Source organism: Myotis yumanensis, unplaced genomic scaffold (genome assembly GCF_028538775.1).
Source record: "Myotis yumanensis isolate MYYU_CA2020_CCGP unplaced genomic scaffold, mMyoYum1.0.hap1 SCAF_6, whole genome shotgun sequence".
Taxonomy (NCBI): Eukaryota; Metazoa; Chordata; class Mammalia; order Chiroptera; family Vespertilionidae; genus Myotis; species Myotis yumanensis.
In genome coordinates this window covers 79,235,913-79,361,500 of record NW_027223757.1, presented here as the reverse complement: position 1 = coordinate 79,361,500, position 125,588 = coordinate 79,235,913, and the positions used below count along the sequence as shown (strand labels likewise).

The 125,588-nt window shown below is 39.3% G+C and overlaps 3 protein-coding genes and 1 pseudogene across 4 annotated transcripts in view; all 4 read right to left on the bottom strand.

Annotated features, from left to right (window-relative positions):
- Window positions 1–42,797: 42,797 nt before the first annotated feature.
- LOC139012910 (solute carrier family 35 member E1 pseudogene) lies at window positions 42,798–46,161 on the bottom strand (annotated as a pseudogene).
- A 3,239-nt stretch (window positions 46,162–49,400) lies between these two features.
- RHAG (Rh associated glycoprotein) lies at window positions 49,401–75,424 on the bottom strand. Of its 2 annotated transcripts, XM_070418442.1 has the most exons (10): window positions 75,238–75,424; window positions 61,854–62,037; window positions 61,104–61,254; window positions 59,077–59,224; window positions 58,658–58,824; window positions 56,107–56,244; window positions 55,154–55,275; window positions 51,729–51,802; window positions 51,412–51,485; window positions 49,401–50,683 (listed from the first exon to the last, which is right to left on the bottom strand). In XM_070418442.1, exons 1-10 carry the CDS (start codon window positions 75,392–75,394, stop codon window positions 50,609–50,611), a joined length of 1,290 nt encoding a protein of 429 aa, XP_070274543.1. In that variant the 5' UTR covers window positions 75,395–75,424; the 3' UTR covers window positions 49,401–50,608. The 2 variants fall into 2 exon arrangements, with proteins under 2 accessions (XP_070274543.1, XP_070274545.1); XM_070418444.1 differs by lacking the exons at window positions 49,401–50,683; window positions 51,412–51,485; window positions 51,729–51,802 and adding an exon at window positions 54,268–54,832.
- A 9,154-nt stretch (window positions 75,425–84,578) lies between these two features.
- Window positions 84,579–97,795, bottom strand: LOC139013192 (cysteine-rich secretory protein 3-like). Its single transcript, XM_070419360.1, has 7 exons — window positions 97,742–97,795; window positions 92,248–92,367; window positions 89,166–89,256; window positions 87,886–88,031; window positions 86,943–87,037; window positions 86,069–86,157; window positions 84,579–84,706 (listed from the first exon to the last, which is right to left on the bottom strand). The coding sequence occupies exons 1-7, from the start codon at window positions 97,793–97,795 to the stop codon at window positions 84,579–84,581; spliced, it is 723 nt and encodes a 240-aa protein (XP_070275461.1).
- Window positions 97,796–124,895: 27,100 nt separating this feature from the next.
- CRISP2 (cysteine rich secretory protein 2) overlaps window positions 124,896–125,588 on the bottom strand; it is a 6,412-nt gene continuing 5,719 nt past the window's right edge. Inside the window, exon 7 of the mRNA XM_070419359.1 lies at window positions 124,896–125,023. Within this exon, the coding sequence (XP_070275460.1) occupies window positions 124,896–125,023 (128 nt within the window). The remainder of the gene's footprint in view (window positions 125,024–125,588) is intronic.

Genomic DNA, 125,588 nt, shown 5'->3' with positions numbered 1-125,588 from the left:
CATTTTTAGCCAAAAGAGAATAGTCTTTAACCCAACCGTGCATAATGCTATAGCAAACAATGCCATTATTTTTAAAGATTTAGGCAAAATGTATTTTTAAAGCATGTTTCTTACATTGAAATACTTGCCTACCTGAAAGTCCACAGAAATCTAATGATTATTTGAAATATTTTGTATTATCTATTTCAGATCATTGTCAGTTTGGGTTTCTGAAGGCCTATAGCTCTTTAAGCAAAAGGATTACTTTGTTGATCATCACTTTTAAAGAATTTAGTAGCAACCAAAATGGCCATACAATTTTAGTAAATTGCAGCCATGTTTGCGTCCTTTATTCCAACCTGTCATTCAATGAATGGACTTTCCAGGATACAAATCAATCATCAAATGTGAGTTAGCAGGATCATCACCAAAGCAGTTACTGATTTGGGTAAAATTATCAAAGATTAAAACAACACCAACAACAAAATAAAACAAAGCCTGATGATGAATTTGTTGACACAATTCACATAAAATCTGAGCATGAGTCCATGTTTTTCTGAATTGCATGAACTTTATATTAAAATTCTCATCATACAGAATATCCTTCCTCTTAGCTAAAACAAATGTTTAAAAATTACTTAAGGAATGATTCAAGACAACAAACTCAGAGTTAGCACTACTCAGCCCAAACTCAATAGATTTTTTTAAGGAGGAGGCATTGAATTATTTTTAAGGGTGACAAATCAAGATGAAAACCATTCTGTTTGCTTAAAATGTTGTATTGAACAAAAATTATGTGCTTATTTTATTGTCATTTTGTTCTAAATTGTAACTATAGTTGAAGTTTTCATTTTTAGTAAAATGCTTTTTGATTATTACTAAAATTATGTGTTTGTGTATGACAAAATAAGCACTTTGTGTTTGATGTGGTAATGACCTTCACTAGGCTGTGTAGAATGGCTTGTTCTGATAGTTATGCTGCTACCTAGAGCTCAGAATTTTCTAACATCTTTTTTACAATCTAGGTTTACCTTCTCATAGAAGAACTGGGACCACAACTTAGAATGCTATATTTCTCCAAGGTTCAGCAGTAGTGTGACTCTAATTGTTAGAGCAATTTTAACATTTTTTTTTTCAATTCTTTTAACTAGAAAGAACCTTTTCTAAAGCTGACTCTTTGTACCTTGCTTATAAAACTGATTGTTCTTTAAATAAAATGGCAGAGTTTAATCTGAACTTAAATAGAACCATTTTTCTTCCAGATTTGTTCACATTAAGCCTTTCTCACATTCGCTCTTTTTCCAATTCTGTGAAAGCAGAAAGTTTATATGAAACAAAAGCCAATTCTGTGGAAGCAGAAAGTGTATATGAAACAAAAGCCTATGGTGGCAAAATAGTAGCACAAATCAAATATTGTGACCACTCCCTCCCCCACAGGCCCCCAGTGCCTTCATCCCCATTTTGATGTGAAAAGCCATAGACCTTTAATGGTTCAGGCCTTCTTCCCCAGTCAGCCCACACCTTTCCAAAATGCAGGGGTAGCTGTAGTTAACTTCCCTCTCAAACAAATGTTTGAATATGTTGGTTTTACGTAGCTCAAACTAAAACATTCATTACAGACATTCACTTTAGAAAAGGCTAATTTCTGAAAAACATACAACTTGAAAAAATGGTCACCTCAGATGATGCACAGCAAATAAATAAATAAATAAATAAAAAAGTAGTAATTATGTCAGCACTGAAAGTTTGAAAAGGAAAATGTGCCAAATACAAAGTGTTGGGATTTTTTTTTAATTGAGTTACACTTCCTTCCTCCCTTATAAAAGTGAAAAGGAACAGCAAAGCATACAACGGCCAGATTGCAAACAGCTCTCTCCAACCATCCAACTTAGAACACATTCTCCCATTCTCTGTTGTCTGCTTTCCAAATCTGAAAAAGGTGCTCAAGGTGTTCGTTTAGATGTTTCTTCAGCAAAGAGAACATGAGCCCCTCATTTCCAAGCAATGTCCTAACAGCTAGGGATTAAATAAGGATGACTTCTGGGTCTCCTTACCCCCTTGGGAAGTCACAGTGCGATGGGGCTGCTGAAGCACCCCCAGGGGATTGGGAACGTGGATGGGGCTTGCTCCCTAGTGACCTGCAGACCCTAGGAGTCAAAGCTAGTGGAATAGACATGACAAGAAGTATCCCCAAGTTTCAGATTAAAAACAAACAATTCTCATCTTCGGACGCAATTTAATTGGAAGTATTTCTTTGTACTCTTTGTCGAATTCCTTCACCCCAAAGATATATGGTCGATTGGCCACTGGCACAGCTCATTAGCGAAAGACAAAATGGAGAGAAAGATAATATGTTGTTAATGGACGGGGAGGGCCCCATCTCCCCCGGTTGCTGCTGGGACTAGAATTCTTGCAATATCCTGAGAAAAGGAATTTTCTAAGACTTGCACTGGAGAACAAGTGATTTTTTATTTGCGTGAAATTAAATCCCTGAGTTTCCAAAGTCCCATTTCCCTTCGCCCAATCATAGAGGAAGTGTCGCTGTGGTTTCAGTAAAGCTAAAATCAGAGCCAGTGTCCGGAGTTTCTTTTCCATATAGGAGCAGGGGTCCATTCCAGCATCAGGCTAATTTAGCTTGTGTTTCCAGCTGTACAGTTCATTAGTCCATTGTATGTGGGGTCCACAGGACCACCTGCTATGGAGGGAGCACAGGCAAATGCAAGGAAGCAGGAGCAAAAGAAACCCATGAGCCAGGAGTATAGAGCAACCAAAGCAACAAGAAAGAGAATTCTCCCTAGCCAGTTTGGCTCAATGGATAAAGCATTGGCCTGTGGACTGAAGGGTTCCAGGTTCGATTCCAGCCAAGGGCACATGCCTGGATTGCGGGCTCAATCCCCAGTAGGGGGTGTGCAGGAGGCATCCAATCAATGATTCTCTCTCATCATTGATGTTTCTATCTCTCTCTCCTCCATTCCTCTCTGAAATTAATAAAGATATATATATATATACATATACATATGTATATATATATATTAAAAAAGATCATTATTTATAAAAAAGAAAGAAAGAGAATTCGTGAACAACAAGAAAGAGAATTCCTTTGTCTAGACTCTAGTCTAGACAGTGGTTCTCAACCTTCTGGCCCTTTAAATACAGTTCCTCATGTTGTGACCCAACCATAAAATTATTTTCGTTGCTACTTCATAACTGTAATGTTGCTACTGTTATGAATCGTAATGTAAATATCTGATATGCAGGATGGTCTTTGGCGACCCTTGTGAAAGGGTCATTAGACTGCCAAAGGGGTCACGACCCACAGGTTGAGAACCACTGGCCTAGGAGATTATATATTCCCAAATTTTCCATGGGCTTGCAGTGGCCATGCCTATTCTGGCCAACCATCTCTGTCTCCAGGTTTGATTGACAGGCAAGTACCTTCCCTATGTCACCCCAACTTTACTGGGCATGTGTCTATCTTTCCTTTGTCCAGTCCCTTCCCCCAGCATTTTGCAGGAAATAGGCTGGTGGTTCCCTGGGGAGTACAAAGCTGCAGCTTCTTGGTGAAGCTGCCCAAATGATATGCTAATAATGTATGGCTTCCCCCTTTGCTCCATTCCTATGCTTAATAACTAGTTAATCACAATGGAAATGTGAGCAGCATGCTAGAATGTGTTGTGGATGGCCCCATCAGAGCAAACATTTGCTTTTTTTAAACACACATTAACCCACGCAAGTGGTAGAGACCAGAGCAATTGTATAGGGTGGTTTTGGAAAAAGAAAGAGAAAAACAAAAACTCTACAACTTGATCTCTTCAATCTTGATTAGAAAGAAATTATTGGAATAGCAATCACAGCATTCACAAATAAAGGTCAACAAAACTCCAGACAGAACTTTATCAGCCACCCAGGAGCATTTCAATCGCCAGCTTTGTCAGCTGACAGTCTGAGGCTACCACTTGCATAATTAGGTTTTGTAATGAATTCCTGAGGCTCCCAGCAAGTTCCACAAAATGCTATCAAGGTTCCCAGCCAGACTGTGGGAATACACATCAGATGATCTCAGGGGTGAAAGATTCCATAACGTCTATCATTTAACCATCCCACTGCTTCACCTCTAGTCAATGACCAGTCCCGTTCCTCCTGCCTGAATGCAGACATTATGGAAGGGAAGAGAATAAAACAAACAGCTATGGTTTGTTTACTGTGTGTCTGGCACTATGTCTACATTCGCTCTTCTAATGCCATCAAGTAATTCTCTGCAACTGAAGTCACTTCTATAATTTTCTAAAATAAAAGTTGACTCTGCACAACCTCACAGGTACTAAGTGGCATATTTGTGATTTGACCCAGGTTTGTGACTTTTTCATTGTGTCATATGGCTTTTCTAAAATAAGAAAGAGCTAATTTTTATATGGGGTTCATATTTTCAGAACACTTTCACATATAACTTTTACCCTGACATCACAAAATTTTATGAGGTAGGCAAGGAAGTTATCCTTTTCCATTTTTTATCAAAGAGGAAATTATCCAACTAGTAAGTGACTTCCCCAAGGTCACACCCCCAGTTATTGGAAAACCTGACTCTCTTTTGACTCCTATCTAGAGCTCTTTTAACTACATCCTCTGTCCTGTCTTCAGTCTTCATTTCTGTACTCACTGGAAAAGTAAAATTGCAGATCACCACGTCTAGGGAAAAAAAATACATAGTGTATTTTTGGGAGCATTATATCGTGTCCCAAAAATGTATACACACACTTTGAATAATTATAAAGGCAGTATTTATTAAAATAGATTTCATTTTCAAAATTGAGCTTTGAGCTGTTAACATATATATATATATATATATATAATTTTAGTAATCCCAGGTGAGTGTACAGTTTAACAGAGATTTTCTAGAGGTAACCTCTCCAACAGTAGAAAGTTAGACACTGACTTATGTCAACAGGCCAAATTCTTGGGAGCATGTTCCAAACCACACCCACAGAGCTACCTTCCCATGTGTTTAAGTAAACCCTCACTTTTCTCTGAAAGCTTCGGTTTTTTAAAACTTTAAAGCATTTTCATACCTTCCCCTGAGCCTTGGCCAGCTCCTCTAAAACCTCTTTTGAATACTTATTTTTTTAAATATATTTTATTGATTTTTTACAGAGAGGAAGGGAGAGGGATAGAGAGTTAGAAACATCAATCAAGGTACATGCCCTTGACTGGAATTGAACCTGGAACCTTCAGTCCGCAGGCCGACGCTCTCTCCACTGAGCCAAACCGGTCAGAGCTAAAACCCCTTTTGAATTGGGTACTTTCCTCCTTTGCATGCAGGTTTCAGGCCGTGCTGAGATATGGCGATTCTTCACATCTCAGAGGTAAACAGGAATGAGCATGTGCAGATGGCATGTATGTCAGGCACTTGGCAAAGTTGCCCCTGAGAATCAACCACCTCATGAGTCACCACAAAACCAAGAGAGAATCAATCTAATCTGATAGTCAGCGGCAGCCAGGATAAATGTAAAATACTATAATAACTTACAATATTTGCAAATGAACTTGAAGAAAGCAGGTAAGTCCAAACTATTGCAGCACTGCAGCACTTTGGGGACTCTATCTTCTAGAAAATCTTCAAGTACAGAAAAGCATGGCATGTAAGCTTGCTGATGACAATTGCATATAAAGTAGAAAGATATGAATATGAAAACAAAACAGATGCCAAACAATTAAAATGGATAGAAAAGAATGATAAATCTATATTAAAAAGTGCACAGCCCTGGCTAAGTTGGTTGGAGCATTGTCCAGTGCACCAAATGGTTGTGAGTTCGATTCTTGATCAGGGCCCATATGCAGGTTATGGGTTCGATCCCCGGTTGGCTTGTGTACAGCAGGCAACCAATTGATATTTCTCTCTCACATTGATGTTTCTCTCTCTCTCCCTTGCCCTTCCTCTCTCTCTCTAAAATCAATAAAAACATATCCTTGAGTGAACATTTAAAAATTGCGCAAACATTAAAATAACATTTATGAAGAGCTTTGATAACATATCTGTATGAGGTAGCAGTATAGTGTATTATAACTTTATAATATTGGTGGGAAAAAAACAGTCATTAAGATATTCTGTAAAATATACACATCCACAGAAAAACATTGGTGGGAGTTCTCAGGTAAGATGCTTGACCGGAAATGAATCATAGAATATTTTGCTCAACACTAACAAAATATTGAAAACCAGCAAAAATGTCACTAATTGTAACAGCTTGAGAAAGTGGGCAGGACTCACGGGAATAACTTCAAAACTGTTGAAGAAAAGAAACTGAAAATGTTGAAGTGGAGTAGCTGTAGAAGCAGAACACATCTCCTAAACTTCATTCTCCTTCCCTCTTTCTCCTTTTAGTAAAACGATAGAGAAGAATTTTTTTCAGAAATCTCATTTATGCCAGGAAATCTAAAGAGAAGCAAAATGTGAGAATCTTTTGGTTTTTTTCCTCTTCTAGCTAGAGAATTTTTCAACTAGGTGATGGAGACACAACATAAATGGGGAAAGGAATGGAGACTTTCTCTCTCTGATGGAAACGAAAACTCCAGAATGATCCTGAGTCAGAGAAACAAACCAGAGCCCAAGGACATCTGCTATTAGTAGACCAGCCAGAAAAATGGAGTCAATTCTAGTACAAGGCATTTAACCAAATCTCAGGAACAGAGCTGCGGCCACCTCAGCAGCCAACTTCTGCACATGCCTCTGGTTTTCAGCTGGATTTTTCCAATGGGAGTCATCAGCAGATTAGGGAAGGTGGGAAGAATAGGGACATGGGGGTATGTATTCCCTCTTTTCCCTCCATCTGTGGTCACCATCCACAGTGATTGCTCCCTTCTGGGAATGATTCCTGTTGGACATTCTCTCTTTCAGGCTCTAGTGTGAACCAGGATCCAGTGATTCCCTCCTCTTGCATGTAATAAGATCTGTGTTCTTTACCCAATTCTGTCATGATCCTTTTTATGACCTTTGGCAAGATATGCAACTTCTCTGGGTTTTATTTCTTTTCTTTTTTTAAAAAATATATTTTATTGATTTTTTACAGAGAGGAAGGGAGAGAGATAGAGAGTCAGAAACATCGGTGAGAGAGAAACATCGATCAGCCGCCTCTTGCACATCTCCTACTGGGGATATGCCCACAACCCAGGTACATGCCCTTGACCGGAATTGAACCCGGGACCCTTCAGTCCGCAGGCCGACGCTCTATCCACTGAGCCAAACCGGTTTCGGCTGGGTTTTATTTCTTTATTAATTCATTCACTCAAAAAACCACTGACATACCTTGGGCCTGTTTCATGCAATTAAAATTTAGGCTCTAGAAATGGTGTGAAGACAAATAAAACATGGTCTGGCCCTTTAGAAATATACAATCTAATAGAAGAAAACAGATAACATAAATGGTATAATGTCTTAAGTATCTCCCTTGAGGTATTCAAAAGATACTTTAGAAATGTATGGCAAAAAGTGACAAACTCTCTAAAGGGGTTTTGGGAAATGTCACAAATAAGGTGGCATTTGGTGAGGACATTGCCAAGGCAGAAGGAAAAACAGTATTCCAGGTAAAGAATCAATAGGTCCAAAGCAGGGAATGTGAAACAGCCAGGTGTGTTCAGGGATGCCTGAGAAGGTCTAAGTTGGAGCATCAAGTGTGTGATAGGAGAGTGACATAGAGAGCACATCAGCTAAAGTACGCTGATGCCAAAGTGAGGCAGGTTCTGTGTCACGGTAAAGCAATAGGATTCTTCCATGGAAAATAAGGACCCATCAAATGACAGCATTTAATTTTAGAAAGATTATTCTGCCAACAGTGCCAACAGAGGTCAGAAGGCAGAAACAAGAGCCAGAAAGCCAGGGAAGACGCCATTCCTTAGTCCCGGTGAACAACAATGAGGTCTGGAACCACAGCAATGATAGGGATGGATTCAGAAGATCTCATGACCAAACGAGTAAGAGAAAGGAGTGAAGAGCAGGATACTATTAAAAGTTGGGTTTAGCCTGGCCAGCGTGGCTCCATGGTTGAGCATCGACCTATGAACCAGGAGGTCAGGGTTTAATTATGGGTCAGGGCACATGCCCAGGCTTTGGGCTCGATTCCCAGTGTGGGGCATGCAGAAGGCAACCAATCAGTGATCTCTCTCATCATTGATGTGTCTATCTCTCCTTCTCCCTTCCTCTCTGAAATCAATGTATACATATATATTAAAGTTGGGTTTATAAGAATAAGCAGAAGTTTAGGGAATGAAGCATATGTGAAAAGGAAGTAGAGAAAAGGATGATGTTGATGTCTTTAGACTAAGTATCTGGGTAAATTTGGAGAAAGGAAATACTGGAGAAGTAAGTCTCAAAATGAAGAAAAATAAATGAGACAGTCAAGCTGATATTTAGGTTGCATTTAGCAGGAAATATTTATTTCAAGATTTATGTATTCCCATTAATGCAAATTTTCTCCCAGAGCACTTCTGTCATTGTTCACATTTCAATGGACTCCAGCATTTTTTTTTTACTATTAAAATCTTCTCATTATCCATAACTGATAACCGCGGAGCACATTGGGCTGCAATGCTTAATACTCTGCAAAAGCATCCCAGAACTACATCATTCCCATGAGTGAAGACTCAGGAGTGAAAGAGCCCAGCATAAAAATATATAGAGAGAATGGTTATAAGGTAACTGTTATAAGATGAAAATATATGACAGCTCTTCGCATAAGAATAATTTCTGACCTGTGTATGTCCATGAAATCATTACATTTGAATATTTCTGTAGCATAAGTCTTCATCATTATGTTCATTGATGAGTAATAACTCTATTCCATTTCACAAAATGAGAATATTAAAGTGAGAAAGCTTAAATGGCCTCCCTCTGATGAGCACAGCAGGAAAGGGATTAATAATGTGGACCTCTTGACTCAACGCCTTAATAACCAAACTAAAGTATGCATATGTATTCAACCAGACGGACTTTTCATTAGACCGCAAATTGGAGTTTCAGGTTACTTTTGAAATAGTTTTATGATATTTTTGTGAACTTTATCTCATTTGACATTTGGTATTCTCTCATTTATGTTATATATGTGGAAATAATTATTCAGCACTCATATATATGGAAGAGCCATTAATAATTATTTTCCGATGTAAATAGAAAAAGAAAAATGCCCCCCAAGTTGATATTCAAAAAACAAAAAATAAAAACAATATAAACACAAGGAACTATCTAATTCTTAAACCTGAAAGAAATGTTCCATCCAGATCAATTGGGAAAGGACACCATTTATCCTCTGGTTCCTTACATTTCACATTCTTTCTTGTAGTTCATACCTTTTCTCTATATGCACTTTGCTTCTTGCTGGACTGTATCCTTTCAAACTTCTTTTAGTGAAGACTTCTTGGTGGAAAATTTTCTTAGTCTTTGAGTGTGTGAAACATTGTTAATTTACTCTCATTCTCAATGTTAAATGGATAAGTGAATGGCCAAGGTGTCAATGTGTCTATGCAAAGGGCACTTCGTTTGCAATTTGGTTCTTGGGCAGGAAGAGACTTTTGCACCACGTGAAGTTTTGAAATGGTTTTCACGACATGAGATTCCAGGAGGAGAATTGCAGTCATGAAGACGGAGACACACAGGGCTGGGGTGAGAGGGATGGAGGTTCTCAGGCACAGCCAGCATTTTGGATGCAAACTGGCCTTCTTCATTTTTTTAAAAAAAAAATTTATTTATTTTAGAGAGGAAGGGAGAGAGAAAGAGGTAGAAACACCAATGATGAGAGAGAACCATTGACTGTATGCCTCTTACACATCCCCCATTGGAGATGGTGCCCACAACCTGGGCATGTGCCCTGACCGGGAATCAACCATGACCTCCTGGTTCATAGGTCGGTGCTCAACCATTGAGTCAAGCTGGCCGGATGAAGCTGGTCTCTGGATCAATCTGTGCAGGAAGAATCGGTACTTAGTCTATACTTGGGACAAGTACACAAAGACCCTATGTGTAACAGTACACATTTAACAATCATGAAACAGATGTAACTGTTTTTAGCACTCTAAGTAAATTAAATTGGCACTGGAGCCCTTATTTGATCCAATGATAGTAATTTTTCCCATGCAAGGTAACTCATTGACCGTCAGTTTAAACTAGGTCTCTTTTGATCAATTCAGCATTTCCTCTTTCTTCTCTTCTTCCATTCTCCTCGGGAATGATGATAGTCTGACATCAACACGGGGAGAGAGGCATGCAAAGATAAGCCTCCCTTTACACTAGTTTCTGCTGAGATGGACAATCAGTGCTAGCCTTTGGGCCTCAGGGCTTGGCCCCACTTGGCCCACACTGAAACCATTGTGCCCTACTCTCCTCTCTACTAACCAGGTCCACAGAGATCACCCCAATTCTTTAACATCTCAATAAGCAGAGACTGTCTGGGCCAGGCCCAGTCTCTGCCACTTCCCAGGGGCTTGGAAAACTCCTCATCCATCTTCATGCATTCTTTCCCCTCTGTTTTCCTACTCTGATTCCTTCAGAAATCACAGAGCCTTTCTCTCTCCCAAGTCCAGTTCTTGCTTCTGGAAGCCCAGTTCTCTTTTCAGAACCAGCTGGAAACTCGTCACCATTCAGCCCTTGTGCATCAGTGTTATGCATCTCCCCGCCACCAAAACCATCCAACTAAAGCAAAGAGACGCGCTGGTCATTGGCAACCCAATGCCGCTAGAGGTGACAGGGCCTTCTGTGGGTGGCTCAGGGTGCAAGGAGGACTGGAAATTTGAGGTCCCTGGCATTAAGACCACTACAAAAGGCTCTATGCCCAAGCTTGGACAGAAGAGTGCCACTCTCTTCCAGCTACAAGACAATTTTAGACTGTGTAGGACTCTCAGAATTTTTGCCAGACGCTTGGCAGGAGGCAGCCCCTTCAAGGACAAGACTGCAGTAGAATCTCCTGCAAGACTGTGGGGTGGGGAGTAGAATAACTCAGAGCCTAACTGATCCAGAGAATTGCTTTATGGATATGAGAGATTTTAAAGACCAGATGTGTTATGGAATTAAGTGTATACCTGCTACAGTTGGAACATTAGGCCTAGGAGTGACCTTCCTTAATGGTATTTATTAATATATATTATTTAATGCATAAACTTTGTAAGGCCCACATGAATATGGACAAAGTTTTCATTTTTGTTATCAAATATATTTAATTTGTATTTTGCTATACACAACTTTCAAACTGACAAAGAATAATTCTCCACCATTCCATTCTTTTCAAACAATGACATAATTTGAAACATTGCTATAGTAAGAAATAATGGCTTTGGCTTATTTGGCCAGATGTCCTCAGATTTAGCAGTTCAGGACTCAATTTGCATTTCTGTTGGAGGAATTCACTGAACACCTATTATCATTATCATTATTATTGCCTAGCTGTCCCCCGTACCCCACCCACACTTATCTGGAAAATGCTAATCTACCTTGTGTTGTGTGCACACAGCCATTGCTGACTGGGTTAGGAGGTGGAAGCTGACCCAAGCTGGGCCCCCCAGTCCTCACTCCAGAAATTTTTAAATTTTGACAAGAAGAAGAAAAAGGACCCACTTTCTTCTAGAGAAGCTGACAAAGACAGCATCCCATAGCAGCAATTTCCAACCTTGCACATGAGGATTCCCAGAAGAGCTTTTTAAAAAATGAGCAGTCTGGACTTTACTCCAGGCCCACTGAATCTGATTTTCTGGCGGTAAGGCCCAGACACTAAGATTTTTCCCTAAATCTTTGTATTTTGAATAACTTCATTACTACTGAGAAGTTGAAAGAAGAGTGCAGTGATGCCTATATACTCCTTCATCTACATTGTACTAATTGTAAATACCTAGGGTTGAATGGGCTTTTTAAGAAACTCCCCAGGTGATATTAACATACAGAATTGAAAGCCCCAATATGTAATGGGGAACAGCCCAAATACCGACAGGACAGACAGTGCAAAATGAAGCAGATACACCCAGGACAAACATAAAAAGAGATCCTGGTGACACGCAGGATCCTGTATTGCATACCCTGAAATCATGATAATAAAATCACCTTTGGGGCTTAAAGTAGTGTGACTTATGAGCTTGTTCATGGAAATCAAAAGATTCAGGAATGATGTACAGAAGCAAGAAGATTCTACAGCCTAACACTTAAACAAAAAGAAAACGGGGGGGGGGGGGGGCTGGGGCTGGGGTTTTGACTAGAAAGATGGAGATTATGTTAAGAGAAATAGATTAAAACAAACACACACAAAGAAACAAATACGTGAGTTCCCAAGATAATGGGATTAAAGATAATGAGACAACATACTAAGCTACAAATCCCACGAAACACAGGCGATGTACCAAAAAGGGAAGGAGTGGGGCCATAGGCGTGCTCTGTCCCAGTGGCAAGAAGTGTTTTGTCACGAATGATGTGGTTGAGAATTAGCATGCTGATAATAAAAGGCAGATCGAGTTTTAGTTGGTCCTATTTATTTAGCTATATTTAGGCATATTCTCTGTAGACCCTGCACCTCATTATGGCCTGGGCCCAGGGCAAAATAATTCTACCCTTAGCCCCTGTGCCCTGATTCCCAAGTCCAGTTTTGGGAAGACCAGGCTTGCAGCTGTTCACTGTTCTCATTATCTTTGCAGAAGAGTCTTGGTTTCTGTTTACAAATTTTCATTCATTTTGCAAAAACACAATGATGCAGTAACTCTATATTATGCAAATATTGTCGAAAAGGGATTTGGGGCTGTGTGATCTTAGAATACAATCCCCATAGATATAAAATACAAGTTTTACAGTCTTTTAAGGCTAATCATTTGCCCAGGAATATACTTGAAATCATTCCTCTGAGCTACAAATAAGTCAGTTTTCCCAAACTATAAGAATGAACTTGGAAAGGGGAAATTCAGTAAACCAAAAATAATGTGAGATTAATCAAAGTCTCACTCTTTTATCTGTAAGTTTACTTCAGGGAGGAAAACATATTGTGTCAAAATTCAAAGGATGAAAGTTTTTAAAGAAAAGCCAGACTTTTGAAATTCACACACAACAAATGACAAAGAATCCTTCAGGAAAGGAAGGAATAGAGTTAAGTATCAATTGCAACAATATTTTAAGGAATAATATGAAAATATTGATATTTGGGCATTCTCTAACCCCGTACAAAGAATGACACAATACAGCTTATGAACCAAGAATAATTTCCCCAAACTTTACATTTCTTTAAAGAAAGACTGATCTGAGAAATATAATGTATAGGAACAATAATTCTTAATGCCATAGGTTAGTCACAGAAAAATGCAAGGCGTTTCTTGTGTGTGTGTGTGTGTGTGTGTGTGTGTGTATGTGTATGTGTACGTGTGAAGGCGTAAAAATATTCCTCTGTATTCAAGGAGACTGTAAGTCTGGTTCTGTCTTTGATAATAACTCGAAATTGTAGACAAAACATTACAAAGTTTGATAAGAGAGAAAAATTATTGTATAAACAGTCAATTAACCTGTGTGTTGACACATCATTTTTAGATGATCAGAAATAGAAAATTCCTTCAAGGATTCCAATCTCCTGGACTCCCATATTTGGCTAGGGTCAGAGGAGCAGAGAGTAATCAATGAAAACAAAAATATTTTCATACCAGGCGAGTGCACTCTATAAAGTGCATTCTATAAAGTGCCTCCAAGTTACCAAATTCTTTTTTTAACATTTACTCACTTAGTATGTTATTAAACCCCAAACTACAAAGCCTTGCAACTGTAGAATCGTAATTGGCTCCTCATTTCTGAAATTCTTCTCCGAAGAACGTCATCAGAAGGAAAAGAAAGGCATGGGATTACTCACTGTGGCCAGCCAACAAGTCACCAACCAATTTGCCCTGATCCCTGGCAGCTGAAGACGGGGGTCAGTGCCTTTCCTTTGTCATATCTTGCCACAAATCAGCAGGCTGGGTTCCTATATCTCCAAGCAGTCAATCCTGCACCAAATGGCAGATCCCCAGGCTGAGGCAGTCAGGCTGGGCACTGCCCTGGCACAGGCAGCCAGCCCTGTATGCAGGGACCACACAGCCTGACAGACCAGTCCTGCCTGGGAGAAGCTCTGCCCTGGGAGGGGCACAGGGCCCAAAAACGAATGAGTCACACACTGGGTGACACACTGGCTCTCACACACAGCAAAGGCTTCCCTTTTTGGCAAGGGATCCAGGCCGATGGTGGCGGCACTTGGCAGTGGCTGTTAACATCCCTAGGAATCTGCCTGGACCTGAAAATGGAACACGGAAAACACCGGAGCCTATGCTTGGAGCTCTGTCTTTGTCTGGTGTCCTGGTCATTAGGATCTGGGAGTATGGTTCTCTAATAGCTTCTGGCTGTCCCCAGTTCCAGGCACAAGGCAGTGCTGTGTTTCCTAATTTCCTTGTGATTAGATGGGGTCAGGTGGGTTGTGCTGCCATGGTAACCAGCAACTCAACATGGTAGCTACTCCATCAGCCTGGGTCCCTCAGTCACTGTGATAAACCGAAGGCCCTGCGGACCTGTGTTGGGCCTGAGCAAAAATGACTATTGTTCTTAGTTGCTGAAATTTGGGAGCTATTTTTTAACTCAACATAACCTACCCTCTATTGACACAAGGAGGAAGCTCTTGGAAGGCAACATGGACAGTGATATAGCTTTCTAATTTTGAACACTCAAATTTTTTTTTCTTTCTTTTTTTTTTAGCATTCATAGACTTTCTGGCTTTCCAAAGCCCATATTTCAAAAACCAACCACACTCAGCTTTATCTAGGGAGTGGCATTTTTCAAAGCCTTCACTAAGAAGTTCTTGCAACACATGGAGAGGCACCCTGTTGTTACTCGCAGTGCTCCCTCATCTTCATTTTGCGTAATGCCTTGCTCTGGATCTTCTAGGGAGTGAGCAGAGATTTGAGAATCACCTATTGGCCTAGGTCCAGTCGAGGGTGTCTATCAGGTGGGACATTTCAGTATTTTCATTAAATGTCATGTACCTAAGGGCCTGTATATTTGTGGGAATATTATTTTACATAAAATGTGATCCACTAAGAGGTCACAATCTTATTGGGAAGAGAAGAAACATAAATGTGAAAAATCTGCAAGGCCTTTCCCACTGAAAGCTGAAGCAGACAGTCTGAAGTAGGGAAAGGCTGCTGGAGGCTGGTGGCCCAGGCTTGGAAGGACACACCCAATTCCTATTGATGAGCAAAGTTTGGCAACAGGAAAGGCTGAGGCTCCTTCATACTTTATTTGCTCAATAAACTTGTATTGAGCATCTACTAGAGATGGGAAGTATAAAAGATGGAAGTGTTTTTGGAGCTCACCCAAGCCCAACCTCACACTGCATAAACCAGAGAAGCAGCGTGGCTTTTATTAACTGGGACTCTCAGCTTTATGAAAGGAGAGTGCTGGAGTCATCTAAATAAAGCAGAGCTCCCGAGCATAGCTCCAGTGTGGTCAGCAGTCACTCCCTGACTCACACATGATATATACATTGATAACATCTGTCTTCATCATGTTGTTTCAAGTCTCCAGGCCTCTGTGCATGCTGTGCCCTCTTCCTAGGACAGTGATGGCGAACCTTTTGAGCTCAGCGTGTCAGCATTTTGGAAAACCCTAACTTAACTCTGGTGCCGTGTCACATATAGAATTTTTTTAAATATTTGCAACCATAGTAAAACAAAGACATATTTTCGATATTTATTTTATATATTTAAATGTCATTTAACAAAGAAAAATCAACCAAAAGAATGAGTTCACGTGTCACCTCTGACACACATGTCATAGGTTCGCCATCACTGTCCTAGGACAACCTTCCCTCCTCGTGTGCTGGCAAACTCCTTGTCCTCAGTCATGATTCAACCCAACTGTCTCTTGGGAAAGTCTCCTCCAAAGCCTGAGGTTGAAACTGAGGACACCTCCTTTTGCACACATTCCCCTTGTGCTCATGTTGTAATGTTGGAAGCCGAATCTTCCCCTCTGAGGTCATTTTCGAAAATCTGCCCTGTCTTGTCCACCTTGCTCTAGCCTGATGTCAAATTGGTTCACATCCCTTTTCTTTTCCATTGGCCTCAACTACAGCCTGAATGGACTCCACCTAGCTCTACCCAGAGCTTCACCTGGCTGACTCATCCTTGTCTTCAAGTGTCTCCTCCACTGTCTCACCTTCCATAACCAACCATCCTGACCCAGTTACTCCATTGTACCATCATGGAACATGGCACACAAGACTGGCACTACCTCATTGTTTAAGTTTGAGTTCAAATGTCACCTCCTCAGATAAGCATTCCCAGATTTGGCAGCCACCATTTACCTACTCAAGGTCAGTCTGTCTTTGTTGCCAAATATCTATATTTGATGACTCATTATGATTTTGCACCAATTCTGGCCATTTTTCTTTTCTGAATTAGATGTAGACAGGCGACCATCTGTGTTTAATAAGTTGGGAGAAAACTGAGCTTCTAGGAAGGACATTTTCCTAATGAAATGAGATAGTGACACTAGAAAAAAGATGATCTTGCCTCTCTTCCCCTACCTCTTTCTCCCTTCTGGCTTTCAAACCTATGAGCATGTAGTGTCTGCAGCTATGGCAACCATCTTGCAACCACGAAGCAACAAGCCTGAGGAAAATGACAAAATGTAGAGGGTAGGGGAATAGGAGGATGCAAAAGCCTTGGTCCTTAATGACACCACTACATTGGTAAACCCACTCTGGGATCAAGAACCTCTGGGCTTTAAAAAAATAATGCTCTTAAGACTTCGGCCATGGTGAGGTCTTCTATTACTTGTGACCAAAGTACCTTAATTGATACTCCTAATACCACCTTGTCAATAGCAGCACCCCAATAGTTTTCTCTTACTTTTTATCTATGTAACTGGTCAAAATAATCATGCTTGGCAATGTTATTAATTTTATTCCCCAAGGATTATGGGGGCAGGAACCTAGTCAATTTCATTACTGCTGTATTTCTAGGACCTAGAACAGTGGCTGACACTTTGTAGGAGCTCAATGAACATGTGCTACACAAGGGCTTAGAAGAATGAATACCTCTGGTGACAACTCTCTGTTTCTTGTCCATCTCACAATAGACTGTGAGCTCTTATATGTCAGAGACCCAGCTTTTATTATTTTATTTCCCCCAAACCTAACATATGGGTGGGCATATAGTAGGTAAATGGATACACATGCTCTCTGGATCCCTTCTTTGTAACCACCTTTCTACTTAAAATACAACTTCTGAGCATCTAATATTGGACATCTAGGCCAAGGAATTCTGAACTGTTGTTTTCATGAGAGTTGAGCTTCTAAGATAATTTTATGATCGAGTCTTAAACTGGCAAAGATAGAAGTTGGCCTTGTAGACCAAACTTCCAGATGAAACACTTCCAGTAACATAGAGCTGATCACCTCCGGAGACAGTGCTTATAATGAGGTTGGAATTACATTAAATGTGAGTGGGCTCAAATAGGCTTTTGTGATAGACAGCTATTGTGTAGCTGCTACCTAGTCATCTTGTTTTTTAAAGCTAACCCTAAAGAAAATGCTTTCTCCATGTCTTCACACGAGTGGCTGAACTTGGCAAAGATAAAATGACCATATTTCACTGACTCTAAGATGCCACAGAGTATAAAATGCCCATTGTTTTATGGACCACTAAGAAAAAACAATGCTGACAATTAAACTGAAACAATGCCAGAAAACTATGGGACAGCAGTACAATGTATTCCAGTTTCAGAGGTTCCTCTTAGATTGGACCAACATGAAACATGGTCGTTTGTCTTTAAAATAATGAATACAGAATTCCAAAGCCCGCCATGCAGTTGGGCAATCCTCCTGTGATTCTGATTCACTGTCAGGCTCGTTTTTCCACAATCCTGGATGACTAATGACATACATTTGATTTCTTCAAAGTGCTGATAGAACTTCTCCCCACCCCTCACATTATCAAGGTCACCTGACATTTTGAAGAGAAAATAGAAACCATCTGATGTAAACTCTATCCACTCTCACCTTCAAACCCACATACCCACCTGCATGCATTCCTCCTGTTCTCTTAGAGGAACTGTCTGTCTTCCTGTCAAAACTTGTCCCTTCCCAGGAGCTGTCCCCTTCTCCTCACACTTCCCCAGGGCAGCATTCCTTAAGACTTCTTATTCCCTGCCTCATCAATCTTTCCCTGTACAAGGCATCATGCATTCAAATATGTTCAAATAGCTTCCTCTTCAAACAAAACAAAACGAATACCTTAGTTCCTACTGACTCTGCCCCAAGTCTTACTCCTTGCTAACCTTCTCCTGAGAAATGTCCACTTGGGCTGTCTCTACTTTCTAACCTTGTAGTTCTGTCTCAGTCTGGTTTTCCTCGTCATATCGTTGCAACCAGGTGTGTAGAGGTCACCAATGATCGCCATCTTTAAAAATCTGTAAGTTAACTCTGTTCTCTTCTTGCTGGTCTCTCGGCAGCACTCAACTTAGTTGGCCACTTCTCCCTTTTTTGAAACAGCTTTCTCTTTTTGATTATTTTTATTTTTTAAAGTTGTGGTAAGTCACTTTTACTGTCTTAACCGTTTTTAGCATTCAGCAGTGTTAAATATATTCACATGTTTTCGCATAAGAGCTTTACAATTTTTCTTCTTCATTCAACAATGACCCTCCATTAAACCTCCCCCTAACTCCTTCTAACAACCATTTCACTTTCTGTTTCCAGGAGTTCAATTTCTTTAGATAACTCATATAATTGGATTCATATGTCTTTTTGTGACTGACTTATTTCACTCAGCAAAATTTCCTTATGCTTTGCCCATGTTGTGGCATGTGGTGAAATGTTCTTCCTTTCCAAGGCTGAATAATATTCCATTGGTGTATATATCATGTATGCCCATTCATTTGTCAGTGGACAATTGGGTGTCTTTGTAAATGCATGTGTTTCTCACATTCAGATTTCCTCTATGGTATCTTCTTCACTAGACCTTGGAGTGTGGAGTTTCCCAAGCCCCCTCCTCATCTCTCCACTTCACACTCCTCTCCTCTGATTCCTCCTCTGTCTTTCCCTAGAGCAGCTCATCTACGTCCCAGGCTTAGATCTCCAGGCCACATTTCTCTTTTCAGCTCCACATTCACATGTCAGCAAGTCCTAGGATTTCTTCCCCAAATATATCTCAAATCAGCCCATTTATTTCTACTTCCATCCTATCTGGGTCGTCATCTTCTCTTGCCTGCACTAGCACAAACACTTTCTTATTGTTTCCCTGTATTTCCACTTGTCCCCTCTTCCAATCTGTTTTTCAGAAAGCTCAAACATATATTTAATCATACAATTCCCCAGAATAAAACCTATTGCCTTTGCACTTAGAATAAGGTCTGTGTGCCTCATATAGCCTATAAGGCCCAGCTGACTGGAGACCTGCCTGCCACTCCAGCCTCGCCTTGGGCCTCTCATCCTCTGTCCACTTAGATGCAGATGTAAGTGCCTCCTTTCAGCTCCAGAAACATACTAAGCTCTTTCCCACCTCTGGGCCTTGGTTTACCCTCTTTCTTCTATCTAGGAAATCTTGACATTTAATCCAATATTCAAAATGTAAGGGCATTTTGATAGGATACAGTGGAATCATTTCTGACAAAATAAAATAACATTTTTATTTCATACATAAGAGCAACACTTCACTTTTGACACATCAACTGCCCAAAACACACTAGAAAAATCTATTGATGAAGCAAAGCCAAGTATATTAGACCTACACCTTGACAGTCTTGGCAAGTTTCAGAGGATGGAAGTCTTTTTAAGGGACTGGTCCTTTCTGCTTATTTTTGTGATGTTTAGTATTCACTGATCTCTACAATTATATTTCACTCCAGAGGCACCTCCCACTACACAGATTCAATGTGGATGCTACTTTTCTGTCTTGGTTGCAGGCAAAAGCCTCTAGGTCCTCCTGCTCTGCTGCCTTCACGGGAGTTGGTGGGCTCATAGGTAGACATGCTCAGAGTGTGTGTGCCTTGGAGGGGATGAGTGTAACAGAAGAAAGAAAATGGAAAAGGAGGTACAGATCACACTGGGATGCGCTTTAAACATCAGGCATCAAAGTGCTATGTAGCAGCTCGTGAATACAATCGGTCCTAAGATGGGTCAAGAAGACCAGTGAGGTAGGAGTTTAATGTTTCATGATAAAGAATGAATACTACTGGGAGAAAAAGTCAAGGTGAGATAGGAAAGCTTAATCAGAGACAATGCATCAGGGTCAGAAAGAGTTTTGAGTAGAGCAGGGAATTAGCTTATTAAAGTGGCCTTTTATCTCACCTTCTCCCTGTCTACCCATGGCTTTGTATTGATGTCATTTAGAGCTAGAGTTACCATAGAATTTTTCATTCAGGGTAAACCAGATGTTCAGAGTAACCTGGGATGTAGGGTCTGTGTACTCCAGTCCATGCAGACTGATACAAGCCTTGTTAAGAGTTTTTTTTGGGGGGGGTTATAAATTGGTACAACTTCTGTAGGCGACCTTGGCCTCATGCATCAAAAGCATTAAGTATGTTCATACCATTAACTCAGCCACTTCTAGGTATTTATCTTAAGGGAATGAGATGTATTCAAATATTCACATAAAAGAATGTTTATTGAAGTGTTGTCTATAATAAGTAAAAAACTGAAATCCATATAAATGTCCAGCCATCAATCAAACAATAATGAAATTTGTTAAAAACAGTATAACCATGCAATGGAATATCATACAGCATGTAAATTCATGTTTTCAGGATTATTTAACTTTGTGTGTGTGGGGGGGGGGGAGGCAATAAAATGTCAAGTCATGAAATATCTAATATATACGCACAACATAGACAAAAGTTTAAAAAGCAAATGAAAATGTCTGTAGTAGTAATCTCTTCTCTGGTTCCTGGGCTTGTTGGAAAACTTTACACGCTGATATTTTCCAAGTTTTCACAATGAAAAAGTACAAAACAGAACAAAAACCTTCTTCATCAATCAGGATGCAGTTCAGAAAGGAGAGGCAGCTCTTTTGTATTCCACATTCGATGGGTTTTTAATCCAGGGAAGTAGAGGCTCACACGTTTGCTGGGAGGGCTGGGGAGCAACTGTAGGAAGGTGCCACCAAAAACTGCAGCCTGCAGCTCCACCCAGGGGGCTGCCAAGAGCTCACTAGGAACCACAGAGCCAACAGGAAGCCCTGCCAACTCTCAGGACTCCGCAGGGAGGAAAGGGGCAGGAGGAAAACCACGTGCTTAGGAAGACACAGCTGCACCTGAGGGAGACAAAGGACCACGGTGAAGCCAGTGTTTCTCTAGAGGCCGTCTCATCGTAGCAGCCCCACTGCTCAGGTGTGGGGGAGACCCCCCGGGTCCCTGGCCGGCCCTGCCACCTCTCTGTTTGCAGTTTGTCAACCCTTTACTCACAACTGCAGTGGTGGTAATGCCATGTAGTCAACACAATTTCAAAAGTGGTAATACTATGAGAGTCTCTACTGGCCTAGAACTTTCCATGTGGGGCACCAGAGTCTTGGGGTTCTCCTGGGGGGGCTACTACAGATCTCCAGAAATGCTGTGTGCAGCCAGTCCAGGTATCCACTGCATAGGAGACAAGAGGTAAAGGGTCTTTGTTCTGTTCTGTTCTCTTTTCTTTTCACTTCCGGGGATTATGAAGATTACAAAGGATTCTTGAAAGAAGGAGGGAAGAGTCAGAGTCAGAGAATGAAGTGGCTGCACAAAAAGGTGAAGGGATGTAATGTGACAAGGACTCAACCCACTATGGCTGCTTTGAAGACAGAGAAAGGGAGCCTCTAGAAACCGGAAAATGCAAGACACAAATTCTTTCCTGGCACTTCCAGAAAGGAACTCACCATTGCCAATTCCTGGACTTAGCTCAGTGAGACCCAGGTCGGATTCTGATTTCCAGTAGGTAAGATAAGACTTTTCTGATGTTTCATGTCACATGTTGTGGTGATCACAGCAGCAAAAGAAAAATGCAGAGCCCTTCTGGCTATGAGGCCGGAAGGGCCTGAAAGAGAGAGCAAAAGCAAGGTCAGGACAAGAGATGAGAGGCAAGTATCTTCTCAGGTGAATACTCAACTGGGGAGGGAAACAAGGGGCTCACAGATACACAGCGATGCTTGTGGCGAGCCAAGAACCAGGGGCTAATGCTCCACTTCCCAGGACATGTCGTGCAGAGAAATGGAGCATTTCTGGAACGAACTCAAGAGGAGCCAGCATGTTGTTTACGCAAAGGAAAGAATGAAATGAAATTGGTGATTGATAACGATCTCTCTTCTCTTGGCTGGGTATAACCTGGCCCACACATCTCTGGATGCCTTAGTTAGGGGAAACTTCAGGAGCTGTTGGAAGAATTGGGGTGGGGTGAGGGAGCACTGCATTCAGAGACCCTTTATGAGTGGTTTTTGGGAAACCAAGTGCATTCTGAGTGTGATACCATAAACAAGTCAGGACAAGTGACACCTCAGTGGACACCGGACAGGAGGTCCGGAGCTGATCAGTGAGGATACTGCCCTGGGGGCCAATGAAGGCTTCAGGGGCACATACAGACCCGAGGTCTCACCTTTTCCTGCTGCCAGGACGATGCCTCTGGTTCCCTTCCGCAGCCGCACACTAAGAACAAAGGCCCCCAGGTGGGGAGAAACAGCCTTAGAAGAACTTGGTTTTAATAGTTACTTAATATATATAACAATTTACACCAGGTGATATTATTGCCTTTGATGACTAATTTTGTCTTTTTTCCTGCCATCAGTGGGAACAAGGGCTTAAGATCAAGATAAAATCAATAGGCACAAAACATTGTGCACTACACACACATTAACATATGAACTGGATTAAAGTGAATATACATTATTTAATTTCATTCTCATTTCCTTCTCTCTCCCCACCGGCCAGGTAATAATCTTCATGAAATTAAGAAAATGGTCCCTTTTATAGCTGAATACTTTTCTGTGTCCCCTGTTGTTTGTCTCCTTCACTGGGACCTTTGTCACTATTAAGAATCATAATTATTAGTTTTGTCACATGCTCAAAATGACTGTGAGCCCTGATCTTTACCAACTGCTACCCACAGGAGGACTTACTTCTCCCCAGGGTGCCCGCACATGGCTGGCTGTGATGTTGTTGGTTAGTGGAAAGCTGCGTGATGCTGTCTCACTCTGTCATCCCACATCGCCTGTCCCATGTGTGAAGTCATTCAGATGACCCTAACCTTTCTGGGGTAGCACTGTTCTCTGCTTCTGTGACCCTGTAGTCATGTCATCACCATGAGATGGACATGTTCACCCATTTCAGAGAGAAAAGTCCTTTTCTGCTTAGGATGTCAGCTGAAAATGGATTTGCTTTTTCAGGCATAATCATGGCCCTGTGGACTCCCCACCAGCCACCCACTCGGGGCTGTCATGTCAGAGGTCAGCTCTGTGTGAATCATACTAGGCCTTTGGGGGAAAGACAGAAGTGGCAAAATGAGACATATTCCACCACAATCTCTTTAAGAATTCCAAAAATAATGACCTTGTCACACAAATGACCATGGAGGGACTTTGTTCTCTTTGGCCTGGAGGATATAGGAACATATTGCAGGACAAAACAGAATGGGGAGCAGCTCCCAGAGCCAAGGGCAGGCAATGGCAAGTCACATGGGTGGGGAAGGGGGAGGACCCAGCCACCTAGGTCAAAGGAGCCTTCATGGCACCCACCTCCAACAGGAATGACAAACAAGGGCAACTTGGTTTGGTGGCTGCTGTTGTGACATGATTATGCTCCCAGGGGAAAAGCAAACCTAAAGCTCTCGGGCCTTCTTTCTCACTCTTCTCTGAGTATATGATAAGAGGGAAAGGCTTTAAACTGTAGCACTACTTTATTTTAGGTCTCGTATAGATAAGGTCACAAGAATTGAGTGACTTGCAAGTTCACACAGCTACTGAGTTTTAGAGAGAAGTTTTCAAAGCCAAATCAGTCCGATTCCAAGGCCTCAGGTCTTCCACTTGATCACATGAAAGTTAGAAGCATGCCTTGGTTATGTCTTTTTTTCTGGGTCAATTTCATGGATAGGAGCTCTCTGTGATTTTATTTGCAGCTTCTTGTGTTAAGTACTACCCAACACAGAAAGGAAGCTGAGCTGTATTTGACTGCCATCTAGTGGTCATTTTATTTATGGAAGCCAAGTAGGGTTTTAGTTTATCGCATCTTTGCTGAAAGTCTAGGAAAATCATTTGTTTGCAAATAGATGTACACTAAGAAAGAACGAATATTCTCTGAAATCTTCACTTATGTATAACCATGTCACACAGAGAAATCTAAACAGACCATTATTTAAATAATTCCAAAAATAATGATTTTGTAAATTATTTAGTCTAACTTCCTTACCAATGGAAAAAAAAATTGATAGAGATATTATAAAGTATTACAAAGAATGAAAGAACTAAGACCAGAAAAATACCCCAATTCATATTTCTTCTTTCCTATACATTATCTGTGTAGGAATAGCATATGATCAAAGCACAGGCTTCAGAAGTCCTTTGTCTGGGTTTAGCTCTATCCCTTACTAGCTTAGTGGCCTTGGCCAATTGCTTACCTTTCTGAGCCTGTTTTCTCGTGGAGGAAGTGCTCAGAGTGCAGCAAGCGCTGTCTGATGCTGAAAATGAAATGATAAAATGAAGTGGCTTAAACCAGGGTAACAATCTTACTGATGACAACCTGAAACTTAAAGAATGAGTTCAAGATTTACAAAATGAAAATATATTATTAAGTTGAGAAAAGGGAGAATTTCAACTATCTCTTTTAAAATTGAAGGAAGTAAAAGTATTACAGCAAGAGACATGAATTCAGATCAGAATTAAGTCATTTAAGATGTGACTTGGAGGCCAAGAACTACAAATTTAATCAGATAGTAACTGAGTTAGTAGAGTTGATCCAACAGAAACAAGAACCTACAACTCACCCCGTTTTAGTTCATCACTGAACTAAAACAAGCTCTGATGACGAAAAAAAGACAGTTCATCAACTTTAAGATGACAAAATATAAGACACTAAAGAGTCAGGCATGCAGAAAGAAAAGTGAATTCAAAGTAAATTGGCTGTTAATGATTTGTATTTGACCAAGCAGAAGCTTGAGGATAAAACACAAGATTTAGTAGATCACCTAAACCTGTCACAAAAATATAATTTAAATATCCAAAAAGAGAACTTTGAGCTAAAGGAACATATTAAACAAAATGAAAAGGAACTTTCTAGAGTCAAAAATTTGGTGAAGGAAGTAACACAAATTCAGCTCAGCATAGGGCATCTTTCAATGCTTAATGTGCTCTTTTATTTAATTTTAAAAGCCCCATTTAACAAGTAGCTAAAAAGCATTCAACACCATCCTCTATAACCATTACTTTTATATTGTGCTCTCCTTGCTCTGGGATTGGGTGCAAATACAAAGCTTAATAAAGGAAGATATCCATTATCTTAAAAAGAGCAAAGCAAAAATTCTCTTTTTTTACATTAAATCTTTATTGTTGAAAGTATTGCATATGTCTCCTAAAAGCAAAACTTTCAAGAAAAAAAAGATTGTACTGCATTTGTAAAAAAAAAAAATCAGAATTGGAGATTGGAATTTATAGATTATAAAACAATTACCCAGGAAAACTCTTATGGATTTGTTTAATTCAACTGTTTAATAAAATAAAATCTTCTGATATGTTTAATCGTAGCACACTCTCTCAAAAAGGAGTACATAAACTAATCAGTTTTTGTTTGACACATTAACAAATGGGTTTCATCTGAAAAATTAGAATAACTTGTCAGGTCAATATATTAAGTTTTGTCAGCAGATTTAAACTTAGTCAATTTTCTTAACTCAAAATTATATAGAATTAAAGTATACATATTATTTTTAAGATCCCTACTTTATACAGTTTATATTTAAAAAGTAATGACAGATATTAATGCATGTAATCACAATTTTTATATATATCTAAATTTTTTATGTAGCACATATATTTGTTTCTGGGGTAATAAAATACATGGTTTAGCTAAGACCCAATTTTACCATTTTAGAACTTACAGATATGAAAACAGCAAACTGAATAATGGTGTTCTTGCATACCTGGACCCTTAGCAGGGGGTGGTGGTTTCTTTGGTTTCTAGTAAAATAATAATGGTGAAAACAGTTCAACACCTATATTAAATATGGTTAAAATAAACTGATGATTAAAAATCAAAATTATATTAACATATCTCCTCAGCCCCTACCTGCTAAAATTATAAAATAAAACCTAACAACTACACAAAAGGTCAAAATTTATTCTATTTGAACAAATTTATTCTATCTGAAAAAATACCTCCTTGATCAAAATTGAAATATCTCAAAAATTATCAGAGTTATATAAATCTACATATCTTAATGATGAACAAAAACGTGCTGTTTTACATCCCATAGTTTAAGATTCATTTGCATCATTTCACTGTGTTTGACAGTTGAGTTGGGTGGGGAGTGGGGAGGGGAAGCAGGAAAAAAAAAGATACTTTTTGTTTTTTAAAACGAGCAGCTAGTAAATATATGTAGCTTTCATTCTTGACATTTCAGAACTCTCAAAGAAAAGATTAAAGGCGAACATCTGTGTTTCCTCAATTTGTTCAAATTCTCTTAGATTTATATAAGCATTCCCTTATTTTTAAGACCTTATTTAATGTGTTAAAAGCTTGAGACATTTCTAAGTATGTGCATTTGGATTTTCCACATTAAAAATAATTGATAATCAATATTGAATAAACACCTAATAAAAGAAAAAAAGAACGTGTTCAATCAAAAACAGTGTAAAAATAAAGCACACTGGAGGCTGAATCAATAGTGAATCAAATCCAGCTAAGGAAGGGCCTCAGACAGTGTGAGCCTCCACAGGGTAACCTCTGGTAACTGACTTAACTAAATGAGAGACTGAGAGGATTAGAGAGTTCGGCATTGCCTAAATCAAATGTGGTAGACTGCCTTGCTGTGTGTCTGCTCTCTAACTCTCATTCCTTCTGTATATGTAAAAAAATCAATTAGTTCCATGCCTCACTTTATAAAGCGTAAGTAGTGAAATAGGTATATCAAATCCAATAAGGAGGCAAAAACCGCTTCTTACGCTCCCAAAATTGCACTGACAGAATAACGGTAAGATATTTTCAGCAAAATTAAATAAAATATAATTTATTCCAAGCAAGTCTAATTTGTCTAGCTAGTATGACCAGCTTTTTTTCCTTTTAATTGTAATAAAGTAATGAATCAAAGGTCACTTTCCAATGTAAACCCGGAAAAAAACCACAGAACTGAAATAGTGTTTTGTTTTACTATAATTCAAGTAAATTACCTGAAGATATGAATCTAAAATTATTCAGTAACAATGTAAAACCCTTTGTTTTTGTTTGTTTTTAAAATACATTTTTATTGATTTCAGAGAGGAAGGGAGAGGGACATAGAAACATCAATGATGAGAGAGAATCATCTGCCTCCCACACGCCCCCTACTGGCCTGCAGCCTGGGCATGTGCCCTGACCAAGAATGGGACCGTGACCTTCTGGTTCCTATGTTGATGCTCAACCACTGAGCATACCAGTCGGGCTAAAAACCCTGTTTTAAAATAAATATTGGCAAAGGGTTCTTTAAACTTTATCATCATTGAAAAATTAAAGCTTACTAGAAAAGTCCTTATTCGGTTCATTTACCTGAACAGCAAAATTATCTGGAAATACTCCTTCTTTACCATTAACTTCACCCTTCCACCAGCCAGCTTCTCCAGTTTCCTAAAATGCAACATGAAGAATGATGAAAATGTTATTTTTATATAAAAAATACAAAATAGGAAACAACTGGATTCCATTATTTTTACAAGAAAAAAAATTTTTTTAAAGATCTAAACAAATAATTATGTCCCCCTAATAAAAAATATTCCTTATAGCCCTGGCTGGGTAGCTCAGTTGATTAGAGCATCGTCCCGATATACCAAGGTTGTAGGTTGGATCTCTGGTCAGGGCACATACAAGAAGCAACCAATTATGCATAAATAAGTGGAACAACAAATCTCTCTCTCTTTATCTTCCTTTCTCTCTCTCTAAAATCAATAAGTAAACATTTTTGAAAAGAAAATATTCCTCTTGCAGTAGTTATAAAATTTGGTTTAATATCTTTAAATAACTTAAAATTTTTATTTACAAAGAAAAAAGTTATCCGAAGGAGATTTTTAAAAATGAATAAAAACAAAAGCTCTCCTTCTAACATGGCTTGCTTGACACAGAATTCCATAATCAAGGATGTAGTTGATGGACTCTCCCACACCAGAGGTGGAGGATAGGAAACTATTTCCTCCAGTGGTGGGCCTTTAGGTATTACAGGCTCTACTTCAGGAGGAGGGCGGTGGTAAGTCCCCCTGGCATTCTGTAGGCTTTTGATCCTCAATATGAAGTGGGTATAGTGCAGCTTGAACAAGAGCCCACATAGTTAATGATGACAAGGGCACTCGTTTTCCCTGGGCCTGATTTCTCTTTAAATTCCTGCCCACTTTTCCCAGAGATTAAGGTCTAGCATTCCAGCATCAGGAAAACAAGGGTTATAAATTATAACAGTCTGTAACAGGCTTTTTATTAGTTCCTCTGTAACAAAGGCACCATCTGCTTTTAATAACTGCTTAAGCACTGTGATATACTGCTGTTCTGTGGACAATTGTCCCATTGTGAAACCTTAGCTGAGAAACAATCCTCTTGAACTTGAAATCCCCAGCGGGCTCCAATGACTTACTGCGCAGTTACTCTTTGTTTTTGAGGTTTCCGCTGCATCTTGCTGCGTTCCTCAGACCAGCAGACCCTGAACAATAGATGAATGATTACTCTGACACACATTTCTGTGAAAGAGAGGGCTAAGGGATTGCCTGGCTAGAGAAACCAAACAGTCCCGTTCACCTGCCTCCTCAGGCTTTTGTTGTAGCAACAGCTTGAACTAAAATTACCTATTAGATACTATCAGCAAGGTAAGTATCTTTGAGAAGACACATGTGTTTGCAGTGTCCTTTAATCAAGGACTAAACATAAAGCTTCCAGTAAACACCCGGGGCTCAGTTTGGAAAAGTCAAGGCAGGGTCTGCTGTCTTTGGCAAGGTCCCCATAGAGGCCTCCGACCTTTCAGAAATTCCTCCTCATAGACTTTCCAACCAAGTCCCATGCTTCCCCACACTCAGGCCCATGCCAAGCCTTCTCTTCCCCAGGTGCTTCTACCTGGAAGCCCCCCCTCAGGCATTGCTTAGCAACAGTTCATTGCGATCTGATCCTTAGCTCCTCCCACATAGTGATTCCTGGACAGTTGGCCCTGTTGTCTGGTGGCGCTGGACGCTTTGGGCAGAGCAACCAGGTCAGTTCTATGACCCCCAGCGATGGCCATTCCCTGGGGCAAGTGGGCGGCTGTGTGGCTTCCTTCACAGACACAGCTCTAACTTCACAGAAGAGGGGCTGCTGGAGGATCAGAAAAAGAGGAAGAGACACCTGACGCTGAGAGGAAGGAGGTGGGAGCCACTCCGGCAATGTTAAGAGCAGAGAACAAGAGACCCGAAACTCTCTGTGGTGACCTAGACAGAAGCATGAAGCGTCAGAGCTTCAAATGCAGCAGCAAACTGCTCCTTGCTGACATCAACTACAACAGAAAGACTTGGAAGTCAAACTTCTGAGAGGAAGACAGAGCTAAGCAACAAGGTGCAGAAGCTGCAGTCAGCCCTTAGTCAGGAAATTCTGGAGCTGGTTGTACCATCAACCCCTACATCGCCTTCATAGGTGATGACATCAAACCTCACACTTCTGCTGCTTACAACACAAAGGTTTAGACATCAACCTTCTGAAAGGAAGACGCACAGTGCTACGGAATGAGTGGCAGAAGCTGCAAAGGGACTTTTACATTTTAAAAAATGCTTAATGAGAGAGATGGTGGAGTTAATTTACGTAAAGTTTATTGATATTACTTTTTCTGATTTTTTCTCTTCTGTTTCACTACTGGATGCTCTTGTCCTAAGTGTCACAGAACCTTCTTTAAAAATATCTCCAAATCCAATCCTTCGAATTTCCTTTAGCTGTGTCACCGATTTGGGTACAATTTCATTCCCATTCCCCTGAGAGGAGAAAGGCAAGGTGGGCCCAGTCCAAACAGTTTCTGAAAGAATAATTTGTTTTGAAGAAAGACATGAAAAGTTTGACTCCCCTTCCATAGTGTTTACATTCTATGCCAATAAAAAATGTCAAATAAAAATAACAAATGAGTAGCACTAACATATCCAAAAGAGTAAGATGCATTTTATGCTGATGTTTTTCTGGATGTTGTGTAAAACAATAACAATTTAGGTATTTTTAATTAGTAAATGCTAATTAAGAAATCCAAGCAATTATACAAGATCCTTACAACATGTCTGATTTACAGCTTAAGACAAAGATAATAAGAAGTGTGAGACTGAAGCATTAAAGAGATAAAGTTAATCATTTTAAAAAGTTGTCTGATTCAATCTGATCAAAGTTAGGCTGAATTTCCAAATACAAAAATTATTAATAGTAGCAAATTTTTATTTCAAAAAGTCAACAGTTCAAGACTTGTCCTTTTAACTCACAGATGAAGTAACTTGTCTAAATTTGAAGCAGAACATGAAATTTTACATTATAATGGTAAAAAATGTGAAGCTTAATGTTATTTGGGTAAGAAAGTTGTTTCTACATTCTTGCTCAGTAATGAAGGTCCTTATTCAGAGGCCTCAATGAGTCTATGAGCAGACCCGGGAAAAAGTGTGTGGGCATTTCTTCAGTTCATTTTTGGGGGTAAAAGATTCTCAATGCTCCTTATAATCTGAAAATTTAAATTCTTGAGTAAATCACATTAGTTCCAGAAACATTTCAGAGTCAGGGTGAGGAATGGGGGAAAATTCATAATATCAGTTCATTGAACTAAGTCAGTTGAAGTTTAACAGTAAGAATAACAATGGGTAAGAATAAAAATTTATACTTACCAAGGGCCAAAATGGTAGTAGCAAGCTGGTGAGTGAATGTGTGTGTGTGACAGGGCTGCTGTCCCTGCTCTTGCTGATGTCCTTCCAGCCCCCAACCGGACAAGGGGCAGTGATTGCAGTCAGGTCAGGTCCATTGTGTGGGGCCCGGGGCTGTGGCGCCTGGGGCTGCTGGAGTGGTCACTTCAGATAGATGACAACGCCTGCTTCTGGAAGGGGGCTCGCTACTCTGGAAAGAGGAAGACAGCACTGTGTCTTTGTCACAGAGGCAGCTCAATGATGAGAAGCTGGGTCAACTTTGAGATGTGGCCGCCCTGAATGGCCTGTGCTGTGTCCGAGTCCACGGAGGCCTGGGGCCCCTGCTGGCCCCGAAGCTGGGGGCTAAGTCTCCTCTGGTCCCCACACCCTCAGATGGCAGCCTTCATTAGTGCCTGGAGATGGGACAGGCGCAAGCCAAGGACGCCAGGAGCAGGGGTCCTTCGTTCCTAAACAGTGGATAAACTCACTCCTGTCCTCCTGTCCCTCATGATGGGGGAGTGACGGATCCCGAGGGCCAGGGGAGGTGGAGGTGGTCTGTGAGGGGCTTGGTCCAGTCAGCGCTGACCTCTTTCGTCCTGGGGACTCCCATCCTGCGCAGAGTGCTGTGTCCTGGGTCTTCCCAAGAGGGATTCGCTGTTGATGTCAGCAAGGAGCAGTTTGCTGCTGCATTTGAAGCTCTGATGCTTCATGCTTCTGTTCTAGGTCACCACAGAGAGTTTCGGGTCTCATTCTCTGCTCTTAACATTGCGGGAGGGTGACAGGACAGGAAGTCAGAGGGGCCCAGGAGTTTGGGCTCCATCCTGTGGGCAAAAAGAAGCCTTTGGGGCTACAGCAGAGCCATGAGGGCAGGCAAGGGTCTGTAGGGCCAGGAATCCAGCTGCCTTCCATCAACAGGAACACAGAGGTCCTGTCCTGTCAACCCTCACCCAAACCCCTCTCCCCACCCCCACCCCCAACACACACACACACACACACACACACACACAAGTCCTGCAGTCCTGGAACATGCCAGCTCTCTCCAGTCTCTGGGCCTTTGTTCTTCGTTCTAGCCCTGCCTTCCCTAACTAGGCCCTCTACCTCCTAGATGGTCTAACTCATCAGACACACTCCTGTCTCCCTGTCCTTGAGGTCACTGAGCAGGCCTGGGCTGGCCTGGCCTGGCCATGGGCACTGGGCTCCATTCCTTCTACAGCCCTAGCATGGGGCCCGCCTCTGCCTTCTTTCTGCCCAAGATGCCAGGCTCTGCATAGGTTTCTGGGCTGGAGAAAATGATGGTTATAACCAGAACAAAACAAACTAAATACATTTATTGGAGGAAAGAGCCCAGGGATGGAAATAGAATCCCACCCTGCCTGGACAGTCTTCCCCAGGGCATGGCACTGGGCGAGGACAGCTGGGTCTTTGCTCTTTATGCCACCCCTTCCATTTAAAAACATCCACAAGAATATACTGAAATAAGTTACAACCTTCAGCAGCCAAATGCACCTGTTGACTTGGAGCAAGGTGGCCCTAATATGTATATGTATGTAGGCATTATTGCAACTCCGATGCTCACATTATAAATTATTCAGAAACCCAAAAGCATGGCCTTGTTGTTGTCATAACTGTCTGACACTCCTCTGTCTCATGTGGCAGTTTAATAAGCTGCTCCGCAAATGTTCAAAAACATGGCAGTTACCATTTTTTCAGGGCTTAATCTATACCAGCCATGGGCAAACTACGGCCCGCAGGCTGGATCCGGCCCGTTTGAAATAATAAAACTAAAAAAAAAAAAAAAAAGACCGTACCCTTTTATGTAATGCTGTTTACTTTGAATTTATATTAGTTCACACAAACACTCCATCCATGCTTTTGTTCCGGCCCTCCGGTCCAGTTTAAGAACCCATTGTGGCCCTCGAGTCAAAAAGTTTGCCCACCCCTGATATACCATCTATTTGCTAAGCACTATAGATGACTTACATCTAATTTACATAACCACCCACAGGCTTAACATTAAGCATTATTACTCCTAACCCTATATAATAAAAATGTAATATGCTAATTGTCCCATTGATTGGTTGACCATTCAGTCGACTGCTCAACCAGTTGCTATGATGCACACTGACCACCAGGGGGCACATGCTCAGACTGGTAAGTTAGCTTGCTGCTGGGGTCCAGCCAATCGGGACTGGGAGAGAGGGCTGGACATGCCCTGGAGCCCTCCCACGGTCCCTCCCTGGCCAGCCAGTCCCCATCAGCCCTGATCAGGACTGGGCAAGATGACCCTGATTGGCCCTGATCTCCAGCCAGGCCGAGTGACCCCACCTGTGCATGAATTCATGCATTGGGCCTCTAGTAATAGATATAAGCCTAAGAAATAGTGGACATATATACAAGAGAATCAGGGAACACTTCTTAGCAGAAGTTATTCATAAACTGAGACCAAATGACAGGAGAATTAGCCAGAAAAGAATGAGAAGGAAGAACCATGAAAAGTATATTAAGCAGGTCTTAATCATTTTAAATATCTCTTAAAGTTTCTTTCCATCATTGTGCTCAGACTTAGCTGATAACCCACCATTTCTAATTGTGCCAAGTGATTTGTCTGATAATTTGCAACACTGACCATTCAAATAGTCACTAATTGGATTTTGCTAGTTTTGTAAATAAGTAAACTAGGCAAAGAGATGTTAACTTTCCCAAGGCCACAGAGGGTTAAGTAACAAAGCCAACATTTGAACTGAACTCTAGATGACCCCAAACCAATTTTTTTTATTTTCTATTAGAGTTGATATTCAATGTTATTTTATATTAGTTTAATATGAAGTATGATTTCATATGATTTTACTTGTATGCGCAATTTAAATAGAAAAATAAAATAATAATTTTAAAAAAACAGAAACAGACTCATAGGAGCAAAGAATAATAGACTGATGGTTGCTAGAGGAAAGCAGGTTTTGGAGGATGGATGAAAAAGGTGAAGGGATTGAGTCCAAATTCATAGTTACAAAATAGTCACAGGGATGTAAAGGACAGCATGGATAATATAGTCAATACTATTTAAATAAATATGTGTGGTACCAAGTGGGAACTTGAATTACTGGGGCAATCACCCTGTCAAGTATATTATTGTCTAATCCAGCGGTTCTCAACCTGTGGGTCGCGACCCCTTTGGCGGTCAAACGACCCTTTCACAGGGGTCGCCTAAGACCATCCTGCATATCAGATATTTACATTGCGATTCATAACAGTAGCAACATTACAGTTATGAAGTAGCAACAAAAATAATTTTATGGCTGGGTCACAAAATGAGGAACTGTATTTAAAGGGCCAGAGGTTGAGAACCACTGAACCACTATTCCATAAGCCTGAAACTAATATAAGATGATATTGAATATCAAATGTGGTTGAAAATAAAATTCAAAAATAAAAGGAAAGTACTTCCCTACACTAAGTAAAGCAGAGCTTGCACACGTCTTCAGCCTGGTCACCAGTCGCTCCCTGACTCCCAAGTTGTATGCTGGTAATGCCTTAGTAGTTTCACTGTGTTGTTTCAAGTCTCCAGGCCTCTGCACACAGTGTGTCTTATGCCTAGGACAACCTTCCATCTCATTTGCTGGCCAACTCCTTGTCCTCAGTCATGGTTCAACCCAACTGTCTCTTGGGAAAGTCTCCTCCAAAGCCTGAGGTGAGACGGAGCACCCCTCCTTTTGCACACATTCCCCTAGAGCTTATGCTGTAATGTTGGAAGCTGAATCTTCCCCTCTGAAATCTTCTTCACCGGGGTTGACATCTGCCATGTCTTGTCCACCTTGCTCTAGCCTGATGTCAAATTGGTTCACATCCCTTTTCTTTTCCATTGGCCGTGACTGCAGCCTGAATGGACTCTGCCAAACTCTACCCAGAGCTTCACCTGGCTGACTCATCCTTGTCTTCAAGTGTCTCCTCCACTGTCTCACCTTCCATGACCAACCATCCTGGCCCAGACCACCATAGTACATGGTACACGAGACTGACATTACCTCATTACTTATTTTGATTCCCTTCCCCCCATCCCCACCCCTTTAGCAACTATCAGCTCATCATTTAGAATTGAGTTCAAATGTCACCTCCTCAGAGAAGCATTCCCTGATTTGGCAGCCACCATTTACCTACTCAAGGTCAGTCTATCTTCTTTGTTGTCAAATATCCATATTTGATGACTCATTATGATTTTGCATCAATTCTGGCCACTTTTCTGTTTTAGATGTAGACAGGCGACCATCTGTGTTTAATAAGCTGGGAGAGGACTGAGCTTCTAGGAAGGACTTTTTCCTGATAAAATGAGAGAGTGACACTAGAAAAAAGATGATCTTGCCTCTCTTCCCCTACCTCTTTCTCCCTCTGGCTTTCAAACCTATGAGAATGTAGTGTCTGCAGCTATGGCAACCATCTTGCAACCATGAAGCAACAAGCCTGAGGAAAACGACAAAATGTTGAGGGTAGGGGAATAGGAGGATGCAAAAGCCTTGGTCCTTAATGACACCACTACATTGGTAAACCCACTCTGGGATCAGTACCCTCTGGGCTTTTAAAATAAAAAAATCAATGTTCCCAAGACTTGTGCCATGGTGAAGTCTTCTATTAGTTGTGGCCAAAGTAGCTTAATTGATACTTCTAACGCCCTGTCAATAACAGCACCCCAATTGTTCTCTCTTACATTCTACTTACTTTTTATCTATATATACCTGGTCAAAATGATCATGCGTGGGAATGTTATTGGTTAATTTTATTCTCCAAGGATTATGGGGGCAGGAATTCAGTAAATTTTATTCCTGCTGTATTTCTAGGACCTAGAAGAGTGTCTAGCACTTTGTAGGAGCTCAATAAACACCTCTTGTGACAACTCTGGTCCTTGTCCATCCCACAACAGATTGTGAGCTCCTATAGGTCAGAGACCCAGATTTTATTATTTTATTTCCCCCAAACCTAACAGACTGCTTGGCATATAGTAGTTAAATAATAAATTTTTTGGAATAGATACACCTGCTCTCTGGATCCCTTCTTCAATAATGACCTCTCTACATAAGATACAACTTCTGAGCATCCAACACTGGACACCTGGGCAAAGGAATTCTGAACTGCCATTTCATGAGAGTTGAACTTACAAGAAAACTTTGTGATAGAGTCTTAAAGTGGCAAAAGATCACAGAGATTGACCTTGTAGACCAAACTACCAGATGAAACACTTCCAATAACATAGACCTGATCACCTCAGGAGGATGGGCTTATAATGAGGTTGGAAATACATTAAATGTGAATGGGTTCAAATAGGCCTCTTTGTGAAACACAGCTATTGTCAAGCTGCTACCTATTCATCTTGTCTTGCCTTTGCTCTGGGTTAAGCTATTGCCTCTGGCAAGTGGGAAGAAGAGGGGCTTTCTTCACAGGACACATCTCTAACTTCACAAAAGAGGTGCTGATGTAAAAATTTGAAAAATAAGTAGAGACACCTGACTCTAAGAGGAAGGAGGTGGAAGATACTTGGGCAATTTTAAGAGCAGAGAATAAAAGACTTGAAACTCTTTGTAGTGATCTAGAACAGAAATATGAATATCAGAGCTTCAAATGAAGCAGCTGAAAGGACAGAACAGGACTGATAGCTGTGTCCTTAACCCCTCTTCCAAGAAAAAGCCGCAGAATGTATCAGTTACTCAGCCTGCCCTTATGTCGGCCAATGGGAAAGTGGGGAAAACTAGCCCAAGGCCAAGAGTATGCTAGCCACCCCCCTGTCTTTGTGTAACCAGACCCTAGCTGCACCCTGCCCTTGCGTCACTCAACCAACTGGAATCGACCAAATCAGTTGTCAGAGTGTGCCCCCCCCCCCCCCCCCCCACCCCAAGCCCTATAAATTCTTTGTTCTCTTGGAACTCGGGGCTCTCTCTTGCATCCAGTAATGGTGGTGGTGGTCGGGTGGTGGGGGGGGACCAAGTCCCGGGCTTGAATAAAAGACCCTTTGCTTTTGCATCGGAAAAGGCTCCCTGGTGGTGGATTATTGGGGACCCCGAACTCTGGGCATAACACAACATAATGCTACTTATTGACATAAACTACAACAAAAAGATGTAGAAATCAAACTCTAAACAACAACAACAAACGGACAGATAGTGCTGACGAATGAGATGCAGAATCCCCAGTCAGCCACGTGATCAGGAAATTCTGGAGCTGGACTTGTACCATCAACACCAGCATCACCTTCACTGGTGATGACATCAACCCACATGTTGCTGCTGCTTACAACACAAAGACTTAGAAATCACACTTCTGCAAGGAAGACAGGTAGTGCTAAAGAATAAGTTGAAGAAGCTTCAGTCAGGAAATTGTGGAGCAGGCTTTGTACCATCAACAACTACCAGGGTCTTTCTGAGCATCTAGAAAGGTTCAGGAATCTGGAGAAGAGGCTACATGTAAATTAATAAAGAGACTAGGCATGAAATATAAATTTGGAAGACATTTGGGGAGCCAGAGGAGAACTAGCTTCAGTAACCAAGTTCTCTCTATCTCCAGACCCAGAGCTTTTTATTCACACATTTTAGCCTATAGCAAAGCAGATATACATATCAAAAGGTAAAGTTTGGTATACAGTAGGCATTGTCAGGTTGAGGGAACTGCCTTCAGCTGTTCAGCTGTTTGGCCAGCAGCAGGTAATAACGTGTAGATTTTCAGGTTTGGGGAAATGCTTTCAGCTATTCCAGCAGCAGGCAATAATATTTATCTTCAGCCCTGCTGAAGCCTCAAGGTCCCATCAACCTTTTGATGAAACTGCTTGCATTTATGACCTACTGAAATTAGCCTCCAGCAAACCACTGCATCACCATCACTGGGTGATGAGAAAAGGAATTCTAGGGATAAAATAGGCAGCTTTAGGGAGTCTTAGGAATAAAGAGGGTCCATGGGGTAGGAATGCATAGGTGAGGGCTTGGAGCCACCAGAAGACATACATTCACAGAGAAGAGAAAGGTGCCACAGGATAAGGGGAGAAGAAGACATTCACAGAGGATAAAGAAAAGTCACAGCCCTAACCCGTTTGGCTCAGTGGATAGAGCGTCAGCCTGTGGACTCAAGGGTCCCAGGTTCGATTCCGGTCAAGGGCATGTACCTTGGTTGGAGGCACATCCCCAGTAGGGGGTATGCAGGAGGCAGCTGATCAATGTTTCTCTCATCGATGTTTCTGACTCTCTATCCCTCTCCCTTTCTCTCTGTAAAAAATCAATAAAATATATTTTTTAAGAAAAGAAAAGTCACAGAGTATGGGGAAAAGGAAACATACTTTCACAGAGGAGAGAGAAATGTGGACAGATGCTGGAAAGTGGGAAACCTGTGTTTACATGAGATAGAGGAACCTTGCAAGGTAAGGGGGAGAGGAAAGGGGGGGACACCACGTGGGTTTTGGACTTTGAAGCTGATATTCTGCAAAAGACTGACCCATTAGAAAAGCCCGGGGTCATAAAGTGGGGAAAGGGTCCAATTAGAAGGGAGCATGAACGGACAAAGAACAACAGCCTTTATAAATCTTAGAAAAAAAGAACTTGGTGGGTTACTCCCTTGGAAACTCCTCCCTACGTGGGAGTCTGTATTTGCTTCCAATAAATCTCCACCCTTTTAACTAACAAGTCCTTTCAGTCTTCAAACTTCGCGAGACAAGAACCGGCAAGGGGGGAGATCCGCTCCCCGCACCCCACACTTTAATGACATCAACCCTCACGCTTCTGCTGTTTTCAATAGAAAGACTTAGACATCACACTTCTGAAAAAAAGAACAAACTGTGCTAAAGAATATGCTGCAGAAACTTCAGTCAGCCACTTGGTCAGGAAATTCTGGAGCTGGCCTTGTTCAAAGTACATCCAAGGAAGGAGCGTCGACAGTGCAACAAGCACTTGCCGGCTGCGGAAAATAAAATACTGAGATGGAGCGGCTTAAACCAGGATAACAATCTCACTGACAACAACCAACATTTGGAGAAGGAACCAGCACTAACTCAGCTCAGTGTAGGGCAGCTCTGCAATGCCAACATCGCTCTTTTAGGTCAGTCTGAGCTTATTTCACCGCAGCTCTCCATGGGGTCAATGACCGCAGAATGCACTCTCTCTGAAGGCAATGAAATCTGATGAGCTCAGTGAGTCTTCTAAATTGCTCCCAGAAGGGCTTCAAGGGCTGAGAAAATCAATGCAGGAAAAAGGAGCAACAATTAGAACCCTCGAGAAAGAGAGACAGATTACCTGAGATTGTCTGATTCAATTGCTGCCACCTCTGAACTAAAAGAAAAGAACGTGAACAAATTGATTCAGAAATTAAGCAGCTAAAAGAGAAACCAGATGTTTTAAAAACCTATTAAGAAAAAAAGAGCTCTTATTCAAAGCAAAATGTGATTAATTCTTTTCTTTCAGGGACAATTTCACTAATAAAGTGAGAGAAAATGAACTTTTGAGGCAGGCGGCAACTTAATTGAAGGAGAGACTACTGAATTTCAAAATCGACATGTGGAAACTAAAACAGAAAAATGAAAAACTAGGAGAAACATCAAGAGAAAAGGAAACAGAAAACCAAGCACTATAAGAGACAAATATGCAACTTTCTACGATGAGAAAGGAGAAAGAATTGGAATATGTTGCAATGAGGAGCAAGGCTCTTGCTGTAGATCAACTATTAAAAAAAAAAAAAAAGCAAGATGGGGCAATTAAATATAGAGTCTTGCCCTGTAACAGTTCTGTAGAGGATCCTACACATCAGCATATATTTAGACACCCAGGTAATTCTAATATGACTCCAGGACTGAGAACATCTGTACAAGCTATCTTTCTAGCTTAGTTTCTCAAAAGGCCTCCTAGATGCCTGTAGCCATTTCCTGAATAGACTATGCTTTCTCTCGTTCTTTTCATATTCTCTTTCTGTGGAATCACTAGAAAAGTCTAGTGAATGCGTTCTGCTAATTTTCTAAGTCTCTTCATAATGCACCTCATTATTTATGCATACTATTCATCTGGCAATTGTAAAAATACACTTTTGAAAAATGAAGAACAAATAACTTCCTAAGAGCTACCAGAAGCCAGTTGCCTGATGCATACATACTAATTGATTTATGTTATATTTGGTTAAGTCTGTTTCAGGTATGGGTATAAATGAAGAATATTATTTACTACTTCCTAAGAGGTCAAGATTATGCTAAGGTTCAAACTGGAGTGATATATTACAAATATCAAAATGTTCTTTGTAGAACATTAGAAATAAGTATTGTTTCCTTTTTGGAAGGCATATTAAATATAAAATTCAGTAGATTCACGCCATGACTCTCACCTCAGAGTCCGTGTATTACAGATGGTCACAGATGGAAAGGCATTTGAGTTTTGGCATCTCCAATAATAAATGCCCCAAGTGAGCCAAACACACGGATCTTCATTTTATGTTTTTAACGGAATTCAGTATCCCATTGATTAATTTCTAAACCATAATAAAACCAGTCAGTTGTTTTCCCCTCACCAGCAGATCTTGCCTTAGAAAACAAACACACAAATATGCAACTTTCAGCAACACAGAGATTTCATGAAACCTGAATGGAGGCCTAATCCATATTGGAGTTCAAGTATATGTTCAAGGAGTCAGCTACCCTAATCATAAAGACAACCACCGTAATATCTTTGCAGTGCAAAATTACCTCCGCTTGTCATTCACCTGTGAGAGAAAAACACTGTAGATTCCACTGCCTCTGCTGAGGGCACTCGGCCAGCTCTTGGCACCCATCGCACCCTTCGAAGGTTTCGCACAGCAATCATTTCGAAACTTACCATCGTCAAGCACGAGGACAACCAACAGAGACTCCTGAGGCTGGTGGCTCATAAACTGACAGGCTAGAAGGCATCTGAGATCTCGCAGAAGCAGCCCATTCATGCTCTGGCAAAACAGAACCTCTTAAATACAAAATACCAGTTATCAGAAGCAAACCAATGAGGAGTTAAGCATAAACTATGTCACTTCCTCTCTGGATGGAAATGCCTCACTCCCCAGGAGGATAATGGTGGCCCCACCCATCTATTGGGGGCCGTGCTAAAGAAAGAAAGCAGCCATCACCATAGAGACCTCCAGTCCAGCCAGTGGTCTCCTCCGGGAGCAAGGACACAGTCTGTGGTGATGCCAGGACTGACGGAGTCCCTGACCTGGACTTCAGCACATAGGGGGACCCGCTGGGCTCACATCATCCTCCCGATGATGTGAACTTGCCAAAACCCAAGCTTTTTCTTGACCAAAGGATCTGAGTTGGCCAACCAGATCCAGCTTGGTGCTCGCCCCTTCTCCCCTTCACCTGGACACGATCCAGATCCCAATGTAAACACCACAAGAACAGGCCATGGAATCAGAGCACGGTGCTCTTGTCTGTCACACCAGCCCTGGAGAGGACATTCTTGATCATTCCCCTTTCGGCGATTGTGGTCATTCGGAAGGTGCTTCTCAACACCTCATTGCTTCCTACCCAGTGCTGAAATGTGTCAAGACAGGCATCACCAGTAGTAACTTTCTTGTTTTGAAACATTTAAAAACAAAAAGTTTCTAGTCTAAAAGCCAGTCCTCATGCATCCCCTCCTGGGGGTGTGTGTATTTATATACACACAACTATAAAATATTCCTACAAAAATGAGAAGGCCTCATGAAATCAACATCCTGCTAGGTCGCCACATGAGTGAAAATCCACCAGAAAAGACAGAAATAGAGCTTGAAACACTGAATAAGATTTCCTAATGACCCCTCTCCCAGCTCCACAGTCACCTCCTCCTTAATGCCCCCAGAGGAACCCTGGCCAGCTCAGCCCTTCCCTCTGGATCCCAAAACACAGGACTCTGACTTTCAGGTCAAAGAATCAGCCTCCACGAATTCCATGCTCGAGGCAATAGCTGTTCTCCTGGGGGCACTTGCCAGTGGCTGCTAATGGCCAAGGGACTGATGGGGAAACTGAGTCCATCTCTTGCCCACTCCAAGGTCTGTATCCCCAGCAATCCCGCCTTTCCAGGATGTTATCTGGAAATGATATTTGGGAAGCAGAACAGGAACTCTGAAATACATATTTGGGCAGTAAGTGCTCACAGGAAGGTAAGACCTGGCCAAGCTGTCCATAGTGTCCCCGCCCACAGATGACCACCTCCACCCACAGATGACTGCTGCAGGAAGAAGGCAGGAAACGCCTAAGCCACAAGGCAGTGGTCCTCACTGCAGGGAGGACCTCCTGCTGACCCGGGCCAGGAACCCCAGAGTCCTCTGATGGCTGTGCAGGACCCTGAGGCTGGGCTTCCATTCACTGGTTGTCAGTAGTTTCTGGTCCTGCTGGGGGTGGGGGAGGAGTCATAGAATGGCCCACCCTTTCCTCTAGGCCAGCGATTTTCAACCCTTTTCATCGCATGGCACACATAAACTAACACTAAAATTCTCCGGCACAACAACAAAAATGTTGTCGATCTGACAAAAATATAGGTATAATTTTGATTCATTCACACCAGACGGCTATTGTGTTGGCTGTTGTCATTTGTAAATGTGACAATCTACGGGGAATGAGGTCAGTGCCCCTGCCTAAATAGGTATTGCATGTTTTCAAAATTCTTGTGGTTGAAAATCACGGCGCTAGGCTCTGTACGTCACAGTGGTTCAAATTGTCTGAGTTTGGGAAGTGGTCTGCTAAAATGTTATTGTGGTCATTTGGACAGTCCCCCTGCTGGGGGAAGAGGACTCTGTGGTGGAACATCTCCAGGGGGCTCTGGTAGTGCTCCTTACTGCTGGTGTCTCCTGTCCTGATGGGGAGGAGGTGCTAACAGCAGGAGCAGGAGTGTCCAGGGCCACTGGGACACTAGGTCAGGTCCCTGCTGACCAGGAAAGGAGGGGGTCCACCAGGACCCAAGTGGGGATCACAAACAAGGAGGTGTGGCAGCCCAAGATGTTCAGCAGCTGGGAATGGCGGATCCACAACTCTCTCAGTACCTTTATGGAGAAAATATTCTGCAGCAAGAAGCGCAGTGTGGATGAGAAAGCACTGAGAAGCCCCAGCTTGTCACACTACAGCTTGTCACACTACAGCTTGTCACACTACAGCTTGGAGACAGCGGCCAGCAGGCAGCCACTGATGATGCTGAGGAGGGACCTGGTCCTCTGCTTCTCCTTCATGAGGATCAGAAGGGAGGACCACCCCGATGGGCATGGTGTCCTTGACAGTGTGCGCATAGGACACTGGCAGACGCTGACTTGCACCTAAAGGGAGGAGAAGTACTTTCCAAAGGCGACCCGCAGCAAGGACCACAGGTAGAGGCACTGCGTCACAGCGGCGGGCTGGCAATGGTGCGACTGGCGGGTGCCCAGGCGCGAGAGGCGGCGCCTGGGGAGAGGGGACGAGCAGGTGAGGCGCGGGGCACGCGCCGGGTGCGCAGCAGCGGTGGGAGTCTGCACACAGCGCCAGATGCGGGGAAGAGAGTCCCTGGGAGCAGAGAAGGCGCCGAGGATCACCTTGCGGACAACATCGCCACTGGCGCTGAGCGCTTACTAGCGCAGGCACAGCACTGCCACCTGGCGTTCGCTCCTGGGACCACCACTTCCACCCGCTGCACCCGAGCACCAGCCCTGGTCCGGCCATCCTGCCTCCACAGCGACCCCTTCCAGCCAGTTGGACAAATGTTCTTTATTTTTTATTATTCCACACTGAGCTGAACTGTGTTGCACCACAGCTTGAGAGCTTCACCATGGCGTCTTACTCCCTTTCTGTGATTCAGGATTTCTAGAAAGCCTGGAGGATTTCCCAGTGGATTTCTAGAAAGCCTGGAGCCATGGCATCTTTTCAACAAGAGTGCATAGTCCTTGATGTCTCCCTGACTCTCCCTCTGTCAGTTATAAGTTCAGAAACCCACGTTTATGAGCATGTTTATGCTTAAGGAACGTAGCAATGCGTGGGTAGCTGGGACTCAGGAATGATTCGTCATCAGTTTAAAAATCCTTGTGGATTGTTTGCATCTCTGTATGCTTTATTAAGTAAGTTCTTTCAAATCAGCTTTTTCCAGGTGGCAGAATGTAACTGCAGAGAGCTCCCATGCTGAGTCTAGCTCTTTATGTTTCAAATGTTTAAAATCTCAGTCTCTAAGTTAATAACACCATTTGGACAACGTACTCTCCCTTCTGCCAATCACTGAGTGAGATGGAAGCAGCTCTGTTGTGGATAGAAAACAAATGAAAGGTGCACCTCCCCCAAAGAAAGGCAGTACTAGGCCTCCTTTCTCTTAATCACATCCATCTCTGTAAAATGCGTTTGAGAAGAGAAAAAGAGAAGCTTTTATTTAAAAAAAAAATCTACTCCATGCCAAGCATTCTATTAGGTACTTTATGTAAATAGAGTAATAGAATATATATATATATATATATATATATATATATATATATATATGATCTCTTATACAAAAATGTAACCAGTTATTGATGAAAGTGGCTACCTAATCAGTAAATTATGGCTCTTGAATATATTTGTTCAGTTCTGATAAAATCCCCAGGTGAATAAAGTATAGTCTCATATCCTTCCCTCCCTAGGCAAAACCTTCTCAAATTGTAAAATAAAGGGTTTAAGATTATTGGTGGAAACAAAGAATGGTAAAGTCTACAAACAGGTAAATTTTCACCAACTGTCTATAATTATAGTCAATAATTTACAAACTAATGTCTCAGATTTAAAATGTGAACAACAACAACAACAAAAACCCACAAAAAAACTTCAAGAAATAGGCCATTTGAGTAGAGTTTGAGATTTTTAAATCATCCAATGTAAGTAGTGTTATTTTCCACTTTATATGATTTTGGAACAGATAAGGCATAAACATCCCCCAAATCATTGTTTTAGTGCCTTGGAGTTGGGCTAGGCCTTGGGGCTCTCCCTCAGGTACAGGAGCCTGAGACCAGGAAGGTGTGGAAAGGGTGAGATGGGGGTAAGGAGGGGCAGTGACACAAAGAAGCCATAGAGAAGAGAAAGGGATGCCTTCTAGTGCAATGAACGGTTAAAGGAAACAGTAAAAAGGAAATTAGAAAGACATTTTAAAAAAGAGATGGAAATAAAATATATTTTGGATTTATGGATAGACATACAGTATTTATACTTTTAGGTTATGAATATTTACATAAATATCCCCTCAGAATCTTTAAAGCAAATGAGTAGAAGTCTCTATCTACATTTTCACATTTACCCTTGAATTTATTAAAAGATCAAATGAGGCATATTAAACCTTTTAAGAGTTTTGGGGCAAAAATTGATTCAAATTAGGTAATGCTAAACTAAATCAGAAGTGGTTAGGAGGGCTCCACACACAGGAAGTTGGAGAAAAACTTTTATACAGAAAAGGCAATACCAAAAATAAGGTAATTATTTGATTGTCTATAGCCTAAAGCCTAGTTGTCTGTCTGTAATTGGTTATCCTTAGCATTTGATTTTGTAACCTTGAGGTGTTCACAGGCTTAGATTTTGGTTTGCTTACATGGGCCTCTCGGCATTAAAGCCACCTTGGTCTAATGACCTCCTTGTTTAATTAATTTAACAAACTTGATTTTCCCCCCCATGTTCTTCCTTAGTGCGAAATTTAACCTAACTTTATGTATATCAATGTAATCCAAAAACCTATTATCTCAACATTTGACAAAATCTGTCAAATAAAAAACACACAACAGATTTAGTACACAGAGACTTAATTCAAAATGATTATTGCAAAGGAGAGAAAGGGACTATTGTAATAATGCGAAGGTTGTGATCATAATAAAGTCTGCAAGTATCTTAAGAGTATGGAGCTCAGCTGGCGTAGCTAAGTGGTTGAGCATCAACCTATGAACCAGGAGGTCATGGTTCGATTCTTATGCCATGACTGGCCTGGGTTTTAGGCTCGATCCCCACCAGTAGGGCATGCAGGAGGCAGCCAATCAATAATTCTCTCTCATCGTTGATGTTTCCATCTCTCTCTCTCCCTCTCCCTTCCTCTCTGAAATTAATATAAAAAATATATTGAAAGGATTGAGCAAGACCAGAAAGACTAGGGTGTGTGCAAGTGGGATGAAAGGGCAACTTGATGAGGTAGTAGTAGAAGCTCAGAGAATATTTTACCTCGAAGCCAGTATCATCTTGTGTTTTCTCTCTTAGCTCTTCTGGCTGATTAATAAACAAATTGACAGGAGACAGACAAACAAGACAGAAAACCAGGTTTATTACATATTTACATGCAAGTGTTCCATAAGAATTGATTCAAACCAGGTAACGAGTTGACTTAAATGTAACCTGAGGACATATCGGACAGTTGAGGCTTAAGTGCCACCTTGAGCTAAGGAATAGGGGGTAATGGTCTAGAACAGCCGTGGGCAAACTAGGATCCAGCCAGTTTGAAATAAATAGAACTAAAAAAAAAAGACCGTACCCTTTTATGTAATGATGTTTACTTTGAATTTATTTTAGTTCACACAAACACTCCATCCATGCTTTTGTTCCAGCCCTCCGGTCCAGTTTAAGAACCCATTGTGGCCCTCAAGTCAAAAAGTTTGCCCACCCCTGGTCTAGAACTTCAAAGAGAAGATAGCTGATTCACAGGTAGACAAGAAGGAGTGAACATTTGGTAAACAAATTATTTCTGGGTCCCCCAGAAACAATGGGATGCAGAAGGGAGTCTAACAGACTTGGCCGGGTTCCTCCCTGTCTGCTACACTAATGCCAAGGTGATCTCTCTTCCCAGAGCAGATTTTTCCATCTGAATTCACAAGTGAGGAGGTAAAAGGCTCTTTTTTTGTGTCTTTTGTTCTTAAAAATCACCAGCTTAATCAATATCCTCAAAAGGCATATTTTGGGATGACAGACTTTGCTCCTCTTCAGTGGGAATTTGCAAGGTTTGTGCCTGACATCATCATAGAGCTTGTGAGAGTTTTATCTAAATTATGTGGGGAAGGTTTTTTTTTTTCCAATAAGCTGTTTTGTGAAACATAAAAGGGTGGGTTCTGTTGACTTTTGCTCTTTCCTGGAGCACAGAGTTGATGTACAAGTCATCATTGTCAAACCCCTGTTATCTAATGATTGGCATGTTATTTAAAAATGTGTTTCAAACTAAAAAAGGCACTAGAGAATAAAAATCCATACGTATGTATTTATTCACAAGTTTTTGTTATAAGGCCAAGGGCTCTCCTTTGAGTTTGCTGATAAAAATTTCCCATTTTCTTCTTGGCATACATTACACAAAAAGTAGTTCAGCTAAAATGTTCAGGTATCTAAGATGTTCAGCTTCAGGCTCTTTAAATAGCATGAAGAAACTTGACAAGCAATCTGAATGAAGAGTCATTCTAGATCATGTTGTATACTTTCCAATCTTTATTATTGTCTGGTTCGTACCTAATGCAAAGGCAATTTCTCTTTTCCTTTTTGTTGCAGTTTTAGCAAATAGTCTTTTTAATATATCCAATATAGAAATTACCATGTTTGTTAATTGCACTTTCAATATAAGAAATGTCCAAACCTGTAGAGAATTTTTGTGAGTTTATTTGAGCCAAACTGATGTCAATTGCTGGGAAGACAAAATCTCAATGGATTGAGAAAATGTTCCAGAGAATGGCAGTTTTGCACCTTACTGGACATCTTAAATGCTTATTGTTGCTTTTTTTTTTTAAAAAAAAGATAGTATATAGATGTTATTTAAGTGTTGACAGAGCTGGGTTATATTTTGATTTTGAACTTGAACAAAAAGAAGTTCCTGCTCCTCAACATGCAAAATCATAAAAACAAGGAGATTCGTATGCATGCCCACACACACAGACAAAAAAAGAAAACTTTGCTGAACCTCTACAAATGAACCATAACTTGTGTGTGTGCACACTCATGCACACACACACACACACAATAGATGAATAAAAGGAACAGGGATTCTCTGTTAAAACCAATGAAATAGGTAAGAAAATAATAGATTTGGATAACAAATGCATTTGACTTTCTGAGTGAATAAAAAAGGTGCTAAAAGAAGAAAAATGAAGAGATGAAGCAGAGGAAGTTATTAAATAGTATGAGAGCTTATCTAGCAGAAGCAGACTTAAATCTTCAGATTAAAATGCATCATTGAATTCCAGGCGACACAGATAAAAAGAGGATATGCACTATTTGGAAATAAAGACCACTAACTCAGAATTTATAAAAAATAAAATGTTACAGTTTATCAGAACTGCATTGCAGGAAGATAGGAGGGAGTGTTCACAAGTCAGAGGTGATGACCATCACCTCCCACTTCCTTAGCACATCAAATTTACAGAGTACCTGAGTAAACGCAAGTTTTGCATTATGACCAGCACAGAAGGAAAGGCGTTGGGACATCCTGGTAGCAAAAATAATTCTTTGTGATGATCAGCAAGGAGGAGACAGTGGGCTTCATATTTATAAATGAGCACACTTCCAAAAGCTCATAGGAAAGAGAAACTGATGTACATATAAAAGAAGTCATCGATGTGTCTAGGAAAATACTATAAATAAACTATTTGTCCAGAGGAATAAAATCCTATGTAATAAAAGGCTAATATGCAAATCGACCAAATGGCGGAACGACCAGTCGCTATGATGCGAGCTTCCCCCTGGTGGTCACTGTGCTCCCACAGAGGGAGCACCACTCAGCCAGAAGCCCTGAGCCGGGCTCACAGCTGGCGAGAGCAGTGGTGGTGGTGGGAGCCTCTCCCGCCTCCGCAGCAGCACTAAGGATGTCCCACTGCTGGCTTAGGCCTGCTCTCCATAGGAAGCAGACCTAAGCCGGCAGTCAGACATGCTCCGAGGGCTCCCAGACTGAGAGAGGATACAGGCCAGGCTGAGGGACTCCCCCACCCCCCAAGTGTGTGACTTTCGTGCACCGGACCTCTAGTGTTTAATAATTTGCTATGGTAATTTTTAATTTCTAGCATTCAGAAATTGAAGTTCTATTAATTACAACAAGGCTGTTTTCCTTAGTGATGCTTAGGTACATCCTGGAAAGATGCCAGGATACCAGAAATAGAAAAAAAAAATCTTAAAAACTTTCAGAAAGAAGAAAAATTTATTTTATTTTTCTAGAAATGATTTTATATGACTAAATATAATGATGTGTTACCTTTCCTAAAACTCAGTTCTTTAAAACTTATCCTATAAGACATTAATTTAATTTTTATAGTGAATACATAATAATGTAACAATTTATTTGGATGGATTATGGATTAAATATGATGAGTATGTGTGTGTGTGCATGTGTGTGTATGTGGTTGTTAATAAAATGAATTCCTATAACAAAAGAAACAAAGAAAGAAAGAAAGAAAGAAAGAAAGAAAGAAAGAACCAAAGACTAATGCTATATTTTATAATAATATTTAATTCATTCAAATTTTATACAAAATAGACTTTGGTCAGACAGCATGTGAGTCCTTTTGGCAAATAGTAAACATACAAAAAAGTTAAGCATAAGAATATTCAAGCAAAGACATAACATTACTAACTTTATCATTTTTTAAATCAAGAAAGCACTACCAAATGAATCATATTACTGTATTTCTAGTTTTTGAATCTGTACAGCGATCAATATATCATGTGTGTTTGCATGTATGTACATGTTTCTCCGGAGATTTGAGGGAGAAAGAGAGCAAGAGAGAACCAATTAGCTAAGTATGTAAATACCAAATCAAAGAGTAAAATAGATGGAGCTTCCTTACAGTCTTTTTTTTTTAAAGTACGTTTGAGAATTTATTAGTTTTTAATGAAGGCTAAATTTTATTTTATTTAAATAATTGTCTTTTATTCTGAATATGTCTACACCATTTTTGTGATGTCAGGCTTAACTTTTTACCTTAAGATGAAATAATGATAGTAGGTAGTTCTTTTTTGGTATCCTTTTTCATTAGATAAAAGCACTTGCAATTAAAACTAGTCTCTCAAGACATATTTCTTAAATAGATTCATGCATACATTATTGTTTCATTGGCTTTAGTTGTATAATCTTTGGGACTGAAGACATAGTAACTACATTTAAGAATATGATTAGAAAGTGTTGATTCTATGTAAACCTACTTCCATTGGGAATATATATGAATATGCATCAAATGTTCATCTTGTATCTACCCATTGGTCAAGAGTAGTCTTGACTATATATATATATATATATATATAGAGAGAGAGAGAGAGAGAGAGAGAGAGAATTGATTTCAGAGAGGAAGGGAGAGGGAAAGAGAGATAGAAACATCAATGATGAGAGAGAATCATTGACTGTCTGTCCCCTACGGGGGATTGAACCAGCAACCTGGGCATGTGCCCTGATCGGGAATCGAACCAGTGACCTCTTGGTTCCTAGGTTGATGCTCAACCACTGACCCACACTGGCCAGGCTTGACCATCTGCTTTATGAGTCATATGCCCTCAACTAAACAATCAGTGAATATCAAGAGAAAACACAACATTATGCTAAGACATTTTTACAATGAACATTTGAAGGTCAGGATCTTCCATTCTGGTCCATATTTTCGTTGAATGCTTTTTGTCTATTTAAACTTGATTCTAGATGAAGGAAAGGAAGCTGAGGCAGAGGAATGAAACTTAGAGTTCGGGTTCCAAGTGGTTGTGGCCATGATGTTCATGGAAATGATGGTCATGTTCTCTCCACCTAGGGACCTTGAAAGAAAACAAGGTTAGGACATTTTATAAGCTTCTTTCACTGGGCTTGTCAGAGATTACTACTGAAACAAGGTATTTTCTATAATTATTTTTCATGCTTAGAAAGAATAGGTTATAAAAATTGTTGGGGGAAAAAGAAAAGAACAAAAATATTTACCACACCCACCCTGACTGCATTCCCTTTTCCCAAGTCTGTTCTCCCCAGAAATCTTGCTGAACACACCCAAACATCTCTCACTCTTAAGCTTTGCAGAAATAATTTGGGAGAAAATTAGTTACAGTGGAATAAAGAGGTAGAAATCAGAGGATAGAAAGAGGCTGATGTTTTGTTATTCACAGAACCTCTTATTGTGAACTCACTGAGATTCTCCAACCTTTTATGTCCCACCAGCTTTTGCCTATGTTTCTGTATGTTATAAAATTTCATGCCCAGGGTCCCTATTATTTTAATGAGTAGGTTTTTAAATAATTCTCAGAGGAATGAAAGGACACTTGCTTCAGTCTTTTCTTCATCTAATATCTGCTTTGAAAAATGCCATAACTTCTGATTTTATCTGTCTGCACACATGGCCTTAATTTCTCTCTATCTAATGGGATTTCACTTAATTTCATCACACAAATGCACATACACACACACACACACACGCACACATCTAGGCTTGAGGTGAGCAAAACTCGCTAATGGAGTCATCATTCACATCCTTATTTAGAACAGTGCACAGTACCTCCCAAAAGACAGAATCATCGTAGCAGTTCTGGTCAGATGGCTGTCCCCAGATAGGTAACTTTAGAATTAAACCTGTGAAGGTGGGGAGAAAATAAGTCATGTTATGACACTGATGCTGATGAGGAAAACTTACCTGCATAGTAATTAAGTAAATATTTAAATTAAAGTAATTACTGGTATAAAAGCATCCCCTTGCACTTACATGACTGTTGTCAGAAGTTTAGTACATTTTCAAATTTACCAATCGATATGTTTATGGATAATCTATCATGCTGAGAGCATGAGCTACGGGGAAGTGTTTATTTTTATGCTGACCTGTGATCAGCCCTCCAACAAGGGCTGTTCCAATGGAAGAACCCAGAGCAGCTGCTTGCATGACTGGTGTAGACCTAGGAAGCAAAAAATAAAATAAAATAAAAATAAATTTAAAAATCTTGCTTTCTGTTATTATGATTATTGATTTTATTTTAGTTTTTCCATCCCCATTTATCCCCTCTACGACTTCTTCCACCTATACTAGTACCTCTCCACCCTGCAGTCACCACACTGTTTTCCATGTCCATGAGTTCTTTCTTTCTCTCTCTCCCTCTCTCCCTCTCTGAAATACTTGGTATCGGGTTTTGATACGTGATCTGATTCATTCAACAAGTATTCATTGAGCTTCTCATGCCAGTTTCTCTTCTAGGCACTGAGGATAGAGTATACAACAAATATGAACTTCAATCTCTCCTCACCCCATCCCAATAGCAACAATTACAATGAAATTAAAAAGTCAGTGAGGTCAAAAAAGCTCATTTTAGCAAATATTGTAGAGACAACTCATTAAAGACACTAACATATATCTTTATATGTCATCTTAGAAGTAGTTACCTTAAAATGAAATGTGTAAAAAAAATACTTCAACTTTGGAAATTAAAGACTGCAATAGTAAGCTATTGGAATGCATAAGGTGTTGTTACATGAATGACAAATGTACTAGGAATGTAGGAATCTCCTTAGCACATGCCTCTCTTAGCAGGCAATCACTAAACACTTTTTGAAAGATTGAAGAAGTGATTGTATGAAAGCAAACAACTGGAAAATGAGAGTGTGTTGGTGTTCCATCTCCATCATTCAAGGGAAAGATGCACTAAATTCAGATGTTTATTTATTTATTTATTTATTTATTTATTTAAAGGGTTTAAATATTTCTACTATATAAAAAATTATAGAAATAATACATAGTCATTGTAAAAATACTTTTAAAAACATTAATTAAAAAATAAGGGAAACTAATTTCCCTCAAATTTTACCAGTATAAAATATAAAACATGTAGTTTTATAAAATGCAATCTTATTATTATAATACTATATTATAATACTAATGTTCCCACTTCATATTATAATACTAATGTTCCCATTAGATCTCAATGTCTTTTTATGTCAGTAAATGTCATCTGGATCATAATTTTAGTTGCTACAGAGTATTACACGGTAGAAATGTACTATAATTATTCAACTATAGGTAGGATATTTGGATTGCTTTCAGTGTTTCATATATTTTTTAAATGCTGTGAGAATATATCCTCTTATGAACATTGTGAACTTGCCCAATAATTTCTCTAAAATGGAACTTATCTAGAAATGAGATTATTGGTAAAAGGTAATAAACTACACATGGGCTAATTCAAAATTGTACAATTTATGTCCCCATTTCTCTACTTTAACTACCATTCTGTATTGTCATTTGTTTAATCTTGTCAAATTAATAACTGAAGAATTGGTAACGTTTCCATCTGCATTTCTTTGATTACTAATGAGATTTAACATTTAATATATACTTATTTGTTTTACTTTCTTTTATTGTAAGTTTACCGTTAATTTTACCAGAATTTGCCAAGATCTTTTACAAGGTATTAAAAGATATATTTGATGAAAAGTGTCCCATGATAAAAATAAGCTTGAAAAACACTTGTTTAAAAAGAAGTTAACAGCATTATTAACTTCTCATTGTCCTATGATTACCAAGAAACCTGATTTGCACTTTAGTATTCTGAAGAGACACAATGTGGGTTAATAGTCTTGGCTCTTGGACTAAATATTTGAACTGGTGCACGGGGCGTGTGAGTTTTACCTACCTGAATGGGCCTTCCATAATTTCCCTCTTTACCACAACTCCTCCTGAGTAAATTGAGAAGTTGTTGCTAAACCTAGACCCAAGGAATACTAGACTCTCAACCTTGAAACCTACCCCAAATCTGGCCACCCAGTCAGACCCAGCTCAGGAGCCAGATAGACTGTTTTACTGCATCTGTGGGACTGGTCTAGGAATGATGCTCAATAATTCCTCTGTTCTTAATCATGAGGCACCTCTTTAGAGTGTTTGCAGTGTTTATACACTATAACCCTAGGAGTTGGACTCATTGATACATGCTTTTATCATGCTTGATTTAAAGCATTAAAACACTTTAGTTTTGGTCTTATCAGCCTGTTAGGTGCTGGAGAGAACTGAAATAATCTGTACATATTTTTGGAGATGTCTTCCAAATTTGTAAAAGGGGTAAAAAAATAAAACATACAGAAAACTCGGTCAAATATACAAATGGAAGAATGAAACATTTTGTCTGGTAGGAAATGTGAATAAGCAAGTTTTTTAAATATTTATTATTATTGGTCTCAACAGGGTTAAATTTTAATCTGTTAAAATTGAAGAGGTTTTTCTTTTCAAATTATGCAACTCTAGCTAGTAGTAACGTTGAGGCATTTTCTTTATTTTTATTTTTTTAAATTTATCTTTATTGTTGGAAGTATTACAGATGTCCCCCCTTTACTCCCCATTGACTCCCTCCATCCCACTCCCCCCTCAACCCCTCAAGCCTTGTCTTCACTATTGTCTGTCTTGAGACATTTTCAAACACACATTCGCCTTTTCTTCATGGTTTGAGTGGTCTTTAAAAATTGAGCATTTTGTTTTCTCCTTACTTGCTCTCTGACTGATCTGCACTCTGTGATCTTCCTAGTTGTTTGGCATGGATGATACTCATATCAAATTGCTTCAACACGGTTTCCTAAAAGTGACATCTGATGGCTTATGATATCATTTCCATGCTCCTGGATTTCATTGATAGCCATTCTTCTGGCCATTTAAATAAACACCTAGGCCCCCTTTGGGAAGAATCTACGTCTGCATGGGTTTTAGAGAACAAATGGTACAATTCTCTCATTTTACAGATGAGGATACAGAGCCAGAAGAGGATACAGGTTGGGTAACTTGTCAGAGGCCACATAACTAGTTAGTAGACAAGTTGGAGCCTCACTCCAGTGTTCCTGCTTCTCCAGATCCAACTGCTTTCCATGTTATGCTGACTCATTCTTGTTTGTGTGAGTTCCATGGAAACAACTGCTGAGCTCATCACGTATGCTCTATATGCCCCATTTTCCTGGGATCAAGTAAAAGAGTAAGCCTATTGTAATCTGATGGTGATGATCCAATTGCCCTATCTACTAGAAGACAGTGTCTATGGTATATACATTTAAATTAGCACTGTTAATTTACACACAAAAATACACACCATAAAACAAAACATTAATAATATTAACACATCTTCCAATGAATTCTATTCTCTTCAGTAAGGACAATACTTATAGCTTTGGCCTGGACTGCTAAAGAACAGGCTCTCTCATCACAGGATTTCACAGAGTGAGAGGAAACATTATTGGGTGGTGGGAAGGGAGGCAGGAAAATCCATTGTTTCACTCACGTGTCAGATGCTCCCAAGACCACTGCCACAATGCCTGCGAGGCCTCCTACCACACCAGGTAAGCCATGCAGGTTATGGACCCCACATGTATCATGGATCCTCAGTTTAGTAGCAAAAACTGGCTGAAATGGTAAAAAAGAGTAAAGCTTATTTCATTCAATATATAGGACTCTATAATTGAAATAAAAGATCATGCAGGAAACATTTTATCTATAGTCCATTTCTCCATCCATATCTAAAACCCACTTACAGTCCACTTCTCCATCCAGATCTAAAATCTACATAAGCCAAAGAATCTGTAAACATTGGTGGCAAAACTGTTCCTTTTAGTGTTTGGTGGATGGATTTGAAGGCAAGTGATTTGAACTCCTACTCCTTCTTACTTACTGATCTTATCCTAAATCCCCTTTTAATAAGTACAGAGTTCTTAATTATATAAAACAAACATCATCAACCAAAATAGAATGAGAGTCATAGAAGCATTGAACAGACTGTCCAGCCTATGAAGGAAGGCGGCGGGTGAGGGGGTTAGAGATCAACGAAAGGACTTGTATGCATGCATATGAGCATAACCAATGGATACAGACGGGGACGGGGGGTGAGGGCACATGCTGGGGGGTAGGGGTGACTTATGTAATACTTTAAACAATAAAGAATTTAAATAAAAAAACAAAACTTTAATGGTACTTTGGAAAGGAACACAGTACTTGACATTTAATCCTCCCAAGAGATAAATAACCAATATTGGATTCTTTCCAGCTACCCAAAAGAAGTCAGGACAGAGTGTAAACACTGGACACTAAGGTGTGAATGGGGCCTCTGACAGGAAGGCAAATGACTCGCAGCAAGGAGAGGTGCTTATGAAAGCAATTGTCATAGCTTTTCTCTGCTGGGGGGATGTGAGAAGATGATGGTGCAGAATCAACGTTTCACTTAGCATCTGTCATACTTACAGTCAGAAACTTAAATCCAAGTACGGAGACCATTCCTGCGATGCTCCCAATGATCATAGAAACGTATGGGTGGATCGCCATGTCCGCACAAGTGCCCACAGCAACGCCTCCAGCCAGGGTTGCATTCTGAATGTGTACCTGTAGGGAGCCCAGAAACATGAGTGGAGTGAGCTGAACAGGCAACGTTCAAGACTGAATGAATGGAGGACTCAGGGACCCCAGGGCACAATATTCAGTTGAAAAGACTAAGAATTATTTTTTAAATGAGTTTTTTTAATATATAATTACAGAAAGCCATTCTTCCAAACAGTTGACATGATATCTTTCTTGCCAGGGTTTCTTGGGAGTGTATGAGTAATCAGAGACCAGTGTGGGGAGGGATATGCAGAATAAAAGAACGTGTAGTGGAAGGGTGAGGAGTGAGCAAAGCAATTATCCTATCCAGGTTTTGCCTGTTGGTGCTGTTTGGGAACACATTCGTGGTTGTCATGAGCCAACAGAGGCCTGTGGCTGTTGTGTGCTTTCTGAGTCTCTGTAATTCCAGTATTTGAAGAGGGAATATAGAGACATTTAAAGGCACACATTCCACATGACAGACAACGGCTTTCCAAGTGTCATTGCACAGAGGACATGTGAGGATGGAGGAGAGTCGCCCATTTCTGTTTACCAGAATTCCTCAAGAAAATCTTATTCTTGCTACCTGGACGAGGAGGAAGGTCCGCAGTACTTTTAAAAGACAACAAGCCCGGCCAATGTGGGTTAGTGTTTGAGCATTGACCCAGGAACCAGGAGGTCACATTTCATTCCGGGTCAGGGCACATGCCCAGTTTGTGGGCTTGATCCCCAGTAGGGGGCATGCAGGAGACAGCCGATTGATGATTCTCTCTCATCATGGATGTTTCTATCTCTCCCTCTCCTTTCCTCTCTGAAATCAATAAAAACATATTTTAAAAAAGAGAACCACTTGCACATAATCCCCCCCCCCCCAATTTTCCTTCATGAAGCAATTTGTAGAGCATTGCTTGATAAAGGGACACTATTCTTTTCCTCCCTCCAGTTGGCAAAGAAAAGTGGCTGCTCTGAGGACCACTCCTTCACTGCCATTTCTCTAGCTCACAGGCAACAAAGTCAAAGGACCAACTTGGGGCATTAAAAAACGAGTTTTATTTATTTACTTTTAAAAATATTTTTATTGATTTTCAGAGAGACAGGAAACAGGAGGAAGAGAGAAAGAGAAATATCAATATGAGAGTGGAACATCGATTGTCTGCCTCCTACATGCCCCCTACCAAAGAGTTAGCCTGCAACCCAGGCATGTGCCCTGACCAGGAATCGAACTAGCAACCTTTTGGTGCATGGATGGTGCCCAACAAACTGAGCCACATGGGCCAGGGCAAAAATGCATTATTTTGAAATAATTTTAGACTATTTAGAAGTTGCAAAAATACTGCAGAGAGTTTCCATATATCCTTCACACAGTTCTCAAGATATTAACATCATACATAATCATAGCACTAGGAAATTAGCATTGCTATAATACTCTTAAAGGCCTTACTTGAACTCCCGTAGTTTTCCCACTTAATGTCATTTTTCTTTTTCAGAATTTTATTCTGGACCCCACATTGCATTTAATTGTTATTTTTTTGAGAGGAATATTTGCAGTTAGGAAAATAGAATCAACTTTCCTTCTCCACTCTCTTTTTGCTTCTCTTGACATGTCCTGTTTTAGATTTTCTAAGAACTTGGAGATAGCTTTATTAACAGTTAGCTTTATTAGTAGAGAAAAACCCTCAAATCTTTTATTTTTGCATGATGTTATTCGCTCCTAGACTGTAAGTTTCTTGATAACACTTTAATTTTCCAAAGTACCAATTTGATGAAGAAAAGAATGAACACTCTTCTCTTCAAAAGTGTTCTGGCAGCTTAGCAGAGACGCAGAAATGACCAACCATTCGTGTCACTTAGTGAAACTTCCATGAGGTTAAAGGGGAGCCTTTGCCACTCCAACATATGCTTTTCCTTGGGATGTTGTGTATTTTAAGTTGGCTCATTCTAAGAAATAAAAGGCTCAAGAAGAACCTTGAATCTTCCCAGTAGCTACAGAAAGAATTTAGATAGAGAATCTGGTCCAGGAAGGAAACCATGATCATTGATAACTATACTTTTAATATGAACTAGGTGTGATAGGTAGGGAGAAGCCCAGCAAGGCCTTTTTGCTCAGTCTTCTCTGTGTCCTATTCTTGAAGATGGTCCAATAAACATTTGTTTATCAAACATTTGCTTCTCCATCTCCATGTGAATTGCTTTCTTCTCCTTTGAAGTCCAAAGCACTATCCACTTTCCCCCTTAGTTCAAAATGACATATAAGTGTCAGCTGTCCCATTTGTCCTCAGATCACATAGTCATGTGGATCCCCACATGTACATACATAATTAAGTCTATTTTCTCCTGTTAATCTATCTTATGTCAATTTAATTCTTAGGCCATGCAGAAGAGCTCAGAGGGAAAAGAAGATGTTTTCCCTCCCCACAGGGGTTCATATGACACTCACCATATCGAGTTTGCCTCGGTGCTCAACGAGGCTGGAGAATGCATAGGCTGTGAGCACGCAGGCAGCAAGAGAGAAGTATGTGTTTACCACGGCCCTGTATTCTTTGTCTCCAGCTTCAGCGATGGCCGAATTAAAGCTGGGCCAAAATATCCATAAGAAAAGAGTCCCTGAAGTAAACCACAAAAAGAGATATTAGTTCTTAATATGAAAGACAATCCAGGAGAGGCGATTTGCTTTGGAGACAGATAATGTCTCTACTTTTAGGCTTAGTTGTCTAAGAGTTAGGAGGAGAGGCAGTGTAAACAAAAGTAGTATTCAGAGGTTGTTCCTCCATGAAGATCTTCACAGCTGTGTTGGAATTAACCTGCCCTCATGCCTGACCAAATAGACAAGAACCGAGCAAGTTCATCGCTACTCACCAATCATTGCAAACAAGTCCGAGTGGTACACAGACTCCTCATTGTCATGTCCCCGTCTCAGGCCTGGTCTATATAAGACGCCTGCTACAGCCAAGCCAAAGTAGGCCCCAAAGGCATGAATCGTCATCGATGCTCCAATATCAGTGGCCTGAAGGGGCAAAACATTCATGCAAAAGGTGAATCTGAATCTCACTACAGGAGGAAAGTCAATGAAAGGACTGCTTTATGGGTTTAGCAATAATAATAAAAAAAAAGTAGATCAAGAGAAAGAATTTGTCAGAGAAAAGGGGAGAAAGCAAGATAGTTAAATAGAAAACTATACAGGCTTTGGAGCCACATAGAACTGAATTTTAATCCTAGGTCAGGTACTTCCTTGTGATGTGGCTTTAGACAAATTACTATACTTCTCTGAATCTCAGGTTCTGTTAAATGGGCAAATATTACCTAGCTAGCATAAATGAGACCACATTTGTAAAGTACTCTGGTCCTTAGTGGGCACTCAATACATTTTAGGTTATGTTTCCAGGTTAGGGTGAGTCTCCGTGAAATATTATGCTTGCCTGTGATACAAAACAAAGATAATGTTTGCATTTACTTGACATTACAGATAAAACTCACTTAATTGCAATTTAAAGATGTGAAGCTTCATAAAGCCTAGGTTGCCCTACCAGTGTGCCTCAGTGGTTAAGCACTGATCCATGAACCAGGAGGTCTGGGTTGAATTCCCAGTCAGGGCACATCTCTGGGTTGTTGGCTTGATCCCCAGTGTGGGGTGTGCAGGGGGCATGCAGAAGGCAGCCGATTAATGATTCTCTCTCATGATTGATGTTTCTCTCTCTCCTTCTCCCTTTGTCTCTCTGAAATCAATAAAAATACATTTTTTTTTAAAAAAAAAGCCTGGGTCTTTCCCATATTTTTTTCACTCTGCTATGTGATGACATGAAAACCAGCCAGCCAGAGGTCTAAGATTCATTTGAATATATGTTAGGTCCCTTTTAGGATACTGTGTGGAATTGATCCAATGTTCTGCATTTCCTGCCCCTAGAGGGAAAGTTCAGAGTGCCAAACCCGAGGCATTGTTCTGTCCTTATGAAGATAGGAATATGATACTATATTAATTTACTTAAGATTTTCCTACTCAGTAGACTCCTATGTGCCATTCAGGTTCAGCTTAACTGTCATTTCCTCAGAAAGCCTTTCCTTGTCTCCCCAGTCTAAATTAGGTCTTTCAGTTACATTCTCTCATGACCCCCTCTACTTATTTTTTCATCCTATGTATTATAATTTATAGTAATATTTGTGTGTGTGTTTGCATGCACACATGCACACAATATGCACATGCTTGTGAGTGGGTCAGGGAATGTATGATTGTTTGTTTGATGTCTGTCTCTCCAATTATATTGTAAATTCTGTAATGACAGGGACCTTAACTATTTTGCTTGTCACGGAAGCACCAACACATGACACCTAGAAAGTTGTCAAAATAATTGCTGTTGAATTAAATGTTCAATAGAAGCATACACAGCCTGTTGAAGAGTGCCCAGAAATATTCTATTTCTAATTCTTGGGCTACTCAATGATATTTTTATGGAGAAGAAGAAATTTGACCTAGGCCTTAACAAAAGACTTAGGAAAGGCTATTCACCTAGTAGTTGAGAAAGAAATAGGAATTGATTGTTGGTAGGAAATATAATGCAATAAGAAGAGCTTGGGAGTTAGACAAATCTGGGTTTGAATTTAGATTCCAGCAAGTCATTTAGTATCTGTGCTCATGATTGTTTGTTTTTCTTCTTATGTAAATATTAACAAAAACAACACCTACCTTATAGCATTGTGATGACAAAACGAGACATGTCTACAAAACTCCTGGTTCACAGTAGGCACTCAAATAAATGAGCACTGTTTTTACTATTTTCTGTGATATAATTCTTGCCAGGGTCTGTCCCTGCATAGAGTGGGCATCCATTATGTGTTGTGACCACAAACCATGTCCAAAGTTAGGTAAGTATAAATCTGCTAACACGCACCTTAAATATCTCAGCAACCAGATGTTCATTACCAGCAAAGACAGCTATTTCTATGATTGTCATGATCAGCATTTGGAGTGGACTTATTTTCCCCAGGACAGCTCCAAAAGAAATCAGAACTGTGGCTGTACTGAAATCTGCATTTATCATGCTAAGGGAAAGAGAAAGAATACATGAAAGAATAATGCAAATCCCAAATAAAACTGTGAGTTGTAATAAACTATAGCATCACCTTACCCAGAATGCAAGGCCCTTCTCCACGCCAGTCCTTATCAGTCACTAGTCCCAGGCCTGCTGTTGGCCCCTCCCACTTCCTAACCCTTCCTCTCTTCCATTCACTGTACACTCCTTAGTCACTCTAACATTTCCTTTATTTTAACGTACCTGATCTTTATCTCATTTAGGGTTTTACTTTATTTTTGTTGATCTGATAAATGACCTATTTTCTAGAGTATTTGCATTTCAAAAATAACCTTAGAAAAATGACTAATGGTAGATTTGTGTACCCTGTAGCTGAGATGAAAAGAATCATAATTTTATGCCCTTAAAGTCAGACCAGAGAAGACATAGACATTCATGTATGATCCAGCTCAGTAGAGCAAGACATAGATTTGCCTCCTTGGATCCCAACCATCTTCTATTGTGTAAGGCAGACAATTTGCCTGCTAGCTCAGAGACTGGCTGTCAAGAGGCTAAGCAGAGAAACAATTGCTCTGAAAACACAATGTTTGAAAAGTAAAAAATGCCTACTTTTTTATTCCAATGTGGATTTTATGTCCATGGCTGTGCAGGATCCCCTGCATAAGAGTGCCCCATTGGAGGCCCAGAGCAGCAATCAGTAGGTTGATGCCCACACTGCTGAAGCCATATTTCTTCAGGAAAGTCATGAGGAAGCCAAACCCAACAAATATCATAACATGCACATCTTGGAACACTGCAAAAAAGCAAAGGGGAGAAATTTGCATTAGGGGAGCACAAAGGAAGTGTTATATCATAGAATATCCCATTTATTTAATGCGACAGCCTTTGTGCAAGACACTGTAAAGGGAGAACATTAACTGGGCAGCTAAAGGCTGGTTCCAATGGCAATCATGAGACCCTGGGCAAGTTATTCAGTGTTTGAGCCTTTTCTTGGAACATTGTGTAGTATCATAGTGTGTTCTTCATCCTCTCCATGAAGAGTTTCCCTTTACCTGTCCCCTGAAGAAATCTTTACAAAGCACAGTGCAAGCATCACTCCCCTCTTGTAGGTTTTCCCATAACTACAAGGGAAAATTAATATTTTCTAGTGTCTTTCACACAGCTTTTTGTATATACTTCAGCTTTAGCACCAGTCGCATTGTATTGGCATTTATTTAGCACGTGTCACACTGTAATAGGTGGTCAATGAGGGGTCCTTCTGCACTATATAGTGAGTTTCCTTATTGAAGAGATTAGGACATATTCACCCATTACTCCCCAGAGTTTGCTATAAAAGCCTGCATATAATAAAAAAGGCAATAATGATTAAATGAATGAGCTAGTCTCCATTTATCAAATGTGTATAAATAATACTATCAAATCTTACCAAATCACTATTTGAGTCAAATGAGATGATGTGTTTGTTAGCAATTTCTAAACTGATGTAAGGAAGGCTGTATCTTTCGGGGAAGCAAATACTGGACTTGGTATCTGGAGATGTAGGCTCCAGTTCCCAAATTCTATCACATGATTGTGTGACCTTGGGCAAGTCATTTATTTTCTGTGGGCGTCAGTGTTCTCATCTGCAATACTGAAAAGATCCTGTTTCACAGAGTGACTGTGAGTGGGATAACCCTCTGTGGGAGGGAGTATCAGTAATGCGCCATATAAATGAAGCACATGACTAAATGTGAGATTGTAAAAACACAGGCCTTTTCCTCCAGAAATTTACAGCTTAGTTGGTGAGACATATATTTGGTAGAACCATATGATATTGTCATTTTTACATTCAACTTACCAATGAAAGTTCGACTATTGGCAATTTCTTATGGTTCAACTCCATAGATACACAAAGCAAATTAAGACCAAACTGGGAACAAATATAAAACCAGAGCTAAATTAAACATGTAAGTGTTGAATTAATATTAACCACTGTGGCCTGATGTTTAAGTGCAAATAGGCATGAGGGTGGACATGCCTAGAAGCTGTATCTCAAAGGAACCTGACGTTAGGATCCAATTAATTTACCCAAAGGGTGGACACAGGATTTCAATTCAGGCCTGATGACACCTACTCCTCCATGCATGGAGCACTGTGGGGTGTAAGGATAACCAAGGCAGAGTCTTGGCCTCGCCGGCACTCAGAGACCTGCTACTACCTCTTGCCTCTTCTACCTCTGTTCTCCCATCAGGCTTAGCCCACGGTGAGCTTAGGGTGGGAGACGATGACCCTAGGGTCTATCTCCTGCAGGAGAGGCTCTGATGCACTGGGCAGATTCCCCACTTAGAACTGAAAGATTTATTCCTTCCTTTTCCCTCACCGTAGGAAGTGCTGCTAGATGATAGCCCCAAGCTCTCAATTCTCTTGTCAATGTCACAGTCCTTTCCTAGGGTAGCCTGTGCCCAATGACTAATTCACGTGAGCATCGCCTGCCTCAGGAAAGGACCACCTGTACACCTCCTGTTAGCTCATCCTAGTCTCAGAGTTTCCTGTGGGGTCAGCTGAAGCTGCACCTCTCTCTGCTCAAACCCTCCTGCTACAGGTGTGGATCCTTAAGGCATTCCCTAAGAAATCTCTTTCAGGCTAACGTCTGTCTTTGAATTTGTTTCTTGAGGAACCCAATCTGCAGCATCTTCCCTATGGGCTTCACTCCCCACCCCCGACTCCACAGAACTTTCCTGACTTTCTCCCCTACACAACTTGTATACCCCATTTATTTGAAACGTTGCCAATTAAATCCAACAAACTAATCTGTGGTATTGATCACACCCAGATGTGGATAAAGAGCCTAGCTTTCCTAAGGTTCCCAACATTTAAAAAGGACCCCTGGAGGCCTGGGAACTTAATATCAAGTATTACTCTATTGCAAATAACAGAATAGACATCATAGATTAAGTCACTAGGGTCCTTTGCTGATCTCGCAGCTTGTCTGTTTAGTATGAGTGCAGCAAATGTTCACATAAAGAGACTGAGAAACCAGGCCAGTCTTTCATGATCCAGGCACACTTTATTGTCACTCATGCTTTTGATCCCATGCACACATTGAGACTTTGGCCATTTCGTTGTTCCTTGGAGACCCCTCCCTGGAGAGACAGGATGAGGAGGGTGAGAAAGGAAACAATCGATCTCTGGGAATCATCCCTGGTCAGCAGCTTTGAGGAAAGACCCAGAGGAGAATGCTGCAGTTTTTACCTGCTGCTGGACATCTGTCACCTAACATCAACTTGTTTGATTTTTGAAGTATGGGCGACCATATACACTCCTCTTTCTTTACAAGTTGTTTTTCCGCCATTTATTTTGTTTATGTAGACATTTAATATAGATCATCAACTAAGTTGGAGAACAAACTAAGTTAATATACCTTAGTACATAGCTTATTCTCTGGCTTTACTAAGTCTTTCGTGGACAATTTTTCCTCCTTAAAGGAAGGTTTCGTTTACATGAAGTCCAAATTGTCTCTCAACTCCACAATTTGTTTACAGCTACAGATAGAACAAAAATAAGAAACCAGTTCTATTGACTTCACTGTTGTTTTTTAATTACACAAAGTTATTTTCCTGAACATCCTTTGCTTTTTTAAAAAAATTAGAGAGTACTCTTGTTCTTCCTGTGATATACCCATTTTCTTTTATTTTTCAAATATTTTTATTGACTTTTGGAGAGTCAGGAAGGGAGAGGGACAGAGAGAGATAAACATCTATGTGAGAGCGGAACATGGATCGGCTGCCTCCTGCATGCTCCCCATTAGGGGATCAAGACTACAACTGGAGCATGCATCCTGACTAGGAATCCAACCCAGCAATCCTTTGGTGTACAGGACAATGCTCAGCCAACTGAGCCACACAGGCCAGGGCATGATTTTAAAGCAAGCAGTAACCAACTATTGAAAAAAACCTGTTTTATATGATTTTGTAATGGTGCACACTGGTAGCAATAATTTTTCAGATTCTGTCCCCATCCCCCTTTGATGGAAAACCAGACCTTTTCTATAGAGGGAGGAATTTCTCATATTAACTGTGCTCCAATATTTTCCCCCCTCTAATCTAATTCTTGTTACTGCTTTCTTCTACAAGGGGGCTTAAGAACTCATCTATTTTGTTGCTAAAGAGAGCTAACAAAGTTGTGAAAGCTCTCGACAGATAATGATTCTATATAAAATATATGGATTAAAAGGTTTATAAATAATTATGATAATGTATTATCTTTCATTCTTCTATAAGATTCTGTGGGTTGGGACTAGGAATAGGGCCACAAGTTTAGTTTTCTGGTGCAAGACTTCCATTAAAGGAATAAAGAACCTTCTTCATAGAGGAAAAAAAAGGAATTTCCTTAGTGGTTTGAATGTGAAGTCTTCTGACAGGTCTAAGAATTGCCAAGACATATCTACATCAGATATTCTCAATCAGAGGTGATTTTAGCCTCCAAAATAAATTTGGAAATGTCTGTTGTTTCTGTTCTACCTTACTTCCATGTTTGTTCTGCAATAGGATATCTTACAAGCCCTGATAACGTAACATGTTTAAAATGCAACTGATTATTCCAACTCACCTCTGCCATCACTGACTGCCAGACAAAATGAAATGGAACCCTTCTTTTCCTCTATTTCCTGTGTATGCCTGCTGCCTACAATATCCTCCCCATCCCACACCCAAAACTTCTTTACCTGGCCAACCAGATACTCTACACAGTATTACCAGACCCGGCTGTAACACTGTGCATGTCCTCTTATTTTATGTCATTTGTTTATGCGTCTACCTGTTTTGTTACTCTATGTGCTCGCCTATTATTTATTCAGATAGACAACTGAGCCAGCACTGCCAGTTAGGCACTCTTTCAGGAGAAAGTGAGTGCAAGTCTGAAGGTCAAAATCATGAGGTTCTTGTCCATGATAGACCCCTGCAGAAAGTCTGGCATGTGTAGCTTTTCAGGAAATGCCTATTATGTGTGAATAAATGGACCACTGGTGAGGGCCACTGAGAATTGATCTAATTGGGACTATAGGACTTTATTCAGAAACTAGAGGCCCAGTGCAGGGTGGGTCCCTCAGCCCAACCTACACCCTCTCCAATCTGGGAGCCCTGACGGCTTAGGCCCACTCCCCATGGTTCTCTGCTCTCTGCGGGGCCTGGCTGCTCCACGCCCGCTGCCCAGAGGCTATCAGCGGCCCAGAGGCCCTCCACAGCTGGGGCGGGATGCTTGCCTCATCGCTGCGGTGATGAAGTAAGTATTCTGCCAGGCTGCTCACTCTGCCTGCTCTCAGCGGCCACCCCACCATGATTGGGGGACTCCGGCGGGGCTGAGGGGACTGGGTGCCGCCATCTTGTGGCTATGGACACCACCATCTTTGTGATGGAGTGATGGTTAATTTGCATATAACCCTTTTATTAGATAGGATATCGTTTTTCTGAATCAAGTGTTAAAAACTATCCAGCTCACTTTCTAGTTAGGCATTTGTTAGCTTTCTTGTTATATTTTGTTTTTCAGTGGTTGAGGGTCAACAAGGTGTTTGCAAACACATAGCTTTTTGCTCTTAGTGAGTTCCAATCTTTGAGCCATTGGGATTGTATTCTGAACTCTTTTCTCAGAGAATAGTATCCTGAAGATAGAATCTTTCCTTCTCCACCTGCCAAATATTTTAATTTCACATATTTCAAATATTTAGAAAAATAATATAATGAACACTATACTATTCATCTAGATTTATCAATTATAAATATTTTCTTCAGGTTTACATGTATGTATTCTTATAAGCCATTTGAAAGTCATTTTGCTCCAAACAACCAATATGAATCTCTTAAGCAAAAGGACATTCTCATAAATAACCACAATATTATTCTCACATCCAAAAAATACCATATTGATACAATTATATCATCTAATATAGAATCTATATTTAAATTTCTCAAGCTGTCCCAACTTGTCCTTTTATAGGATTTTTTGACCCATTATCCATTCAAATTTCATACAGTTTCTTTGTCACATGTCTTTAAACTCTTAATTTAGATCAGTTTTCTCACATGCTTTTTACTGGTCATGAAGTTTTGTCTTTTATGTAGCACTAGTGGCCCAGTGCACTAATTCATGCACATTGAAAGGAAATTAGTTAGAAGATATATTTAATATTGCTATTTGCCCTTTATCTATAGTAGAAGTGTCAACCAAATTCACAATTGACAATGGCAGATCAAAACACACTCATGTGATTGGCACTAGCGAGAGCTCTATATGTATCATGCATGCGCAAGTTAACTTAGCCATATATATATATATGGCTATATATATATATATGGCTATATATATATATATATATATATATATATATATGGCTATATATATATATATGGCTTTATATATATATATATATATATAAACTTGCTTAATTAGATCTGCTTTCTGATGTAGCTAAACTTTTTTCAGCCCAGTGAAGCACCCCAACTTCTCTTTCAAGTAATTGTCAGCAACACAGAAATAAATATCAACATGGAGCAGATTATTATTGTAGATCACTCAGGGAGAACAAAGGGTAAAATGTTTAACTGCAGCAGTGTTTGACTATATTCTGCGGAGTAAGAAAACCTGAAGTCATTTTCAAAGTCCACCATTTCTTACTTCTTTTCAGTCGGGTCAAGTTTCTAAGCTTTCTAAATCTCCATTTTCTGGCTAATGAAAAGAAAATAGGATTCCACCGAGTCTCCTATCTACCTACTCCAGGACTTCTGTGAGGATCAAATGAGATGAGGCATGGAAAAATGCTTCACAGACACTTAGTTAAAGTGTAAATGTTTTAACCTGGCTATAAAGCAAGTTGTGTTCCTGGGCTGAAGAAACTGCAAGGAGGCTAGTTGCTAGGGAGAGGAAGCTGGGTGTTGCTACGTGACATAATTACCCGGATGGACACTTAGCATATTAGTCTTTTATATATATAGACTAGAGGCCCAGTGCATGGATTTGTGTACTGGTGGGGTCCCTTGGCCTGGCCTGTGCCCTCTTGCAATCTGGGACCCCTCAGGGTATGTCAGACAGCCAGTATTAAACCAATCCCCACAGGCCAGGCTGAGGGACACCGCCGGTACATGATTGGGGCCAGAGAGGGACCATGGGAGGGCTCCAGGGTGTGTCCAGCCCAACTAACCCAGTCCCAATCAGCTGGACCCCAGCAGCAAGCTAACCTACTGGTCAAAGTGTCTGTCCCTTGGTGGTCAGTGCACATCATAGCAACTGGTCGAACGGTTGAATGAAGGGTCAGACACTTTGCATATTAGGCTTTTATTATATAGGATGTCTCACAGTTTGCATTTGTTTGATTGCTTCACTATAATTAGATTCAACAAAATGTTTTGGTAGGAATGTGATACAAGTGGTATTATGTAGTTCCCATTTTATCACACCAGGTGACACATAATTCCTTTATCCTGTTACTGTGATGGTAAGTTTGAGCACTTGGTTAAGTTTGTTCTGGGAGATCATTTCCTTATGAATGTACTTTTTGCCCTCTAATCAATATGTAATCTCTGGCCTTCCGGGGCATGGTTTAGTAGTTGAGCATTGACCTATAAACCAGGATATTATAGTTTGATTCCCGGTCAGGGCACATGTCCAGGTTGCAGTCTTGATCCACTTTGAGGGGCATGCAGGAGGCAGCCAGTCAATGGTTATCTCCCATCATTGATGTTTCTATCTCTCTTTCCCTCTCCCTTCCTCTCTAAAATCAATAAAAACATATTTAAAAAAATAAATAAGTAATCTCTGGGGTAATTCTTTCAGACCATGTATTCTCCAATAACTCTTCACCTAATGGTTTTAGCAGCCATTGATAAAATATGCTGGAATCAATTATTACATTTTTATTACAACATGATAATTTTCTATATCTATTACTTCAATTAAATGAATTAGTTGGCATTCTTCTGTAAAAAAAACAAACGAACAAAAAAAAAAACTTCTTCCTTCTCCCCTACTTCTCGTTAAGGAATACATCTATGAGCTCCTTGTTTGTCTCAATTTGTCACATCATTATTATTTTTAATATCCTGTTTATTCCTAATTTGTGTAGTTGGTGCTCCTTCAAGAAGGACACTGTTTTCTTTTGACATATCCCCATCCCATTAGCCTTTATGTACTTGGCCTACCTTGTGCTGTCTTTACCCTGACCTGGAACTAGCAATTTCTCCAAAGAGCTGCTGAGTGGGGAACAGTATGTAAAAACCAAAATTTGGGTTCTATTTGTGCTTTTGCTTTTTTTTTTTTAAGTAGACAAAACTATTCAATTCAAAGGCAACACACAGGGACCTAGTGGAGGCTGGTATCTTATTATAAAGTCATAAACCACATATAGTATGTTAATATAGGCACTGTGACAATTCTAGGTAATATTTAGAATGGCAGCAATTTCCTAGGAATTTTTTTCACTGCATAAATGAGTTACCCTTTGCCTGAAACATACATCTAAATTTGCTAAATCGCCGTAACCGGTTTGGCTCAGTGGATAGAGCGTCGGTCTGCGGACTGAAAGGTCCCGGGTTCGATCCGGTCAAGGGCATGTACCTTGGTTGCGGGCACATCTCCAGTAGGAAGTGTGCAGGAGGCAGCTGATCGATGTTTCTCTCTCATCGATGTTTCTAACTCCCTATCTCTCTCCTTTCCTCTCTGTAAAAAATCAATAAAATATATATTAAAAAAATAAATAAAAATAAATAAATTTGCTAAATCTTTTGATAACAAATGAACTGAATGATATCTGAATAAATATAGGAACAAAGTCTTAGATGTAGACTTAAAAACAAATAATTGTATTTAATCCATTGTTAATATAAAAATTCACAAAATAGTTTCTATTGCTATGTACACCTTTTTCTAGTTTACCTATATCTAACATGGTTACCAAAATGTAATTTGCAGGTATTAGGGGTCTGATAGATTAAAATTATTGCATGTAATTCTAAGATGTTATTTGCCTTTTTCAGTGTATTGGTATTGCCATAGATGGTGAAACATAATGGCATGTAAAATTATTAGCATTTTAGCATGAATAAAAGAAGTGCCACCAAACTGTACAAGTAGTCATGGGATTTTTTTTTTTTACTACCACACACTTGCAGGGAGGAAAAAATCTAGTTTTTCTTAATAATTCCTCGATGAAGCAATAAAAATTGTTCATTTTAATTATTGACTTTCTCATGCATGTCTTTTTAATATTATCTATGAATCTGTATGCTGAAATGCAGTTACACACAAAGTACTACTGAAACTTGATGGTTTTCTGAGAACAAAAGGCACTTTTGTTATTGTCGGAGTTACAAATGAAATGAGCACCTTTTTCAGGGAATTCCATTTTTACTTAGAACAAAGACTGACGTAGACTATGATTTTTCAGATAGGTATTGATTTTTCCTGAAAAATTAATGAAGTAAGGCTATCATTTCGATGAAAAAAATGACAGTATTTGTTGCCAGGAATACTGACTGAATTTTTAAACATATAGAGTTCTGGAAAGTTTGTGTCTGTCACTTACAAGCTTATTAGCTTTCTAATACTTCCCTAGGGTTTCCTGATGAGATTATTGATGTTATTAATAAGTATACTTAAAAAATAGTATGGATGAAATATGTCAATGTTTGGAATACCTGCATAGCCATGAATTAATATTTTTCTTATGAACAATATAGAATGTTATAAGATCACCCATAGGTAAAAGATCCATTCAAAGCGCAAGATAGACCCATGTACTTTAATATAATAAAGTACCAAAAGATCATTAATATAGTTTACTGTCTCATAGGCATCACTGTGTTTGTAGAATCTCTAATAAAATGTTAACAGGCCTCAACAGGCTTTCTTCTTAAACTTTACTTTTCTCCAGTCTGTGTACATGTTAGCAAAGATTAGCTGACAATCATGGTCAAGCTTTATTCCTTGTCAAATTATTTGCCTCAACAGAGTGACCAACACTTTGCTAGATGCCATGGCAGCCAAAGAGCATCCAGTAGAGCTAATTTCTCAAATGTGTATCTCGGGTTATTCACGACATGAAGCATGCCATTCATGAGTGCCATACATTCCATGGTTGTGCCCTGGGATGAATGCTAATCCCAGGCCTGTGTAAGCAACATCATTTTTTAAAAATTATTATTCACAAAAGCCCAGCAGTATGCAAGGAAATGAGAGAGACATATCTGATTGAATTTGTTTAAAATACAAATATCTTACTTTACTCATTTGTGAAAAACTCGTAAGTTCTACCACATTACAATTGAGAACAGTTGAAATACACTGTGAACCCGGCTGGCATAGCTCAGTGGTTGAGCGTCAACCTATGAACTAGAAGGTCACGGTTCGATTCCCGGTTAGGGCACATGCTCAGGTTGCAGGCTTGATCCCCAATGTGGGGTGTGCAGGAGGCAGCTGATGAATGATTCTCTTTCATCATTGATGTTTCTATCTCTCTCTCCCTCTTCCTTCCTCTCTAAAATCAGTAAAAATATCTTTTCAAAAAGAGAAAAGAAATACACTGTGAGCTTCTTAGGCAGAGACTGACCTCTCTGTTTGAGTCCCTGCACCTGGCACAGTGTGTGGCTCCAGGAGGCACCCCAAAACATCTGTTGACTTGAACATTGCCTCTTAATGAGTTCATATTTAATAATCTTCTCTCCAACGACATGCTGTTCCACAAGTTTTGTGCAAATTCATTGTTTAAAATGTAGGAAAAAAATATACATGTGCAACCACAATCATGTAGTTCCTAGGGCTATTCTACACAATATTTTAACCAGGGATAATATAGCTGACCTGGAAGATTAGCATTAGCCATAATTTGATGTTTCCTTTAAAGGGTGAAAGGAATCCTGCCTTTCATATCATTTTAGATTCCTCTCTTTTTGTTGTCATGTTTGACACAGCTGATATATTAGAAAATCCTGCCTGCTACACTTTCAATTATAGCTAACATTTGACCATTTCTCAGTACTTGCTCCGCTACCACCTTGGTGAAGACTGCTATCATGTCTCTGCTGGGTGACTGGACTGGTTTCCTAATATGTCTTTCTACTCATCTCTGTCAGCCCCTGCAATCTATTCTCTACTTAACAGCCAGAAGAAAGATTTAAAACCCAAGTCACAACAGTTCCTCCTCTCAAAGTCCTCCAGTGGCTTCTCAACTCACTCAGAATAAAAACAAAGAATGCAAAATGCTCAAGCAGCACCCAGGCTCTCACACCTCTGACTATTGTCTCCACTTGCTCATTACATATATTAAATACCCCAGTGCCTTTGCACGTGCAGTTTCTTCCACATAAAATGTCCTTGTCTAAATATCTAGTATATGGCTTACTCTCTTGCTTCTTTTAGTTTTATTTACTGTCACTTTAAAGCAAAAAGAACTATCTAGACCAGCGATTTTCAACCCTTTTCATCTCATGGCACACATAAGTAATTACTAAAATTCTGTGGCATACCAAAAAACAAATATTTTACCAATGTGACAAAAAATAGGTATAATATTGATTGATTTACAAAAAGATAATAGTAATTACATATTATTTTTTATCCAAAGTAACTTTAAAAAAATCAATGTCTATAAATGTATTTAAGAATTTCTGGTACCAAGAACCAGATGCAATCTTATTACATATCATGACCAATAAGACGCAACTCTATTATATGACCAATATATTTATGGTTCAAGACATGGCATTAACACCTGACAGCTCTTGTTCTGTTGAGCACTGTAACTTTTAAAATTTAACAATCTAAAGGAAAAAGAGGTCAGGTATTGCATATTTTAAAAAGTTTTGTGGTACACCAGTATGCAGTGGCACACCAGTTGAAAATTGCTGATCTACATTATACATTAACTGCCTATCTCAACCAGCTTTCTCATTTAAACCACAGGACAATAAGACAATTTAAGTGACTATTTTATAATTCTCTCAAGAACATTACAGGATTGGCATCATTCTAGATGCATATGATAGAAGTTAATTAATGGCAAACAATGGTAGCTTGGCCTATTACGACTTACTTCTTTCACATCACCCTGGTTGTGAAAGGCTGAAAAGACATCCTCCCTTGTCCATATGTATCTATGTCATTAATATTGCTTCATTTATTGCTGTGGTATTTTATTACCATCTAAATGTGAGCATATGTATGTGTACATATATAAATTAAAAATAAGTATTTTTATAAATATCAATATATATATATATATATATATATATATATATTTGTATGTTTATAGTCGGTCTTCCTGGAATATAAACTTCATAAGGGCATGAACATTGCCTACTTTGTTTTGTTTTATTCACTTCCTAGAGCCTAGAGCTCTGAAGATTGTCTTACAAGAATTGGGAGCTTAATAAATATTTCCTTAATAAATCATGAAATGAATTAATTTTCATTGTTTTGCAAGCAGAGTATAAGGGTGACATGATTGCTAAGCAACTGACAAAATGAGCATATTTAGTCATTCTCTCCAACTTGTTTTTTACCCTCAAATTTTGAATTGAAGTTTTACGTAGGAAATTTTGACGCTGGAACTTAGAGAATTCAGCTTGAATTATGCAAATTATGAGGCTCTCAATAACACTTTTATTTAAATAACACTCATCTTAGATCATAGTTTGGCATTTTATCTGGTATATTTTGTTTACATGTGGACCAGATAGCAGAGTTTTAGAATAAAGAGATCATATTTCTTTTATCTTGAATAAGTTTGCTGTAGCACATGCTTGGTATGAAATAAAAACATTTATTAGATAAATAAGTTAAATGTACAAAAGCATGTAGATTTGAACAGACTTTTGATTTGTGTTTATTTTCTAGCTTGAAAATTATGAAATTATTTGATCAAGAACCTCCTTAGACATCTATATAATGTACATAGAACTAGACTTGGAGTCTGACTCTCCAACTTATGGCTCTAACTCTTAACTTGCAATTGTGCATTTCAGCTGAGTCATGTAGCTCTAGATCATTTCTACATGAGAATACTCCCCACTTTAAAAACTCCTTCAAAATGTATATAAATGAGTAAACAAATGTCAAATTGTTTCTTAAAAGCTTACACGGTTTTTAATAAAACTAAAATAGGCATTGCTAACATTTTAAATAATTTAGCTGTTTAAAATTGTTTCAGCCTCATTTTAAAAATAAACAATCTAGATAAGGGAAATATATTGCCACTGCCTTTCATGGTTACTGAGGTATCAAACAGGCCTGCTTCTTCATAGGCCATCAGTGTATGTATGGTAGCAATTGTCATATTAACTATTTCATAGCTTGCTCTTCCAAACTTGAGACTAAATTCATTCTTTCCTCTGTCACCATTTTCAGGGAAGGATTCTGCTTTTAAAATGTTAGGTGTTCACAATTTTCATCTCAAAGAAACAAACTTCCTTCCTTTCAGCATATTATAAAACCATAAGCACATTCATTTCAATTAAAGCTCTATTTATATCCTATATGACCCTAAATGACTACTTCTTATATCTTAGGGCCCCCACATGAAATCCTGGCTGCTCTTCAAAATACTCCAATTTGTTTCTACTCTCTCTCTTCCAAAGTTCCTTTTTATTTATTTATTTATTTATTTATTTTTATTATTATTATTATTTTTTTTTGGTGGGAAGTGATATTTTTATACTGTGCAGAACTAATGAATAATTCAAAGGAAAAATAAGGTCATTTAGCCACGGGTAGGCAACACAAAAGTTTATCAATTATTTTAATTTGTAGCTTCTTGTTTTGATATTTTATTAGACACATATTCTACCCAAACACCGTAATTACAGAGACCAGATGCCACAGCATAGACTTATAATACCCTTAGTACTTACAACTATCACATAATTCTATGAGGGGCTCCAATGTGGAGCTCAAGTGGCTACAGTATTCAAAAATTTCACATTCTGAAAACCCAAAGAACCTAAAATGTGTAAGAAGTAGATTGCCTACTCACGAGGGTATAACTCAGAGAATCTGTCCACATCTGTTGAATTGGAGCTGCGGAGCGGCTGGCGAATATTCTGATCCGTTTCATACTGAACAAATAATCCAAATAAAACAATCATGGCAACCTCCAGGCCAATGGCCATGAGAGGGAATTTGAACCTCATGTTTGTGGCAAAGGACAGAGGCACACTGTGGGTTTCACAGGCTGCGGGAGGTTGATAAAAACAGAGGGACTGCTCTGTGTGTGAACTGCATGGTAAAGGTACACCAATGACATTGCAAGAAAAAAAGCATGGGCAAGACTGGTTAAAATGTCCCACCCATTGGTGGGAATTATACTCTGTAATCAATTGGACAAAATAATGAAGTCTACTACATATACTGCAGTAATTGACTGGTTGACTAGTTCACATTTGTTTCCCTTCCTCTGAGCATAGAACTTCCTATTGAAATAAGCTGAGTCATGAACAATCTGGGAAAATAATTATTTCTCTCTTTAGCTCTTCTCTCAAGCTATTCTTTGTAAATGGAGCATTCTTTCCACACATTCTCTCCCCACACCCTGCACCCGGCACACATCATCCTTCAGTTCTTAGATAAAAGGTGACGTCCTCAGCAGCCTTCCTTGACCTCCCATCTTAACCCACCTTCTCACTATTCCCTCTCCTGGGATCAGGACCTTTCTGTCACAGCACTTCCCATAGGTGGTTGTGTGTGTGTTTATCAGTGATGGGAACCTTTTGAGCTCTGCGTGTCAGCATTTTGAAAAACCCTAACTTAAATCTGGTGCCGTGTCACATATAGGAATTTTTTGATATTTGCAACCATAGTAAAACGAAGACTTATATTTTTGATATTTATTTTATATATTTAAATGCCATTTAACAAAGAAAAATCAACCAAAAAAATGAGTTCGCGTGTCCACTGGTTTATGTGGTGCTTGTTATTTAGCTGACATGTTTTAAATGGCTGTTCCCCTCACTGGCCTGTTGCTCCTGAAGACAGCGGTGGTGTTTCTTTTGCACAGCATTTAAATTTTTGAAATTATAGTTGATGTTCGATATTACATTAATTTCAGGTGTACAGCATATTGGCTAGACTGGCTTATATAATGGTTCATATAACTCATGAAGTGTTGCCCCCCAGTAAGTCTTGCACCCACCTGACACCATACATAGTTATTACAATATTACTGACTGTATTCCCGAAGCTGTACTTTACATCCCCATGACTATTTTGTAATTACCGATTTGTACTTTGTGATCCCTTCCCCTTTCTCACTGGCAAATCTTTGTTATCTAGAATCAATACCGTGCTTACCACACAGTGGACAATTGATAAATATTATTTGAGTGAATTAAATTAAGGGCAGTCTCCAAGAAAAGAAAAAAAACAGCTCAAAGGCAATCCAATCATGTCATGAAGGGAAATAGAGACAAACATGCTGTAAGGAATTACATTTAAATGATAAACATATAGATCCCAACAATAAAGTTAATAGTGCTGTTCACTCTCTCATTACTTCAGTGAGCAAGGGCTTCTCATCAGGATCTCTTGGGCTTGAGCAAAGCTGAGGATCAAGCTCAAATTACTAAGCTTGGAAGAACCAAAGGTCTGGCAGACGGTAAACAGTAGTGTGGTGAAAGTTCTCCTGCCAGTTCTTAACCACAAAAGGAAGAGGCTGGGGAGCAGGCGGTTCTGAAGTGTCGATGATGGGAGACAGCTCTCTTCTCGAGCTTCAGAGACTTTCAGTGGGTGAGGTCAATGTGAACTGATCAAGAATGAGTAAGCCATGTTCTCAACCTATGTTGATCCTTAACTTGCTGTGTGGCTTCAAGTAAGTGACACAATTTCTTTTAAATATATTTTATTGATATTTTACAGAGAGGAAAGCAGAGGGATAGAGAGTTAGAAACATCGACGAGAGAGAAACATCGACCAGCTGCCTCCTGCACACCTCCTACTGGGGATGTGCCATCAACCAAGGTACATGCCCTTGACCAGAATCAAACCTGGGACCCTTCAGTCTGCAGGCCGACGCTCCATCCACTGAGCCAAACCGGTCAGGGCATGACACAATTTCTTTATCTCAATTTCTGAATATATGCACATTTGGATAACAGTTATTATTATAAACTTGCATTGGAGTTGCTTATTTTGATATCAATGACGGATCAAAATTAGACCACTGCTGCTTTTTTTTCCCATTTATTTTTTATTTATTAAATCTTTATTGTTGAAAGTACTATATATGTCCACTTTTTTTCTCCCATTGACCCCCTATAGTCTGCCCCCGTCCCTTGCCCCAGGCCTCCACCACCCTGTTGTCTATAGGTTATGCATATATGCATACAAGTCCTTTGGTTGATCTCTTCCTACCTACTCCCGCCTCTCTCTCAAAGGGAACCTTCATGCATTGTTGGTGGGAATGCAGATTGGTGCAGTCACTATGGAAAACAATATCAAGATTCCTGAAAAACTTAAAAATGGAACTGCCTGATGATCCAATGATTCTATTTCTTTGTATATACACAAAGAAATAATCCAAAACACCAATTTGAAAGAATACATGCACCTCTATGTTCATTACAGTGTTATTTACAATAGCCAAGATATGGAAACAAACTAAGTGCTCATCTACAGATTGAATAAAGAAGTAGTGATACATGTAAATGATGGACTATATTCAGCAATAAAAAATTAATGAAATCTTACTATTTTCAACGACATAGATGTACCTAGAGGGCATTATGTTACGTGAAATAACTCAGAGAGAGATGAACACCATAAGATTGCACCTATATGTGGAATATAAAGAACAAAATAAATGAACAAAATAGAAAGAGACTCATAGAAACAGAGAACAAACTGAGGGTTGCTGAGTGGGAGGGGTGTTGGGGAGCTGGGTGAAGAAGGTGAAGTGATGAAGAAGTACAACTTTGCAGTCACAAAGTAGTCACAGGGATGTGAAGTACAGCATAGGGAATATAGTCAATAATATTGTAATAACTGCGTGTTAGGCTAAGTGGGTACTAGAATTATTGGGAGGATCACTTTGTAAATTATATAATTGTCTAGCCACCATGCTATACACCCAAAACTAATACATTATTGAATATTAATTGTAACTGGGGGGAAAAATCACTTTCCACAGTGTTTCCAAAAAAAGATATGTCCCAAACATGCTTCCCTTGCTTCACTAATAATAAATATGTATGCAGTAGCTGCTATCCCACTGCAATGATTAAAATAAAGAACAAAAGAGAAGGAGGTAGTGGAGGAGGGCAGGGGACAGAGACTTGCACCTCAGTTCCAGAGAGATCCCGCCCGATTAGTGCAGTGGCCGTTGCACCCAAGGGAGTAGACAGCTTAAGTGAAAGGAAGTCCCAGAAGCCAGGCAAGCTGCTGCTCAAAGATAAGGTTGGAACCGAGGGCCTCCCAGAAAATATGACAGACCTTTATTATTTTTTTTTTCTTTCCAGAACTTGGTCCTTCCCCCATAGCATTTTATCAATCTGCCTCAGCTTGCTGAGCCTCAGGCACCCACGCACTAGAGTAAGTGTTTGGTGGTTTTAACATCCCCTGCCACCTGATAGCTACCAGGCTCTTTACACCTGCTAATTATAACCCTTAAAACAGCCCAGCCAGGGGGGTTCATTTCTTAATGTCATGTTACAAGTGGGAAAACCAGACACCAAATGACTTCCAAAGTCTAATACCGTTTAGAAAAGTTCAGGACCCGAAGTAAAATGCAAGTCTGTCTGACTCTGAAACTGCTGTTGTCTCTATTTGACTAATTGGTTTTGGCGCTCTTCAGCCAAATTGTTTGGGGATTATTCCTAGAAAAAGTACTCCCCTTCCTAGGAATATAATAATTATATATATACATACACACATATGCATATTTATGTTTAGTTTCAGTTTTCAAATGATGAAAGCTATAAACAAATTTGTCTTCTTTAAATCATTCATACCACTTGAAACTTTGTAACCATTCAATGCCACTCCCATATCAATAGTTTGGTGTTCATCTTTCTGGGCTCCCTCTATATATTTATATGTAAATATGTTTTGATAGTTACATATGTCTTATATTTTAATATCAGTAACTTCATAATAACCTTTCATTTAAAACTTAACCATATATGTTATTTATTTGACTTTAATATTTTTTATTTTTCAATTACAGTTTAACCATATGTCTTAGAATATCACTTTTACCTCTTGATTTTTAAAGATGGTAAAATGTTTCATATTATAGATGAACTATAGGTTTTGAAGTTTTTAATAGAGGATCACTAGTGATTCTTATTAGAGGATTACAACCCAAACTGTACTCGGAAACTTCAGGCATTAGGACAAGCAGGGAAAGGGGGTGTTGGGAAGCATCTGGGGGTATATAGTACAGTTCAGTGTTTAGTACCTCAGACTTGAATCTAGACTGTCTGGCTTCTGGTCCCAGGTGCAATGTTTACTGATAAACTTGAGTAAGTCAAGTTCTGTGGTTGGTTTTGCTCTCTAAAAGATGTGGGTACTGTTTACTTCAGAGGTCATAATGAGGATCCCAATCACAGTGCATATGAAAGAAAAAGCCTGGGACGTAGTAGGGACACATTAAATGTAATTATTATTCTTATTGTCACTTTTGCCTACCCACACTCAAACACTTTCTATTTCGAGGGAGTTTTTAAATAAAGGTCTTGCTTTCCATTGTGGAGAAACTCAAGTTGGGTGGATATTTCCAGCTCTCCCCCACCTCGCTTTGGCAGTTCAAGCCTGTGACCTGCGATCAGTCAATTTAGAGATCAGTTATGCAAAATACACAAGAGTTGACACCTGGGGGCTGCTTGTAAACACAGTAGGTCTTCTGACTGGAAGATCCCTGTGGCGCCCTCTACCTGTGACCTCAGCTTGCCTTGGTCAGACTTGTTTCCTGACACTTGGGTTGATTCTCTGAGCAGCCTGGTACCCGTCCAACAATTTTCTCTTTAAGAAGAAAATTCGGTTTCTATAGTTTACAACTAAGGAACTTGATGATGCAGTATCCCCTCTGTATCCTTCTTTAATCTCACTATTCACTCAAAATATTTATTGAGGACTGTCTGTGTCTGACAGGAACGCTAGAGCCTGTGATATTGTTCCTCTTTAACAAATTCAAGGACATGCCTAGAAAAAATAAATTCACACTAGGATACCCTGACCCAACTGCAATGCATTTTTGGACCTGTCACTGGATTTAGGGCATTTTTATGAGTTGGAATCATGAGGTTGCTTATTTACACACACGCTTTGGGGGAAAAGTCAATTGTAAGGTAAATGGGAAGTTAAATGGCTATTTATCACTCTTTTAAAAAGAGGTTTTTCTAAAAAAAAACCTGATGAAACAATTTTGCATGTAGGAAAACCATATATACAGGTGTTGTTCAGGAGTAATAATGTGGTAATTTCTGTATAAGTTTCTATGGAAACTATCCATCAAATTGACATTGGATTATTCTGCATAGAACAGTCTATTAACAAAGGCTTCTGCCTGAAGGAATACCATCAGCCTACAAGGCTCTTTCCTTCTGACTCAATTCAAACCCAGCTTCTCATCAACTAAAAGAGAACCTCAGGTTAAATCTCCTTACATAACTATTTTTTAATCTCAGCTCTGTGTGAGCTAAAAAAAAAAAAAAATTAACACTTTGAGAACAGGCAGTGCACTGCAGAGGAATTGCCAAAAGTCCAAGTAACATAAAAATATTTGCAATCTTACTAATAGTTAAAGAAATAAAAATTTAAACCATAATATGGTGTCATATTTGCCAATTTAAAAAATACAGTAAGCCACGTGTTTTATGGACATGGAAAAACTGGAAATCCTATTTTGGCTGATGGGAGTGTAAACTGGTTCTGCTAGTTCGGAGAATAATTAGGCAAGTTCCAGTAAAGAGGAAGATGCAAATTACTTTGGCCTGTCAATTTTAGTCCCAGAAAATGCTGGAGAATGTTTACAAGAACTTGTGTAAAAATGTTCAGTGTAAACTTATATGTCAGGGTAAAAAACTGGAGACTTTCTAAGTGTACATGAAAAAGAGGATGACTATAGTGTTGGAGAACACAATTAAATGTTTATACAAAAGTGAAAATGAGTGTGAACAGCTTGATAGCATAAGAATAAATAAATATACCAAACAATCTCTCTATATAAAAGGCTAATATGCAATTGTCCCCTTGGGAGTTTGACTGGGAGACTGGGAGTTCAATCGCTTGCTATGATGTGTGCTGACCACCTGGGGGTAGTGCGGAATGAAGGAAGGCCCTAGTTAGCAGCTGGAAGGCCCCATCGGCCCTGATGCTGGCCAGGCCTAGGGACCCTACCCATGCACGAATTTCATGCACCAGGCCTCTAGTTTTAAGATAAAAAGACAAGCTGTAGATGGTATGTACAATATTGGCAGCATTTACATAAAATTTAAAAATATGAAAAACAATACTAAATACAGATAGGGATACATATATGGGAAAACTATGTAGTAACCAAGTCATGGGCATGAGAAGTAACCAATTCACGACAAAGGCAGGAAGAGTCAGGGGTCATGGTGGCTACAGTGAGTTTCAACTTCACAATATTTTGTTTCATGAGCTGGCAAGTGAACACATGGGTGTTTATTATATTGGTCTCTGAAATATACACAATATACACAAAACCTTATTTTTTTTGCCACAGCTCTTAAAACATCAATGTGCAGTACTATGGCACTAAACAAGATGCCTTGTGAATCTAATAGAAGCACTATTGGAAGAGTAGACAGATGCAAAGGTATACTATGTACTAAGGTATAGTATGTACTATTTGCCTTGTTATATAGAGGGAGACTGTGTGTGATTATCTTTGCTGATTGTAATAGAATAAGAGCAACTGTAATTCTATAGATGTATTCCGGGTGCTAGGGAATCTGTTGATTTTCTGTAATAAAGATTTGACATATAGAATCACCATTTGAGTGGTACCACTGTGTGGTTAAGTTTGCAATAGTCCACTGCAACAGCGATTTTCAACCAGTGTGTCGTAAGAATTTTTAAAACATGCAATACCTATTTAGTCAGAGGCACTAACCACTTCCTCCTTAGATGTTCAAATAAAAAAAAATGACAATAACCAACACAATAGTAGCCATCCAATGTGAATGAATCAAAAGCATACCTACTTTTTGTCAGATTGGGACAAAAATATATTTTTTGGTGTGCTGCAGAATTTTAGTAATTGGTTTATGTGTGCCATGAGATGAAAACGCTGAGAATTGCTCACTGGTCTACAGTTATTATCCATAAGCCTTTTAGCATTTACACTAGCTAAATAGACAAAGTAAATAAGGATGGGTCACAATTACGACCACTGAATTTTATATGGATTGTAACATAAATTTCGGTAGTATCCCAGTCACTTAAATTTCTTTTTGGCTTATTATCTTGCTAGTTTCATGGACTTCCACTTGGCCCTGGCTACCATGATAGCTCTAAATCTTGGGTCAGAAAACAACTCTTACAATTTGCAACGTCATGGATGGAGCTGGAGAGCATTATGCTAAGTGAAATAAGCCAGTCAATGAAGGAAAAATACCACATGAACTCACTCATTCATGGATAATAGAGACCATTACAAACTTTTGAACAATAATAGATGCAGAGGCAGAGCTGCCTCACACAGATTGTCAAACTGCAGCAGGAAGGCCGGGGAGGGTTGGGGGGCAGGAGGGAGGGGGGTAAGAGATCAACTGAAGGACTTGTATGCATGCATATGAGCATAACCAATGAACATAAGACACTGGGGGGTAGGGGAAGCCGGGGTATTGTCAAGGGTGGGGGAAAAAAAGGACACATATGTAATACCCTTTGTAATGCTTTAAGCAATAAAAAAAATTAAAAAAAAAGAAAAGAAAACAAATGTAGTGAATTTGAGACTTTCTAAGTGTATTGATTTTTTAAAAAAAATATGTTTTTATTGAATTTTTTAGAGGAAGAGGAAAAGAGCTGGGTAGAGAGATAGAAATCTTGATAAGAGTAAAATACCAATTGGCTGCCTCCTGCATGCAACTGGGGATCGAGCCAACAACCCGGGTATATGACCTGATTGGGAATTGAAAGTGTGACCTCTTAGTTCATGGCCGATGTTCAACATTGGCCAAGCTAAGTGTATTGATTTTTACTCCATCTTTTGGAACTGGAGAATTACCCATGGCATCAGTCTGCAGTCCTACTGCTGCTACTCTGAGATGCACTTGGGCCAGGACTTTATTATCTTGACCTTTCTAAGATTTATTCTGATCTATGTGCTATGGTAGCATTTGAGGTCTTTGGAGATCAGCACTAGTTTTAAGTCCAGATCTAATAAACCACAAAAATCTTTTTCCACTCCTGCCAGTTACCTTGATAGATAGCCCGGGTTCCTTTGTGTGAAGGTTTAACAAAAAGTTCATGGAATGTGTTATGATGGCATTGCTGGGTCCTTTCTCTAGGGCAGTGGTGGCGAACCTTTTGAGCTCGGCGTGTCAGCATTTTGAAAAACCCTAACTTAACTCTGGTGCCGTGTCACATATAGAAATTTTTTGATATTTGCAACCATAGTAAAACAAATATTTATATTTTTGATATTTATTTTATATATTTGAATGCCATTTAACAAAGAAAAATCAACCAAAAAAATGAGTTCGCGTGTCACCTCTGACACGCATGTCATAGGTTCACCATCACTGCTCTAGGGACAGAGCCATGGCCTCCCCCTCAACTGGGGGAGCTAAATACATGAATTAATTTAGGTCTAGTCAGTGACTGGGTAAGTGTTTTTGAATTATCACTTTAGCAAGTTCTTTCATGTTTCTGCCAACAGACTTAGATATGTTCATATTTTAAATTATCATTGGGATCGGCATCTTCCCCTGTCATCTTTGTCCTATGAACACCAGCCAAAACAGAACTCTTCTAGGATACAAGTGCATATGCTCATCAATGGATTGTTTAATGCCTTAATGAAGGAAAGAGTTTGTTTTAAAAGCTTTGAATACATTTATTCCTAAGTTGCACAAAAGCTTTTAGCACATGTTACCAATTATGATGACTAAAGAATTTATTAGATTCAGCATTATATTTTTAATTTATAGTTCACAGATACTAAATGTACTGTTTTTGTTACCTGGTTTTCTTTATTCAGATATCCTCAGATTGAATGGATGAAAGAGGACATAGTCAATAGAAGATTTTTTCAAAATTTATTTGATCATTTAGAAAAAAAAATGACATTTTTACAGTAGTTTTTAAGTGGAGTCACTTTGCTCTTGAGATGAAGAATCAGCCTTAAAAGGTGTTTTATTTTATTGAAGAAGGGCATTGACAGGTGGCCTGGCATTTTGCTCTTGTGACTTCGTCATTACACCCTACTTTTCTGACCAAATAGTCACAATTCGATATCTTATCCACCTTCATGCAGGGATTGGCTAAAATGAAATAAAAAGTAAATTAAATGCTGTTTCTTGGATTGAAGTATTAGTTATCCCAAACTATATTATCTCAGGGGAAACCCGTTTATTCTTTATATATTCTATTATTCAAAGCTCACCACACACATGGGAGTTAATAGTCTTAAACTGCTTAATAAATATACCTGATGTGGCAGACAGAGAGTTCACTCACTCAGAACTTCATGACATCAAATAAATTTCACTATCATGTTCCAACAAGGTGCATAGTAACAAAATAACAAAATAAAATAATTTTTTTATTTTTAACAATATATTTCAGACGCTACTTATTTAGCCCTGTGGGTATGAGTGCTGCCATATCTACTTGTGAAATGAATAGATTGTACAAAGGGCAAGGGCAGCAAATGGAAGACAAATCCTACTCATACCCCATTTACCAAGCCATACAAATGATTAGTATCCTATCCCAGCAGTAGCTCTGGTGTGTATGTAGTATCTGGGGATTCCTAGAAGACTGGCAGGAACATTTAATGCATGTGCTTGAAGCAATCCAAAGTTCTTTTGTAGGTGCCTGCTTCCCAGGAAATGCAGCTGTGAGGAAGGAAGCAAGTGACGTAGTTGGCAGAATATGTGAGTGTATGCTAGTGTGTGAATGTGACTGTGTGTGTGTGTGTGTGTAGAGGTGCCCATACTGAGGAGAACAACATGCAGTTTCCCTTTATTTGATTCCCTGGCATTTATTTAGGAGCAAAAGCAAATCAAGCCTGAGCCTCTCTGAGGTTGTATAGTGAGTTTCAAATAATTTTGCTTTTCACCACCCTGAATGAGAACTGACAACTAGAAGGCCTTAAAGGGCAATTTCACCTCCACATTGGCATGGTTTATTTTGCTTTGCATGACTACCTCGAAGTCTATCTTAATTTAGTAGTCACCACTCTCAAATGGCAGCTGAATGTACCACTTCCTTTTTTAGCTCTCTCTTTTTTAAAAAAAAAAAAGTTTTTATTGATTTCAGAGAGAGGAAGGGAGAGGGTGAGAGAGGAGCATCAATAATGAGAGAAAATCATTGATCAGCTGTCTTCTGCATACCCGCATTGGGGATCAAGCCTGCAACCTGGGCATATGCCCTGACTGGGGATCAAACCATGACCTCCTGGTTCATGGGTCAATGCTCAATCACTGAGCCACACCAACTGGGCTTTAGCTCCATTTTTATTGCCAAGATCAAAAAGACTGAAGTAGGAAAAGGGGGGTGGGGGGGGCAGAAGCAGAATGAGGTCATTCATATATCAGGGAAGATTCTGAGACTGTTATACTCAGCAAGGTCATGTCCATGTAGACATCAGAACATAAAGATGCAGAATGAATAGTACTTACTGCAAAGCCCATTATCACAATGATTCGGGCATTCTTGACACGGTCTCCCTCTTTTGTATGGGGTCCTGATGGTATTATAGTGGTTCCCGCTGGCAATGGAATATTTGAAAGACAGAAGCAGTGACAACATGAAGAAATATAGGATCGTGCCATGGGAGTAAAATACATAGCAAGAGTCACATGTTATAAAAGGGAGACATTTATGAAGGTTAGGTCTACAAAGACAATTTTAAGGTAAATTGGTAGGATTTAAATATATGCAGAAAAAAGGAGATGGGGTTCCACCGTCTTCACAATAAATCAAAGGTATGCCACCAGAAGAGAGGTTTGTAGCAAGGTTCCTAAGAATTTTTGGATTCGGCATCTCACAGAGTATTTCTTACTTCTGTACTAGATGAATTTTTATTTAATTGAGAATCTAATATGTGCCATGAGCTATGCTAAGCACTTAAAATAGCTTATTATGTCTTATTATGTCTATTTCTCAGGGAAAAAAAAAACACTGCAAGAAATGTATTGCTAATGTCTCTTTTAGATAAGGAAAAAGGAGCTCCAAGTTGCCAAGTTATTGGTGAACTGAAGGTCACACAACTAGTAAGTGACAAAGCCAACATTTATTCTTGAACCTTGTGGACCACAGAGCCCATTCTTTCTGGACTTTGCTACCAATATCTCCATGGCTCTTTAAACCCTTAGAATGCACTGCTTGGCCTTCCCAGTCTTTCCAATTTTATCCTTTCTTCAAAACCACCCTCAAAGCTCTCCATGAAGCTACCTTAGAACCTCAGATGGATGAAAGGAGTTGGATTATAGCTCAAGGTGCAGGCCATTTGGCCTACCATATGCCCGAAGTGGCCCTTTGGGCTATACTTACGCAGGGCAATAATGGCAAACATAGTAATACTGGAGGTTGTTGTGAGGACAGTGGGCTAATGCACAGCCAAGTTGGTGGGAAGTGGCCCAAACGAGCTGTAAGAGAAAAGTTTAAAATAATCATTTTAATTAAGTTCATGCTGTTCACATTGTAGGGCTTGTTTCTTAATTGCTTATTAGACGTTATCAATGAAGGGAATTTTAAAACCTGAAAAATGTTGCCTTCAGATTTTTTAAATTTATAAACTTGATGAGTATTCTTTTAAAATATCTCTTCCAGGTATGGGGCCTCATTTAACATCCAACAAGCTTTATATATGCATGATACCTTTGTTATAACAGTGAATCACACTCAAATTCATAAATATGTGGACAATGGCATGCTGGGCAATAAGGGGGATAGTCACTTAAGGGCAATTTGAGTTTTGCAGGAAAAAAGAAGAAACTATTGATCTTGGTGTGTGTGTGTGTATGTGTGTGTGTAGATAATCTTAGGGGCCCAATATATATAATACAAAAATACTTATTTAATGACTAAAAATAACTTGCATATATGAGTTAATTTTTTAAATTATTTTTCTCTTCAGTGTTTCATCCTGTGATAGTCTAGAGAAAATAGCTTGAGACTTGTTCAAAGTGTTGCTTAAATATAATTAAGGTCATTCATCACTTTATTCTCAGAGCTGTCATTTAAAAAATCCATCGTGGTAAATTGAGATCACAATAAGCAGATGAAGTTGGTGGGTACCCAAGAGATAATGGGTTGATGTTTATGTACATTAATGGGTAGCACATACTTTGTAAAGTAAGGCAGCTTTTACATTCACATATAGGTTGCATAGCTAAGATGTATGCTTAGCATCTCCAGAATAAACTGCACAGAAAAAATAATTCTGGGAGGGTAGTGAACAAAAAACATTAAACTTTTGTCATTACATTTTTACCTGGGTGTAATGGCCAGTTACAGCATTTGCTCGAGTACCTCCATATCCATATTTGAAATCTTTAACTTCATCGTAAAGAGATTGGATTGCATCTGACCATGATTTGGGACTACTGGACATGTATAAATTCTCTCCACAAATAATGGCTAAAAATTAGAAAAGATAATGAAACAATAGTGAAAACAGTAGTTTCAAATAATTCTCATCGAAAACTATTAGAATATTATATTTTAGTTTTTGTGATCAATATCACCTTCCAAATCTTTCACTGACTGATTGGAGAAATCTAATTTCAATTTCCAAAGCTCAGTTCTATGAATTGGAATCACTCCCTCCCGCCCACATATGAATAGCTTTTTAAAAATACGTAAATAGTGATTCATTTTCAAGCTGATGGTGTAGGTTAACACAGTCACAGATGCCATTTTGGCAACACTAGTAAATGAATCAACAAACAGCAAGTATTTATTATTATCTGCTATGCCTTCATAGTATGCATATAGGAGACATGATTTTGACCTTCCGCTCTTTAGCTAGAGAATTAAGAGGAGCACATGTGAAGCAGACAGCAAATAGATCAGACGTAAGATGGTATATCCCGTGGGAAAATGAAATCAAAGCCATGAATGCAAGAGTGGTGATGAGGAGGCCCATCAGATTTTAGCAAAAAAGTCTAAGACAGGTTTGGGTACGGTGGGCTTGCAGAGTGAAGCAAACTGAGGGCCTCGAAAGTAAGGTAGAGAGTTAATTCTTCATGAACATAATTTACACTTATGCCCTGGAAAGTTATATTAAAATAAATAATTCTTTTCACTAGGAATTTATAGTCTGGTAAATTTGACTACAATGTAATAAGTGAAAGGGTTTTTTGTTGTTGTTTTTTAGATTTCAGGAATAAACTTGGCATGTGACTAAATAAGAATGGTGAGTATCTACATGAACTGAAGTTCAGAAAAAAAAAATTTAAAACAATGTTTTTTTGTTGTCTCCTCCTCCTTCCCCCATAGCTTTTGCCTTGGATCTCTAACTTAGAGTCATTTTCTTTTTTCTTAGAGTAGCAGGAGTAATGACATTTTAGGGCAAGAGTTTTTAAAAAAAGAAAACAAAGGAATACAAGAAAGAAAGCAAAAGGAAACAAGGTTCCTGTGTGAGAGGATAGGTCAGGACGTTAAAACCAACAGACAAAATCTCCATCACCATTCCCAAGCTGCCATAGCTCACCACTTCAGTGAATTTTGGCTTAATTTTTGTTTTTTATTGATTGATAAAGTGTGACTTACAGCTGATTCGTCGTTCCTGTGGAGGGCTGTGAGACAAGGTACACTTGGTTGCCCAGCTTGCAGCATTCCTCGCAATTATGTCATTCCATGTCTTGATGTAAATGACAAACATTTGAAAACATATAAAAATATTATGTATTCATGACACAATCATGATGTATATGATCACATTTAAAACAAATGCCTATTAGATTAATTGTTTTCTAGTATTTCTTATTTTTCCATTGTTCTACCGAAAGATACATTTCTTGCTTTTCTAAATCACTTAATTATAAGGAAGCATATTACCATATGGGGTCACAGATTAAATATTTTAGGGAAAAAATATTTTAAACCCAATTAGTTGGATAAGCACAGCTTGGGGCTATGGATATTTAATTAGAAATGAGAACTAAGTATGTGCTGTTTTTCTCAAAATGTCTGTTGCCTTTGCCCCAGTCTTCATATACATTAATATATTGCCAGATGCCATAACAAGCATTAGTAAGTTTGTGCTGTACTAAATAAAATAAAACAGAGTGAAGTACAAAGTATGTGGAAAAATAAATGTCTACCCTTATCTCATATGCAAAAATAGGAAAGATATAGGAAAATAAATCCAAATAGGAATTGAGTGTTATCATAATTCAGATAAGTTAAAGCAAAATTGCTATACATTACTTTCTAGAGAGAGGGGGGGGAAAGTTCCAATCTAAGATGAAGAGATGTTCAGAACAGAGCAGACAGCCTGTACCTTTGAGAAGGCAATGTCAATTAGCTATCATGGTCAGGAGGTATTTGTCCTGTACATTGGGCAGAACACACTTCCTCAGAAATAAAGCTAAACATACGGGTCAGTAGAAAAATTCCTTCCTATAGCCTAGATCAGTGATGGGAAACCTTTTGAGCTCGGCATGTCAGCATTTTGAAAAACCCTAACTTAAATCTGGTGCTGTGTCACATATAGAAATTCTTTGATATTTGCAACCGTAGTAAAACAAAGATTTCTATTTTTGATATTTATTTTATATATTTAAATGCCATTTAACAAAGAAAAATCAACCAAAAAAATGAGTTTGCGTATCGCCTCTGACACGCGTGTCATAGGTTCGCCATCACTGGCCTAGATTTAGCAACAACTTTCATAGTATCTCAGCAATGGCATGAACCAGAAAGATAATGGATTCTATTTCTCATTTATTATAGGACTCTCTTCTAAAAAAATATACATTTTGTCTGCAGTGGAAGTATATGTTCAGTACCTCATAAGACAGCTAATTTCTAAATAGACTTTTTAAAAAAAAATCTCTTGAGGCATATACAGTATAACTTCCAAATACCTATGATTTGTTAATTCTAGCTCAGCCCTTTGAGGAAATTCAGAACACATTTAATTCATCATATGATAGCACTTTAAATACTTGAATGGGAAGAGAAACAGTAACTACTTTTTACTAAACATCTCAGATGTTAATGGCATTTCATTTACAATAGCATTTCTATACTGATCCTCACAAAGGTTAGCAAAGTTTAATGATCATTTCCACTAATCGCCAAGAAAGCTGAGGCTCCTTCAGATTAAGTAATTAGCCCAGAGTCAGTGATCATATTCTCCTGGGATAATATTTAGTCTAAATACCTCAGACTGCCTCACCTTTCAGTTTCCAGGCTCCCCACCATGCTAATCAACACTTTCTGTGTATGCTCCCTTTCATAATGTATTGCCTAAACCAGTGATGGGGAACCTTTTGAGCTTGGCATTTCAGCATTTTGAAAAACCTTAACTCTGGTGCCGTGTCACATATAGAAATTTTTTGATCTTCGCAACCATAGTAAAATGAGGACTTATATTTTTGATATTTATTTTATATATTTAAATGCCATTTAACAAAGAAAAATCAACCAAAAAAATGAGTTCGCGTGTCACCTCTGACACGCGTGTCATGGGTTCGCCATCACTGGCCTAAACCCATACACATTCTATAACATATGACCTGACCATAGCTGAAGAGCAGTGTTACCCTCTTAACACGTTTATTGATATTAATAGTAGGAAGAAAGCAAAGGGAAGGTCAGACATTATAGGCATGGTCAACTGGGCAGCTTAACCAGGAAGCTGCAACTTTGCACTCCCCAGGGAGCCATTCTCTGCAAATCACTGGGGGAAGGAAGCTGGGCACATGTGCAGTGAAGTTGGGGTGATGTAGGGAAGGTACTAACTTGGGGAAAAGGTAATTAGCTAACAAGGCAGAGACACTGCAAACAAGTGAAGTCCTGAAGGGTTGATTGGTTAAGCTCCTGGTTATAATCCCCAGACAAAGAATTCTCTCTTTCTTGTTCCTCTTGCTTGTTTGCTCTTGTGCTCTTGCTCCCTTGCTTTCTCTTGCTCCTTGACCATCACTCACCTGTGCACCCCAAAAGCCATGTAGGTTTATCAGCTTCATGGCCCATGCCCATAGGGACCCTACAGGCAATGGACTGCAGCTGGGAACACAAGCTGACCTAGCCAGATGCTGGACTGCACTGGACTGTGCTTTAATAAGGGGAAGAAATGCTAGGCAGTGGCTTAAATTCTAGCTCTGATGAAGATAAGGCTGGACTTTTTCCATGGTGAGATGAAGGGAAATGAGACCTTGGAAACCCAGGGGTTTAATTCCATACAAGTAAATAGCACTCGTTTTCCTGTACGAGTCTCAGAAAATTCCTTTTCTCATGACATCATAAGAATTCCACTTCCACCAGTAGCAGGTGGGAACACAGAGGGTACCGCACCAATAACAGAAAGAATATAACTTTTAGATCTATACACCATATTTTATTATATAGTTTAAGTTTTTACTAGTTGTTTAGCATCTAATTACTCAAGTAATATAATTTACAAGGCTTCTTTCACTGCCTATTAATTATACTTTCATCCTTTATTGAGAGAGTCAATGTTTTCCAGTTCAAATGCAGTGTTACATTTAACTACGAACCAATATGATAACTTTTCTAGGGAAATAAAGAGATTAGAGTATTTTACATAGATAGATCATAGTTTAATATTCATTGTTACGTGGTTAGATGCTAATTGATAACAATCTATCAATCAGACAGGACTTACCATTTTAAGCATGTTGCTGGCACTGGGACTTGCCATCCTTCTAAGGTCATTGTGCTTATTAATAATCTCCATTTGGACTGATGGACGTTGAGTCAAAATATCTAAAATTGTGGTATTTGACTTTAAAATGAAGCAAAAAGTAAGAACAATGTTACAATATTGAAAATCAAGATAATGAAACAACTGATTTATTTCAACATGGAAGTTAAAAAAAATGTTGAGTTTTGTGTTCTTCAACTTTATCATCAAACTCACCCAGAGGGCTTGTTAGCATACAGATTGCTGGGCTCCACCCTGCAGAGTTGTTGTTTTTTTATTTTTAAATATGTTTTTATTGATTTCAGAGAGGAAGGGAGAGGGAGAGATAGAAATATCAATAATGAGATGAAATCATTGATTGGCCTCCTCCTGCAAGCCCCCCACTTGGGATCAAGCCCACAACCTGGGCATGTGCTCTTGACTGGAATCAAACCTGGGACTCAGTGGATAGAGAGCAGGCCAACACTCTATCAACTGAGCCAAACCAGCTATGGCCACCCCTCAGAGTTTTTGATTCAGGAAGATTAGGTAGGGCCAACAAGTTCCCAGGGACCATAATTTGGTAGTCTACTAGTAAGTCATAGAATTTTTGTGGGGAACTTGAAAGTGTCCTTTTGAATATCAACATTTGCTTTGCCTTTAACAATAGATTAATTGATCCATAAACCTGTTTACACATGACCTTATCTGATAACATGAAAGAATTTAAAGCCATATCAGCAGCCTAATTAGTACCAGAAAGTTCCAATAGAACAAAACAACAGTACCTGGAATTCTGCAAAACCAAAATTTGAGCTAAATGATATCCAGCAAAAATATTTACTCACACTTCAGAAAATTTTAGGATATATGTATAGAGGCCTGGTGCACAAATTTGTGCATGGGTGGGGTCCCTTGGACTGGCTGGCAATCGGGGCCAATTGGGGCCAGCAAGCCAGGAGGAGGGACCGCAGGAGGTTGGCCAGCCATGGGAGGTTGGCTGTGGGTGTGCACTGACCACCAAGGGGCAGCTCCTGCATTGAGCATCTGCCTCCTGGTAGTCAGTGAGTGTCATAGCAACTGGTTGACTGGTCATTTGGTCAACTGGTTGTTCGGTTGACTGGACGTAACAGTCACTTTGGCTTTTATATATATATAGATAATATATATATGACTGTAGTATATTGATATATTATTTAGATGAAAAAATATGCCCTAACTGGTTTGGCTCGGTGGATAGAGCATCAGCCTGCAGACTGAAGGGTCCCGGGTTTGGTTCCAGTCAAGGGCATGTACCTTGGTTGTGAGCACATCCCCAGTAGGGGGTGTGCAGGAGGCAACTGATCGATATTTCTTTCTCATCGATGTTTCTGGCTCTCTATCCCTCTCCCTTCCTCTCTGTAAAAAATCAATAAAATATGTGTGTGTGTTTTTAAATATGTGGTGTATCTGCCAACTATATTCAGTATCTTGTAAAGATTATGAATTGTGTGCACACTTATGTTTAAGCCAACCTCAAAAATTATCCTTTTCTGTCTTAATAAGAGCATAATTAGAAGGCAGTGTATTTTTTTAATGAAAAAATTATGTTGAAAGAAACCCTGGAAATCATTTAGTAAATCTACTCTGGCTCTTCTCTGTTTACTATGCCACTGGACTAGTGCCCTCTCTACCCTTCTCTGCCCCATCCCCTGGCCTGGAACTGACCCTCTGCCCTGCACCACCTGGGCTCCCTTGTCTTGTGCTTTCTGGGTGGATTGATCCAAAGAGAGGCACAGGAAAAACAGAGGGTGGGAAGAAGTAGAGGTCACAGCTTTTCCTGCCCACTCCCTTCTTACTTTCACACTCCATCTCTGGGAGGAGATAACTCCATTTTGATCCTGGTGTTATTTCTCCCTTTAGTCCAGCAGGCCTAGCAATTAAAAGGCTTTCCATGGCCACTAGTAGCTATTTTGTTCCTTTAACCCTGATCCTTCCTCTATAAATATTGCTTTGTTACTGCTCATTCATTAAAAACATCTGTGTTGAAGAAAGAAATGGTAATTATGTGATAAGATGGAGGTATTAGCTATGGTGGTAATCATTTTGCAGTATGTAAGTGTATCAAATCATTACTGAGACAATTTAAATTACACAGTTATGTGTCAATTATCCTATATAATAAAAGCCTAATATGCTAACTGTCCTGTTGGCCATTCAACCAATCAAAGCATAATATGCTAATGATATGCTAAGGCCACTCAGGCACTCGCTATGACGAGCACTGACCAGCAGGGGGCAGACAGTTGACTGGTTGACCAGTCACTATGATGTGCACTGACCACCAGGGGGCAGACGCTCTGTCTGGTAGGTTAGCTTGCTGTTGGGGTCTGGCTGATCGGGACGGAGCAAGACTGGTGGGACATGCCCTAGAGCCCTCCCACAGTCCCTCCACAACTGGCCAACCTCCCATGTCCCTCCCCAGCCCTGATCACGCACCGGTTTGGTCCCTCGGCCTAGCCTGCACCATCTGGCAATCTGGGACCCCTCAGGGGATGTCAGAGAGCTGTTTTTGGCCAGGCCGAGAGACCCTACTGGTGCATGAATTCTTGCACCGGGCCTCTAGTATCTCAATAAAGCTGGAACAACACCAAACAAGACATCTGTGTTGAATTCACTGTCTAGACTCTGAGTGAAAAAAAGCTCTCTTATTTTCACCCATTAATAAAACCGAAAATCAGAAAGGTTAGCTGAATTATGTAAGGATCTCTTTTTTCATTGTAGCCTAAAGCCGATTACTTTAAATTTGGAAGTGCAAGTTAATAAATAGACAACATATCCCTTGTGCTGATAGGTTCTATTTTAATAATGAGAGCAACATATGATAGCTACCATCATTTCCTTAGAAAATAGCTTCCACATTAAGCATTTCGCTATTAGTACACTCATGTGTCTTTCTTACTTTTTGGATCTATTGATGATCTTTTTAACCCCTGGTTGCTTGACAAAAGAAGCCAAAGCAAAGAATAACTGAGATCCTTGGAGGATGCAATGGATTTTCTGGAAGTCAACACACTGTGAGTACTAAGTAGCTGATTCATTACAATCAACCCTGGTGATGTTCATAATAAGGTCACATTTTCTTTCTTTGCATCTTTTAATATGTAAAATAATTTTAATTTTTACACTTCATGGAAGTACTATTATAGAATTCAGTTCTCAAAGCAATGCATTGTGGTAAGATTTATTATTCCCACTGAGAATTGAAATAAAAAAATAAAAAACAAGGTTCAGGGATATTCCAGACCAGATAAACCACTCCGTAGTTGGCATTGCCCAGAATAAATGGCTACATTGACTAAAACTGTATGCCATTTTAGAGACTAGGACCCTGAAATTAAACATGTTAAAGTTCTCTGATCTAAACTTATAAAATCATGTGAGCCAAAAACCCACAACTTGAACCAAATTCTCTGACACTAACTAAATCTCAGGGTCTTTCTAAGTCGACTAACTGGCCCTGGAATGCGCTGCTAGAACTAAGGAAATAGCACTTCTAAACTTTAGACTAGCAAACAGCATTTCCAAACTTTCAACTTCTTCCCATGTGTTAATACCAATCACTCCACGTGGTTGGTGACTATACTAAGAAAGCTTTGTAGGCAAATAACTCAATGAAACTTGTTTTTACTTATCTTCTTTTGAGAAATATGAAAGCTGCATTATTCTTTTTGGTTTCCTCAAATAACTTGCTAGTCTGTAAAGAAGATTCAGTTCTTTAGAAGTAAAACACGATCCCTTTAAGTAAATACAAAGCCAAATTAATAAGAATCACTCAGCCTCAAAGGTGTATTCTACCTTCCTTTTTCCTGCTTGATCATATAGTCCACATGCCAAGACTTCTCTCCCAAAGAGGATAAAAGGAGGTGGAACCTTATAAGCCAAATTTTGCGCTGCTTGATTGAATTTCCCCACTTACTCAGGAGAGGGATATGGCTTTCTTCTCTCAAAGCTTCCACTTTCTCCTCTCACGTTACACTTGCTTCTCAACCTGCTGCACTCTGTCTTCTGTCCTCACCACCTCGCTGAACTGGCATTTGCCAAGATCATCACAACCTCATCGGTGGTAAATCTAATGGAAACTTCTTTACCTTACCTGTCTAGGTGGCACCGGGAAATGTTGCATACATTCTTCTGGCCCTTGGCTTTGTGATGCTGCTATTTCTTCTCTTTCTTCTCACCCTCCTTCCCTTTCAGCTTCCCTTTCTCTGGTTCACCCTTAAATTTTGGTATTCTGCACAATTCTTTCCCTTTTCACTTTATAGTTTTTCCACTTTTGTGGTTTCTTTCCATCCCCACTTTTGTAGTTTCGATGCCACGTGTATACCAATGATCCCTAGACCTCTTATCTCCAGCTCAGATCCTATCCACGCCTCACCTGAAACCTACCTGCCCCAGAGGAATTCATCCTTGGCTTCTCTCAGAGCCTGATTATCATCAGGTGCTTCCCATTCCAGGGGATGTCATCATCAATCTCCCAGGGATACAGAAGAGAAATTGCCACCTTCTCCTCACATTCAATGTCTAACCCATGTCTAAGTCCTGTGGCTTCTAACATAGATTGGAAAGGTAGCCAAATTGGTTCCTCATTCTCAGAACTAAGTACAGGTCACTATCATAGTTAATTACCTACATTACTGAACAAGTTCCCAGCTAGTCTCTCTGCCTCCAGTCTTGCTCCCTGCCATGTGATGGAGTGATCTTTCTGAAATGCAAATCTCTCTATCACCCTCTATTCAGGCCCGCCCTGGTTGCACTTAAAATTGTTTGTAAGGCCCCTGAGACCTGGGCCTGCCCTTACTACTCCAGCCTCACCCCCTATTGCATCTCTTCTAACTGCACCAAAAAATATTGTCTCTTACCTCTTCGTACTCCAGGCTGGCTTATGCCCAAACTCCCATGCTCTCTTATCTGTTATACTTCAACTAGATGCAACTTTCTCCTCAAATACTTTTCCTTATCCACCTCTATCTTCTCTCATTATTGGTCTAAATTCTACTAGTTATAAGGACTAAATTAGATGAAAAAGACAAAATGCTTAGAATTTTTTTAAAATAGCAATGTTCAGTAATAACATTCTGCAGAACCCCATTTTAACCTTCACAGGGCACTTGTCATACTTTTCAAATTACCTGTTGACTCATTAATCCTCTACTACTCTGAGGTGTTATGTGGGCAGTCCTATGCTAATCTAATTTATTGCGCTATTCCCAGCATCTGGCACCATGTCTCGTATAGTAGACACTAAATAAATTGTTGATGAATTGAACGAAATTACAATGTGTTAAGCTAACCTTAGGAAGCCAAAATGATAGCTTCATATTTGTTTAGGACAGTGGTTCTCAACCTTGGCTGCACATTAGAATTCACCATGAACTATGGGTAAGATACTCCTCTTAAAAGAGCTTAAAATCTATCTTATAAGTGAAATTCTTACCGTGCTGGCCACTTGTTGCAGCAGTACCATGAAGCATATGCCCACCAGCATCATTGTCTCTGAGAAAAAAAATGAAGCATTTATGAGATTAATGAGTACATAAAATAGCTTACTTTATTAAAAAAACATGATGATAATTTTAAGGAGTAGACTAGTATAGTTTTCTGTAGATTGAAACTTTCCATGAGAATAAATTATCTTGGTCAGATAGGATAAAAATCAGTGTCATCCTTTACCTGCAAATGTAGGTTTTATTCTTGTGTTACCCATTCCTAGACTGGAAACCAGGAATATAGTAGCAATGTTTCTTAATACTTTAGAAAGACAAGCATTTGAGACCTAACCAAAGGAAAAGGGTAAAACTTCAATCTGTAATGGTTCAGATCACTGATGAGTGTCTCCAATTGCAAGGAAGTTAGTTTAAAATCCTGTTTGTTTTTTTAATTTTTTCTCTAGCTCAGTGGTTCTCGACCTTGGCTGCATATTAGAATCACCTGGGAATCTTTTTTTTAAATCCTGATTTCTGGGCCTCATCCTCCAGAAATTCTGTTTCTTTATTACTAATGTTGTGGCCTCACCCCATAACAAAGAAACGAAATTTCCTGAGGATGAGGCCCAGAAATCAGGATTTTAAAAAGATTCCCAGGTGATTCTAATGTGCAGCCAAGGTTGAGAACCACTGCTCTAGCTCAATATTTAATGCACCACTGAAAAAAGTAAGTCACAGATGTGCAAGGTTATACACCAAAGTAATAACAGTGGATACCACTAAAGAGTGATAAATGTGTAATTCCATTACAATTTCACTTTTATTCCTTTAATTTTCTCCTATCATCATTATTATTATTAAACAATTGCCAAGTGTTACTTTTAATAATTCCCCCTTTTACATCAAAAGTTTAATTTTGAAATACCTTTTGTTTCTATTAAATCTTGTTCTACATCTTCTTTATGACCATTAACTATGAAAACCGGCTATCACTGCCCCTTTAGGGCCCCTGTCTGCGAAGTTGGACAACCTGCCTCCTTCAACTTATTTACCATGTGCCTTTGAGTCTCCTGAGCACCCTAGTGGCTTTGTCCTGAATGTACTCCCGTTTATCTGCAACCCCATTAGTATGCCAACTATAAACAGAATATTCCATGCATGAGCCATCTTTTGGTGTATTTGGCGCATTAGACCAAGGCAATGCTAGGAAAGTATTTTAAATAAATCTTAAATAATTAATACACTACCATTTACTAGTAGTAAAGTTGAGGATAAAATTAAAGGCTATAAAAGGTTTTTCTCCCACCAAGGATACCTCTTATCATTAAATAATGCAGCAAACGTTTTACCTGAGATAAGCAGAAGGGAGGGATAAGATGTTCCTAAGTCCCAAGGGAGATGAGCATATTTTGATCTTCAGCATGGCAGTATATATAGGGACTCAGATCACTTCTCTTTCCTGTTTGGTTACTCTAAATTATGCAGGACTGAAATATGTTATACTGAAAACGTCCTCAAAGATCGTATCACCTGCTTCAGTGTTAAATAAGCCCATCATTTAATTTTACAAGGAACTAAGTTAATTGCTGTCCTGCTATAATTAGGTTTAATCATGTTAGTAATGATGGGTTAGGGAAGGATTAAGCTTTACTGCAAGGTTTGGAGAGTGTCACACTATTTAGCTAGGTAGTGATTTGTGTATTTTTGTCCTCAACAGCCTTCCATGGAATCGCTCATTAATTAGCTTTCGGTAAATTGCCTTTATGTAGCCTAAGGATTATATAATACATGTTACAAAATCCAACACTATCTTCCATTATTAAAATTAATTATACTCTCTTATAGGAGATATAATTAACAGAAAGTTAATTTACCTACTTTTATTATCAAATGCCACAATATCAAAATAAAATGTCCAAGTAAATTTTTAGAAATATAATGTCATTATTTAGTAAAATATCTCCCAAATATATCAAAAGGGAAAAAATAGCCTTAAAAGTAATAAATTTGTTCTAATTACTGTTAATTCCTCATGCTTCCTGATTGTGCTAATGTAAATTGGAAAAGTAGCCACATAGTGTTTTAGGGGGTGGGCTTTGGAGCAAGCAACTCTTGTTCATAGCCCAGCTTCACCACTCACTGAGAAAACTTAAGCATCCTCTTTAAGCCTCAATTTCCTCATCTGTAAAATGGGTAATATTAATAACCATGAACTGTTGAAATTATTATTAAATAACTTATTTCATTTAAAACACCCAGTGCTTGCAATGCTATAAGCACTTAATGATTGTTATCATTATATTTTGCTAATTTTAATTGATTTGCTAATAACACTGGACAAAGTAAGATACTACTGAGAATATAAAGAAGTGAATGTGGAAGTGTTGTAGGTGGCGGGAAGGGCACCTGGTGTCTGACCAGTGGGGCCAGACTGGACCTTGGTACTTGAGTTCTGGCTAGGAAAGAATTCAGAGCCAAGACTCCAACTACAAGAGAACATTTGTTGGGTAAATCACAGGTAGAAATTTGTAGGAATGGGCTTAGGAAACAAGTTATAGGTATAATGGAAGGGCCCTTGGAGCTTGGGAGTGAGGCAGGTAATGGCAATGCACCTGGGGCAGGGAAGGGAGAGGGAAGGGAGAGGGAAAAGCTTGGGTGTGCTCCCAGGGGAGGGAGAGTGCACTGAATCCTTTGTCCTAAGGTTTTAAGGATGAAGATTTCAGGGGAGGTCACAGGGGAAAATATTAATTCACAGCTTTCCAGGTGTATACTTTCAGGGTCTAGGTCTCCACTGATTGGTTGGTCGGCACTGGTGCAGGGGTCATTATTCAATGCTGTTGATCCTGAAGTCAGCCATGTCTGCTTTGTTGCTTTTCTGGGCCTGGACCTGAAATATAACTGAGGCCTAGATGTCATCTCTAGGGAAGAAAGGTCAGGGGGTCTAAACCTCATGACCAGTGATATTCTAGGGGAGGAAGGGTCACCCTGCGGGCAAGGTCCCACCCTGCAATCAATCCTCCTTTGCTAGGTACCCAGGGCTTTCCTCCCGGGTGACCTTCTTTATCTGGCCCATCATCCTTGCTCTGCTCAGGTCTTAACTGCCTACCACAGAGAGAGTGATAGCAACAGGGCAGCACAGATGTTTCTCCTTTATATCCCCCATTTTTAATCAATATATTAGACATCCAGACTTGAACAAAAACAGCATTATGGGTATTTGGGGGTCTAGTACTTTACTCCAAAAGTCCTGTGAGGAATTTCACCTACCAGTGCAGCTGGCAAGATACTGATAAACCTCGGTATCAGCTGTGAAACATAATAGATTCAATGCAATCCTTATCAGAATCCTAATGACTTTGTTATCCCAAATAGAAAAAGCAATCCTAAAATTTGTATGGAGCCACAAAAGACCCTGAATAGCTAAAGCAATAATGAGATAGAAGAACATAGCCCAGGAGATAGTTGGGCAGTCTAGTATTAGGAATTTATAGCAGTCTCTCAACAGCAGATCAAAACATCAGGTAAATGAAGTTGAACATTCAACTACCACGATGCATGTAGGAAAGCACAATTCAGGGAGGTAGCATAGCAGGAAATGAAAAGGAAGGGATACAATTTACAAAAGGAAAAGAAAAATAGAAAAACACAGTCAGAGGCATCACAGTTTCCCATTTTAAGTTATACTACAAAGCTATTGTAATTAAAACAGTATGGCACTGGCATAAAAACAGACATATAGACCAACGGAACAGAATAGAGAGCCCAGAATTAATCCATTCAACATATACATGCAACAAATATTTGATGAGAGGGCCAAGAGCACCAATGGAGAATGGATAGTTTTTGCAACAAACAGGGTTGGAAAAAGTAGATAACTACACACAGAGAAATGAAATTGGAGCCTTATCTTACACTACTCACAAAAATTAATTCAAAATGGAGCAATGACTTAAACATAAGACTTGAAATTATAAAACTCCTAGGAGAAAACATAGGAACAAGGCTCCTTTACATTGGTGCTGGTCAAAATCACCAACAACACAAAAGCAAAATTCAACAAATGTAAAAGTTTTTGCGCTGCAAAGGAAATAATCTTTCATGAAAACACAACCTATGGAATTGAAGAAAACATTTGCTAAACATGTATTTCATAAGGGTTATTATCCTAAAGTGATAAATAACCCATACAAGTCAATAACAAAAAACCCCAATAATCCAATTAAAAATTGGGCAGATAAGCTAACTTGACATTGTTCTAAAGAAGACATCCATGTGGTCAACAGATACATGAAAAGGTACTCAACTTTGCTAATCACCAGGAAAATGAAATCAAAAGGACAGTGAAGTATCTGCCTTATACTTTTTAGAATAGCTATTACCAAAAAGACAAAAAATAACAAGTGTTGGTGAAGATGTGCTACCCTGTGGGTAGGATTGCAAACTGGTTTTGCCACTATGGAAACCAGTATGGAGGTTTCTCAAAACATTGGAAATAGAACTACCACACAATCCAGGAAACCCACTTCTGGGTATGCATCCAAACAAAATGAAAACAGGTCATTGAAGAGATATATGCACTCTCATGTTTACTGCAGCATTGTTGACAACAGCCAAGACCTGTTCATCAATAGAAGAGTGGATAAAAAAGATGGGCATGTATGTCCAGTGGAATATTACTCAGTGGAATATTTTATTACCCAGTGGAATATTACTCAGTCAAAGAGAAAATCCTGTAATTTGCAACAACATGTATGGACCTTGAAGGCATTATGCTAAGTGAGGTAAGTCAGACAGAGAAAGACAAATTCTGTATGATATGTGGAATCTAAATAAAATTGAGTCTGAAAAAAAACAAAGAGTGGGATGGTGGTTATCGGGGGCTGAGGAATGGGAATGGAAGAGTTGTCGTATAAGGATATCTACTTTCAACTAGTAGATAAATAAGTCCTGAAGAACTAATACACGGCGCAGTAACTCTAGACAACAAAACTGTATTATACACATTAAACTAAGCTAAGAGACTAGATCTTAATTGTTTCCATTACTAGAAGAAATAATTAAGTGACTCAACAAAGGTGTTAGCTAACACTACAATCACAATCACATTGCAATATATATGTATCAAATATGTTGTGTATTTTAATCTTACGCAATGTTATATGGAAGTTATATCTCAATTTTAAAAAAGAAATTAGTTGAGAATGGAAAAATGTGATTTTTAAAGAAGAAAAAATGTTTTGAAAAATATATGTGAGATTGTACACATAATAAAATTATAGCTTATTAAGAAGACAAATTATGTACTTAAATGCCTTGTGTGATAGTTTGAACTAAAGAGGAAACTTGGCCCATCTTTGCTTTTCCTATATTCTAAGTCAGTAAAGCTTATTGAATAAAATTATATTGTATATAACTACCTGAAATCTGATACATTTGGCCTAGATTTCTTTCCTTAGATCTTTAATATTTTCCTTAGATCTTCAAGATGTTTGCATGTACTTATTAGTTCTGACCAAACCTGTCTGACATGGTTAGATATGAGATCATTTGGGGCTAATGGGTCTATACAAATATATAGATATTTTTACCTTTTATGGTAAGCAAAATGTTATAACCATAAATATTTTTAAAAGGAACTCATTTTAAGAGTTTATTGCTCAGCAGTATGCATAATTTCATCTCCTATTCAGAATATCAATTTTACATGCTCACAAAAAATAGTTGTGGAACCACCTCACATAGAAATAGACTGTGTCATTTAAGCCCTTTGTTGATTACAGAACTTATTATCAATAGGGAAACCACATTAATTAGAAGCTGATTTGAGAAAAGTTCTGTGCTTCATTTTTCTAATTTTTAAATGGGATAATTATGATTTTTGCCTTAGAGGATAGGTTGCTAAAATGAAAGGATGTAACTTGGTATAAAGCACTTAGGACAGAGCACAAAATAGGGGCTCAATAAGATCAGCTATCATAGTACCCTCCTCTTCATCCTCCTTCTCCTCTTCTTCCTCCTCCATCTATTGGCTTATCTCTGAGTTCTAAGGTGATTCCACTGAGATATTATTTATATACGTCCTAATAATCATGAGGACCATTGAGGCATTTAGTTTAACCCCTCCCCCCAAGATTATTTGAGAAGAGAGAAAGTGAATGTAAAAAAGTAAAATCACTTGGTCAGGTAATGTGGAACTGTCTGTTGACATGGGGTCTCTAATGATCTTGTTGAATATTGTTTCACTTTAGAATAAGTGGAAATAATGTTACACTTCTACTTTATAGAGTTTACTACAGTAGAAATGAAATAAGAAGAAAAAATCCCAGTTTTGCTTAAATGAAAATACTAAGAATTTCAGGATTCGTTATTTGTAATTGAGTGATCCTTCCTCTCTCTCTCTCAGTCAAGATGAGCTGTACATGGCAAAGAGCTCTGCCTCCGTGAGAGCCTGCAAATCCATTTCCCCCATGTGATTACTAAATATTAGTTTTGGAAGGAAGAGACTTATTTTTACCTTCCATGTCAGGTAACCTATCTACTGGTTTTACAGTTAGCCATGGAGGGACAGATCCTGTTCCCCTCTAAGAAATGTCATCTCTGTTGACTCTGGTCTTGGCAATTTATTGTATGCTCCATATCTCTTGACATTTGGTGGCATATTTGCAAATATAGCCAAAGAATAATGACAACAATAACCTCAAATCCATAAATTATACCAATAATAAAGTATCGCCTATGAACTTCTAATTCAGTACTTTAAACTTTTGAAGTATTTTCTTGTGTGTGACGTTTCCAATCTCACAGTCTGAAGCATCTTTAGCCACAAAACAGTACTGAGGATTTGAATGTTTCCCAAACTCTGTGAATTATTTCCTCCTAAGATTGGAGAGAAGTATTAAGCAATCTTGCCCTGAATAGTTGCTAGGCTTAGGTGATGCATTTTAATTGCCTAGTTTTCTCAAATCAGCTTCTAATTAATGTGGTTTCCCTATTGATAATAAGTTCTGTAATCAGCAAAGGGCTTAAATGACACAGTCTATTTCTATGTGAGGTGGTTCCACAACTATTTTTTGTGAGCATGTAAAATTGATATTCTGAATGGGAGATGAAATTATGCATACTGCTGAGCAACAAACTCTTAAAATGAGTTCCTTTTAAGAATATTTATGGTTATAACATTTTGCTTACCATAAAAGGTAAAAATATCTATATATTTGTATAGACCCATTAGCCCCAAATGATCTCTGTGAATTATTTCCTCCTAAGATTATATTTGGTATTCATTCACCTCAGTGTGTATATCAGATACCAAAAAGTAAGTCTCCCCTTTCTACATAGGCAGGTTAAACATGTGTTCTCGTCCACATTTTTGCATTATTGATGGAGAATCAAAATCTCAGCTCATATTGTGGTAGCAGACTGAGATCGAGTTAATCTACTGGGGAATTAATATTTTAACTTTAATTAAACACTTCAATATAGTTTGAGCACCTATTGTGATGAATACTATTTTAAGTGTTCCGATGAAGTTTACAATCGAGTTTGAGAGCTCAGACCTGAGTAATTAAAACAACGAAGAAAGAAATATGAATCAAGAAGCACCATAATACAGATGAATATGTGGAGAGAGCTTTCTTCTGTTTGTTCACACACACACACACACACACACACACACAATTGAATGAGGCTTTACCTTATAAATTTGGGAAGGAATTCATTAGATGAAAAATACTGTGTTTCACTAAGAAAGTTAACTTGAGATACTGGTAAAAGCTACAGGAGGTGTTAGTCAGAGGGGGAAATATTTCAAAGATAGCAACAGCAAACAGTTCTGAAAAAGGCACCTGCAGGCTAAGAACAAATCATGTTTAACAGAAACAAGAGATGGGATAAGAGATAGTTAAGCTCATGTTGAAGAAAGGAAATCTAGAGATGAGGTAAATAAGGAATAAGGGAGATGCAGTGTGTTTTATTCTTCTAAAACAGCTTGGCTAATTTAGAACAAGTATTTTATAACAAAATACTTATATATCATTAAACAGGAATATAAAGCCTCCTGATCCATACATGTATAATTTTAGTTTTTACACAACATGATCAAGAAACAGGCAAGCATGTAAGTGTGCCTGGCCCTGTGTTAGACTGTGGAGATGGAATGATAGAATCGCTACAAGAGAAGCAGTTTCATCAAATTCTTGAGTGAAGACTTCCAGAAACTAGGCAATTAAAATGCATCACCTAAGCCTAGCAACTATTCAGGGCAAGATTGCTTAATACTTCCCTTAAAAAATGATGTCCTTACCCAACCTTTTGGAAAACACCGAAGATTTTTATTGTTCTCATTTCCTGGTTTGATAATGTGACCCACAATTTAGGTTTTATAACTATATATCAAGTAATTTTCAGCCTTTAAGTTTCAAAGAGACTGTTTATTAGTCATAACTTTTGAACTCTGTAAATACTTACACATGGAATGGAGAGATGACCTAGTAATCATAATTATAAGACAGGTTCCTGGGTGCAAGCGAACGAAGGAATGGTAAAAGAGTCGGCTGTGTCATTATATGAACTATATTTTTTGTGTTTGATAGGTATGTGCCTAAAGTCCAAAGAGAAATGAAAATAACCACCAGAAAAAGTAATGAGGATAGTTTTCCTTCTCATGTTTAAGTTGTATATGAAAGAAAATGTAAAGTCCAGAAGGTTTTTCAGTAATACTTTGTAAAACTGTGATGTTTTATGACAAAGAAGCCATGACAATCCATGCTGTTGGGTCTTTCCCTTAGTAACATAAAAGTACCTTTCATTATAGATGTAAAGTACTTATGCAAAGGATTTTCACGGATATCACAAGAAGACATCTTTTTAAAAGGACAAGTTTCAATGACTGCGGTCACTATCCGAGTCTTTATTGCATTGGAAACAGTGTTTTCTCTGCCCAAACGAAGACAGTCCTCCACCCATCAGTTGCCAGTATCACATCATTCCTTTCTAGTTTCAGGTAACCCAGGTGCAAAATTCCTTAGACATTTCCCCTGACCTCATTAAAAAAATTAAAGTGTCACTGTTGTGGTGTTCTCATTTGCCATTATCAATAAACAGGTGCAGGAAAAAGGGATTTCACCAGATTTCCTTTTGTACCAGGAATGACTGATAAGAGGCTCTTTTAGTGAGGTACTGTTTGAATAGTGGACATTTGGTGCCCAGATCCTCTTCACCAACTGGCGCACCCATCCCCCAGCTGCTACCCTGAGTGTTGGCTTAGGTGTGTGTGTGGTTAATGGCTCAGCTGCCCTTGTCTCCACCCAACTGCCCTTGACCTTCCCTGCCCAAGGCTGTTATGCACACTTCAACACTGAGGGACCTCCAGGAGCCAATGATACCACCATAAAAAGGCCAGTTGCATTGATTCAAGGTGGGATTAATGTTGACATGCAATTTTTGCTCTAGTGGGATCAGAATTCAGTAGAGAAAAGTTCTTGCTTATCCCTCAAGAATCCTGTTCTCCTTACTCTCCTCCCGAGAGCACTTTCCAATAAATCACTTGAATCAGAATGCCTCTTTCGGGCTCCCTTCCAGGAAACTTGACTCAAGACACTTGTTTTCCTCTAAGTTAACATTAAATGTTTGATGGATTTTTCTATGCCATACTCTCCTTTAGTGTTAGAACTCATTCTGGAAAAGAGAGAGCGGAGGGGAGCAAGAGAGAGGGGGGGGGAGAGAGGGGGGGGGGGATAGGAGAGATTTGACAATTTAAAAAATTTCCTTAACAACTTGGAATTAAAACTTTAGGAATTTTATTTGGTGAGTATCTGATTTATTAGTAATTTTACTACTATACATATGTATTATTAGCTAAGAGAGAATTAAAACAAGCTGCTTTAGAGTTCATATACTCAGTTGCCTCATTTGGCAAAACAATGTAGGAATTAGAGAACCAAGGGCTCTCAGATTATGTGTATCGGCAAACAAAACAAATTTATAGTAATAATGAAATTTTTACTTTTAGAAATAAACACAAGGCATTCTGCACTGTTTATTTTAGTTACTTACTGTCATAATCAGAAATGGGGCAGAGAGAAAAAAATTAGCAATTACCAATCCTAATAGTTTCCTCCTACTGGAGAAGCAGCACAATGATAAAATAATCAAAGTAACTAAAACAATCAAAGAAACTGGGATCATATTCCAGGTCCAACTTAAAAGGTACATGAACCCAGGTGTGATAATAAAATTTTCTAACTTTCAATTTTCTGATATGTCAAGAGATTACCTGTTTCCAATTTGATTGAGAGGCTAAAATAAGAATATAGACAAGAAAGTGCCTGATACAAGTAGTTTTCTACTGGTTTGCTCCTCTTTTGATGACTCTGGTTAGGTTTTAGTCACTCTTCTGCTATCTTATTTATTCAAGTAAAAAAATGGAAAAAATGCCACCGTGTGTGTGTTTTAAACTAAGTTCAATAAAAACAGGGCAGGGGCATTGCTGTAGTACAATTTGCACTGTACAACATGAGAAAGTCATATGCTTCTGTAATACAATCTGGGCTATATTTTTATGGAGAAAATCTGCAGTAGACTTAACAATTCATTACATAAGGAAGTTGATGCCATGGGGCTTCAAAATCAGATGGATTTTTGAACTTGACCCTTTTCACTATGCATCCTGCTTCCACATCCCTTTCCATGTACTTTCTTAAAAACTTTAATTACACATTACACACTCTTGGTAAGAACTTTTTCTGAGCCCAAGAATTTTCTCTGCCCGTAGAGTTTCAACCAAGATCCATATGAGCTTTCCATTAACCTCAAACTTTATGGACTTCTAACAAGTAATATCAACTCCAATAGAGTAATCATAGAGGAAGGGTGAGGGAGAGAGAAACATCAGTGATGAGAGAGAATCATTATCAGCTGCTTCCTGCACGTGCCCTACTGGGGATTGAGCCTGCAACCCGGGCATGTGCCCTTGATTGGAATCGAACCTGGTACCCTTCAGTCTGCAGGCTAATGCTCTGTCCACAAACCTGCTACGGCACCAATAGAATAATCTTATTGGAAACCTGTTAGTCATCTCATAACTCCATTCCTAAGGATGTTCTGTGCCCCCATAAGAGTTTTAGTTTTAGAACATTTTATGCTTTCAAATATATTTTTTAAATAAAGCAGTTTTGAAAAACACCCCTTTATAGGTAAAATTATCAAATAAATTTTACATTAAACATGCAATGTGACAAATGCTTAAATAACTGTGATCCAAATGTTGTGTTAGAGCAGAAGTATAATGAATTATTGTGATGAATTTGGAATGGACCAGAAAATACTTTCTGCAATTCCAAAGCTTACGTTGGTTCTTATATTGGACACTGGTAAATGCCAGTATCCAATTATGACAATAGGGGTTACTTCTTCTTTTCCTCCTCTAATTTATATTTTTTTGGTCTTCTTCTTTTTCATTCAAGGTCAGAATTGTCCTGGATCACATGCTTGGGAAAGATTAAGGAAAGATTTGTTCTGTAAAATAAATCAACAGGTATATTCACATTTTCATAGTGAGTTGGAGAAAATTTTTGTTTGTGTTGGCAAAGGAATAGAAGAAAATAAGTTAAGAAACAATTTTGCATTCATGATTTATTTAAATTTAACTTAAATTAAGAAGTAAATTTACATTCCAATGACACATTACCATGTTAAATCAAAACAGTTAATCAAATTATCTGTTTACTATGATTTTGACTCAATATATTCATGAGATATTTTAAAGAAAAAACATTAGTAGATAGCATTTAATAAGAATGGGTAATGGAAATAAAAGTATCATTTTATGTTGTAGGTTATGGATTATTTAAAAATTAGTCTTTAGAGTTTAATAAGAGATGAATGTTCTAAGAGTTATTCTATACTTCTGATATTTATAGCCAGAAACAGTACAACAATTTAGTATATTTATAGCTAGCTATATATACTTTTCTAAAAGATATTTCATGCTAAAAATATAATTCTTTTCATAAATTTTATTAGACTGAACTAAAGGAACAAATTCTTTTATACATGTTTAAAGCAAGAATCAGCAAACATTTTTGGTGTAGATATACCGGTCAGGTGTTGTGTTAAACTCATATTGTTATAGTTAAGATTTATAAGACACCAATTGTGAATAATTTTTTATCATCTCTCAATATCATGTTCACCTTATTCTTTCCAACAGTCCTTATTTCTTTTTTTTTTTAAATATTTGTATTGGTTTTTTACAGAGAGGAAGAGGGAAGGATAGGGAGTTAGAAACATCAATCAGCTGCCTCCTGCACACCTCCTACTGGGGATATGCCTGCAACCAAGGTACATGCCCTTGACCGGAATCGAACCTGGGACCCTTCAGTCCGCAGGCCGATGCTCTATCCACCGAGCCAAACCAGTTTTGGCTAGTCCTTATTTCAATTTGGGGTTTCTTGTGGTTCTGGGAAGTATGACTCCACACCTGTCTACTGGCAGGGAGGGGAGAACACGTGATTTCAGCTAAGCTAATCAGGCCACTATGCAGGCCATCTCATTCCATAGTGATTGATACAAGTGACTTAAGCAGGCCCAGTTCAAATGAACTTCAAGCTATATGTTTACATGCTAGCATAAAGATAATTACCTTTCTCTCCTTGGATGTTATGTAATCTGGATGTGTGGCTCGAATAGCTATGGTTATGAGTGCCAGTTACACTCACAATCTTCCATTCTTTCTTGGACTACCTTTCATCAAAACTTTGCCCCTATGTTTCCATGAAAACTGCTTTTCTCAAGGACATCAGTGACCTTAATGACTAGTTCTCCTCTTTTATTCAATGTATTGACAGCTTACCCTTCAACCTTAAATATTTTGTTTACCCACATGATTTCCAGTGAGGTAAAATTAACTCACACTTCAAAGGCTGCTTTTTAGTATCCTTCTCAAACTGTTTATGTTGTCGTACCCCACTGCTATGCTTAGACTTTTTTCTATTTACACTCATTCCTTAATTGCATCAAATATCATGTCTTCAAATACTCATTTTTATATGCTGAAGAGTTCCAACTGTATGTCCCAATTCTGGAGTTCACCCCTGAACTCCAGACTCAAATATCCAATTACCTACTCAACATCTCTACTTGGTTAGATAAAAGGCATACACAATTTATCTAAAACTGAACTCCTGATCTTCCCCCCAAAACCTGATCCTCTTCTAGTTTCTCCATCTCAAGAAATAGCAATTCCATAATTCTAGTTATTCAGCCCCAAAACTTCATGGATACTCTTGATTCCACTTTCTCTTATATCCCACATCAGATCCTTCAAGCAAATTTCATAAGCCTTCCATTCAAGATATATCCAGAATCTTATAGTTTCTCATCACTGTACAGCAACCACCTAGCCATCTTCAACTCTTATCTGTAATATTTACCATAACTTCATAACATTCATACTTCAGCTCTTGCCCATATTTAGTTCCATCTCGCAGCACTAGAATACTCTTGTTAAACAATCAAATTACAGTGGAGCCTTGACTTACGAATGTCCCGACTAACGAGTTTTTCGAGATATGAGCTGTCTCTCGGCCGATTTTTTGCTTTGAGTTGTGAGCTAAAGTTCGGGTTACAAGCCAGCTTCAGATACCCCACCCCTAGTTGGCGCAGCGAACGTCACAGTGAACGCCACAACATCATCCCAGCATCACGTGTTTCACTTGTTCACTTTTTGATTTGACATACGAGTAATTTGAGTTATGAGCTCTGTCACAGAACGAATTAAACTCATAAGTCAAGGCCCCACTGTATGTCCTTCCTCTGCTAAACTCTCCAATGTTTCCTCCAATAGTTCCTTCAACAGTTTCTGTCTCATTGAAGATAAACCAAAGCCCTTACAATAGTCAACAATAACCTACATGATTTTCCTCCCACTTTTTACTTCTTCAATCCATTTCCAACTATTTTCCACCTTGTTTACTCAACCCCAGGCTTATTACTATGAACCATATTCTGCATTTTCTAAAGTGTCCTCTTAATTGTCTATCTTCCTCCACTGGAATGTGAGCTCCACAAGAGAAAGGACTGTTGTATGTTTGGTTACTTACAAATTTTAGCTCTAGTAACAGTGCCTGAAACACTGTAAGAGATAAGTATTTGTTTAGTGAATGAAATGAGGAGGGGTCTAAAGCAAAACAAACAAATAAGAAACTTCTTATGATTCTTAGCCTTGCTTATATGTACAGCTTCAAAAGGAAACACTTTCCCTTTGATCAACCGAAGTGCCCCCTCAATTACTTAAAACTAGAGGCCCGGTGCATGAATTTGTGCATGGGAGGGGTCCGGCCAGCCCCCACCCCGATGGGGGCCAATCCAGCAGGGCCAGGCGAGAGGGGCCAAGGGAGGCTGGTGGGCCAGCCCTGCCCCCAACAGGGGGGGGCCCAAATGATTGGGGTGGGGGGTCTGATCGGGAGCAGGGCCGGCATGCCAACCACTTGTGGCCCCTCCCCCCAGCTAGCCCCACCCTCAATGAGCGCCCCCACCCTGATCAAGGGCAGGGCCAGCCCGTCAACCACCCACAATCCCTCCTTCTGGCTGGCCCCACCTCTGATAACCCCCTCCTGATCGAGGGCAGGGCCAGCCAGCCAACTGCCCACAGCCCCTCCCCTCAGCCAGCCCAGCCTGATTGCCCCAATCAGGGCGGGCCTGCCGGACCCCACCCATGCATGAATTTGTGCACTGTGTCTTTAGTTTTTAATAAGATTATAGCATAATCTGCTGATAAAGCCTATACATGGAGGAGGGCAAATTGAGAAGGCTTCAGAAAAATGAATCTGGTCATTTGAGAACACTGAAAACCTTTGGCTTCAGTGATCTTCTTACTTTGTCTTTTTAGTCCTATAAGTTAAAAAAAAAAAAAAAAAAAAAAAAGCCCTTGTATTATTTAAGTCATTTTGGATTGATTTAAAACATTTTTTTTACAATAAGAGTACTAAGTGATATATTTATATAGTTAATTAAGGCTATACATAAAAGCAGATATTTTGAAGTTGTACACTCTGATGAATAATATAAAGAATCAGAATGTATAGGATTTTTACTATACTTCTTGCATTCTTATTAAATGCAAGGTATGTTCTACATACTGGTGACATTGGTGCCATAAAGAAGAAAGTGAAACATCACATTCTTCCTTTCAAAGATGAAGCAGAATAGCTTGGGGTATTACAATAAGAGGAAATGCTACTTAGTCTTATGATGCTGTCTTCTGGGGCCTCCCTGAGGATTGCATTATCCTACTATGGGAAGGGGAAAAGGTTAGGTTTCGAGTTTATAGCCAATTTATGAAGGGTCAAAACATTTCAAATTAAATGCTTTCATTTATTAAAAAAAGAAGAAGAATCTGTCAGAAGGCTTTTAAGCAGAAGAGAAACACATACTAGTATGTTCTAGGAAGTACAGATTGGTAGCCGTGTATATGATGATTTGACGAGATAAGTAAGGACACTCATAATGAATAGTCCAAAGAATGGAGTTTAATGATATTCAAGGATGGCTGTCATAACCTGACAACTTGAATTTTTTTCTTTGTTGCTTCAAGAATTTATAATAGTCTGTAGTTTTCAGGTACTTTTCCTTTAATCATTCTCTTTTTTTATATATATTTTATTGATTTTTCACAGAGAGGAAGGGAAAGGGATAGAGAGTTAGAAACATCGATGAGAGAAAAACATCGATCAGCTGCCTCCTGCACACCTCCTACTGGAAATGTGCCTGCAACCAAGGCACATGCCCCCAACTGGAATCGAACTCGGGACCCTTTAGTCCACAGGCCGACACTCTATCCACTGAGCCAAACCGGTTAAGGCTAACCATTCTTTATTGAAGTTTCCTACACAGAACAATGCACCAGAAAACAATACTCACGTAATCTGAGAATAATAACAATACCTATATGTGTATAATGTTTTACTGTCATGAAATGTTCAGTAATATCATGCTGTGATATCACAAGACTGAAATAACTGGGCAAGAATTTTTATTTTGATGCTTAGGAAAACACCACAGACAGTTAAGTAATTCTATCAGGTGTGAGTTCAGAGAATGGGAGCAGGTGAGGATCATTATTCTCTAGAGATCCATGGCTTTTCATTTCTCCACATGGCTTCAAAGCAGGCACACTGGGCCAGCACCTATGTTATTCCACGAAGGGAGATGAAATTAATTTAATTTCCCAGCTACTTCCGTATCACCATGACTCAATGACCTGAAAGTCTGCCAGAATCAAAGCCCTTTTGTCTGCTTTTTCTTTTTTCTTTCTTCCCTTTTTTAATTTTCTTTTTTCTTTTTCCAAATGAGTTGGTTTTACCCCATTAGTCACTTTCTTCTTGACTTTGAGTTTATTTCTTCATGTTGTCAGCTATAGTTCAACCTAACTCTCAACTCCAAGCACCCTAACTCATAACTAACCTCAAGTTGCAAGTAAAATATTGGACTGAATTTGGTTCCCTGGTAATAATAATGATCCTAGTAATGGAGCTTCTTATATTTAGAAATTAATATAATACCTACTTACATTTTTTAAGATGTTCAGGAAATGCCAAAAAAGAAAAAAGAAAAAAAGCCCAGCAGACATCATTTGGGAATGATACTTAATAAGGAAATAGGCAAGGATTATTATGGCAGATAGATAAGAAATGATGATATTGAAGAATGAGTATCGTTTTAGTGGAACAATTACTAAATTTGAAGTCTGGGAGCTTGGATTTAGAATCAGTTACACTTGTAACTCCCATTAATTATGTCAGTAACCTCGCTTTTTGAGGTTCCAGTGTTCCTGTCTCTAAGAAGAGTGCAGGCCACACAACCTCTCAAGGTCTTTTTAAGCTTTCTTTTCTCATACTTGAAGGATGAGTATAACAAAAATCCATCCGGAATTTAAAAACAATAACATCCAAAATAAGGACACTAGATAAGGTGATTAGAAACAATTCAACACAACAAATATTTCCTGAAGATCATATATTGTTCTATAGGGTGTTAAGTGCTTTAAGGGACACAAGCAAAGTGTCATCCACAACCCCAAAGAGGTTATCTGCAATCGGTTTGACAAGGCACACACAACCTGCATGAGCAGTGCTGTCCCAGGTTCAGCAGGGGGCCACATTACAAGAAACATCACTTTAAGGATAGACTTTGCTTTTCTATAGGGATACACCTCATCTGAACCTCTAGGGAAGCAGTTCTCAACCTGTGAGTCGCGACCCTTTAGCAGTCGAACCAACCTTTCACAGGGGTCGCCTAAGACCATTGGAAAATACATATATAATTACATAGTGTTTTTGTGATTAATCACTATGCTTTAATTATGTTCAATTTGTAACAATGAAATTGGGGGTCACCACAACATGAGGAACTGTATTAAAGGGTCAGAGCATTAGGAAGGTTGAGAACCACTGCTCTAGGGAAAAAAAAATTTCCTCCTGATTCCATCTTTTCCAGAAAAAATATCCTGATAGCTCTATTGCTAATTTTTTAAAAACTGAGTAGAAGAAAAACAAAGTTACTTGTTGAGGCTTACTGTCTCATATCATAACTAGTTCCCTCTACCCCCCTCCCAGCCCCTTCTATTTCTTTATATGGCTGGGACATTTGTAATGGAGGAGGAGCAAACACGATAGCATCAAGATTTAAAGTGAAGGAGGTAAGGCCCAGCCAGCATGGCTCAGTGGTTGAGTGTCGACCTATGAACCAGGAGGTCATGGTTTGGTTCCAATCAGGGTACATGCCAGGGTTGCAGCCTCGATCCCTAGAAGGGGACATGCAAGAGGCAGCCAATCAGTGATTCTCTCTCCTCATTGATGTTTCTATCTCTCTCTCTCCCTCTCCCTTTCTCTCTGAAATCAGTAAAAATATATTTAAAAAAATGAAGTGAGACTATCCAGCCTGACTCTCCAGACTTTCCCTGTCATGTGTTTCACCATGAGAGCCAGCCCTTCCCCACATGCTCTGAGCACCACAATTCAAGCAGAAACAGTGTCACCACTTTCCCCACTGAATCCCTCCTACCAAGGTGTGTTACTTATAAAGAGAGACAACTGGCCACTCAATATTTCAAAGTGCCCAAACCATAAGAAGGTCTCTGACTCCCAGAAGTGATCATTGGGTGAGAGGCAGCCATGCTCATGGATGTGGGTTGCTGCAGGTTTGGTGTGGGATGCCCTGATAGATGATATGGTTTTAACACACCTCACCTCTTCATTACTGTCCTTTGGACATCAATTCAAATACCGTGTCAAAGTTTGACATCAGGAAAGAATAGAATGTCCTAATGTTCTGGTTGTGTTCTCCACAATGCACAGTAGCATGGGCCTTTTATTTGCCTTGAGTGAATATTTTCCTATAAATGCCCCTAGGCTTGTGTCCACACATTGGTAATGCTGTCATACAGCTGTCATGCCACATTTGTAATTAATGAAAAGCTCTAGATCTTTTTCAAACAAGATGCTCATGTGCCAAGTATTGCTCAACCTGTTCTTCCACAGTTGATTTTTGAACCTAAAGTCTCTCTTAGTTACTGTGACTAAACAACTAAGAGAGACTTTAGTTACTCTTAGTCCAGCTTTTCAAATGCTTGCTACACTTGATTCTGTCACTTAAAATACTAGCCAACTGTCCAAGTTTAGCATGATTATGTTCCCCTTTATGGGCTCCTCCTTTGCAGGGACAGAGTAATTCGAAGGCCAAGCATGCAATAACAATGTTGGGTTTTTGCACATAAATGGAGAGCAAAGGGAAAGAATTTTGAGAGCCATTTCATTCCAGTCATGATGGGACTAATGAAAGAGCTTTGCCTTATGGGAAATACTGTCCTCCAATAACCACACTGGAGTCTGCCAAATGCATTGTCTGCCCTCCCTAGTCCACACCATGGGACAGTTGGCCTGGACTTTAGAGCTTTCTTTAGTGGGGAACATATTAAAACACACATTTCTGGGTTTCACCCCAGTTTCTGATTCGATGTGATGCTACTACCACTTGAGAGATGACTCTTTAAGGGCCACTGCCTTATACTGACCTACCCTGTCTAATGACACAGTCTTTCCTTTCGTTTCTACTTCATAAATTGCAATTACATTCCTATCTTATCTCTAGCCGGAGTAGATCTAGGTTACCCTGCCTGGAATTTTGAGGTTTCCCAAACATTTCACTTGAAGTTGATGATATCACTTGGTTTAACTAAGAACTGAAATTTTATTTACGAATTCCTGAGAGGTTGTTCATTGCTGACCCAATGCACTGCCTAATTGCCTGCTTCCATAGAAGTAACTGGAAGCACTGATTAATAACTTCTAATCAAGGTCAGATTCTTGTGCAGAACAAATCCAGTACAGAGAACAGTAGATTGGTATTTTGCCTTGTTTTTCACCTGTTTCAAGTACCCATCATACCCATTATATTTAAAAATAGCCCCCATGCCCTGACCGGTTTGGCTCAGTGGCTAGAGCGTCAGCCTGCGGACTGAAGAGTCCCGGGTTCGATTCCGGTCAAGGGCATGTACCTTGGTTGCGGGCACATCCCCAGTCAGGGGCATGCAGGAGGCAGCTGATCAATGTTTCTCTCTCATTGATGTTTCTAACTCTCTATCCCTCTCCCTTCCTCTCTGTAAAAAAATCAATAAAAATATATGTAAAAAATAAAAATAGCCCCCATGGTTTAATATGAATTGAATAAAATTCTGCTGAACATTTAGATGAACTATGGGCACATATAAAAGTAGTTTTACAAAATGGGATTAATTTTCATTTATATTCATACACTAGCAAAAAGAGAAACAAATTTTATTTAGCACAATTTTTCAAAAAGTGCCAGTTTATATATTACTCTGTTTTGTTGTTTTTTTAAATATATTTTATTGATTTCTTACAGAGAGGAAGGAAGAGGGATAGAGAGTTAGAAACATCGATGAGAGAGAAACATCGATCAGCTGCCTCCTGCACACTCCCACTGGGGATGTGTCCGCAACCAGAGTACATGCCCTTGACCGGAATCGAACCTGGGACCTTTCAGTCCGCAGGCCGATGCTCTATCCACTGAGCCAAACCGGTTTCGGCTTTTTTTTTTTTTAAATTATTACTCTGTTTTATATATGAAGTCATGGTTCAAGAATGCTAAAAAGTAAAAGAAATATATTTTAAATGACACATATTTGCCATAGATTAATATCAAACTTTCAAGGCATTTTTTTTTACTCTTCCATTTGCCACGTGTCAGTCACTGTACATTGCTCTCCTTCCTCATCATTTTTCAGGTGAACTGATACTTATTCCATGATGACTTGAAAAGGTTTTCAATATTCCCCAAGCATGTCGATGATTTGTGACTGTTTCCTCACAGATTATTTTTTTCCTTTCAGCTAATTGTGATGGACTGTAGAGTTTAAAGAGTTATCTATTTGACAGAAAAAAATTAAAATAGGAGTTGGACCCTAACTTTTGCCGCTTTCGGTGGATCTTGCATTTACAAGCTTCAGCAAATTCTGAGATTTAGCAAACTGCTCCACTCACTCTCAGAGAATCTAATGTAGTGATATGATTTTAAGAGTCATCTATACAGTGAAACTCAACTGCCACTCCATACTTCCACTTTTAATATGCCCCCAACTGAACCCTGATTTTCTTACCAAACCTGTGCCTCCATGTCATATCATGGCAATCTATTTTGACTTTTGTCTTTTCTTAACTTGTTCTTTTTTCCCTCCTTCCCATCCTCCTTTTATGCATCTGTTATTGTTTTTAAATTGAGGCATAACTTGCATACAATGTAGTGTACAAATCAAGGGTCCATGGCCAATTTAATTTTCCAATATGTATGTAGCTCTGCATCCATCACTCTGAAAGGCTTTCTCGTGCCCTCACATAATCAGTGCTCTTTAGGATTCAATCTATTTCTTGTCACCGTTTTTTATAATTACAGGCCAGATTTTTTAAGACAGTGGCAATGGAAGTCAACAGAATTGAGTCACTATCTTATTTTATGAAGTTAAAAGTATGCATTTTATGCCTGACTACCATGAACGACAAGACTTAAAAGTCACAAAGTCAAAAATATACACATATTCATAAATATAGAACAAGTAATCTACTTGTTCTTAATGTAAAAAAAATTGTTCTTTTCCAATGAAATAGTGTGAATGCATTTGCAGTCCAAACTGTCAAATAGGTTCAGTCTAGATTAAAAAAAAAAAAAAAAAGCGCCAGCATTTGTGCAGTGCTTAAAAACATTAGGCTTTTGCCAGGCTCTGTCTGGGTTGAGTCCACGCTCTGACATTTGCTGGCTGTTTATATCTGGACAAGGAGCTTAACTCTCTTATCCCCGCTTATTCATCTGTAAGATGCAGACAAAGAACTATTGTGAAGCCAAAGGGCAAAAATGAATATAGAAAAATTCAGCATACCATCTGGAATGTAATATGTTTCTAATTAACTTTGGTAGCAATAAGTGGAGACAGGCAAGTACATTAAAAGGTATTGAGCATCATTAGTAGCTCTTACTCTTAAATACATTACAATCATTATTTTACTTAATCAAAAAAGAGAAAAATCATCTCAATTTGAAATAGATATCTGATGACATTTTAAAATTCTATATACAAATCAAGAGTGTCTTTTATAAGTATACTAGAGGCCCGGTGCACAAAAATTTGTGCACTCGGGGGGCGGTTCCTCAGCCTGGCCTGTGCCCTCTCACAGTCTGGGACCCCTCGGGAGATAACGACCTGCTGGCTTAGGCCTGCTCCTGGGTGGCAGAGGGAAGGCCCAATCCCTAGGTGTAGCCCCTGGTCGGGCTCAGAGCAGGGCTGATTGGGGAGTTGGGTCGCCGCCCCCTGTCATGCACAGAGCAGGGCGGATCGGGAGGTTGCGATGCCACCCTCAGTCACACACAGAGCAGGGCGGATCAGGGGGTTTGGGCGCTGCCCCCTGTCACTCACAGAGCAGGGCCCATCAGGGGGGTTGGGGAGCTCCCCCCTGTCATGCACAGAGCAGGGCCCATCAGGGGGTTGGGGAGCTCCCCCCTGTCACTCACAGAGTAGGGCCAATAGGGGAGTTAGGGCACTGCCCCCTGTCACACACAGAGCAGGGCGGATCAGGGGGTTGGGGCACCGCCACTGTCACACTCAGGGCAGGGCTGATGGGGAGGTTATGGCTCTACCCTGTCACACACAGAACAGGGCCTGTGTGTGGGGGAGGGGTGGGGGTGTTGGGACGCCGCACCCTGTCACACACAGAGCTGCAGGGCGATCAGGGGGTTTGGGCGCTGCTCCCTGTCACGCTGATCTGGTGCCTGAGGCCTCAAGGCTCCGCTGATCCCAGTGCTGGGAGGCATATTACCCTTTTACTATATAGGATAGAGGCCTGGGGGCCGGCTGGTTTGCCCTGAAGGGTGTCCTGGATCAGGGTGGGAGTCCCCACTGGGGTGTCTGGCCAGCCTGGATGAGGGGATGATGGCTGTTTGCAGCTGGTCACACACCCTTCAGGGTGGGGGTCCCCACTGGGGTGCCTGGCCAGTCTGGGTGAGGGGTTGAGGGCTGCTTTCAGGCTGGCAATTGACTGAAGCTCCCAACTGCTCCTTTTTTTCTTTTTTAATTCTGGGCCAGCTTTAGCTCTGGCTCTAGCTCTGGGGCTTCCGCTGCTGAAAGCAGGTATCTGGTTTGTTTGCGTTCTATAATTGAAACAATGTATAACTCCAGCTCTGAGATCCCGGCCTGCTGAAAGCTGGTTTCTGGGGTTTTGTTTAGCTTCTATATTTGTTACAATGTTTCAAACTGCCAGGTCAGAGGCCGGCAGCGGCAGGTGGGGAACGTTGGAGTCCTCCAGTCACTGGAGCAAGCAAGCCTCCCTGTTCGCTTCAGTGCATGGTTGCCGGCCGCCATCTTGGCTGACAGTTAATTTGCATATACTCACTGATTAGCCAATGAAAAGGGTAGCAGTCGTACGCTAATTACCATGTTTCTTTTTTATTAGTGTAGACTTCCCAACATTAGGAGTTTTGGTTTTATAGTAGTTCCTATAAAATGTATTTGTGCTCAGTTGTCATGGCTCAGTGATAGAGCATCGACCTATGAACCAGGAGGTCAGGGTTCCATTCCTGGTCAGAGCATGTGCCTGGGTTTCGGGCTCACTCCCCAGTGTGGGGCATGCAGGAGGCAGCCGATCGATGATTCTCTCTCATCATTGATGTTTCCCTCTCTCTCTCCCTCTCCCTTCCTCTCTGAAATCAATAAAAATATTTTTAAAAATGTTTTCGTGTGTGTGTGTGTGTGTGTGTGTATTGGGTGTGCGCATGCGCGTGTGTGCATGCACGTGCGCTCATGCATGTGTATGACAGGTAAAGGTAGTGCTCCCCGCTATTTGCTCTTGAAAGAGCCATAAACTGTAAAGTTTTCACCCAATCATTGCTGGTTGCTCATAGGGCCCAAGGAATTTTCTCGTGTGTACTAACAAATATTGTCACCTCCCCCATAACATCCGCTCTTTTCCTACCCTTCTACTCAGCCTCTTTGACAGATCTGGGCTGCTAAGGACCCATACCTGGCAATATTCAGTGAGCGTGTTGCCAGTAACTCCAGAACTCAAAGCTGAATTTGTTTGCTGGACGCCATGGAAGCCTCCAGTGGCCACTCATCAGTTATCACCGTCTTTGCTGCCGGCTGCCAGTGCCAGAGGGATAAGGATGAAGGCTTCATTAAGCCAGCATGAACTTGTCCTTTCTGGAACTGTCTTTAATTTAAAGCGATGATGTGTTCCATTTAAAAGTGGTGAGCCAGCATTTCTCTCTTTGGTATTACATTTTATATCAATTTAGGAATAATTTTTACCATCCTGAAGAATGATGTGTGTCCCTCATGGCTGGGAAACCTTATGTTCTTATTTCCTTTGTTAAAAAAGTGTGCATTCTTGAGGGCAGGGATTCCTTCTGCTTAGTTCCCCAACAGTCGCATCTATTTCTATACGTTGAAAACCATCAATTCTTAGCAATATATCCAATTCTAATACAATAACACAGGGTTTATTTCCACCTTCCTCTCTTCCATATGCGTAAATCCTTTCCCAACAGTGAGAACCCTGGTTCCCATTGTTTATATGTATTTGTTCAATCATAGCATAAATAGTTTCAGAACTACTAACCCATGTGTCTAAGGTTAAATACAAACAAGAAAGTCTTATTAGAGTTGAACATTTGTTTACATACATATAGAAGACATATTGTCCAAAATGGCATTCGAACATTATTTGAATTAGTTCTGTGGTGTGTGTTTTTTCACCCTTTATGGTGATTATAAAATTTCTTTTAAACTTTTAATACTTTTAAACTATTTAAAGTATAGTTTAATTTGTTTTTGTGTTTATTCCATTTTTGGATTTTTCTTCCCCCCTTTGTTGATTATATTTTATTTGAAGGAGTATGTGAGCATTCACATAATTTATAAGTTAAAACTATACAAAAAGGAAGTCAGAGATGAGTCACTCCCTCCAATCAATTTTTCCTACCCCTTTGACATCCTCTACTCTGCCCACCCCATTCTCACCAACCAACTGGATACAACCAATTTCCTTAGTTTCTGCTGCACTTTTCCTATGTTGCAAAAATGTGAATGTACAGGTGTATTTTTGCATTTACCCTTTTTAACACAAAAGGTAGAAGACTATCAAAAACATTTTTGCACTATGCTATTTTTTATTTATCAACTAGAGGCCCAGTGCACTGGTAGGGTTCCTAGGCTTGGCTGGCAATCAGGGGCAATCTGTGGGGCGACCAGCAGGGCAATCAGGAGCCCCTACTGGCATCCACCTTGGTTGGCCTGGTGCTGCCCACTTGCCTGCCTGGCCCCTTGCCACCGCTGCTGGTCCCCTCCCTCTGTGGGGAGACCAGCAGAGCAATTGGGAGTCCCGTGCTGGCACCCACGTTGGTTGGCCTAGGGCCTGTGGCCTGGAGGCATCTCCTGTATTGAGTGTCTGCCCCCTGGTGGTCATTGCACGTCATAGCAACTGGTTCCACTGTTTGTTCCACTGTTTGGTCAATTTGCATATTAGGCTTTTATTATATAGGATATATCTTGGAAATCACTCCAGATAAGTTCATAAAGATTCTTGTTCTTCATAAAAGATATGTGGCACTACAACTTTTTGTGTGTGGGCTATAGACATTTCAATATTTTGCAATTACAAAGACTATTTCAATAAATAATGTTGCAATATGAATCATCATATGGTTGAAGAACAATATAAAATTTCTAGAAGGGATTTGAAGATGAATCCTAGAAAGATGTCTGGGTTAAAGAGTAAATGCACATGTAGTTTTGGTAGACATTGCCAAATACCCCTCCATAAAAACTGTAGCAGAATGTGGTTTTTTTTATTTTTACAATTTGAGTGGTGAAGTGTTATGTCAGTGAGGTTTAAATTTCCATTTATTTTTATGAGTGAAGTAAAAAAATATTTTTTGTTTAGTGACCATTTTAATCTATTTTGATAATTATTTGTTCATGTTCTTTGCCCATTTATCATATTTCTCATACACACACACACTTTTTTTTGAGAGGTGATAGCTTCTTAATAGCTTTTTCTATATAGACAATGGGCAGTTTAAACTTTGTATCTCTAATAGAGTCAATTTTTGTATTTTTATTTTCCTGGTAAATTATTTATCTAGGTTTCCAAATATATTTGTATAGAGGTTTTAATAGTTACCTCCCTGACACATCTCTTTCTCTTTATTTCTTACATTTTAATAGCTGTTTCTCCCTTGCCATCTTGTTAAATTCTTTTTGTTTTACCTTTCTTTCTGTATTAAGCCACCTAGTCATTTGTCTATTTTATTAATTCTAAAACACAGAATTTTGATTTATTAATTATATACTTTGATTTTCTATTATCTATTTCATTAGTTTCTGTTTCTGACTATCGTTTTCTTCACTTTAGATTTACTCTACTGTTCTTTTTCTTATTTTAATTTTTTTAGTAAAAATGTTTGAGGCAATCATTTTTCTTTTTATCACTACCTGTAAAAGATAGAGTGACTTGACTGTTGTTTTATCAATCTTAAATTACAATGTAGGCAAAGACTCATCAATGATAAATCTCTCTAAAATACTTACTATTGTTTTTCTTCTTCTTCTGAGGATATATTTGTATATATTGTCAGATGGTACCCTCTTTTGAAAAATGTATCAACTAAATAAATAGGATTATCAAAATGTCAAAAAGTAAAAAGAGCCCTGGCCGGCTTGGCTCAGTGGATAGAGCGTTCAGAATCGAACTGAAGGGTCCCAGGTTCGATTCTGGCCGAGGGCACATGCCTGGGTTGCGGGCTTGTTCCCCAGTGGCGGGTGTGCAGGAGGCAGCCAATCAATGATTCTCTCTCATCATTAATGTTTCTAGCTCTCTCTCCTTCTCCCTTCCTCTCTGAAGTCAATAAAGAAATATATTTAAAAAAAATAAAAAGAAAGAAGTAAGAACATATTTTTTTGTTGTTAAAGTTTAATTTTATAGGCAAATATTTTGGAAATTTTGTGCGATATAATCATTTAACTAGGCTAAGTCTAGTTAGAGTAATTATGAATCCTATAAAATATTGCACAAGAATCATATCTATGTGGTTGCTTAGATACGTTTTTTATTCTAAAAGCTGACTACTTAAAAAAAAAAAGGACACCATAAGACAAAGGTAGATCCAATCTTTGAATTCATTCTTTAAACATGTAAAAAATCATGTGGTAGGAATGACAATGATGTTACAGGTGTTTTTTGTTCCTCTCCAAGTTGTTTCATGGAACATGTGATTCTTCATTTTAGCCCAAAATTCTAGTGACCTAAATCCTGTGGTTACAACTTTAAACATCCTCAACTTGATTTAATTTGTTAACTTTAAAGTACCAAATGTATCTCAAAGTCCAAAGTTGGCATCATGTTGCTTTTGTAAATCGATGTATGAGAGAGATTTCTGTGAAGAGCCTAGAGAAAAAGATGCATTACTGTTTGGAATCAAATTTGTAACTAACAGGCTTACCATTTCCCCTCTGGGAAGTGTCAATTAAATGATGCACCCTTCTCCACTAGGTCTAAGTAATGCAGCCCTTTTCCACTTAATCTTGAGCATTGCACGTTGAACATGTCAGTAAATTTTGTTTTCACATAGACAAGTAGCCTTGCACTTTTCCTTGAGCAATTCATGCCCACAGCCAGCTGTTGTCTTCAAGGAACCACAGTTACTAAGGAGATCTTCATACTCACAACTATTGGCTGTAACAAAAACAGATTAGTTACATGTTATTTTCCTTAGTAGCAGCAAAACAATTCATACTTTCAAAATGCATAGGTGTAGAGGGAGCCTGGCTGGGCAGTTCAGTTGGTTAGAGAGTCATCGGAATACACCACGGTTGCAGGTTTGATCCCTGGTCAGGGCATATACAAGAATCAACCAATGAATGCATAAATAAGTGGAACAACAAATCAAAGTCTCTCTCTCTCTTTCTCTCTCTCTCTCTCTCTTTCTCTCTCTCTTTCTCTCTCTCTCTCTCTCTCTCTCTCTCTCTCTCGTCTCAGTTGGATGCTTATGCTAATAGGATAATTCCAAGCTCTTTAGTAAACAGCATTCGGCAGTGGTATATTCAACTTTTTTCTTCTTTAGTTGATTTATAGCTTTGATATCATCAATATTCTGAATTATAGCTTTATAAAAAGAAGGCTAACTAAAGGTGAATGATTTTGAAAGGTAAAAATCTCAGTGAATGGGTCAACTCTATTGTTCATAATTTTAATGAAAGTATCCCAACTATGAAAGACCAACAGGTTTTTTTACTTCTAT

Bases quoted from the DNA above. Each gene is read 5' to 3' on its own strand.
- RHAG (XM_070418442.1), bottom strand. From the start codon at position 75,394: ATGAGGTTCAAATTCCCTCTCATGGCCATTGGCCTGGAGGTTGCCATG. The intron at 55,276-56,106 runs GTAAGTATGACA...TTACCATTTCAG, and splicing joins TTGGATTTAAGTTTCTGACT to CCAGTTTTTGCTACTAAACT. The intron at 50,684-51,411 runs GTACTGTGCACT...TTTTCTTTCAAG, and splicing joins ATGATTCTGTCTTTTGGGAG to GTCCCTAGGTGGAGAGAACA.
- LOC139013192 (XM_070419360.1), bottom strand. From the start codon at position 97,795: ATGATGCTGGTGGGCATATGCTTCATGGTACTGCTGCAACAAGTGGCC. The intron at 89,257-92,247 runs GTAAGTCCTGTC...ATTTACATCAAG, and splicing joins CCAGCAACATGCTTAAAATG to ACATGGAATGACATAATTGC. The intron at 88,032-89,165 runs GTAAGTCACACT...TCTAATTTTTAG, and splicing joins ACAGGAACGACGAATCAGCT to CCATTATTTGTGGAGAGAAT.